The 144179-nt window shown below is 43.4% G+C and overlaps 1 protein-coding gene across 4 annotated transcripts; it reads right to left on the minus strand.

The window, feature by feature from the left end:
• Positions 1–2232: 2232 nt before the first annotated feature.
• SYK (spleen associated tyrosine kinase) lies at positions 2233–97443 on the minus strand. 4 transcript variants are annotated; one of them, XM_007969717.3, is made up of 14 exons: positions 97198–97443; positions 55263–55720; positions 53984–54144; positions 38916–39054; positions 36522–36600; positions 36092–36141; positions 34010–34078; positions 25913–26000; positions 25356–25533; positions 22414–22623; positions 21246–21435; positions 12023–12163; positions 11265–11377; positions 2233–4531 (listed from the first exon to the last, which is right to left on the minus strand). In XM_007969717.3, exons 2-14 carry the CDS (start codon positions 55677–55679, stop codon positions 4459–4461), a joined length of 1908 nt encoding a protein of 635 aa, XP_007967908.1. In that variant the 5' UTR covers positions 55680–55720; positions 97198–97443; the 3' UTR covers positions 2233–4458. The 4 variants fall into 4 exon arrangements, with proteins under 4 accessions (XP_007967908.1, XP_007967910.1, XP_007967909.1 ...); XM_007969719.3 differs by lacking the exon at positions 97198–97443 and adding an exon at positions 97010–97173; XM_007969718.3 differs by lacking the exon at positions 97198–97443 and adding an exon at positions 71036–74388.
• Between the last annotated feature and the right edge of the window lie 46736 nt (positions 97444–144179).

Below are 144179 nucleotides of genomic sequence, written 5' to 3' on the forward strand. Positions count from 1 at the left end.
CGTCCACACCCTTCTATAGCAAAATGTTCTCATCATTTCTTCTTTTTCTTTGGAGGAAAGATTGATTCTATATGTCCCAGAGAAAGAGAGAGAGAGAGAGGCGTGGGGGGGGGGGGGGCGGAGAGAGAGAGAAAGAGAGAGAGAGAGAGTGTGTGTGTGTATATGTGTGTATATCTGAGAGAGAGAGAATGAAAGACCATATGATATCTAAAAGATAATTCAAAAACCAAAACTTCCCCTTTTCAAAGTGTTCCCTTCCTCCCCGAAATGAGAACATATTTATCAACCAGTTCTAAAGCCCCCTCCTCATCTCTGAAGGACAAGCCCGGGGGTCTTAAACCGCCTCTCTGCTGCAGCTCAGGCTAGTGGTAAAGCCATCTCACACTGCAGTGCAGTGATACATCATCACAAGCTTTCCCCACCCTGGGGTTGAAGCCAAAGGCCAGTGCTTATTTCCTGAGCCGTCCCAGAGCCCACGCTATCTGCTGCCCACAGCATTCCTTCCAGCAGCTGACCACTGGCATGATCACAAGACCACGGCATCTGCTGACATTTTTAGAATAAGGCCACTGTGCTGGCACTTGCATGTGTCAGCGCAGCCACCCTCAGCTGAAATTGTGGTGCTCGGGGGTTCAATTTATAGGACGTGCCCAAGGTCAGGGCTGGAGCCCAGTGGTCTGTTGTGTGCTGTGTTCTCTGACTTCAGGGTGCTTCACCATCCCACTGTATTTGGAGCAGCCCCCTGTAGGCCACTGGGTTATTGGGCAGTCTCTGTCCTTCCCATCTCCCAGCTGACCCAGGGAGCCTTGGCCCAGCCAAATTCATTGTTTCCTCCAAACCTAACTTGGCTTGGCAAGAGCAGAGGGGACCCAGGGGAGGCTAGGATGGAAGATTGAGAGGGAGAGACCCTTACTGCTTGACCCCAGAGAGGGTGGTGGTGATGGATATAGACACGAGGGTGCGTCCACTGCAGGATCACTGCCTCATGTGGATTTTTAAGTGGTTATTTGGAGTAAGGTTCAGTATGTGCAGTGGTGTGTGCGTTTTGTGTGTGTGTGCTTGTGTGGTGTGTGTGTATGGCATAATGTGTGTATGTGCAGTGAAGGTGCATGTGGTATGTGTGTTTGCTATATGTCTATGGGTACTGTGTGGTGCATGCATGTTTTGTATATTTGTGTGCATGTGCATGCATGTGTGCCTGTCTCTGCATGTGTATGTTTATGTGTGCATGTGGGTACAAGTGTGTGTACATGTACATGTGTGCACACGTGTGACTGTATGTGCACATTTGTGCATGTGCTTGTGTGTGGATGCATGTGTGCACATGTGTGTTTGTGCCCATGCACATGTGTATGTATGTGTGTATATACATGTATGCATTAACATATATGCATGCATGCATATGTACACGTGTGCATGCCTTTTGTGCATGCATGCATGTGTGCAGGTATATGTGTATGTGTACATGTCTGTGCATGTGTGTAACCTCCTTAGAATAGGCAGAGATTGGGGCTTTCTTTGTCTACCCCAGTTTCCTTTAGGCTGTCTTCATAGAGAAAGGAATAGCTCAAAACCCACAACCTTGCTTTGCCCTGATGGGGGAATTCTGGGTCTCCTCAGTCTGTCTTTTATTAGGCAGGCCATGGGCTGTCAGGCCCTTGCTGGGTAGATGCTCTGCTCATGAATAAAAGATAGAGGCAGGGAAGGACAGGGCCCCTCTCTGATGGGCCTCCCCCTTCTGTGTGGTAGAATCTCACAGACAACTTTGAGTGGCCTGTGCACATCCACCTTTTTTTTTTTTTTTTTTTTTTGAGATAGGATCTTGCTCTGTCACCCGGACTGGAGTGCGGTGGTGCAATCACAGCTCATTTCAGCCTCGACCTCCCAGGCTCAAGCTGTCCTCCTGCCCCAGCCTCCCAAGTAGCTGGGACTACAGGTGCATACCACCACACCTGGCTAATGTTTTGATTTCTGCAGAGATAAAGTCTTACTATGTTGTCCAGGCTGGTCTCAAACTCCTGGGCTCAAGAGATCCTCCTGTTTGGGCCTCCCAAAGTGTTGGGATTATAGGCGTGAGCCACTGCACCTGACCCACACATTCATTTTCTTAGGACATGGCAGGGACTTAATGTTTTAGAAAACATTTAGCTACCCTTTGACAATGCTGCTTGACACTATTTGACAGTGTGACTTACTATATCCTAATAACTTCCATGAAAATCATCACAAAGCTAAATTTAGTTTTTTATTAAAAATCACAGTTTTAAAAAATGTCCAGTGACACAATGTAGCTCTTCTGAAATGAATGGAAAACATGACACACTGCTAACCAGTGGAGGGAGTTCTTTGCAGGGCTGGGAGGCCTGACAATGCAGCTGTTGCCTCTGCAAGTGGAAATCCAGGCCAACTTGCAGTCATTGGACTGATGTCCAAGGGCAATCACCATCCAGCAACTACAGGCAGGGCTGGGTGATAGGGAGTATGGGAGAAGGACATGCTCAGATGAAAACATGCATGCAACGATTTTCACCACTGAACGCACTGTTTTCTGTGACAGAAACACTCAGCTCTGCTAGGGTACAAGATATTCACGGCCCCAGGAGCCAATGTGATGCCTCTGGGGCAGTCTGTCCATGATGCTCCTTTGTTCCCTGCTAAAGAAGCACCATAAGGTGAAAGGCACCTTACCTTATGGAGTGAGCCCAGACCCCAGGGAAAAGCTTGGGTAGAACAATCCAAGGGGCAGCCTGAGTATGAGAATCCAGCCCAAGCTAGCTGCTCTGGAAGCTCTAGAAGCCTGGAGGCCTTTCCCAGCTTCCCAAATGTAGCCCTTTTCACATGACCAATCCTTCAATTCAGTTGCCTTTCTCTATTTGCCCTTCTTAGTGGCTGCAGGGGAGAGGATAATTATTCCTGACCACAGGACACGTTTTCACTAGAAAAGACTTCCTCGTGCTGGCCACAGTGGGAATTCTGCACACAGGTGCCTGCTTCACCAAGCGGACAGGCTCAGGAGATTGTCCAGGGACAAGGAGACCCGGCTGGACCTCTGCAAGGAGGTGAGGCCCCTGCCCTCCTCTTGCCCCATCACATTCTGGATGTTTGGCATCCCGAGGCTCCTGGGAGGGGAGAAGTGCTGAGAAAGAGGCCAAAAATCACACAGAAAGAAGACAGAAAACTGTACACACTTCCTACGTAGGTGCCACCATATTCCTACGAGCATGGGGCCTGTGTTAAAGACTCCCTGTGGAAGTTACAGAAGGAAGCCACCAGGAGTTCAGCCTCACAGCCTCTTTCTCAGATGCGGTCGCCACTTTACCAAACCTGGCACATCCAACCACTCCTTTCATAAGTCAAGGATTAGTTAAGACCAGAAAATAATTCTCTGGTCTTGTATCTTCACCTCAAACTCACACTCCAAAAGGCCTATTTGTGGTGAGGCTCAGGGTCTTTGGCTTGTTATGAATGAACACTTCCTTTGGAAACTCTTTAGGTGGCTTTGATCCCTGTACTGTCCCCCATTCCAGACACAGAAAGCAACAGGGCATTCTGGCAGCACCCTCTCTGTGGAGGAGAGGAAGGTGTGGACCATGTTCAGGGGAAGGCAGCCCGAAGCTGTCCTCAGTGAGACGCCGGGGGCTGGGCCTCTTGCCCCTGCTCTGCAGCCTCCATGCAGGGCTTTATTTACCAGTCACCAGGTCTTCAAGACAGTCTGCGGGAGAGAGGATTTCGGAGGGAAAGCCAGCCAAGCCAATTCATTCAAATGGCCCCCTTTTATCACAAACATTAAGTCTTCCATCTCATAACAGAGACAGTAAAAGCAGTATCCAGGCTTTTTTTTTTTTTTTCTTTCCTTAACTGGCTACATGCTTAGAAACTGCACTGGTCAAACCTGATTTTCTTTTTAAAGCCTCAAAACACTTTTATTGTCATGAAAGCTTTTCAGTGACCAGGGATCAGTCTCATGGGCTGTCACAGCCATGCCGCAGAAGCAGCCAAATTCCTCTGCCTTTGCCTTCCCTTCAGGAGTCACATGCTAAGGCATCCTTGGGCATTCGGAAAAGGCCGCTTGGGGTGTGAGTGCTCTAGGCCACTCTGCAATGCCCCTGGGCACAATGAGTAACAAATGCACTCCAGGACCCAGAGAAGGGGAAAGACACGAAAGGGATTTGGAAACAGATTGTAAAAATAACCTGTATGAAAATCACACAGACAAGAAAACAAACAAATCCATCTAGCCCCTGGGATCCTGCCATCCGTCTTCTCTCCCAGCACTGCCTGTGCTTTGTGAAGGGTGAGTCCTGGGACAGGCTTTGGGTGACGCGTCACGGGCGTGTTCCATCCAAGGCTGGCTCTCCCAACTGGCAGAGGGAGGTGGCTGACAATCGATTCCTCTGGATACATTTTCCTGTGATTGCTTTTGTGATCAAAGACAGCCACCGACAGGTATGGGAGCGGTTAGTTCACCACGTCATAGTAGTAATTGCGCAGCCGCAGTTCCACTGCTGCGAATCCGGGCCTGTTCTCCACACTGGAACGGGAAGAGATGCATTCTTGTTTGTCAATGTGCTTGTGAAAAAATGCTGATCACAAGCGGGGCCTCTGCAGGCTGAGTACCAGTGGTGCTGCTCCCTGGTGGCTGACTCTAGGGCCTGCAGCTCACAGTGTGGTCCCTGTGCCCCCTGCCCCAGGGTGACCAGAAGGCTGTCAGAAAGTGTCCACCTACTGCAGACCTAAATAATTCATATCTGTACTTTAACAAGACCTCCAGGTGATTCACGTCCACCTTAAAGCAGGAGACTTTTTGCATTAGAACTGGGAGTGTTTTAGCCCCAGGTTCAGATATGCGGCACACAATATGCTTCTGTGCCACAGGCAGCACAAAGAGGCTGTCTCGCTGTGATTTTAGCAAAACAGGTGTCTGAAAATACTCGGCACATGTACTGCGGATCTAGTCAACATCTGACTCGTAATCTTGTTAAGAGAAGAAATACGAACATAGCTTTAATTCTCCCTTTCCACGCTCTAATCGATGGCTCTGGATTTTCTGAAAATGGGCTGTTGATACGGGCTCTTATGAAAACTCAAAACATGTCATGGCAGAAGCAAAGACCTGGGGCTTCTCTGTGATCCACCTTAATATAGCCAGTCCTTACTGCCACTGCTGGCCAGGGAGGCACTGATGTCAGTGAACCACGGGCAATAGCGTTAACAGTTCGCAGTCTCTAAACAAACATTTACAGACACTTCTGTTTACTCTCACACAGACATCTTTACAGATCAGTTGGAAGCAAGTACTAAAACCCCGATAATCGATCCTCACTTAGAAGTTATTTTTCTTATTTTGCAAGATTTCTGGATATATTACAAGTGGGTGAAGTTGAAATATAATAAGTGAAAAAATGAAATAGAATGTGAGGTTAAATTGTATGAAACCGTCCACGTTCAGCCATTTTGACCTCTGTCAATGGCAATTTCATATGGTTCAATGTCGACACAAGAGAACGGCCATAGAAAGTGCATCAGGACCAAGACTCACTCATCATTTTAAGAGCAGAGTGGCTTCTACAAATCAAAATGGGTAGCTTTGTCAAATGGCATCAAAATACATAGTTTCACTTATAGCTTTCAATAGCGAGCAGAATGATAGAACTGCTGGAATTGATCAGTGTGGTCAGCCATCTGTGGTCATGTCTGGGGACACGGGCCTCCCACGGTGTCACTGAGAGGGGCCTTGTCTCTGGCCACCAAGTGTGTTGCAGGATGGGATGTGGTGGCCAAGCCTCTGGTACAGGAGCATGCGTCCACCCAGAGGGACAGCCTCTATCTTGCTCCTAAACTTCTACAGTCAAAGAGAACATACTTTAGCATCTTTGCAAAACAGGGGGCTCTGCTCCAACTGTGGGGATCCAAATGGTACAAAGAGCACCTTTGGATCTTGCTCTGGGGGTTCATCTGCCCAGCAGCCAAGCACCAAACAAATAAAGGGAAACAGGAATACAGACTCATCCTCAGGAAAAACACCTGCTCAGGTCTCCTAGGAAATCTCTCCTGTACATCCATGGGAGATGCTGCCTCCAGGAAGCCGGGACACAGCTGTGCTTCAGCAGCAGGAGGGTGATGCATGGCCCTTGCGTGCCCAGCTTCCTGCCCTGCCCTCGCCTGCCACTCTGCTTTCAGGCCAGAGTGCAGTTTCTGCTCTGCCCCTCATGCCCAGTGACCCTCCTCCTCTCCCCTCATCCCTATACCCAACCTTGCTTCTTAGCCTGCACGTCTCAGCTGCAATCCCTAAAGGTGGCCTATTTGGAGCCCCTATTGGATGTGTGACCCTTCCCTCCCCATAATTTTCTGTTCTCTTTTAAAGTTTCCAGTGTGTGATTTTATATAAAGAGATATACGGTCTTCATCCTGGGTTCCTGGCACAGAGCTCCTAAAACCCGTGGAATTTCCTGATTGTTGGGCTGAAAGCAGCATCTTTTGTTACTCATAATAAACCCCCTTTAACCATACCCAGGTTTGTGCTAATGAGACTGCTTCTCTCCCTCCTTCCCTCTTTCTCTCCCTTCATCTACCTCCCTCCCGCTCGCTCTGTCTGTCTCTATAGATCACCTTGGAGAGGGTGGCTGTTTACAACTGAGGAAAAAATGAAAAAACAAAGCAAAACAAAGCAAAACCAAACAAAACAGAAAATATACTAGGACCACCTGTAGTCCCTTCATTGAATCCACCACATTCTAGAAGCTCCAATATGCTTCTGTGCTACAGGCAACTCTGAGAAACCACTTCAACACGAGAGGGCTTTAAAAACCCCATACACACACGTGATGTCCTCCAGGCCCCTGGGCCCTCCTTGCTTTGGTTTCTCACTGGAGTCATCCCTTTCCTAAGACACACCATAGGACACGCTTATTTTTAGCTTATTATTTATTGCCTGTCTGCTGCAGTCCCAACTATGAGGTCTGATAAGGACAGGGTCTGAGGCTTGTGAGGCTTACATCTGGGGCGGCAGCCTGCACAGCATGAGCTCCGGCAGTGGCCACCGACCCTGTGAATGACCCAGGGCTCTCAGAGGATGTGCCGCTCAGAGGAAAGCTGGCTGAGGCTGTGCAGGGAGCCAGGGCAGATCTCACCAAGGTCCTGGGAATTCATGCTGTATCTTGGGCTTACTGATCTTTAAACAGGAATTGGAGCCGCGTCTCGAGCCTCCCTGACTCTCAGAGAAACTGGAGAGCCCAGGAATTTTCTCCATTCGGCAGAGGCCCCCACTGGAGGCCTCTGTTTTACAGGATCAAGAGCACCAACTTCTCTCCATTTGCAAGGGCTTTCCCCACGGGTGTCTTCAGTCACCCCAAGCACGACTTGGCTCTGGAAACACTGCAATGGAAGGCTTCCTGACTGAGTCCTGCTTTCTAAGGGCCAGTGTTTCCTTCTCGGCTTTCACGCTGCCTTCCTGAGTGGCCTGCATGGGGCGGACTCTAATGTGTTTCCTCTTTGAAAAGCCAGAGGAGGAAGGAGTGAAGCACGGGCCGTTCCAAAATATGCCAGATTGGGGTATCGATTATTTTGAGTTGAAAATATTGGATAAATTGTAGTTTCGGAAAGGACAAGCTGACCCGTCTCTTTGTGTCTGCAGCAAGCCATAAAGATTCCTCTGGGAAGGAGATCCTCCTTGTAGCAAGATGAGAAAATGGCCCTTATCATCAGAGACTGGGCACTGGAGCTGCAATGGGCCTGAGTAAACATATTTAACAAAGTATCCCTTATCTTCCACTGGTTTTACACCATCCTCATATCTCCGAGTGCCTTCTCTAGAAAATTTACTCCTAGCCAGATTTGTCCTGTCGTTTCTTCTTAAATGTATGGTTCTTTGTCTAAAAGGTATAAAAGCATCTTGCTTTGGCCACTTCTTTAGACTTCACTCTCTTGTGAGTCTCCCCATAAACATGTAAAACTAATAAAATTGGTATGCTTTTCTTTTATTAATCTGCCTGGTATCAATTTGGTTTCTAGGTCCAGCTGAAGAGCCCGCTAAGACTAAAAAGGGGTTGGAGGTAATCTCTGGCTCTCTTACAGTGGTGAGTGAGGGATGCTGTCTGCCTTCTCAGGGCTCTGTCATTGAGGCTGGGAAGTCCCTTTGAATTCCCTCCAGGACCACACCCTGGAACTGATGACAAGGTCTGTGGTGAGGGACCCGGGACCCCTGCACCTTCTGGAGGGCCTCGAGCAATAGCCCCGGTTACCAGGACCAGCCCTTGGCACTTCTGAGTTCTCCTTGTGGCCCTGCTTCAAGGAATGTTTTTCTTTTTTTTCATTCAACTGCACCTCATTGAATTTCTTATGTTGAGACAAAGTGATACGGAGCTAGAAAGAAATTATGTAGGCATATAGAGTGGGTGACAGAGTCCTCTGTAAGGTTTCCTTGTAATAAAAAGCAGCCCCTAAATCATGTCTTTTTCTAACAAAAAGCAGCCTGAAAAATCAAGCTGCAAGCATAGATAAGCAAGCTAAAAGCTCGCATAGGTAAATGCTGGAAGCTGTGTCGATAGAAAAGGGACACCTGGAGGTCAGGGATATTCAACATGGAGGTTCCCTCTTCCACTTTCCTTGTTGCCAAGTGTGCAGTAAAAAAGCAGGCAAAGGCTGGGCGCAGTGTCTCACACCTGTAATCGCAGCACTTTGGGAGGCCGAGGTGGGCGCACCATGAGGTCAGGAGATCCAGACCATCCTGGAGCCGAGACTGCGCCACTGCACTCCAGCCTGGGCGACAGAGCAAGACTCTGTCTCAGAAAAAAAAAAAAAAAAAGGCAGGCAACATGGCACTGGCCAAGTAGAGACCTCATCTGCATAATAAAAGTTAGGGTGGGGCGACCAGTTTCTTTCCATGTTATGTAAATGACCCACCTGGTCCAACCAATCTTTGGGCCCTATGTAAATCAGGCTCAAGTTGGTCTATAAAACCCTGTGTATTTCCACAGGAACCTGAAGAACCACTTGGCAGCCCTTATCTGTCTGCAGGAGAGAGAGCTTTTTTCTTTTCTCTTGCCTATTAAACCTCTGCTCTTAAACTCACTTCTTGGGTGTCTGCATCTTCGATTTGCTTGGCGTGAGGCAACGAACTCAGGTATTACCGCAGACAAATACAGCTGCTTCAAAAGTTTCTGAACATCTCCCCACCTCCCCCAACCCTGTTTGAGGTCACTACTAGGAACCCTGTAACCTTCAGAAATGTCACTTTGTTGGGAAATAAATCAAAGTCTGATAAAGAGCTACGATTTCTAATCTGGGGCATGGGCCATCGTCATGATTTCCCTTTGACTGGGGCTTGTGCCCGGGAGCTGACTCCTCCAAGCCTGCAGCGCTCACGGAAACGCACCACTGCAGAGCGGACTGGGGTGGGAACCAAAAGGGGAAAGACACCGCCTGCCTGGGAACCTCACTCAGGTTCCATCTTAAATCTCTAGGCGGGAAAATACGTTTAGAAAGAATGCTCTCTTAAGGAGACTGTTTACTGCTCTACTTCGCTGTAATTCTGGTGAATATCCAGTGAGTATCACATAGACTGCTTTTCCTCCCCGGCCTCCCCCTGGTGGACCATTCCGGAAATAACAGTGCCCACTGTTAGTGTGTCCATGGAGGACAGAGGTGGGCCCAGCAGCCCCCATCCTGATTCCTTGAGTCACAAGAATGCACCATGGCCCAAAGGGTGTTCAGCAGCCTCACACTGCAGCCACGTGGGAGCCAAGTGGGAGGTGGTGCCCCCTGGCTGCAGCACCTAGCCCTCTCCCCACCCACCTTTCACTCTGCACTGTAAAACACACACCACAAAGAAGAATCGACAGAAATACATAGATCAGCATCAATGTTAAATGCAAAAACTCCCCACTGCGAGTTCATTTTTAATTCCAAGTTTTTGCATTTGTATCACAATGATTTAAACTCTACCCTCCTCACCCTCCTACAGGAAGGGAAGCCTTGCAGCAGGACCAAAGAACACTACCAGCAAAGGGCCACAGGCTGCCACGTGCCCAAGGGCTGCCCTCCCCAGGGTCCAGTGCTGCCAGTGCCTACCTGCCAATGGTTCTGACAATTCTGGTTTGGGCACTGGGAGAATTAAGCCAAGACTTAGGAATAAACATCCTCCTAAATCCATGAATAACACTTCCCTCTTGCTGACACTTAGCTCTCCCTGTAGCACTAACACTTGGGGTTGGAGAAGATGCTGCAGGGCCCAGGCCGGGCCCCTCTCCTGAGCCACGGCAGCAGCAGGGGCAGGGTAGCAACTACCCACAGTTTGCCTGCTGCCTTTGTGGCTGCGCCCTGGGTGGTTTCTAGATGGAGAATGAGATTATTTCCCCATCACTCACAATTGTGGTAGAGTGATACTCCCAGGGTAGGGAGGGGAGGTCTCGGAACCCCAGGTGGCATCGGCAGCATTTGAAATAGCCCTCATCTTTCAGAGGCTCTGGCAATGTCAGCTGTATCTGAGGGCAAACCTGATTCCACAAAGCATCAAATCCATGGCCAGGATTTGTGATGTCCTCCTGATCACAAACCACGTCGATTCTAAGCTGCATGGGCTCTGTGTGCACACACAGTTCAGTACCAGGGAGCTGGAGATGGCAGCTTGGGGTCACCATGCTACGCACGCACAAGCAGGCTGCTGAGCCTGGCAAAGCTGTACTCCTAGTTTTCAGTGACAATGCATTTTCCTTCCCTGCTCAGCTGCTCTGAGCATCACCTGAGAATAATGCCAGGTGTACTTTACAAGCATAACAGCACCTGGGATCCACTAAGCGAGACATATGATGGCAGTCAGGGTGGACTGAGGCCACCACTTCAAGGACGAGGTAGATTCTAGGGAAGTGCAACCTTAGCCAATCCATTTGTGAGCTGGCCAGAGTCCCAGGTCATCCCTCACTGCTCATGGCCATCAGGGAGTCAGGAAAGTATAACATCCCCTACCGAGTACTGCTACCATCCTCTATATGCCAGAAACGGCATCCAGCCCCAAACTCTTACAAACACCTTTTTAGTTTGACTGCCCTTGCCCCATATCTCCACCATTATCGACGTTTAAATCTGGACACTTGGGTTAGAGTCCCTGTCTAAACTTAAAGCAGGACCAGCCCCCACCATTGCTTGTTTAGAAAGGGGGCACATTCCTGATTCATGAAAAGGTGAACTTTATGCTTGTTTCAGACGCCCAGCCATTTCACCTGTCTCCAGAGCATTTAAATACGTCGCAGACAGTGTTAGGTACTCACTCGTACGTCCAGCACAGGTTCATGAGATCGTACATCTCTCTTGGACATCCTGCAGGGCACCCCATCCGCTCTCCTTTCTCTAACATAGCGGTGACTTCACTTCCTTTCATCCCCTACAACATGCAAGATATGCATAAGCTTTTTTTTTTTTTTTTTTTAAAAAGGTGTTAGCCAAACAAAACAAAACCGCCACTCCAAGACATGGAGGAGTACACATTGTATGATTTCAATTATATGAAGTATCAAAACAGGAGCACTTAATCTGTGATGCGGGAGTCAGATGGGTCAGCCGCGGGGAAGGCTGTGTGTGCAGAGGAAACGGCCTCTGGGGTTCTGTTCTTCATCTGGGGGCTGATTTCACGGGTATGTTTCATTTGTGGAAAAACCACTGTGCCGCATGCTAAGAGTTGTGCCCTTTTTGGTATATATGTTTTAATTAAAAGATCTAAAAAATGTAACTAAGATACTGTAAATAGTCATTATTTCTATTTCAACTCTAATGAATAATGAGCTGGGTTGTATTTTGTGTATATTTACGTGCGTTGACACACAATGGGAAAAGCACACTCTTCAGCGAGCATCACATATTTCGTCCTCAGTTTGGAATAGACTGAGGGCACATTAACTGCTTACTGGTAAAAGATAATGAGAGACTCAGAGAGGTGCTCAGATTTTAGGGTTTTCAGGTTCCTGTAAAGACAGTCTGGTGCTTATCTGTTCTAACGGCCCCACAGTGAGAAAATGAAAGAGTGGCTCACTCGATATGGCTTCTGCCCATAGGAGAATGCTTCCCACATCAACACTCCAAAGCTCCAGACATCGCTTTTGCTGGAGAACTTGTAGTAGTTGATGCATTCCGGAGCGTACCACTTGACAGGCCACTTTCCATGGGTCTGGGCCTAAAAGCAAAGCAGAGGGAGAAATTCCATTAAGAATAAAATTGTGGGCTGGGCGCAGTGGTTCATGCCGGTAATCCCAGCACTTTGGGAGGCTGAGGAGAGCAGATCACTTGAGATCGGGAGCTCAAGACCAGCCTGGCCAACATGGCGAAACCCCGTCTCTACTAAAAATACAAACATTAGCCAGGTGTGGTGGTGGGTGCCTGTAATCCCAGCTACTTGGGAGGCTGAGGCAGGAGAATTGCTTGAACCCAGAAGGCGGAGGTTACAGTGATCTGAGATCACACCACTGCACTGCAGCCTGGGTAACAGAATGAGAGACTCCATCTCAAAAAAAAAAAAAAAGAAAGAAAGAAAAGCATAAAATTGTGTACACTCATGTTCATAGCAGCATTATTCCCAATAGTCAAAACATGAAAGTAACTCAAGTGTCCTTCAGCAGATGAGTGGATACACAAAACACCCTCTATATAGACAACGGAATAGTATTCAGCCTTCAAAAGGAAGGAAATTCACTACAATATGCATGAGCCTGGAGGACATTATGCTGAGTGAAATTGAGACAGGAGAATAGGGCCTGGAGGCAGGGAACCTAAGGACTTCCTAGAACTAAATCGAATGGAAACACTTCAGATATGACAGGAAATATCCTCTTCATTTACACAGGGTGTACACTCAGTAAATGACTTTGTAAGGTTACTTCATCCTCTTCATTTACATAGGGTGTACACCAAGTAAATAACTTTGTAACTTCACTTTAGCCTCTTCATTTACATAGAGTGTACCCCAAGTAACCAGTGAACACCTCTAGAGGGTATTTAAACCCCAGAAAACTCTGTAACTGAGCTCTAGAACCCCTATGCTCAGGCTCGCTCCCACCCTGTGGAGTGTACTTTTGTTTTCAATAAATCTCTGCTTTTGTGGCTTCATTGTTTCCTTGCTGTTGGTGCATTTTGTCCAGTTCTTCGTACAAGATGCCAAGAAGCTGGACACCCTCCACCCATAACAAAATAAGCCAGTCACCAAAGGACAAATACTGTATGGTTCTGGTGAGGTACCAAGAGTAGCTAAACTCATACAGACAGAAAGTACAATGCTGGTTGCCAGGGTCTAGTAGGGAGGGAGAATGGGGAGTCGGTGTTTGATGGGGACAGTTTCCGTTTTGCAAGATGAAAAGAGTTCTGGATATTGGTTGTACAACAACATGAATGTACCTAACACTGCTAAACTGTACACATAAAAAAATGATTAAGCTGATAAATTTCATGTTACATGTATTTTATCACAACTTTAACAAAGAATAAAATCCTGAGCCACAAAATACTGTGTGTACGTGTGTGTGTGTGTGTGTCTGTATGTTTAGTCTGAATTTTAAAGATACTATTAAATCTTAAAAGCTTTAAAATTATTTAAAAATTTTAAAAAATATATATTTAATATATTTATTTATATTATTTAATATATTATTTATATTATTTATTTAATATATTAAATATAAAATCTTTGCATCTTTTAGTCTTCTCCTCTCATCTTTTCTTTTGGTCACACACAGCTTCATGGGGAATGTAGATGGCAACAGACAAGTCAAGTCTGAATATTGCTTTATGGTTATGATCTGAGAAATACTGGGCCGTTCATAAGTATATTTAAGTACTAACGTGCGTATGTCCACAGTTTTAAGCCAATTTCAATTATTTCTTTTTAAAATTTTTTTAATTGATACAAAATATTTTACATATTTATGGGGTACATGTATTTGTTACATGCATGGAATGTGTAATGACCAAGTCAGGGTATTTGGGATGTCTAGCACCTTGAGTACTTACCATTTCTATGTGTTGGGAGCATTTCAAGCCCTCTCTTCTAGCAACTTTGAAATATACAATATAATGTTGCTAACTATAGTCACGCCACTCTGCTCTCAAATATTGGAGTTCATTTGTTCTGTCTAATTGTATGTTTGCACCCATTAACCAACCTCTTTCATCTCCACTCCCATCCGTACACCCTTCCTAGCCTCTGGTATCTATCCTATTCCTTATCTCCATGAAATCTCACTTTTTTTAAGCTTCCACACATGGGTGAGAACGTGTGGCATCTGTGTTTCTATACTTGGCTTATGCCATCTAACATAATGACCTCCAGTTCCATCCATGTTGCAGTAAATGACATAATTTCATTCTTTTTCAGGCCAAATAGTATTCCATTGTGTGTGTGTGTGTGTGTGTTATCTATATATACACATATATATGTATGTGTGTGTTTATATATGTGTATGTATGTGTGTATATATACACATATGTGTATATATACACACATATATGTATATACATATACATACATACACACACACACACACATATATATATACACACCATTTTCTTTACCCATTCATCCACTGATGGCCACTTATGTTGATTCCATATCTTTGCTATTGTCAATAGTTCTATGATAAGCACATGAGTGTATGTATCCCTTTGATACAAGTTTATTTGCCTTGGGATAAATACTCAATAGTAGGATTGCTGGATCATATGGTAATTCTATGTGTAGTTTTTTTTTTTGTTGTTTTTTTTTTGAGATGGAGTCTAGCTCTGTCACCCAGGCTGTAGCACAGTGGCGTGATCTTGGCTCACTGCAAGCTCCGCCTCCCAGATTCACGCCATTCTCCTGCCTCCGCATCCCAAGTAGCTGCGACTACAGGACCACCACCATGCCCGGCTAAGTTTTTGTATTTTTAGTAGAGACAGGGATTCATTGTGTTAGCTGGGATAGTCTCGATCTTCTGATCTCATGATCCACCCACCTTGGCCTCTCAAAGTGCTGGGATTACAGGCGTGAGCCACTGTGGCTGGCTTGTTTTTGTTTTGAGAAGTCTCTCTACTATTTTCCATAGTGACTATACCAATTTATATTCCCACAAATAGTTCCCCTTTTTCCTGCATCTTTGCCAGCATTTTTTAAAAAATATTTTTAATATAGCCATTCTAGCTATGATAAGATGGTATCTCACTGTGTTTGTAATTTGCACTTTCCTGCTATTTGGTGATATTGAGCATTTTTTCATATACGTGTTGGCCATTCGTATATCCTCTTTTGAGAAATGTCTATCTATGTTCTTAGCCCACTACTTAACAGGATTATTTGTATGTTTGGTTTACCAGTGAGTTTTATACTTTTGTGCATTTTTATGATGGTAAATATTGTCCTTTTACTTCCACGTTTAGGATTCATTTGAGTACTTCTTCTAGGATTAGTCTAGTGGTGATGAATTCCCTCAGTGTTTGCTTACCTGGGAAAGGCTTTATTTTTCCTTTATTTATGAAGGATAGTTTTGCTGGACCTGGTCTCCTTGGGTGGCAGTACTTTTTTTTCAGCACTTTGAAAATGTTATCCCCTTCTCTCCTGGACTGTAAGGTGTCTGCTGAGAAGTCCACTGTTAGTCTAATGGTGGTTCCTTTATGGGTGATTAGAAGCTTTTCTTTTGCTGTTTTTAGTATATTTGCTTTTGCTTTGACTTTAAGTGGTTTGATTGTAACGTGCTGTGGAGAAGATGATTTTGTATTGTATCTGTTTGGGGAACTTTGGGCCTCCTGTATCTGGATGTCTAGGTTTGTTGTTAGATTTGGGAACTTTTGATCTAATATTTCATTAAATAGGATTTTCTCTTCACCTTTGGGAATATTGATGATTTGAATATTCAGTTGCTTTGCACTGCCCCATATATCATGAAGGGTTTGCTCATTCTTTTTTATTCACCCTCTAGAGGTGTTCACTGGTTACTTGCGGTACACTCTATGTAATGAAGAGGCTAAAGTGAAGTTACAAAGTTATTTACTTGGTGTACACCCTATGTAAATGAAGAGGATGAAGTAACGTTACAAAGTCATTTACTGAGTGTACGCCCTGTGTAAATGAAGGATATTTCCTGTCATATCTGAAGTGTTTCCATTCGATTTAGTTCTAGGAAGTCTTTAGGTTCCCTGCCTCCAGGCCCTATTCTCCTGTCTCAATTTCACTCAGCATAATGTCCTCCAGGCTCATGCATATTGTAGTGAATTCCCTTCCTTTTGAAGGCTGAATACTATTCCGTTGTCTATATAGAGGGTATTTAAACCCCAGAAAACTCTGTAACTGAGCTCTAGAACCCCTATGCTCAGGCCTGCTCCCACCCTGTGGAGTGTACTTTTGTTTTCAATACATCCCTGCTTTTGTGGCTTCATTGTTTCCTTGCTGTGTTTGTGCGTTTCGTCCAGTTCTTTTTTATTCTTTTCTTTTTATTTTTGTCTGAATAGATTGTTTCAAAAGATCTGTCTTCAAGTTCTGAGATTCTTTATTTTGCCTGACCTAGTCTATTGGTGAAGTTTGGGATGTATTTTTTATTGCATTCAATGAATCTTTCGTTCCAGAATTTCTGTTGGTTCTTTTAAAAAGAACCAAACCCAGGGAGGGGTGGTCTCTAGGTTGCCAGGAGTGGCTGCCCTGAAGGCCTGCCACCAGAAAGGGTAGGGCCACTGTCAATAGGTGCAGAGTAGGCAGGTAGCTGTGGGATATGCAGTCTCCTTGAGCCTTGGTCTCATAGCAGCCCTCAGCAGTGGTGGTGGGATTTGCTTTTGTGGTAGGTGAAAGTGCCTGGCCTCTCTTCTCCCTGTGTGGCCCGGCAGTGGCAGCATCAGCCCTGGCCCAGGGAAAGACACAGACCTTTGGAAGCTTGGCTCTCAGAATGGCGCTGGCTATGGGCCTGCTCCTGGGGAGGCTGGGGCCATTCTCAGGGGGAGCAGTGTAGGCAGGCAGCTACAGGGGGTGGGATTTGCTTGTGTCTCAGTCCCACAGCAGCCTGCAGCAGCAGGGGGATCTGTCCCTGGGGTGTGTGGCGGTGTCCACTCTCCTCTCTGTCCTTGGCCTGGTGGTGGCAGCATCAGCAATAGTCCCAGGGCAAGATGCAATCCTTTGGGGGCTTGGTTCTCAGCATGGCACCAAACTGCAGCAACTCAGAGCTTGGAAGCCTGTGGGACTCAGTGTGAGTTCCCTCTATGGAGCAATGCCTCTGTGTGATCCCTAGGCAGCTCCCTGTGGCAGTCTTAAGGCCCACGTGAGTCGAGGGATTCTCCTGTCGCTAGGACTGTAGAAGTCCTTGGCTGGAATGTGGAGCCCTGGGGATCTCTCACTTACGCTTTCCCCACATCCGGAAGCTTCTTCCAGCTCCCCAGTCATTCCTGGCCAAGCAGGCTGCCTCGTTTCCCTCTGCTTTGCTTTTCATGCTTCCTGTCGCTCCTCGGTTGCATCCGTGTTCTCTCTTAGATCACATATTGGAAGTGTGAATGTGTACGTGTTATTTTGGTCCCTCTCCACGGAGGAGCATATACTAGTTGCATTTAGTTGTCCACCTTGATCAGTTCTCCTCCCAGGTCAATTATTTTAGCATACACTATTTGCTAGCATCATTAAAAAATGATCTAAGCTTTCTAATATCCTAATTTTAAAAAGCAAGTGATAGTACAGAGGTCAAAACTGTATAGCAAAACCCTCTCTGCTGGGTCTGGGATTCGGGGACACACAGCAGAGTCTTGTTATCTTCTGCTGATGTCACCTGTGTGAGGTCTCATTGCGGTGGAGGGAGAGACATGATTTCAGCGAAAACTGATTTCATGGCACTATGGTGGATCACAAGGAGACATTCGGGACATCAGTCTGGAGACCATAAGGTGCCCTGGCATTTCTCTTCCAAATGACACGACTGATTATACTTCTGTTTCCATCACCTTGTGTGCTATTTTGAAATGTTGATCTTACAAGTCATGAACAATACAGCCATGTGTGTTATTTCAAGTTTCTTCTGAATTCTGAACGGATGAAAAAAGTAAACCTTTGGCAAATCCTAAATGCAATGAAAGTTAGCCTCTCTCCAGAATAACCTAGATACATGCATACATAGGTACTATTTACTTTTTTCTGGTCAACAAACTAGGGGCATATTCTTTTCGCACTGTACTTTTAAATTTTTCTGTCTAACCATGTATAGTAGACATATTTCTAGGTCAGCACATGCAAATGAAGTCACTTTTAAAAGCGCTGCGTTGTGAGCTTGCTGTGAATCTGCTATGACTGACTGGACCAAACTCTGTGCAGCAGCTGTCAGGCGGTTTCCAGATTTTTGCTACGGCAGCCCGTGCTAGAGTGCACATTACCAGATGTGTGTGTTTGCTCCCCGAAGGAGCTGCTGGATCAAAGAGCACTTGTGTTTTCAGTCATGATGCTGCACAAATCCACACTGCCACACATTGTTCCCTGAGTGCCAGAGTTCGTTTGCTTCCACAGCTAGAACTTTTCTTTGATCTTGTTTCACTTTTTATTCTTTTTTTTGAGACAGAGTCTCACTCTGTTGGCCAGGCTAAAGTGCAGTGGTACAATCTCAGCTCACTGCAACCTCTGCCTCCCGGGCTCAAGGAATTCTCCTGCCTCAGCCTCCAGAGTAGCTGGGATTACAGGTGTGCGCCACCACGTTCAGCTAATTTTTGTATTTTTAGTAGAGACGGGTTTTCACCATGTTGTCCAGGCTGGTCTTGATCTCCTGACCTCAGGTAATCCGCCCGCCTCAGCCTCCCAAAGTGCTGGGATTACAGGTGTGAGCCACCATTCCCAGCCCACTTTTTATTCTTTTCCATGTCACTTTGCTTTTTTTTCATAAAGAAATCCTCCACTACCCTGTCTTTTCAGTAGTTTGGTCTGTTTTTGCTGCTTCCAACATGGCTTTCATTTCTGTAGTGGCTTTTTTTCTTCATTGATTGTCCAAAGACAACTTTGGTTTACTTTTTAGTTTACTTTAGTTTACTTTCTAATGGTATGCTGTTTAATATCTATGGCGGTTTTAGAATTGGCCCCATATTCTTTGACTCTTTGACGCTTCTCCTCACAAAGGTGGTTCTATCTATCCCATCCTTTGAAGCTGGCGGCCTTGGTTGCTCTGACCAACAGAATCAGGAGGTGGAAGTGACCCTGAGGCAGTTTCTGGGCCCGGCCTTATAGGCCTGGCAGCCCCTACTTCCTGCCTCTTGGGTAACTGCTCTCAGCCTGCAGCTGCCACGCTGTGAGGAAGCCCAAGGGCCCCAAGGAGAGGCTGTGTGCAGGCGAGCTGGCTGACAGCCCCACAGAGGTCTCCAGCACGGGCCGTGTCTAACCAGCTGCTCATGGCTGAGTAGTGTGAGTGAGCAGAGTGGAAACGGTCCTCCTGTCCCTCAGGCCACCGTACAACCCCCTGTTGTGAGCAGACACACTAAAGCCTGCCCACCCAGCCCTGCCCACACAGCAGGATGGCAAGGAAACCAACACCTGGTGGTGTTTTTGGCACTAAGTTTCAGGTGATTTGTTACACAGCAGTGGATAAGGTGACCAGCATTCATGTTTCATCTTCTCTATCTCATCTGTGTCCCTGTTTCAGACAGGCTGTCTTCTTCTGTCTAATGATCATGATGAGATACATCCAGCTTTACAACAGGCTTCTTTCTCCAGCATGTCCCATGCTGCTCATCCTAGGCTGCTGTCTCCCTTGCTCCGTTTCCCTGCTGTCTCTATCCAGGCCCATGTTGATGCCCTTCTCACAGTGGCTCACCGCTGAAGGGGTTTCCTTCTGGGAAGCTACTATATGAAGAATGGGGCGAGGAGGGCCAGCCTGAGCCCTGCTATACTCTCGCCTGGCCTTTTCGCTCAAGATGGTGGAGTCTGCCTGCCTGCCTAAGAGCTTGGCTCTTGTGGCTCACCCTTCATGCAGTCCCTTTGGTGGCTGAGGTCCACCGTTCCCCATCACCTACTGGTCCATGGACTGCGTCTTAGGGAAAGGTGAGCGGGCGGGTATTGTCACTTAGGGTGGAGTCTCTGACCACTGCAGGGCATGAAACTCAGGACCCCATCTGCCATCCACTAGGTAGATTTTCAGGGTCTACCATCTATTTCTGAGCACGTGGACTTCACCAGAGACCAGCAGAGTTGTCAACCTGCCCTCGGCACCCTCTTTGACTCAGCGGGACCCAATCCCATCACATTTTCCAGCTGGTCAACACAGACCCTAGGTATACACCATGGATGAGTTAATATGAAGATGGAGCTTTCTTATCTTTTCTTCTTTTGGTTGTTATTGGTTCATTTGAGGGTTCAGAGAGGGGTCAAGTCATATTAGCAAGGGGATTGGTCACTGTGAAATTATTTTTTAGGAGGTCTAAGCCTGCACCCAGAACTAGTTTCTACTTTATGTTTTGCTGAAGTTCACCCTTAATTCTTGATAATCTCTGCCTCACCAAACTAAGGGGCATAGGTTTCTTTTAGCTTCAGTCACATAACTATCTAGATCTCTTCTTTCCAGCACTGCATTTATTTTTTGACACTTCAACTCCTCAGGATACCAGTTAAGCCAATAGAACAATTTCTACATATGTAGTAGACATACACAGATGATGAGTTTATTTGATAAATCTTCACTTCCTAACTTTTACACGTGTAGATAGGTGTTCATTAGAAGGTTATTTTGGAATAGCTCCAAGCTGCGATACTGGAGCTCCAAGTTGCAATACTGGAGCTCCAAGCTGCAATGGCTCCATGCTGTGGAACAGTGTTCCACCAGATGTTATGAAATGTCCTATCAGAAAAGCATATCATGGATGAATCTGGTTTGAGAGATGCAATGCAGCAAAACCCTCTACTGAGATTTGTAATGTTGAGTAGCATGAAAAGGGCTTTGGGGAAATCCTGCAAGAATCAAGCTGTCCAATCCAAACTTTTGAAATCACCTTAATGAAGGAATCCCATTCTTCTTTTTTCAAAACAAATCATCACTTAATACCTCGATTCCTGATCATTCCATGAAACATAATTTAGAATATACTACATTGAGTAAATCTCAAGGTGTGATATATTATTTTTATTTTTTAAACAGTGAAATCAAAGATTATAAGAACATTTCTTACATAGTTATTTTTTAAGTAGCAAAATTGCTTTTTGAAGCCATACCAATAGTAAAATAAAGAAAATATACATTTACCTTGTATTTTTTACCACTGGCTGCTCTGAATATTAGCTAAGTTGTACTTACCTTGTAGTAGTTTTCATCAGCACGCAGTGCTTTGGAAAGTCCGAAATCACTGATCTTGGCATAATGTTGAGTAACCAGCAACACATTTCTTGCGGCCAGATCTCTGTGCACAAAATTGCATTCCTCCAGATACTTCATGCCCATGGAAACCTGATGAACCAGTTCTATGATGTTCTTATCCTTGACATGTCTGAAAGTCACAATGATCTCATCAGCTATAACAGACAGTGACCCATTTCACAACAAACAACCACGCTCCTCATGCAGGCAGTAGGTGAATCTACTCCTTCCGTCTTCTTAAACAACAAAACTCACAAGTGGTGACAAATAACTTTGTTAGCATATAGCACTTCAGGACTGAATGCCATATTCTCCTGGTGTTCAATGGGATTGAGTTTACTGGCATGCTTGGAATTGCAAGACAAGCAGTATAACAGAGTGGTGAGGCCTGGTTCACAGACAGCCAGGCACCACCTTAAATCCTTGTTCCAGTATTGCACAGGTCACAGAACTAACCCTGAGTCTCAGTTTCTCACCTATAAAGGGTAAGAACACCTCCCTTCCATGGAGACTAAAGAGACAATCTAAGTACAAACATAGCACAGCAAACAAGGCAAGCTCCTCAGTAGCCATCATTCTGTCTTACTCTAAGTGAGTTTCCTCATCTCAACAACAGCTTTAGATGAGAACACGATTACTCCCTTGATGGATGTAATCAATTAGCAGCAACTGATATTTTCAGAAGTCATTACTCATGAGAACATAAGGTCAGCCAAACAGATAAGACATAACTGTCACCTCTTAGAAAAGCACTTATTTTAAATGTTTCTTTAAAAAGAACGTGTTCTTCCCAGTGAGAAAGGAGATTCCCTGTCAAGATATTCTGAGGCTGAGTCTATCACTAGGCCAAGACTGAATGAGTACAGAAAGAAAAGAAAGACAAAACTGTCGAATGAGTTCTTCTCTGAACAACTAGAGCTAACAGAGCTGAATCCAAAGACTGTATCTCCCTCTGTCCCTCTGTCAAGGTCCCTGAGTATGGACCAATAAGGGAAGGCACAGGAGGGTGGGAAGGCTTCCCACGGAAATCAGGCTGCTCAGCCCATCCAGTGGTGGGCCCTGTCCCTTAGGGGATAGCTTCCAGACCTGTGGGGGCACCTGATAATACCTGTTCTGCTGCAAATACTTATTGAGGGGACCAAGTTCTGCCATCTCCATAACCAGCATCCAGGACTCGGCCTCGCATATCCCGATCATGCGCACGATGTACGGGTTGTCCAGCTGCTGCATGACATTTGCTTCTGCTAACAACTCATCTTTAAGAGCGGGGTCATTGGCCTCATTTTTCAGAATTTTCACAGCCACTGTTTTCACAACTCTGCAAGAGAAATTATAACACACAAGAAACTTTCCGAAATGCCTCACTTCTAGATAATCTTCTCCTGTGAAGCATAATCCCCACATGGAAACAGTCTCATGGAAATACCTGCCACAGAGTGACAATATGTCTTCAGAAGCCTGTAATGGATGGCTGGCCTTCCAACCTACATTCCCTAATTTTATAGACAATGAGAGTAATGCCCCATTACTAAAAAAAAATGGTGGGGGCTGGGCATGGTGGCTCATGCCGATAATCCCAACACTTTGGGAGGTTGAAGGGGGAGGATTGCTTGAGGCCAGAAGTTCAAGATCAGCCTGGGCAACATAGTGAGACCCCATCTCTAAAAAAAATCATCTAGATGTGACAGTGCAAGCCTGTAGTCCCAGCTGCTTAGGAGGCTGAGGTGGAAGAATCACTTGGACTCAGGAGTTCAAGGCTGCAGTGAGCTTCTTGCCACTTCACTCTAGCCTGGGTGACAGAGGGAAACCCTGTTTCTAAAAAATAAAATAAAATAAAAAGAACGGTGAACAACAGTACTGAAGAATGTCCCAACCAAGCAAAAACCCTAAACTGTAAAATATTTAAATAACTTGTAAATAAACCTCACCAACAATGACATGCACGAATTCCTGTAACATCTTGGGATTCACCATCTCAGATTATGTGTAATGAACATGAATATAAAGTGCCTTTCATAAACGTTGAAAGTGAATTTCTAGGTGCAGAATTTAGAAGGATACATTTAAATGTAATGCACTGAAAAGGTAAACAACCGTCCTGAGAGAGGCTGAAGAAGACCTAGTAAATGCGGGGATGGGCTGTGTTTGTAGATTGAAAGACTCACTATCGTTAAGCCATCATTTTGCAACGTTGACCGAGAGAGCCTCTCTTCTCCCCAAACTCTCTAGTTGAAATTATGTCCAGTCATGTCTATGTTAATTCACAAATTTAAGCAGAGAATAAAGATCACAACCTTTCACAAACTGAAAAAGCTTATGACTAATACAGAAACATTTTTGTTCATTGTACAAAATGACTGTGTTATACAAACATATTTTAAAATAAGTATCACAACAAATTTTGATTGTGTGTATATATGTGCTTATGTATATACTTTTGATGTATACATATGTATGTTTGTGTGTATACGTACATACATGTATGTGTATCTGTGTGTGTATATATGTATATATGTACATACACACAGATGCACATGCACAAAAACAAATGGAAGGGACAGACTGGAAAGTAAGCATTTCTCCTTTCTCTCTCTCTCTCTCTCTTTCTTTTTCGAGACAGAGTTTTACTCTTGTTGCCCAGGCTGGAGTTCAATGGTGTGATCTTGGCTCACTACAACCTCTTCCTCCCAGGTTCAAGTGATTCTCCTGTCTCAGCCTCCTGAGTAGTTGGGACTACAGGTGTGCACCACCACACCCTGCTAACTTTTTGTATTTTTAGTAGAGACAAGGTTTTACCATGTTGGCCAGGCTGGTTTCGAATTCCAGACCTCAGGTGATTCACCTGCCTTGGACTCCTAAAGTGCTGGGATTACAGGTGTGAGCCATGGCACCTGGCCGGAAAGCATGCATGTCTGTGTATACTTTTGTCTATATTTTTAACCTATTTGAATCATATAAATTACCTACTCATAAAATTGTTTTTTTACAAAAATTCCTTAAATTTGAAATACTATGAAGCTACTAAATCCAACCACATTCATATTGGTATCATACCAATTCAAAGAGAGGGTGTGTTTCAAAGGACTTTAGAAACCAGTATTTTTACTTGTATATTCCATGTTGGATACTTTCTAAAGACCAAAAAAAATACAAAGATATTTTAGAAATTTAGCAATTTTAACTGTTGTATAATATGTATTGTTATTTGAAATCATAGGATAAAGCCAATAAATAATTATACTAATCATATTTGGAATCAATAATTTTCACAGTAAGAAAAATGAGACATAACTATAAAGTTAAAGAAAATAAATGTAAACACTGTATTGTTATAATGGAATGATTTTCTTTTAATTAAGTAATATGTGTGTGTACAACTAAAGATCTAAAAATATATACTACAAGGTTAATCAACAGCAGTGTTTAGTTAACAGTAGTAGTGTTGGGATGGTATTATACAAATATGACGTTTTTCTTCTTTTCTTTTTCTTTTTGAGACAGGGCCTTGCTTTGTCACTGAAGTTGGAGTGCAGTGACGCAACCATGGCTCACTGCAGCCTTGACCTCCTGACCTCTTGAGCAGCTGGAACTATAGGTGTGCACTCTCATGCCTGGCTAATCTTTTAATGTGTGTGCGTTTTTTTTTTTTGTTTGTTTTTTTGTTTTTTTTTGTAGAGACAGGGTCTTGCAATGTTTCCCAGGCTGGTCTCAAACTCTGGGTCTCAAACAATCCTTCTACCCCAGCCTCCCAAATTGCTAAGATTACAGGCATGAGCCACCACACCAGAGATTGATGTTTTTATTTTCTTATATTTCCGCTTGTTTCTATTTCCTAATTTTCCATAAGGTGCATGTACTTTTAGGTCGGTGCAAAAGTAATTGCAGTTTTTGCCATTAAAGGCTTTCATTATAATAGTACCAGAAATGAACAAGAAAGATAGGATTAATAAAAAAAGGGTTTAGTCATGCCAGGTTACATTTTGTTATTCTCAGTCGTGTCTAGAACCTGAGCTCATGTGAGGGTGAGACCTGTGGAGCATAGCGACTTACTTTTTCATTTGATAGTAGCCCTTTTTCACAGTTCCAAAATTACCAGAGCCCAGTTCTTTGTCTTCCAGTGTCAGTAGATTTCGGTCCAGGTAAACTTCCTTGGGCCTGATCTCCTCAGGGTCCGCATAGGGGCTCTCATACACCTCTGTGTCCATGGGTAGGGCTTCTCTCTGGGGGCCTGCAAGGCAGTCAAGAAACATACAACCGGGAGCTGGACCCCACATCAGGATTCATCCTTCCAAGAACATGATTTTCATGGGAGTGTGAACTCAGAGTAGCATCAGTGTTGCAAGGGATGAGAAATTCTGAAGAGCGGCAGGGACGTTTCCAACGTCGCTGGGTGAGGGAGGTGGGAAAGACCATTTCATTCAATAGCACCACTACCGCTCATGGGCATGTGGTGCCTGCTGCCTGCCACCAGATGTGAGTGTCTCCGTGGCTAACTGTGGCTGTATTGAAATCACGGACGTGGGGTGGATTCGTGAACCAACTCTACAAACTTACAAGTGACCACGTGCTTTGCTCTGTGAATGTCCTTGAATGAAAGCAAGTCTCACCTTTTTCTGCAGCCCAGGGTGCAACTTCTGGCTCATACGGATTGAATGACACGGTACTCTCTGGCCGGTTCCCTTGGGCAGGGGAGGGCTAAAGTACATAAAGGACAACAGGTCATTTTTCTTCATCCATACAACTGTTAAATTGATCTGCATAATTATTTTTATTTTCCAATAATCACAGTTTAACTTTTGCAGGAAAGACAAAGGAAAGAATTAAGAAAAACAGGGAGGAAAATAAGGCTGATCTCATTCTTCGGGCAATTATTTGGATCTTGCAAGGGCTAAAGCAAGCTTGTGGTGCTACAACTCAAGGGATCTTGTGAGATGTTCAGAGGGTGTGGTGAGAGTCAACTCCACTGGCCTGGATAGAGCTGCTTGCCCACTCACCCCCTGGCACATCCTATTCCCACCTACCAAAGGTCACTGATGATGTGCATGTTCATCTTGGATGCATTTTCCTCCTTTAACCCGTGCTCTTCAATTTCATATTACACGGACATTATTTAAAGAGGAAAATGCATCCTCATCAGCTGCTCCCATCTACTTCCCAACTCCAAAGCACGTATGTTTTCCTAGTCTCCGCCCAAGTCTTTATCTTCAGTGGAGATGCAGCAGCATTGAGGGGGATGGCAGAGGGTGGCACTGGTCAGTGACTACAGGTCCCAAGGGAGGGCCAGTTGCTGCCACCTAGGCCAGCAACGCTCTTGAGGCCACGGCTGCTTCTGGAAATCAGTACCCCTGTGAGAGGGGGGCTCCTCTTTGTGCAGCTGAAGGAAGGCAATTCTTCCTGATGCCCACAGCAGGTAATAGAGGCATACCTGAGACAAAGTTATGCAGTCTGTTAACAGCAACCTTCCCTATTATTTGATCCACATCAGTTTATATCATGAAACAACTGGGTGGAGGGAAATCTACTCATTATCCTAAGGACTTTCCCTTTTGAAAGTCTCTGTCTTGAGTTTTCCTGACCCACCCTTTTTTCCAAATTAAAACAAGATTCTTGCTACTAAGTTTAATTCACAGGAGAACCATGATTCAGATGCTTTTTTTTTTTTTTTTTTTTTCAGTGTGAGTTGAGTCACAATTCTATGTATCGATTGACCTCTTCAGTGCCCAAACACTGGCCACGAAGAAATGAGATACTGCCAGATTTTGGAGAAAGTTAAAGAAACAGAGACATTAAGCTTAACACGACAGTCACTTATCTCATGGTACACACTAAATCCTCATGTGCCTTATTAATATTACAAGGCCAGAAACCAAAAGCAGAATAATGAGGTCACAATGCACCACTACCGCCACTCAGCCATTGTTTCCAAACACCCAGACTTTCTTCTTTCACGCGGTCTGCTGAGTACTGCAGAGGCAGGCATTGCTCACCATGGCCCAAGCCCATTGACGAGGCTAAAGGACATCTGGTCTTATCTGTAAAAATGATGTTGACGGGATCCATTTTCTCACAGACTATCTCAGTATTCTTACTGAACTGATTAACAGAAGTAACTATGATACATCAGAATAAAAATAGAATATAAGTTCAAGGTGGGGGAGACATTTATTCACCGCACTGGGGACTGTGCCACATCCACAAGGACACTCAATAAAAATGTGTTGAACAAACACACGAATGAATGGATGGGCGAATGAATGAAAATAACTTCTAAAAACTAGAAGATGTGAAGTATAAACTAATGTGCTTTAAAAATTAGCTCTCTCTCAAGCCTTTATGCTAATGAAGAGAAATAAGAATGAATAATTCCAAATGACAGTCTATTTTTTTTTAAACATTTACATATGATTACAGGACTGTGCTGTGTTTCACTTCTGATTTGTAATACAATTACCCTGCCTCTGGAAAGCTGGGTGAGGGAGGTGGGAAAGACCATTTCATTCAATAGCACCACCACCACTCATGGGCACGTGGTGCCTGCTGCCTGCCACTAGATGTGAGTGTCTCCATGGCTAACTGTGGCTGCATTGAAATCACGGACGTGGGGTGGATTCGGGAACCAACTCTACAAACTTACAAGTGACCACGCGCTTCGCTCTGTGAATGTCCTTGAATGAAAGCAAGTCTCACCTTTTTCTGCAGCCCAGGGTGCAGTTTCTGAGTGACAGAAACTGGGTGATTCCCTAGGCTTTCCAGCCTTCTTTTTTGCCCAGTTCTCTCCCCCTCCCGCAACCAATTCTAGGCTGAAAATAGGTTGTCTTTTTTTTTTTTTTTTTTTTTTTAAGCCTCTTTAAGGGTTAACATTTACTGTCATTTCAACTCCTTTGATTTTCCTTGCAGGCAGGCACATTCTGAGATCCAAAGACAAAACTTGAACAGACATGGCATTAAAGGATGTCCTCAGACTAGCCATCACAGGCTATGAGAGGGAGCATCACCCCTTCTTGACATAAGACCTCCTGTCCCTCCCACTGAAGGCATTATCCTGGGGTTGCAGTCTCTCTACACTCACAGAATGTTCTCCAGACCAGGAGGACTTCCAAATGGCTTGTTCCAATTAAACCAGAATGCAATTCCCTGACATACGAATCCCGCGGGGAAGAATTTTACAACAGAGATGGGGTTGTCAAAATATGCTGAAAGGGATACTAAGGTGTCAGGAATGAGTAAGAATTAGTGGCGATGGACACAGAGAATCTAAACCCCTGGGCATGAATAATTTATACCCTCACTAGCAGCGTGTTGTTCAGCCCTAGTCTATCTTGGCTTATGGATAGGGAAAGAGATGGGAGATCTTCCTTGCAAGTTAGAACTCCATGTTTATAGCCAAGGAAGCTTGGGGCTTCATTTCCATGCTGCCCAGCACAGACCACTATGTGATGATGAGCCTTTTAAGCCAAGTCACAAAGAACCCTCACGACTCTCAATAACCCCACATCAACTCTCTCCTACCCAGATCCCTGGGCTCCCTGCCCCTATCGCTTTCTGGTGACTCACAGGACTGGAGCAAAGAATGATGCCACAATTGGAAGAATGTGGAAGAAATGGGAGGTTTCCTATTGAGTCAGTTAAAAGAACAGTAGTTATTTTATGATAAAGATGATGCAAAATCCACGTTTCATCTTTCCCAAAGCACTTGGTGGATATGCCACTTAGTAGAACAGTAACTAAAATAACCTCTAAAAGAAAATGCTCAGTTAAAAAGAAAAATTTAGGCTGGGCGTGGTGGCTCACGCCTATAATCCCAGCACTTTGGGAGGCCGAGGCAGGTGGATCACAAGGTCAGGAGATCGAGACCATCCTGGCTAACATGGTGACACCCTGTCTCTACTAAAAATACAAACAATTAGCTGGGCATGGTGGTGGGCGCCTGTAGTCCCAGCTACTCGGGAGGCTGAGGTAGGAGAATGGCGTGAACCTGAGAGGTGGAGCTTGCAGTGAGCCGAGATCATGCCACTGCACTCCAGCCTGGGAGACACAGCGAGACTCCATCTCAAAAAAAAAAAAAAAAGAAAAAGAAAAAAGAAAAATTTGAGGAGTTTGTAAAGAATGAGCACAGTGGCATAACGATAAGTTGTACAAATATTATTTTAAAAAAGTAATGACATTTAATTTTAATAAAAAATGTATTTCCAGTCTACATTATTATTAGCCTTTTATTCTTTATGTTTGTATTTGAGAGATCCATTCTGTCCTAATCAGTAAGTGTCATCTGTTCTGCACGGTGAGCAACAAGGTGTAAATGAAACGATGACCTTTCCATTTTCTTCATTTTCGCCAATACTCAGAACAGGCTCAAACCCACAGTCCACCACTAGATGGCATGAGCCACCTTAGTTTTCTACCTTCCGAAAGAACAACTGGTGATTTTTCCTTAAATTTTATAAATTCAGGTAATGACATCACTCTGCAATAATAAGTCTAGTTATAAATTATTATCCCTGATTTCCTATTGGTAAGGTTTAATTGCAAATAGAAAATGTACTTCACAAGTATTCTTTGAGTGCCTATGTTTAAAAGCTGGGGATCCAAAAGTGAACAAAAGAGGAAAAAATTATTGGTCTATGGAACTGACAGGCCCATGCAGAGTTTCCTGATTCCAGAGTATTGCCAAGTGTCCTAACATCCATTTACTAGATCTTAATTTTTACTCCTAGATTCTTGGGCCATTTTCAAATTAGGCAATAGCAGTAATGCAGATGACAATACAGTCATCAGTCATCACAATAATAGTGACAAAAGAGCCAGTTGACTTTAGAATATTGGCTGCAATAAACTAGGTGTGGTTTCCTTTTTTTGGAGGAATTACCCTGGTTCAGTAGACCCCCCACAGGCGAGGGCAGACTGTTGGCCAGGAAATAGGCTACTATCAGCCTTGCTCTGAGATCCATGAAAATAACACTGACCTCTGCAATTACTCTTCTCTTACAGCGAAGATCTAAAGTCTGTTCCTTTCTAATTATATGAAAACACATTTTCTCAAGGGTCTAGTCTATTAAGGCATTACCAAGCAAAAGACTATGACTTCAGGATGTTTCTTTCTTTTTTCTCTTCCCACTGAGCCCTGTACTTAAATGTAAGTTTTAAAATATTATAATCACCAATGTATGTGTTGGAATAAAACATGAAAAATGGGTTTTAATTGGAATTCTGGGACACATTTCAGTTTAATTCTCTTAGGGGATGTGCCTTTGAAATGCAAAGCTGAAAAGTTCCCTGGAAGTCTTTAGGGATGCTGCTGTTCAATTTCCACCTATTTTCCATAAAAGAAGGATAAGGTTCTGTGCTTAAAGCAGCAGAGAAAGAAATTCCAGGACTAATACTGGGAGGGGTTTAATTCATTTAAAGACTACTAGTTGTATTCTTAAATTAATTTTGTTTATATTGTATAAGCATGTTACTAATTTCTTTTCTCTTTTCTTTTTCAGAGTCTTACTCTGTTGCCCAGGCTGGAGTGCAGTGGCACGATCTCTGCAATCTCCGCCTCCCAGGCTTAAGTGATTTTCCTGCTTCAGCCTCCTGAGTAGCTGGGAGTATAAGTGTGTGCCACTATGCCTGGCTAATTTTTGTATTTGTAATAGAGACGAGTTTTCACCATATTGGCCAGGCTCATCTTGACCTCAAGTGATCCACCTGCCTCGGCCTCCCAAAGGGCTGGGATTACAGGCGTGAGCCACTGTGCTTGGAAGTATGCTACTAATTTCTAAAGACAAGTTTAAAATGCATCAGCCTGTTAGTAATTTTATGAAACATTTCAATTATCTGATTGACAATCATCTTCAAATCGAAACATACTTTTCATTAACTATCTAGATGCTATAGGTAATTCAAGTTCTAACATATATTTTTTGTGCCTGAATTATTAAAACAACTATTTATGCTGAGCAAATTAACAAGTTCAAGAAAGTTATTTATCTCTTAGCTAACATGATGGGACATTTGACATAATTCTCACAATCTTTTCTCGTGACTGATTACATAATGGAAAGTTCCCCATGTGTTTGTGAAAATATACATATTAGCTCTAAAATATTTCTGATAAGCAATTAAAATATTTTTAGTCTATAGCTTAACCTATACAACCTTGATCTTTTAAAAATTATCTCTTGATATTTTTGGCACTATATATGTGTCATCATTAGTAATACTTATTCCCAGTTTCTTACTTCTATAAAAAATTCAATGTATACTTTAATGTTCTTATAAACTTAAATAGAAACCAAACTTTTTTTTTTGCCAGAAAGGTATTTTCACAATATTAATAAGATTAATTATGTTCTACTATTTAATTGTTTTAAAAAATTGATTAAAATTTTTTAACAGGCTCAAATTTAAAAAGATACAACAGAATTTACAACGAAAAGTGGAATTTCTTAACATTCCCATCTCTTACTCCAGAGGCAACCAGCATTGCCAGTATTTTCTGTATTTTTCTAGGATACTCTATACGATACCAACACATTCTGTATATATGTGTGTATGTGTGTGTGTGCATGACATTGTCTTTTACAGTTAACATTATATTTTGAAAACAATTCTAGATCTCAGTTGTCTCCCACGGTAGCAATTTTACTGTAACTAATTTCATTTGTCTTCCATCGATAAGCATTTAAATTATTATCAGACTTTGTCAATTATACAGTTTTGGGAAAAACACCTTCACATGTACATGATTTCACATAAATGCAAGAATATCTGTACATACTTAGAAATACAATTGCAGAGCCTTTCTTACAGATTGCATCATTTCAGACTTCCCCAAGGAAGAGTAGGAGTGCTAATCTACCACGCCTTTACTACAGTGTTACCAAGCTTTTAAAATGTGGATCCGTTTCATAGGTGGACACAGTTAAGCACCATAGTTTTAACTTGCATTTCTCTTCTCATGAAGTTAAACAACATTTCATATGTTTAAAAACTATTTATGGCCGGGTGCGGTGGCTCACGCCCGTAATCTCAGCACTTTGGGAGGCTGAGACAGGTGGATCCCAAGGTCAGGAGATCGAGACCATCCTGGCTAACGTGGTGAAACCCTGTCTCTACTAAAAAATACAAAAAATTAGCCGGGTGTGGTGGTGGGTGCCTGTAGTCCCAGCTACTCGGGAGACTGAGGCAGGAGAATGGCATGAACCCGGGAGGCGGAGCTTGCAGTGAGCCGAGATGGCACCACTGCACTCTAGCCTGGGCAACAGCCATCTCAAAAAAGAAACAAACAAACAACAACAACAACAACAACAACAAAAAACAAAAAAAAGAACTATTTATATTTGCTTTACTATAAACTACTACTGATATTCCCTGCCCATTATCCTAGTAGACAGTCAATATTTTTCTTAATGATTTATAGAATCTCTTTGTATATTAAAGCTATTAATCCATGTGTCAGCATTAGCGCTACTTATTCCCAGTTTCTCATTTCTCTTTTGATGATGTTATAGTTCTTATCTACACACATATTTCTTTATTTTTAGGTGGTAACTAATATTTTCTTCAATTTTTTTCTGACATGTTCTCCTGTAGTTTAAAGATGCACTAAAACTTATTTTCTAGGTATTTCTTTGCCACTGTGAGTAATCTGTGGGGGTGTTTTGCCTTTTGGGTAAACATGAAAAACAGACATAGTTATTTTATTCAGGTGTAAAATACACCTTTTCTTCCTCTCAAACACTGCATTAAATCGTTCTGTTCTATGGTCAACATGATTGAGAACTTCTTGAGTATGAGTAAACTTGGAAAATTATTACTAAATAAAACCTCAGGGGTTTATGTCTTTTATTTCTGTTGTTTCTAATAAATACTTTAGGCAACCTACTTCATGAGTGGATGCTCAATTATATGCTAAAATATCGGTAAAAACACAAATTAATATGAAAACAAAAAGAATTTCTGATAAAAAGAATCAATTTTACCCCACTGATAATAAAAGTAGAATGGAAAAAAAGCAATTCAAGCACATCATATATACATCTTTTGGGGGAAGGAACACATGAGTCATTATAAGTCATTAAAAAGAACTTATTTTTATTTTCCCTCAAAATCCAATAATAGAGCAAAACATGGAAATCAATGAGATGTCAACATTACTGCCTCAAAAAGAAAACTGTTTTTTCTAGTCCTCAGATTACACCTCTTCTTTACATGTCACATTTGCAGTTCTGTGTTAGACGTTTAAGCCATAAGGAAGTCACCACGCGCTGCCTGACCTCACTGTGCAGCGCACCTCACAAAACCCGGGCGTTCTCTCCATCACAACGTAACTTACATAATCAATTACCAGAACACTGCAACACGGGAGTCTGGCCACCGAAAAGTAAGTGGGCCATCTTAGAAAAGATTTTCCGACATGATAATTAGCTATGACAGATGACGCCAACTGAAACGACTTTAAAAAGACACTTGAGCACAGAAAGCATGCTCACACTGATGGACTTCCAGCTGACGGACTGAGGACCCACACGAAAAGCACATGATGTACCTGGGGTGCAGCTGCCCAGGAATGGCAGGTGTGAGCAAGGGCAAAGAGGCCTGGAAGCAGAGTGGCAAGAGGTAGGGGGCAGCGCACATGCAGGGCAGGCTGGGCGGGCGGGAGCTGAGTGCGGGTTGGTCCTACCACTTAGTTGGACAGCAAGCAGGGGATGCTTTAGCACCTTTCTGTGGCCAGGCTTTGGGAAGGAGTATGATTTGATTCTTGAGATTATTCCACCCGCTGACCAAGTCTAGAAACCACAACGGCAAAGAGGAACAGTAAATGTTTCAGAAGACAAATACAGGATCCCTTCCATGACATGCTACTTAAACTTGCTTCTGTAATCGCACCACTAACCCCCTCCTGCCCCCGCCAATGAGATCTACCACGGGTAACACCTGATCATTGGGAAGGCTTCTGGAAGGGCCTACCACTTGGGGAGAAGGATCTAGAAATATATTTGGGAGATATATTCCACTGAAGGCTACAAAATTAGAGCTGTTACATTTACTAGCTCATGCTTCATGTGGAATTATTAAGTCGCAAGCTCAAGACAAACCACCCGAAAGAAACCACAAGTAGATCTGAGTGCTCAGTTGTGTTGCTTCTTCTTGGTGGGTGCGGGTTCCATGGTGGAAAATTTTTGTGGAAATTAATTGAGTTGTACATGTAGGACCTCTGCATTTTTTCTCCATACGTATTTTACCAGTCAATTAAAACGTTATTCCAAAATATTTAACTTCTTGTAGCCATTGGGTGATGATGGCTAAACACAGGGCTTGACATTATTTTAAGAGATCTCAGCCCTAAGCCCTCATCCATCTGAAGGGTGTATGGATCTGTCTCATGGAGCCTGTAATATTAAGGTAGAGTTGCCAGGCCTGAGAGCCCTGTAAAGGGCAAAATAAAGTCACACCTCCATAAAGGCATTACATTTTGATCCCAAAGTTCACTGGTATTTTAGCAAATTCATGTTCCCTGCATTTGATAACAAGTGCTGCCTCTGGATGGCCTTCCCTGTTTCACCCTGGGCTCAGCTCCTGGGCAGCCAATTGTCCCTACTGGAGGCAGGATGTGTATTTGGCTTTCTGCAGATTTTGTTTTTCAAGGGTTACTAGGCAAAAAGTGAGGTGCAGAGGGCACACTTCACAGATGGCATTAAAGGGCATAAAAAGTCCATATAGGCTGGACTCACGCCTGTAATCCCAGCACTTTGGGAGGCTGAGGTGGGCGGATCACGAGGTCAGGAGATCGAGACCATCCTGGCTAACATGGTGAAACCCTGTCTCTACTAAAAATACAAAAAAATTAGCCAGGCATGGTGGCAGGTGCCTGTAGTCCCAGCTATTCGGGAGGCTGAGGCAGGAGAATGGCGTGAACCTGGGAGGCAGAGCAGAGATTGTGCCACCACACTCCAGCCTGGGAGACAGAGCTAGACTCCATATCAAAAAGAAAAAGAAAAAGAAAAAAAAAAGTCCATATGAATTCCCCAAGAAAAGATCAGGAAAAGAATTCCTGCTTAGAGCGTAAATCTGTACCTGACCTCCTAACAGGCTGGAGGGAGGAGAGAGCTGGGGTCCTGTGGATTATACGTGTGTTAACATAGATGGCTCAAGGATGAAGTTAAAAAATATGTTCCCATTTCTCAAATATTGCAAGAGGCCTACTTCTGATTTAATATTGGGTTTCATTCGCATTGTGTATATTCTCCAAAAATGAAGAGAATTTCACCTAGACAAGAAGTTAAGAAAATGTGACTAGGCAGGGTGTAGTGGCTCATGCCTGTAATCCCAGCACTTTGGGAGGTTGAAGTAGGAGAATAACTTGAGGCCAGGAATTTGAGAACAGCCTGACCAACATGGCAAAACCCCGTCTCTACTTAAAAATACAAAAAGTAGCCAGGTGTGGCAGGCACTTGTAATCCCAGCTACTCGGGAGGCTGGGGCATGAGAATGGCTTGAACCCAGGAGGCAGAGGTTGCAGTGAGCCATGATTGCACCACTGCACTCTAGTCAGGGTGACAGAGTGAGACTCTGCCTCCAAAAAAAAAAAAAAAAAAGAAAGAAAAGAAAATGTGGCTAGTTTATCACTAACAGTAGGCTGATTGTGCCTAACACTCACTAGAAATTCCAGCTCATCAAGGAAAATGTTTTGAAGGGCAATCAAAATATCAGTGACCACTACTCCTGTTAGCTAAAACATGCTTTTCATTTGTGAAATATGCAACAGTTTCTCATTCAGTGGTATTCCTAGTGACACTTACCGCAGGATGGGAACCTGGAAGTTGTGGACGACCTCCAAAATTAACATTTCCTGGTTAGAGAGAACATGGACCATTACTACTCTTATCTGTGGAAACCACTTCCTTTCCCCCCACCCCCCGCAGATCAGTCAATGAGATCAGGATGTGCTTCTGCTTGAGAAGTGAGCACGGTTTCTGCAGGTACTTCTGACCCTCTTTTACTTTTTCCCGCATGCAATTAAGACAAATAATTACAATTTTTTTAAAAGTTAAAGCAACCGGCTGTTTTTTGATACATGATCTACAAAATTGGAGTGCTCTGATAACGTTATTAATCAATCCGTAAAAAGAAGTCCTCATCCAACCCGAAACTGCAATCAGCTATGTCGAAAACGAGGCTGATTGTCACTGATTCCTCAAACAGTGAGACTCCGGTGTCTCGGGAACTCACCCTGTGTGCCGATTTTTTGACACGGGACAGTAAGAACTCTTAACAAACCATCTGCTTTATAAGAATAATGCTCGACGAGCTGAAAGAGAAAAGAGTAAAAAAGTGTGGTAAATAACAAGATCAGGAAACAGAGAAATAGCGACTGAGAGCTGCTGACTGACTGTTGGGCTTTCAAAGTGGCCCCAAGACGTGTAAATGCTTTGATGTGCGTAAGTCCACTCCACAAGGGTGGCTGGGGAAGTGGGCCCGCAGCTAGGCATCCTCCCTCTTGGGCTAGGGGCAGCAAATTTTTTTTGTGGGCCCGCAGCTAGGCATCCTCCCTCTTGGGCTAGGGGCAGCAAATTTTTTTTGTAAACAGAAAGTGGTATTTTCGGGTTTTGTGGGCCTCATACCATATCTGTGTCCTTTGTTTACTTATTTATTTATCCAAAACAACACCTTTAAAAGCATAAAACCATTCTTTTCAAGGACTACACAGAAACAAGCTGAGAGCCAGATTTGGTCTGTGGGTTTACAGATCCCTGGTCTACAGTAAAGAATATTGAAATAGGGTAGTATAGCAATCACCAACTCTCTGCGAAATGGCACTGGGGCCCTGGAGTTGGGGTAGGGTACAGAAGTACCTTACAATGCTGTCAAGAAAAATCAATGAAATCATGCATGGGAAACTAGAATGTATTGCTGGCATTTTTGAGGTAGTTTCCTAAACACAGTCCCTAGAAAATATACCATGAGGAATATTTAATTAGGGATGAATGCTATGATCTACCAGGAGAATCAATAAAAATAGTAAAGAGTCTTGGGAAGGACATTCTCCATAATTAGAGATGCTTAACACCATGGTGAGCGCTTGGCCTTTGAAACTGTGAGAGAACGCCACACACACAAGATGCCCTTTCCGGAGAAGGTGAATGAATGGCTGTTTATAAGTGATGGGGCCTGGGACCTTGGAGCATTAAGCTGGCATAGAGGACTCCAGGTGTCCTTGCATTCCAGAAGGCCACACTCCCTACTCACCTCCCTGATGCACTTTGGGGCATTGAGGGTAGAAAGGTTAAATACTGTTTCGAATCAATAGCGTTAAAAGAAAGAAGTCTGTGGTCAATGATGAGACATGGCAATGAGCCACAAAATCAAAAGACAATGTAAATGTTGTGACTAACATTTTTTAATATGATCATATCCACATTCAAAAAAGGAGTATTTTTTTCCCCAATTACAGCACTAGAAACCAAATCACATTTGGAAGTAGTAACTTTAAGTGCTTTAAAGGGGCTAAGGCTCTGTAGTCTCAGTTTTTGAAAAGACAGGATTTTGAGTTGAGTCCTTTCCTCAATATTGACTGCATGTGTGGCCCCAGCTGGGCTTGGGTGAGGACATCCGAATGCGCCTTGATTATGCCCCTCACCCACACATGTTCCAGGTAGCTGGTGCCCTGGGGTGGTGGGGTGGTGGCAGTCAGTTGGCTTTCTCCGTGTCTCTGAACCTACTACAGTTTACAGGATGCTCTGCTAAGATGATGCGTGAAGTACTGTTACTTTTATTTCCTTCATCATCAGCCAGTGTAGCTGTGATGCAAAATTAAGACAAGCAATCTGTGCTCACTGCGATTCAGGGAAAGCAGTGACGAGCATTATTTTAGTGCTTATTAGTGCCTAAGGAACTTCCAAATTGTGAGTTGTTTCAGAGTTTGCTAGTAGCTGGGTCAGGAATATGCACTTTTTAGACCAGGACTGTGGCAATCAGTATGAGCAGCAGCCTGGAGCCTGGGGAGTACACTTTCTAAATTTAGGATGTGCTTCCTACACTGCCTTAGTTTCCACAGAGGGAGACTCGATTTACAATGAGGAGGACACCTGACATTTGCCGTCTAATTCAGCCTCTCACACCACCAACAAAGGCCTGCTTAGCTCTTCCCAGGCCTCCTTCCCCGGGCATCCATTCCTCTATTTTGTGTGTCTTTGTCTGAAAGGCTGTTTTGGGCTGCAGTTGGAATATCCTAGGAAGAAATATTTTCTAGCTCTCCAAAAGAGGATGTCTTGTTAAACTCTGAACACAGCCCTGTACGTACATCACCTTGTGGCACTGAGGACTGAGCGGCCCTGAACAAGCCATGGAACCTTCACTCACCTCACATGACAGCCTCTGGACCAGTGCTTCTCAAACACAGAAGCCACCTGCAGGCTGAAAGTGGGGTCTGATGGGCGTGTGGGGCAGGGGCCCAGGTGTGGATCCAGGTGTGCATTTCTCATGAGCTCCAGGGCTGCTGCTGGCCTGGGGACCACACCGTGGGCAGTGGGTGGTTCGGTTCCTCTTATGTCTCAGAGTCCATGGGACAAGAAGCCCCACGTGCCCTGTACTCTACCCACAAGGTGGGGAGAGGAGGCCGGGTACCTGCCAGAGCGTGTCGAACTTCTTTCCCTCAGGGATGGAGAGCTTCCCTGTCTTGTCTTTGTCAATGCGATAGTGCAGCACCTTCCCTTCGTGCAGCAGGCACAGGGCGTAGGAGCCGTTGTTGTCTCTGGCTCGGATCCTAGAAGAGAGGATGGAGTTGCATCATCCCCAGGCCTGCCAGTCCCCAGGTGGGACCTGGGAGGAAGCACCCTGGCCTGAGCGGTCAGCAGCCCCTCCCTGGGGCCTGTCACCCGGCAAGGCAGCCGGAGGGCAGAGTCTCGAGCCTCAGGGTCAAGGGCTTTGCCCAACCCAGGAAGGCCCAGTTTACCACTCAGGGATGATGCCAGTGGGTGAGCTTGCAACAAGGAAATGCTAGCAGGTTGGTGATGAATGGACCATGGCTAAGCTCTAGCAGGGCCCAGGAGTTCTGGGCAGTGGTTAGGAGAGCCTGGTGCTTGGTAGCAGTGATGCTGCTCAGGGCAATGAGCACAGGCACTCCATGGGCCCTGACTACTGTGGAGCCCAATGGACTCACCTTTCTTCACCAGGGCCTGCATTTGGGTCAGATCCAAGATGGACAGCTCCACCACCCAGCTTGGGGTGTGGGCGGGGGTGTTTGGTGGGTATTTTAACCAGCCATCTTCTGGACCAGAGATGGAAGGATATAGAAGCTTCCATCCCCCGGGCCTTCCTCACTCCCTCCCACGCTCCCACTGCAGGAAAGGGAGGCAGGGCTGGACTTCGAACACTTTCAAAGGATGATATTGTCGGGTAACAACCCCAGTAGAAGAAAATGACATCCACTGTGGGGTGAAGAGACAGAGGTGAAACCAGAGCTGTGCTGGCCGTGCTGAGCAGCCAGGGCTCTGTCTTCATGGTCATGCTGGGTGACCCTCAGGACCACCCCCTGCCCTGGGTCCTGGTGAACAGAGACACGGGAGTCTGATGCCAGGCAGGGAGCAACACTCCCACTGCAGTGCATGCGACGCGAGGCTCACGACTCACGGGGAGGTGAGAGATCCCCTGGAAGACCTGTAGGACTTGGGGAGTTCGAGGTCCCAGTGGAGACTGAAAAGGTACGAAATGGGTGCGAATCCCCCAGTTTAGCTTCGTAGTGACACCCACAGTCCCATTCTCCTCTCTCCACAGCTGCAGCCCTTTGGATCATGAGGTCCTAGTTTCTGAGGGTGAGTCATGAAGTCCTAGGAAGCCCCTTTGGCCCCTGCATTTTCTAAAATGAGGAAGCTGAGATCCAAAATTGTTAAGCCGCATGCCCAAATGCACTGTACTTGGGGCAGAGTTCAAGGGTGCCCAGCTGCCTTGGGACATCTGGGTACTGGGGAAATTTCTGATGCCTCCTCCTGGTTGCAAGAGGTCAGACACATGGACACAGGGAGAGCTGAGATGGCCTTCAGAACTGGACATGGCCACGCTTTCCTGTCTCTTGCCATGGAGACTCATCTCAAAAAGCTAACCCAAGGCTTGAAAGCTGAACGACGGCATGGGAGGAGTGAATTTCAGAATAAGTGTCTTTTCTAGCAGTGCTTGGCTGTGCACAGCGCCCCACAGCTCAGGGCAGCTGGCCAGGGTGCAGGACACACATCCAGGTTCTCTGTGGTCTCAGCAGGTGGCTATGCTGAAACCTCACTGTGAGAACAGCCTCTTCCTCCCAAACCAACCAAGTCGTCAGCACCCAAGGTGTGAGCTCCCTTTTCACAGCCACATGGCTGATTACAGCCAGCAGTTAGTGACGGTTAAATACAACACAACACAACACAACAAAAAACTATACTGTCATCTTTTTATATAAAGGGAGAACTGAGTCTGTTTTATAGGGAGACTATCTTATAAAGCGAGACTATTTATGTTTATTCGATACACATCTGTGGCTTATAGTTTGAGAGTGTAAAGAGCTATCCAAATATCGCAGCAGTAAGAGTGGATGCATATACCTATAAAAGTTGGCCTTGAAAGAATGGTGACAATATGCCACTCCAAAGTATTTTCTATAATTTAATCTTTTACATCTGTGACCTCGAGGTCATGGAGATAATACATGGGATCTGAACCAGGTGCAGTGGCACACACCTGTAATCCTAGTACTTTGGGAGGCCAAGGCAGGAGGATTACTTGAGCCCAGGAGGTCAAAGCTGCAGTGAGCCAAGACTGCACCATGGCACTCTAGCCTGGGCAACAGAGTGAGACTCCATATCTACAAAAAACAGATAGTAGTAACAAATGGGTTCTGAACTCTGGTTTCTGAATCCATGTCCAATCTGCTGTACTCCATCTTGCCCTATGTCTTGATTGACATTTTCTTGTTAAAAACTGAGACAGACAAGTACAGATAGATGACACCATCAACCTCATTAGGCATCTGGCAAATACGAATGAAGACCACAGGAAAGTACCATTCCACGCTCTTTAGACTGATGGAAGTTAGAAAGATCGTTCTAAGTGCTACTGAGAGTAGGGAGCGGCAAGGCCCCTCCTACGTTGTTTGTGGGAACATAAATGGCTTACCCACTTTGGAAAACAATTTGGGACAGTCTCCTGAAACTGAACCTATTCATTCACAGCCCTCATGAATGAGCAATTCCACCCCTAGGTGTACGAAATGTGTGCACCATACACTACAGGCTACTTACAGCAGCTTCATCTGTGCTTATCAAAAACTGCACATAACCTAAGTGTTCACTGACCACAGAGCAAGTACATTGTAAGAATTCACACAATACAATATTATAAAGCAAGAAAATGAGCAAATGGTAGCTATACAAAGCACAGATGAATCTCACAAACATAAAACACACTCCATACTTCCATATACACAAAGTCCCCAAACAGACAAAAGCCACCTGTTTTATTTAGTGAGGTACACCTAGGTGGTAAAACTAAAAAAACAAACACACGAAGAATAACAACAACAAAAGCCAGGGCGTGATGAACACAAGAGTTCAGGAGGTGGTGCCTCCCGGGAGGCCAGCCAGGCAGACGGCTGTGAGTGCGTGAGGGCGGAGGGGCTCCGGCAATGCCGGGTGCATTTTATTTCTTGACTGGGTTGTGTTTGCTTGATAATCATTCATTAAGTTGTACCTATTTAGTTATACACTCTTCTGTGTTTTATATTTCACAATAAAAACAGTATATAAAGAGAGCTGGTACCAGGAGGAAACAGAGAGCAACCCAGAGGAAACAGAGAGTGCTCTTTGCTTTTGAACAAGGAGTTTCTGCAAAGGCCCCACTTCCTTGAGGCTCCTCAAGAGGCCAGGTTCTGCAGGCGATCCCCTCTCTTCCTGTGCTCCACCAAGCAGTCCCGGCCAGCTCCCGGCAACAGGTAACTGGAAGGTACAGGGACTGACCATGGACACGCAGCCTGAGTAGCCCCCTGTGGCAGGTGGCAAGAAACAAGAGCAGGGAAAGGAAACCCACAGGCCCAGCATCTGTAGGTGGCAAAGACCAGAAGGCTCATGACATTAACCACCAGCAACTGTGAAGTATCTGCTGGCTGCAGGCAGATCCTGGACCAGGCTATTTTTAATTTAACATAGGAGACAAACTGATTTGGAAGCCTTGCTCCTCCTCTTGGCTGTGTCTTGTTACTGAGAGATTTGTCCTGGTGGTGGCATCAGCACATCCACCCAAGCTTATGGCTCCGCAGACACCCAGAGAGGGCGTGCACACAGGCAGGCTCCCGACTCCTGTCTGGTTTGTTGCCTTCCGCCTTTAGGGTCAACTGGCCTCAGGCTGTTCACAGAAGCCTTTAATATTTTTTCCCAGTAATTGTCTTGGGAGGAGTAAGTTAACAGATTTGTGTTTTGCTATTGCAAAGCCTGAGATTTCCAGGGCTTGAGCTTGAGATGATGCTGAGAAGCTGTCCTAACTGGTTTTGAGACAGTCCTTGACCTGCGGCACGGCTACTTTCCCAGGGTGGGCAGAGTTGGCCTCTGGGGTGAGCAGGCCTTGTGCCTCACAGACATTAGAACACTATGCAAAGGTGAGGCGTGTTGACTCTGCTGGGGCATGGCCTGGAAGGGCCGGACTCCTCTACCCTCCTGCACCCTCCTGGGGGGACAGAGAATAGACAGAGGTGATGCCCGGGCACCAAGGGGAAAGTGAGGCTCCAAGAAGTAGTGAGACACTCAAGGCGGCCTCCCCGGGGCTACTGGGGACACTGCCTGTGTCTGCTGTAGACAACAGAAAAACCAGGCCCATTCCGGCCCACTAGGTGTTCTCATTTTCCCCTGCCGTTTGCTTTTTTTTCCTCCTTTTTCTCTCAAAGGAGACTTTAATCAGTATCAATGAAGTGATACTGACATCAGATCACAACTCTCTTTGAACTTTTAACTTCAGACAAGTCGTGACTCTTTATGATGACCTAGGTCTGCAAAACCACATGTGCCAAATAAAATGTCACACTTTGATCAGTTACGGCAGCATATGAGGGCACTGTTGGAGCAGAATTTTTGTTGTGGCAAAGGAGGCTCATGACAGCCAAACAGTCTCATTCATCAATGAACAAGGAGAAGGTTTTTCCTAAGCCGCAAATTCACTTTTGAAATTGAAGTGTAGGACAGAAAGTGAGCTGAAACTTGAACAGCCAAAAGTAAGTGGCAAATAAGAGCAATTAAAGTGGGTTTGGCCAAAGGGCCAATGCTAATCTCAGCACGGCAGTGGACAGGGACAGAATCTCAGGCCAGCAGCACAGTGAGCACCTGGATGTGGGATTACCACCTTAAAGCAAGGGCCTGTGAAGAGGAAATCCCCCTCAACTCTGGAGGAAAGCGTTCCCGGCATTGGATACTCAAGATTCCCACAGATGAATATTAACCAGGCACAAGCTCAGAAAGATCACTGAAAACATAAGGAAGCGTGAGTTATGAGAAAAGGGGTAGGGAGGGAAAGAGAGAGGAAGAGATAGAGATTTACATCCTCCAAAACTTTCAGTAGTAGAATAATCAGATATAGAATATAAACTATGAAATATTTAACAAAATAAAAAATGGAACTATGGAAATTAGCAACTAATAAAATACTCTAAAAATACCCCAGAAATATTTGAAAAACAAACAAATAGAATTGCTAGAAATTTTCTAAAAAACGTAAAAGTTTCTACAAATAGAGGCATTTTCAAAGTTAACTTTATCGGAACCAGTCCAATAATACAGTATTTGGGCATTTTGCAGGAATTGCAACTGCAAATGTAGTTATAGACCCTCCAATGAACTATGAAAATCTCAAATGATCATAGTTGTTAACCTAGCCCAGGAAGGTAACAGGTATCTCAAACAGGCTCACACCATAATCCCAGACCAGCAGCATTAGCATCATTTGAGAACTTGGTAGGAATGCAAATGGCTGAGTCCTTATGCAGACCTGTGAATTAAAAACTCAGGGGATGGGAGGCAGAAATCTGTGCTTTTGCCGGCCCTCCAGATGGTTCTCTCTCTCTCTCTCTGTCTCTCTCTGTCTCTCTCTCTCTCTCTTTCTCTCTCTCTCTCTCTCTCACACACACACACACAAACACACACACACACACACATTCACTTACTAGCTCATTTGATTACGGGCTCCATGGGTGACCCTGCAGGATAAACCAATGAACAATAAGAATAGATAGTCCAGAGAAGTTTGTACCCCATTTTTTAATGCAGTTGAGGACTTGAAGATGCAGTGATTCTGGCTAAGAAAAAGGGTTGTGTCCACCAGAATCAGGGGTGTGCAAATCAGAGCCATACAGCCCTCATCCAGGAGCAGGCCCTGGGTGGGACCCAGCTTGGGGACACCAGATAATATACTTGTCACCTTGAACATCAGAACAACACCTCTCACCAATGCCCATACCCTTCACCTCCCCACCCCAGCATGTGGCTTGCATGGCAGGTGACGCCTTGCTTTGGAAACAGGTGTTATTAATCCTTTGCAGTGCAAGTGGGACTCAGTATAAGGGAGTCATAAAAAATTTATTCACATATATCCCATTTCTTTGAGAAATTGAGACAGTTCCTAAGGACATACACTTTAGTATTCTATATGAACAGGAAACAACCCTAAATTAGGATAAAGCATGGGAAATGGATGCAGTACTTTAAGTTGGGCTCCACAGGTTGTGCACAGGTCCACAGGAGATGATATGCAGCTGCGGTTCTCAAGTGTGTGTGTGTATGTGTGTGTGTGTGTGTGAGAGAGAGAGAGAGAGAGAGAGAGAGAGAGAGAGAGAGAGAGAGAGAGAGAGATGGCGGGGTGGAGGGGGAAGAAGTGAGAGGATGGGAGTGTGTGTAGACGTTAGGGAAAGGAAGGGGAGAAGAGAGGTGGAGACAATGAGTGTGTCTTACTGCACCTGGAACTTGGCTAGTACAAAAGGGATGACTCAAAGATTACACTGTTTATTTCTTCTCAAAAGGGACAGGGGAAAGAAGGTCAGGAGGCCACATGAATTTCAGCTGCAGAGCACATAACAAGCCACACAGGGATTCGATGGTGGCATGGGGGCCGGGAACGGGTGGCTACCAAGGCCTCTGAGGGCAAACTGCACTCGCAGTTGGTCTGTGCTCTGAGGGCTTTCTGCACTATCTTTTTATCCTGTCCCGCACACTTGGAACAAGGGCTTCCTGGTGATTGTTTTAACTAATGTATTGAAGAGCTGTCATGGAAAGGAGCACTTCTAGGGTCCCAAGAGATCATGTACAGCAACTATGGCCTGAGTGGAGTACCTCAGGCCCACTTAGCTGCAGGGGACAGTGATGTTCTTGCAACTTGAGGACCCACCAAGCCTGTAGGCTTCCCATCCTCCTCACTCACTCTTCAACATGCGTGCCTCTCAGATCGCTGAGGCTCACAACCTCCTGGGCTTCTTCTCTGACTCAGTTTCTCTCCAGACATCTGCAAACTACTGGGCCTGATCGCAGTCCTGCTCTCCAGGTGCCTCTCCTGCTGTGAGCCCTCAGAGCAGCTTCCCTGCTTCATGCTGCACACTCGGGGCAGCTGAGCAGTCAGGGTCTCTCTCAACACCCCATGGTGTGGCCTGGGGCAGCCACGTGCCACTCCCTCCACCACCTGGCCAGTCTGCCTCTATCCAGGAAAACTCTGCCACCATTCATAGAATCTCAGGGCACCAGAATGGTCTCAGGGCACCAGAATAGTCTCAGGGCACCACGTGACCACGACCATGACATGATGCTGTCTCCTGGGGCTCGGACTGGGGCTCTGGAGATGCCCGGGCTCCTGCATGCCCACTCGGCATCCACTGCCTCACTTCCCTCCCTCTCCCGCAGGCATCCAGGCCTGCCCTGGCCTCCACACCCATGCTACCCCCTGAATCTCTTGCGGCCCTGCTCTTTTGTTGTCTCTGCCTGGTGAGGTGTCAAGCTCTGCCAGATCAAGTCAGCCCACTTGCCCTGATGGCCACTTCCCAGTTCCTACAGTTAGCGACACACAAGATGATCGTCCAGCCTGGGCACCTGAGACAGGCCCGATGACCCATGCTGTCCCTCCTCCTATCCAAGTAGTAGCCCCCGTTCAAGTTAGCAGCCAGAATGTTCCTTTACCCAGAAAGATTTTTCCCACCAAGACGATGTTCTAGGTGCTGGGTTGCACTTGTGAAGGCAGCAACTCAATCTCTGCCTTTGTGCATCCAGAGCAAGTGGGGGTGGGGACAATAAACAAGTAAATGAAAACAAAATAAAGATCATGCTGGGTAGGCACAGTGTCGTGGTAGAGAGGACCTACTGCCAAGCATTGCAGACTTTGCGGCCCGTCAGCTTGCATTTGTCATCTTCCCCTGTAGTCAAAGTCCGGTGAGGGCAGGGACTAAGCTCTGACTTATCCCCATAGTCTCCAAGTCCTATCACAATGCCTGCTGCATGTCTGGTTGAAAACATGTCTATTTTGTTGAATGAATGACTATTTTTTAACTTTTTCTTTTTTTTTACACAGTACATTTCTAAAGTCAGAAGGTAGAAACTGTAGTTAAAATGGAACTGGTGACTTACTGGTTGGACGACTCCATCCACAGATCTGAAATACTACCTTTCATTTTTAACATTAACCGAGCTATTTGGAGAGTAGCCACTTACGTGTCTTAAAGGTCACCTTGAACTTATTCTTGGCTTTGTAAGATTTACAAGGACTCTTAGCCAAAAACAATAAAATATTTACCTGGATACTAAACGCAAAGAAAACGACACTTCCATCTTTAAAATTTTGCCCGGTATGGACTCTTTAGAGCATTTCCATCCTAAGATCATTTATAAGATGAAATGAAGGACACATCCCATTACATTTTAGCAGAGTAACGTGTGTGGGAGAATTGGCTGTGCACAATGGCAATAAACCACATTGTGTGAACCAAGTGGATGAGGGTCAGAGATGAGTTGATCACAGCCTCCTCCAGACCAAGAGGAGCCCAGCAATGTGACTGCATGGCCGTAGGTTTTGCACAGATTGTAAAAGATATTTTAGTCACAGCCAGGGAAGATCACTCTGTTCTATTTAACCTCCCCTCCCAAATTTGACAAGGATTCTAAAAATGTACATGATATTACTAATAATGAAGTGTGAACCTAGAGGAAGGAGTGAATAGTCTCTTTTTCTATATATAGACAAATATATTAATAAATTATTGTTGAACTAAGACGCAGTCAAACACAGTGAAATCAAGGACATGGAGGAAATAAAAGGTGTTATAGAGATGTGTCAGGCAATTAAGTAAAATATTACATTATCTTTTCTAAATTTTGTATGCTTGTAGTATTTACCAACCTTTAAAAAATTCTAATTTATTGAATTTTTTTCTTAGTCTAGAAAATATGCTCTATTGTATGCCTAATTTTATATTTTTTTTCAAAAATAAGAGGGTCTTCAAATTGTGTATGCTTTGGACCCCTCAATCCTGGATCCTCCCTTTTGGGGAAGGGATATATAATTTTTGGAAAGTAAGCTTTGTTTCCTTTTTCTAACAAATTCATTTTTCACAGACAGCTGTGACTAGTTTCTCAAAACAGCAACCTGTGCTGTCATACAAGACCTCTGGGGGCAGGGGATCTCCCTCCCCAGTCAGCCCCTCTCCCTTGCCTTGGTCCCTGACGTCACCAACGAGGCAGCACTCTGACCCTCACCCACCGAATGTGAGCTGGAGGACTCCCCCTCTAGTGCTCGCTTCTGGCCAGCTAGACCCCAGACAAGGGCAGGGCCACTATGGCAAAGGCCAGGTGATGAACATCACCTCCAGAAACGCCACAGGCAGCTGTGAGGGACAACCACTGGCCCACACTGCTCAGCCCCCCCACAAACAGCCTCTGTCTATATTAGTGATTCTTCAAGCACATGTGCAAAGGCCCTGTAACTACCTTCTCAAAGTCACTCCTGAATGGTGTGGGTGAGCTGTGTGGACAGAACACAAGAGAGGGGAAAGCTGATGGACACCTCTGTGTGTTCTGAGATTTCACACGGACACCCCTGGGTGCTGCACCTTGCACGGGGAATAGGGAGGGGTCCACGGTTGCGGAGTCTCTGGAGATGGGTTTGGTTGCTGGCTGCTGTTTCTGCTTAGCCCCAGACAATATCAGGGACTTGGTTTTGCCTTCCAGCCTTGGACAAGCTCCTCCACAGCTGAGTTCTTCTTTGAAAAACAAGAAATTTCGCCCCCTTAAGTGGTAAATGCCCTCTGACTCAGGTGTACTGTCACTGTAAGTGGATTTCAAGTATAGTTCCTGAGGACAGAAAACTGGGAGCCGAGTTGGACGGCATCTCCCAGACGTAATTTGCTTCTATCATCTGCATTTTGAACTGCATTACCAAGGATTTATAATCTGATCTAGCTCTCCGAAATATGCTGCCTTACCCTCAGTGTTTCCAAGGTCTGTTTGAGCAAAGGCATTTTGCGATGGCCATGGAGGGTGCATGTGTTTCAGGAATTCTTTTGTTTTTTTCACCTTTTAGTCCAATTCTTACTAATGCCGCTTTCCACGTAAAGCGATTCTCGGGCTGAAATGCTGGCATCGGAATGGTGGAGACCGCATATTGGTACTCATGATGCAAGTGTGAAGAGTAATCGCTGGGATTTTGTTTACCCGTATTATCCACCAAACTAGTAAAATCCTGTTAATTAGTTTATGGCTTGCAATGCAAAAATAAACTTCCAACCCCTTCTGTGAAATAATAATAATTTTTTTTTTCTGAGATGGAGTCTTGCTCTGTTGCCCAGGCTGGAGTGCAGTGGTGTGATCTCAGCTCACTGCAACCTCCGTCTCCTGGGTTCAAGCAATTCTCCTGCCTCAGCCTCCTGAGTAGCTGGGACTACAGGCACACGCCACTACATCCAGCTAATTTTTGTATTGTTAGTAGAGACGGGGTTTCATCATGTTGGTCAGGATGGTCTTGATATCTTGACAGTGTGATCACCTGCCTCTGCCTCCCAAAGTGCTGGGATTACAGGCATGAGCCACCATGCCCGGCAGAAATAATCATTCTTTATTTAAGTCTGTCACTTCATAAAAGCAAAAGCTTAGTGTGAATCCTTTTATGGCCAGACAGTGACTCTCACTGTATATATTCACAGCCACAGAGTGGAAACAAACACCTACGGCAGACTGAAGAACAGAAGGGAAGGATAAGGGAGACCTGCCTGGTTTTCCCACCTGCAGAAGAATGACTCACCTGCAGAGGTCATGGTACACCTGTGATGCAGGGACGGGAAGAGTTTGCATGGAGGACCTGACATTCAGTGTATGTTACTGATGCATCCAAGTGTGGTCCAGGTCACTGCAGGGGGAAGGGGATGAAGCTGCTTCATTCAGTGCCAAGCACCTTGCAGAGGGCCTTCAGTTTATGATACTCCATAACCCTCAATGACTCTGAGAGTCAGAGATGACATTAAAGCTATTTTACAGACAATAAAGCTATTTTACAGACAAAGAAATGAAGGAGACAGATCACTGAGTAAGTTGCTCAAGGTCCCATAGCTGGTGATAAGGTGGAGCCAGCATCTGGGGCCAGGCAACCTGAATGATATGTTGTTAACAGTCCACACTGCCTCCTATCCAGAGAAAGTGAATCTTACAAACCATGGAGTGCACAGTGTCATGTTTTTATATTTCTATATCTATTGCTGTGTCCCTGCATCTGTCCATCAGTAATGATTTAAGAGGAGGTAGAAAGAGGTGCAAGAATCCCCATTCCTTCCCCAACACAGACAGGTGTGGAGCTGCCCCCACACAAACTGCAGTGGTATTACTACATGTCAGGAAGTGGAAAGCAAAAACAGCAGGGAGATGGAGAATGGGTCCAAACAATTCATTGATTTAGGTGACAGGCATTCATTGAACACCTCCTAAGGGCCAGCCCACAGGCCTGTACAGGACCCAGGTCAAAGCACAGTGGGTGGGGTGGACAGGAGATCAGAACGGAGACAAACTGACTGATGCTCAGGCATGAGAAAGTGAAGGCCCTGAAATCACGATGAAGAAATCAACACATTTGGTTTGCAAGTATATGAACACGCACACCTTCCTACAGCAAACCGGTGTAGACAGGCAGAGCCCACCCAATGTCAGCTGGCCCTGGCCCTTTGCTTCCTAAAGACAGCCCCCCAACTCTCCCAAAGCAGGGTCCTCCCAGTGCTGTGAGTGCTCTGCAACCTGGCCCCCAACTCCACCCTTCTCCATTCACTCTGTGCCAGTGACACTGGCCTCTGTGGGTGCCCTGCTCCCCAGGCACACTCCTTCCACAGGGCTTTGAATTTGCCATTCCCTGGGCAGGGATGTTTCCTCACTGCCTTCAGGCCTCTCCTCACAGCAAGGCCCATCCTCTCCACGCAGCAGAAACAAGCCCCAGCATCCTGACCCCGGTATGCTCTACACCCTTACTTAAATGCAGTCCTTTCCCATTGTTCAGTGTCCTTTCTCCCACTGAAATGCAGGCTCCATGAGGGCAGGGGCTTGCTGATTGACTTCTCCCTTCCCAAAGTTCAGAATGGTGCCTGGCACTTAGTGCTTCAAGCAACTACAGACTCCAGTAATGTTGGTCCATGGATGGATTAGCTGACATGATGGTTGGAAAGTAGATATGGGCACATTCTTTAGGAGAATCTGAATGAGGGCCCAAGAAGAATGGTGGGGAAAAAACAGCCGCTGGCTCAGTGAGGACATCCAGCAGTGACTGGAATCTAGTTCTGACTCCAAAGACCTTGTGCTGCGGCTATTTGTTGCAAATAACGGACTTTTATAAAACTGTCTGCAAGTAGGGCAGATTTGGATGATTCAAAACCAGGTCTGGGACTTCCTGCAACGTTGGCCTGACCCCACAGGGGAGTAAAGGACAGACTCCTGCAGTGGATCGGGAGCTGACGCACTCACACCGAAAGGGCAGCCACAGCATCTGGTGATGGTTCACAAGAGTTCCCTGGAGGCTTTTAGCTCTATTTCCCACGAAAGAAACACACAAAGAAACACTTCCAAAGATGAAAGAATCTGGACCAACATCTAGGCAACCTGGACTTGGGAGACACTGCATTCAGGGATGCAGACCCTGCCCCATGCTGGAAGCATGGTAGATTTGGACTGTATTCAGTACAGTGGCAAATTCTCCATGCTCTCCACAAGCATACACAACCATATTCAAACACTCACAGGATAACACACCCCCTACACTGCAACAAGGAAGGTTTACACACTTGGCAATAGCTAAGAACCCCAGCCAGGTTCTGTAGGAGATGAAAGGTTGCCACAAGGTGAAATTGCCAGGTGGTAAAGCCTTCCAGGATATTTCCTCACATTTTCTCTGTTAAAAATACCGTAAGATACCCTGACAAGGAGACTTTCCTGGTGCTCATGCTGGAGAAAGCATTGAAGACAGAAGAAAAGCTACACCGGTGATGACCACATGTACTGTGCTATGTACATGGTGTGCGTTTTCATTGAATCCTCAAGACGGTCACAGACCCAGCACAGCAGAGCCTGGGGAAAGTTCCCCTTAGTCTAAGGTTCTTCAACCGTCATGGGAACATGGGTTCTGAAGCTGGGTCTTGCTGCCCAGGTTTAGCTCTACTCTTCCCTCTCACTAATACCCTGCCTGATGCCAGGCCTGGGCATGGGGTGCTATGCACCGCCAGTCCACAGGTGAGCCCTGCAGGTGTGAAGGGAGCACAGGAAGGTGGGGGACTGAGCTGTGGACAACACAAGGGAGAAAGCCTTGGAAGCTATTATCTGGGAGGTTGGCGATTATGGGGTGATAACTGGGCAACTGCAATATAAGGTAGAACAGGAACCCAGGAGAAGAGGACAGCTAAGGAGGGGGCGCTTGGTGAAAATGCAGAAGCCCAGACTCCTTTCCCACAGGCCCATGCCTGGTTAGCTCTGACTCCAGCTGAATAGGAAGCACAGCAAGTTTGAGACTCTCTTGCATAAACCATAAGCCCCAGTGTCAGGTGCATGTGCTGTGAGGACACATGAGATGTCGGTCTGCACAGGGCAGATAGAGAACAAGGTATGTTCGGCAAATAAGAGCTTTACCTCCCAGTCTTCTGCATGGGGTTTATACACATCCCCCGGAAAGGAAGGAGAGAGCAGAAGTCATGGCCATGAAGGGTGCAACTACTGTTTTCAGGAACAGACAACTCTGAATAAAGAAATGGCTTCGTGGCTGAAGAGGCTATGAGCAGACTTCTTAACCAGCAGGAGGTTGGCCAACCTCATCGTGCGGATTATGCTATTTTGGGCTGACTTCACATGCCAAGATGCTATGTGCATGGCTCCATGACATTCATGTTGGAAATTATTGCTGAGAAGATGGTAAGAGGCCAAACCTCAGCAAAAACAGCCATAGGTGCCTCCAGTGAGGGGCAGTGTCTTCCCTCCCCACGGTGTTCTGCTGCTGCGTGGGGCTGCATCCCAATAGAGACCATCGCTGTAGGCACCACCACGTAGCAACCTGGGCCACTCTTCCTTCTTCTTTTTTTTTTAAATAGTATTGTGGTCAATTTCTTTTCTCTTCTTTTTTCCTTCTTTTGAGACAGGGTCTCACTATGTTGCCCAGGCTGGTCTTAAACCAGCCTCAAACCATAGTGAGATCATAGGGAGGATCAAGCGATCCTCTTGCCAGGAGTAGCTGGGACTACAGGTGCGTGCCACTGCACTCAGCTAAGATCATTTTTGAAATACAAGGTATGACAGTCAAGTCTGAGGAAATTCCTCTGACAAGATGGACATGCAGAGAAAACACTTCCAAATCTAGGAAAAGTTTACAAAGTCAGCTGGGGATTCGCCAATTGCCAAACCATGAGGCTGCATCGCTGGTTCTGGTTATGCTTCCAAGGTAAGCACCTCTGTAAGGACACTGAGAGGTGATCAGGGGATCATTTCCCCCAGAGACAACCGCCCCACTGAGCCACCTTGACCAGACACCCTCGAAGGAACAAGGTTGACACCTCCCAAAGACAGTTCTTTACCTTCTCTGGACAACTGACTGACCACATTGGCCTGTATCTCAGAACCTTCTACAATTTAGATTTACATTGAACCACTGAGGATAACAAACAGAACCCAGGATTCAGACAGACCCTCTAATGATTGTGGGCCTAAGGCTGAAGCCCACAAACCTGCACTCACCACTCACGGATGCTACTCCCAGGAAACTTTCCTTAACATCTTTCGTGTTAGCATCTTGTTTCATGTAAAAATAGAAGTAAAGTCTGAGATCAAGGGGGTAGTTGGAGTGAAAAAAACTGCAGTATTTTAATTTCAGTTGGATAACCACAGAATTTGCTATGCATCCTATAATTTGCCATTAAAAGGAGAATATGGGGCTGAATCACATTTTCTTTAAACTTTATGTCCCTCGGTGCCCAAAAAGAGTGTTCATTTTAGAGTTAGACTGGGCAAAATAAACACTGGGTCACAGGTGATAGCTTTAGGTAGAAATGTCTTTAGGACAGGCCAGCATGCATGTTGTCAAGCAACAATGTATGGCCCCTTCCCAGGGTCATGTGAGGCCAGTCACAGGGAAGCTGAATTATTCCCAATTGTCCCCACAGGCCTGGTGGCAGGAGGTGAGGGGGAAGGCACAGTACTCACAGGAACTTTCCGTTTGTCTTTGATCCTATCAGGACAATTTGCTCAGACTCTTCCCGAGAGATTTTTCCATGGAACCAAGGCATTTTTTCATGGGCTGTGGTGGCGATCAGCTTCTCCAGCTGAGGCTTCTGGCTGATGATGGCCTGCTCCAGAGCCTGACCCTGCCACGTGGAGAGCAGAGCAGAGTAAACCACACCGAGGAAAAATGAAAATGATGCAGAAGGCATTTCCAGTCTGTCTCGAGTCCTGGCATGGTAAAACAGGATCAAACCTTATTCACTCATTCATTCAGTAAATAAAACTAGAAAGATCTTTACACATTACTTAAGTACTTTCAAGTGTATAAATAAAAAGAATATGGCTGGGCACGGTGGTTCACACTTGTAATGCCAGTATTTTGGGAGGCCAAGGTGGGTGGATCACTTGAGGTCAGGAGTTCGAGACCAGCCTGGCCAGCATGGTGAAACCCCATCTCTACTAAAAATACAAAAATTAGCCAGGTGTGGTGGCACATGCCTGTAATCCCAGCTACTTGGGAGGCTGAGGCAGGAGAATAGCTTGAACCTGGGAGGCAGAGGTTGCACTGAGCTGAGATCATGCTGCTGCACTCCAGCCCGGGTGACAGAGCAAGACTCTGTCTCAAAAAATAAAAAAATAAAAAAATAAATATACATATCCTTTGCTGTGGCAACCCCAACCCTTTCAAAGTTTATCCTGCAGACGTTGCATATGAGCATTGTATAAGATAGGTCTAAAGCAATGTTGTTAGCAGCGTTTATTCATAAACAGCAAATGTGTCCATCAATAGGTACTAGTTAAATAAATTACAGTGCATAGCAGGTGACACCAGATAGCCAAAGAACAGGTGATGCAGCTTCATGAGTGTTGACACAGAAAGTTCTGCAAGAGATATTAGGAAGTCATAAAATCAAGTGCCTATCAGTGTGTCTAGTAGGACCTTGTCAGATAAATAGAAACCAATCAACACCTATCAATGCCTCTCTGAAAAGGCCCTCCATGCACTGGGTAATGGTGATTCCCTGTGGTGGAGAAACCCACATTGCTGGCACAAAGGGGCCCATCCTCTCAGCTGTGGCTGTGAAAGGGGAAAGGCTCGTATTAGAGAGAGGCACTTTTTGGCCAAAGCTGATGCTTCAGGAGGTGGTTGTGTTATTTGGGCACACAGGGTACATAGGCATAGGTGTTGCATGTAGCCAGGAAGTCTGTGTGGGGTCACAGGGCCCCCTGGGTCCAGGGAGCAGGACCAGCTGTGGCGCACCTGCAGGTTCCATGTCTGCTTCACATATTCCCTGATGAGGTTTTCCTTCAAGTCCTCAAAGGGCCCAGTCTTGGGTTGCACCCCCTGCGGCCGGTTGAAGGGCTTCTTGAGGAGGCAGACCAGGCCATCAGGCTCCTGAGAGTGGTAGTGGCAGAGGTCGGCGGGGCTGGCGTGGGTCCTTCCGCCGGCGATGGCGTAGGTGCCGTTCAGCTCCCGCTCGATGGTGTAGTGGTGTGCCTTCCTCCCGTGCGCCACGGACAGGGCGAAGCCGCCCAGGTAGTTGCGGCTCTGGCGCAGCAAATAGAGCCCATCGCTCATGCCCCCCTGGACCAGGTAATCTTCCGCCTCCTCCCGGGTGATGTTGCCGAAAAAGAAGGGCAGGTGGTTGGCGTTGTCAGCCATGCCGCTGCTGGCCATGCTTCAGAGGCCGGAGGGCACACGCCTACGCAGGTGTCCACCTGGGCAAGACAGAGACAGAGAACTTTGGTGAGGAACCCACGTGGCAGGGAACATTTGCTAAAACCACTCAAACTCTTTCAAAGCGGAGACAAACCCTTCCAGCTCTGAACAGAGACACTTCCCTCTTTGGCCCTCCCAACACACAGTTGTCTTTCTGTCCACATCATTACAGTTTCCAGCATGCCTTCTAACTAAGCTAAAATCAGAGTATTTGATGGAAGTGACCAAATTAAATAATTCTTTTTTGTCGGCGGGGTGGGGAAGGACAAAGAATTCTAAAAATAAACATACCACAAAGAGAAGCAAACAGAAGGGCTATTGCAAAACAGGACTCTTGAGCTGACCCTAAGGGTCCCCGCACGCACACAGGAGGCAGAGTCTACATGAGCACAAACCACCTGCTCCTGCTGAGTCCAGACAATGTTAGAGAAGCCCTGCTCCTCATCAGAGCGTCCAAGGAGGACGCTACCACCGCCTCACCCACCTGGGCTGCCAGACTCTGCCTGGAGCAGTCAGTCACACGCTGGTGCTGAGCCCCAGAGGTGAAGTGAGGCCACGTTGAGGGCCCACACGGAACTGTGACTTGCGGTCACCACAAGGCCTTCCCACCTTCAGCCCAGGGCTATGACAGCAACAAGCCACTGCCTGAGACATGAAGAGTGACACCCTCCCGGCTCCCGAGGCCTGGGGCCCATAGGCTGTCCTCTCCCCACTTCTCCAGACCACTTCCTGGGCAACTCCACTTCCCATCTGCAGGGCCCGTGTTAAAGAGATAGTGCCTGTTCCCAGGCCACGAGGACATCTGACATAGGAGAGACACTGCTTGCAGCAAATAAATACACTTCAGAAGCAAAAAGGAAGGCGGCCAATGCATATTTAACATGGAGAGTATTTCCTCTCAATCATAGTTGTAAATGAGAAGGATACATATTGCTAGCCCCAAAAGTATCCAACAAGGCACATTTTAACCAAAAGGGGCTGGTCATGAACGGAAAATTATCTAGATGACTCCATCCATTTATCCAGGGAGCAAAGCGCATGCCCCTCATGGTCCACACACACACACCCCATACCACATGCACACTACATGCACGCCACACACACTACGAACACATACCACACCTGCACTACACACACGCCATGCCCTACACGCACACTATACGCATCACACACACCAAACGCACAAACTGCACACACACCACACACACAAAACACACTACACACATCACACACTACACTACATACACACTACACACACAAAGCATACACAAAACACACACCACTACATGCACAATACACACATCACATATACACATCACACACTGCACACACAACACACACAAATTACATACACACCACACACAACACACACAAACTACATGCACACCACACACTACACACTACACACATCACACATACTACACATATATCACAAACTACATACACACCACACACACCATAATATACACAACACATGCTACACTACATACACACTACACATACAAAACACACACAAAACACACCACACAACTACATGCACACTACACACATCACACACACCACACACACACAAACTACATATACACTACACACACTGCACACATACCACAAACTACATACACACTACACACACAAAGCACACACTGCACACATACCACACACAAACTACATACACACTACACACGCAACACATTACACATATCTCACACACACTGCACACATGCCACACACAAACTACACACACACTGCACACAACACACTACACACACATTTCACACGTAACACACTACACACACCACACTGCACACACACCACATACAAACTACATACACACTACACACAACACACTACATGCAACACACAAAACACTACATACACACTACACACAGAAAACACACACAAACCACACCACACCACTACATGCACACTATACACATCACACACACCACACACAAACTACATGCATGCCACACACACACCATAGTACACACTACACACACAAAACACACACATGAAGCACACCACACCACAGACCCCGCACCACGATGATGTGAAGTGGCTTCTTCTCAACATGCACTATCCTACAAGGGGCTACAAAAGGTAAGAGCATCAGCCTGACACACGCACCAGAGTTCTCCCCAGATGGTATCCTCAAGTCAGTACTCCTGGGTGAGCCCCTGATGCGGCATGGGTTTGATTATAATTTGAGGGTATTCATCATTTCCTGGCTTGCCTCTCACAGTAGTTGACTATCAGTGACTTTTCTTTGCCCAACAAGTTTCTAAAAGTTCATCTCTTAGCAAGGTGTTTTTGTTTTTTAAAGTATATCTACATTACTTTGGAGTCTAAGAAGGCTGTTAACAGAAAGACGCCTCTGGAAACACAGTGTGCCGATGAGTCTCTTGGAAGAAATACTTCTTTTTCGACTGCTTTCCCCTTTCTACAATGCTTTGGTTGAAGGTCAGCCACTGCCCCCAGCCTGCCTTTCCCGCGCTCCTCCCTTTTCCTGCAGTGGGTCTTCTCAGGCCTCCAACCCCATATCCATTGTTTCCCCTGCAGCCCAGCAGGTCTCACACTTCCACGTGGCCTGGGGGCTCTGACACACCCAGGGACTGGGACGCTGCTGTTCCTGCAATCCTGATGATGCGGATGCCAGGTTCTGACACCATCTGAGACCAGGCTCTCCATCTTCTCTGCCTTCCCTGCCCAGGCAGTGCCCCAGCCAGGAACCCAGGAGTCCTCCGCAGGCCTTGCATTCTCTAAGGTTCATTTTCCAAGTGCCCCTGGTGCATGCTCCTCACTGCCCGTATCCATGACCCCTGCCTGGCTTAACCCTGTCCTTTCCACTGCTGCCCTTCACCCCTCACCTTCTGCCCTCCCGCTTCCTGACGCCTCCCTCTCCAGCTGCCCGGTCCTCCCTCAAAGCACACATCAGCCCTCCCTGCCTCTTCCAACTTGCTCAGTCCACAGACCACACTGGACAGCACTGGGATGCTGTGGCTTCCCCTTCTTGTCCTCACCACATGTGCTTTCTGCTGACGCGCACAGATCTTCCTCCTGGCCATCTAGGTCATCCTTGCAGACCCAGCTCAAATACCCCTGTTGCTGTGTACCTGGCCCTGATGCTCGTGTCCCCTCTGCAGGGCCCAGGTTACTTTTTATGTAGTTGCAGAAGAGCAGACTGCACCATCAGCTGCAACTGAGACAGTAATTTTGTAGGAACAAAATTTTAAATAAAATGTGAGCAAATACTTTTTAACTTATATAAATCTTAACATAGCTACTATTTTTAAAATTCATTGGCTTGTCACTAATCATTACATGGGTGCTGGCACTTTGGCATGAATCCCATATAGAAGTGAATGGAAAGGAAGTGAGACAGGCTGTGGCCAGGTCTTGGGGAGCATCTGCAGACCCAGAGCAGCCTCCAGGCACATGCCAGGGACACTCTGTGTGGCTCTGATGGTGCATTGCAGGTACATTCCCAAGCAGGCGGCAGAAGAATGTGCTATACTGTGTCAGCACCGATGTGGCTGATGGCCCTTTCTGGCCATGTGACTTCCTGTGCTGGAGTTGACCTGGGCGTGTTGGTGGTGATGGTTTGGGCAGAATCACTGGTTCACTGCAAGGACAGCTTATGGCACATTTTTGGGCTATTTAATTGGGGGAATAAACAGCGTCCATGGTGTTCCTGTGCCTACCTTCTCAGGACTGGCACCCGCTGGCACCCACCCGGGGCCTTGTCCTGGTCTCCAACCTCCTCTTTCTCAGGCCACCTTGGCAGGAGTTGGCCATCTCCATTCCAACCACTGCCCACAGTGGCCCAGGCTGCTGTTCTCAGCTCCACTTTTCAGATATCAGCTCTCAGTCAGTATGGCAAGTCCAGAGAGTCTCACTTTTCACCCAGTCGTAGTCTTGGCCACAGCTGTGGCATCTCTGCTACTCCCACCAACTGAGACAGGGACAGAACCTGCGACTTTCCCTTGTACGCATTCCTCCCGCACACACAGACTCAGCCCTTCCCGCCTGATGCTTCTGCCAACTCACAATGCTTAACTCTGACTGCAGGAACAGCCCGCGGCTCAAATTCTCTTTAGCATTCCCAGGGATCATCTTCTTCTCAATAGTGTTTAGAACTTGCTCCCTAGTTTTTCTTAATTCAACATTCCCAGTTATTTTTTTTCCACATGTGAAACTACTTCATTCCAAAGCACAAAACTGAGAAACAGACCAGGCCCCTTAGCTCCTCCTTAACTCCACCTGTACCCCTCAGCCTGCTGGGTCTGGCACGTCAATGCACACCTGGGCAGGTAGTGGTTCAGCAAGGAGAGTTTTCAGGTGTCAGGTGAGCTCCTCAAAACACTGCAAATCCCTTGTTCTTTTAAGACCTTTTTTATGACACAAGTTAAATGTGCACTTAGTAGTAGAAAGGTGTTTTTTGACGTGAAATAATCTTTTGTAATGTCCTGGGCCGCATACCTCCCTTCCCTGCCTAATTTTTCTCCGCAGCATATCTCCATAAGGCAGCAGTCCTCTAAATCATGATTCGCTGTTGAATGTGAGTATTGTCTTATTCTTCCCACCAGACGGCCAGCTCTGTGAGGCGAGAATAGGATGACCTTGTTCACTGCCATATCACCGTGCCTGGAACAGCTCCCGGTGCAGGAGAACTCATCAAAAATATTTGTTGGTTAACGGGTATTTGTTTCTCTCCACTGAGCTCCTGATCTGCACATCTGCTTATCTGACATCCCCCCTTGGATGTGTAGCACACAAGTTGACCTCCACATACTCCAGATGAGGCTTTTGACTCCTCATGTCACTCCCTCAGCAAACCTATTCCTTCCTCAGTGTCTCTTAATTGAGGAAGTGACACTGAGCACCACAGTTGCTGAGGATGAGACCCTAGCGGCTCTCAGGAGTCTCCCCTCTCACCAAGTCAGAAAGGAACGTGCTTTCTACCAGAAGCGTCGGCCACTCACACTGATGCAGGGGAGCCACGAGCTTGCGCAGGAGCTGAGCTCCATCTGATGCAGTCACAGGGATGGAGAATCTCGAAGCAGGTTAGATGAGCTGGTCTTTCAGTAGCTTTTGTTTAAAATTTATTCCCAAGCCATCGTGTGTCCCTATAGCCCCTGCTGCTGTTCTTATGAAGGCCACCGCCATCTCTCAGGTAATGGAAGTCTCACCTGGTCCTTCCTTTCCTTGCTGACCATTCCCTATCCCTGAAGGTGGAGTGAGGCTCACAAGGAACCTCTCCATTACATTGCAAATCTTCATCCCTTCTCCACAAGGCTCTCCTTGAGCAGGCCCGAGACCTGCAACCTCACTTTGCTCACTATCTCCACCACACTGTGCTTCTGCCTCCGGGTGGAGGCCTCTCCTGCCTCCTGCTTGGCTTCCTCCTTCTCAGGCCTGTACTCAGAGAGTTGCATCATGATGATCCAGTCTCAGGTGCTGCTTCGGCCTACCTCGGTCACCCCCACACATAGTTAACTTCTCAAAAGCATCTATTACCTTTGTAGCAATAACACAAAACTGCCCTTGCCCTAAAATGTGAGCACCAAAGGTCTGGAGATTTCACTGCCTTGCTCAGGCTTCAGGGTGTAACCAGAGGCTGGCAAAACCCTGCTCAGTGGAAACATGCTGCTCTTTGCTTTTTAGGGTTTCCACAAGGAATATACAACTGACCCCTGAACAATGTGGGGATGCTGACCACCCCCCCATGTAGTAAAAATTCCTGTATAACTTTTGACTCCCCCAAAACTTAACTAATAGTCTACTGTTGACCAGAAGGCTTACCTGTAACATAAATAATTGATTAACACACATTTTGCATGTTATATGTATCATATACTATATTCTTATAGTGAGGTAAGCTAGAGAAAAAAATGTCATTAAGAAAATCATAAGGAATAGGATATATATTTACAATACTGTACTGTATTTATCAGTGCCATACATTTATTGTCATCTGTTTACAAGACGACTCATCCATCTGGAATGGCAGGCAACTGTGGCTACAGTCCTCCATCTGCAAGCCTCGTCAAGCAATTCAGCTTTTTCTTATAATGTCATGATTTCTTGAGAGCACTTCCAGCCTCACTGTGACCCTTTATAGGGGACCCATGGCGTTATTCAAGTTGCATGGTGTTGCACTAGACATGAAAAATACTTGAGAACGGCAAGAGATCACTTATTAAAGATCACTTTTTACTGCAATATGCAATTTACTGGAGAGATGAACTGCTCATGCAGAGATGATGAGCACCGTACAGTGATTTAGGCGAGCACTTGCAACTCTCAAGCTCATCACAATAGCAACAGGAAGTGGCTATGAAATGATTACAGCAGTACAGTGTGTACTGCAGTTAATTTTATGCAGTTATGATTTAATACTGCATCTTTATATTTATTTACCTTTTCCTTGACTGTGAATGGCACCATATATGGTCTATAAGTGTTTGTGTGTAAGTTTTGATAGATTTTAATTTTAATAATAGATTTGTATATATGTTACGGTAGTAAATGAAAAAATAGACTACATGTATTTTGTGCATTCAATATATACTTAACTTTTTCTTAACAGTTTTTATATTTCTGGGCCATGGAGTTAAACTGCAAGTTTTTAAAAATTGTCAAAAACCTTCAAAACATTTTCCAATATTTTTACTGAAAAAAAAATCCGCATATAAGTGAACCCACACAGTTCAAACCTATAATGTTCAAGGGTCAACCGTATGTTGCTTTTGTAACAAAAATGCTAAACATGCAATTGCTGTGTGTCCAGATGGAGGCTAACAGGGCCAGAGTCAGAGAGCCCCGGAAACTAATCTTCTAGATGCCCCCGCCCTGTGGCTGCCTCGGATGGAGTTTCCTGCATGAGCTCCTGGCCTCTTCAGGGAAGGGAGCTCACTCCAATGTGTGCCTGATGCTTCTGTTGGAAAACACTTTCTTTGTTTCTTTTTTTTTTTTTTTTTTTTTTTTGAGAGGGAGTCTCGCTCTGTTGCCCAGCCTGGAGTGCAGTGGCGGGATCTGGGCTGACTGCAAGCTCTGCCTCCTGGGTTCACGCCATTCTCCTGCCTCAGCTTCCCGAGTAGCTGGGACTACAGGTGCCCGCCACCACGTCTGGCTAATTTTTTGTATTTTTAGTAGAGATGGGGTTTCACTGTGTTAGCCAGGATGGTCTCGATCTCCTGACCTTGTGATCCGCCCACCTTGGCCTCCCAAAGTGTTGGGATTACAGGTGTGTGCCACCGCGCCCGGCCGGAAAACACTTTCTTATCTGATTCCCCATCTCTCCTTCCCCATCTCTCCTCCTCCATTTCCCATCTTCCGCCTGCCCACAGGACAAACAGAACACAGCCAGTTCTGCTTCCCCCAAACAACCTGCAAATGCTCGCTCTTGGCAGTCACTCCAAGGCAATGCATTCTTCCTGCCTTGACATTATTTCAAGACCTCTCACTGTCCTGCTCATTTTGTCCAAACAATTTCACATCACTCAAGCCCCTCTTAAAAGTGCACCGACCCCAGTGATGCTGCCAAGATCTCCGGAGCCTGTGTCCAGCTGTCCACAAATGCAGCTGTGGGCGGCCCTAGCCATCCAGGATCCCCGCTGGGCTTCTGGACAATGAAAAGCTTCCCTTAAAAGCATGTGGTCAAAAAATATCCCCCACCCTCGATTTACAGATTAAGACAGTTGCCTTTATCCTGCTCCCGCTCCTTACGATGGTTCCACCCATTTCCATCTGGCACCATTCATCATATTGGCTCGGGGTTACTCAACCTTGGCACTCCTGACATTTGGACTGGATCCTTCTCTGTTATGTGTGTAGGGTCGGGGACTGTCTTGTCCAGTACAGACTGTTAAGCAGCATCCCTGGCCTCTCCCCACCCCATTCCCCAATCATGACAGCCAAACATTATCTCCAGATATTGCCAAGTGTTCCCTAAGGGTAACTTACCCCTGACTGGAAACCACTGTGTCAGCTGTTGTGGACACAAATCTGATGTGCCCCTTCTATTGCTCTAGCCCAGTGGTATCCAATCTTTTGGCTTGCCTGGGCCACACTGGTAAAAGAAGGATTGTCTTGGGCCACATGTAAAATATACTAATACTAACGATAGCTGATGAACTACAAAAAACAAGGGAAAGAAATCTCACAATGTTTTAAGAAAGCTTACAAATTTTAGTTGGGCCACATTCATAGCTATCCTGGACCACATGTGGCCGGTGGGCCACGGGTTGGACAAGCTTTTTCCAGCCTTTTTACCAATAAATTAGATGAACAAATATTCCCCTATATAATTTGTTAACATCATTGCCAATGAACAAAGGACAAGGAGGGCTGGAAAGGAATGGAACCCCATGGAGGTGGTTCCCTGGGCCAGAGAGCAGGGAACCCAAGGGCACAGAGGTGAGAATCAGGAAGGCCAGTGACTCAGCCCAGCTTTGTGTGACCTGGGCACCATAGCACCAGAATTCCTCACTGGTGAAAGGGAATGACAGTATACCAAAGCCACTGTAACTAATTGAAGTCATAAGTGGGGAGTATGGAGGGGTGCCCAGGGCAACTGGACCCTCTCAAGTGGGAACTCTGAATAGAGAAGAGGATAAGTCATGGTGAGATGAAGAAAAGAGAAAAGCACAGGCAGCCCCACACTTCATAAGAAGGGTGTGTATGTGTGTGTATGTGTGTGCACACATGTGTGTGCATGAGGTCGGGAGACAGACATGCCCACCCCCACCTGAGGATGGTGGAAAGTCAATGAGGGCTTGGACTGAACCAAAAAAATGCTTCCTTACCTCAAAATCCTCCCTAGTGCCAGTCAGGCCTCACCCTGCATGTGATACATCGTGAGGAGTTAAATCTAGAACAGAGCCAGATTTATTCTATAGGCTTTGATTCTTTCTGCTCCACACCCAAGGAGTCCTGCCAGCCACCCTCCTGGAACATGCAGAAATGGATGAGCCCATGATATCCTGCTAGTCTCCTCACGTCTTCCATGTGTTTTATTTAAATTACACTGTATCCTTTTGCACTTGCTGGCATGTTTCAATCTTCTCTTCCAACTAGACTTCCATAGTCCATTTCCCCTATGCCAGGACTAAGGCTGACTATACAACCTTTGCCCTTTAAAATGCATTTAGTTGGGAAACTATCATTTGTGTAGTTCTACCTTATCAGGCAGCAACTTTATAGATGAAGAGCAATAGATCCATGCTTGCCACCATAAGTACAATGTTTCAGATACCCTTTGAGCTAATTAAGCAGTCACGTTTCTAGGGGCAGTCTGACTGGAAGATTAGGCACAGACGATCATACCTAGGCAAGCAGCTGAACAAGTTGTCCAGAGGCCATTGCTCTGGCAGAGGAAAATTTCATCCCCTACAGAGGAACAGCCAGCATGATGAAGAGGGGCTGAGCTCTACAGGCCTACCTGACACTAAGCCTCCCAGCTCCCTGTCCCACCTTGGAGTTTTAGTTCTGTGTTTTTTTTTTTTTTTTTTTTTTGGTCTACGTTCCTCAAAGCCACTAGAATAGACACTCCATTAGTGTAAGTATATTTACCATTTTGTTCCCTATTGCCTAGAACAGAGGCTACTTTAAGTATGGGTCTTCAGCCTTCAAATTCTGTTGGAGAGTTAAAATGTACACATAGCAGCCTCCAAGATGGTGCCCAGCGATCCTCACTTCCTGGTACACCCACCCCTTGCACACAGAGCAGCTGATTGCAGAGTGACAATGTTGGGTCTCTGAAGCTAGCTCACGAGAGCACTTAACACTTTTCCTCAGCTTTTGGATTGCTCACTCTGGGGAAACCAGATGCCTTGTTGGAAAGATGCTCAAGTAGCTCTTTGGGGAGGCTCATGTGGTAAGGAACTGAGGCCTCTAGCCAATAGCCAGCACTAAGTGACCAGCCATACGAGCAGCCACCTCGGAAGAGGATCCTCCAGCCTCTATCAAGCCTTCAGGTGAGACTGTAGCCCTGGCCCACACACCTGACTGCAACCCTACAGAGGGCTTGAGCCTTCCCAGCTATCTCAAATGCTTGGCCCACAGAAATTATGAGCAATAATAAGTAATTATTGTTGTTTTAAACTACTAAGTTTAGAGTGATCTGTTATGTAGCAACAGATAACTGATATAGCATGTGCAATGGAGTTGGGCGAGAGAAGCAACAGTGCTTAATAGATATTTAAAGAAATAAATATTTGAATGAATTGTTGACAAAAAAAGGCTGGTGAGTGAATGAGCTAGGTTCTAGGAGCTGGGCTCTGGCAGAGTCAGAAGAAGACTTTCTGGTATTGAAGAGGTACGTGGGGCTAGAAGAGAGGTTAGGAAGGAAGGAGCTGAGCCCAGTGTATGCTCCCGGAAGCTGCCTGCCTCAGCCTGGCTTCCTTCATGGCCGCGTTTACCTATAGAAATGGTTAGAGGACTAGCTTCCCAAACCCTGCAAGGGCCACATTATCTGAGCCTGGCACTTAGAGATTACGGGAACCAGGATCAAAGGCAGAGGCCAAAGTTCTGATTAATTTATTATCACTAGTAACATTTTAACTAATAAATCTTCATAGTGTCATTTCTTTCTCTTCTTTCTCCTCTCTCCATTTCATTAGTATCACTACTTCTGGTTCTGTTCTCTTTCCATCTGATGCATGAAACAAAATACGGTTGCTCCTTGTTCTTCGCAGTAGTTATGCTTTGTAAAGTCACCATGAAGGCTGAATTTCAAATCCTGCACAGTTGCTCCTAGGGAAATATGGGCTTAGGTTCTTGTGATCCTCTGGTTACAACATTTTTGTCACTCAATACAGAACCTTGTTTTATGTGTATTTCTATTTAAAGATACTTATTTCATATATATTGTTGATTCATTAACCTTGAACTCATGGTCAATAGCACAATAACTCATGCCTGAAAGTAGCTTCCCTAACACATGTATTTTCTCTGTAAAGCACATCACAGCCTTCTTGTACTTAGAGACACCAGACAGTAAGTACTTTAAGCACTGTACTTGGGGCCATTTTAAATAGCAAAATCACCCCCAAAAAGCACAAAAATGCAAAAACTATGGACTAAATGGGCCAAGAAAAAAGAAAATGTGTTTATAAGAGCAAAACAAGAAAGCAGAGTGTCACCTTGTGCAACCTAAGCATATGTATTGGGTGACCTCAAATTTTTCACTGCTTTGTGCGTGTCACAAATGACTGTAAAGGTGCTGTGAATATTGATTCTGGGGTTGCAAATAGATTTAAATGAGTAGGTGAATGTAGAGATATGGAATCCATGAATCATGAGGCCTGATCATAAGTAATTTCCCTTCCATCTCCCCAACCTTCCCTGAAAAGACCCAACCTCATCCATAAAGATATATAAATTTACCTTGGATGTTTTGGGAAAACAGTTATCTCTATGTAAGACTGTGTTCTTAAATACATTACTCCTATCTCATAAATGTGTGTTCATTTCAGCATTTTCTAGCTTGGCATTGAACCAGAAGAGGTAGCCTATGTCTCTATAAACACCCCCCCCCCTTTTTTTTTTTTTTACCCCATCTGTCCTAGTGATCAAGGGGCCTCAGCCCTGAGATTCCAGCCTTCTGCTTTTCTTGAGACCCACTGAAGCATGGCTCCTGCAGGTGCTGCTCCCTCCCCTCCAGCCCCCTCAACTTCCTGTAGTGCACATTTCCAGCAGCGCTTAGCAATTGAAGGTGTCTCACTTTCACATCCCTGGGCCATGAGAGCCCTGCTATCATACAGACTGAGGTGACAGTGGGGGAAATAAGTGGTTCTCTGGGCAAAGATCACCTGGAAACAACTGCTGCCAAATCCATAACACTGAAGGGAACAAAATCAGCATAGTGCAGAAAGCTATCCAGGCTTGTCACGCTCAAACCACACAGCCCCTCAATGCAAAGCAGCCCTGTTAAGATGCGCCTGGGAATTTCCTCTGAAGCTTGAAGCTGAGAAAATTGTCAAGACTTGGGTGAAAGGAAACTTCATCTGTGGGTTAGATTAATTTTCATAAGAAAGAGGAGGCCGGGCGCGGTGGCTCACGCCTGTAATCCCAGCACTTTGGGAGGCCAAGGCGGGCGGATCACAAGGTCAGGAGATCAAGACCATCCCGGCTAACACTGTGAAACCCTGTCTCTACTGAAAATACAAAAAAATTAGCTGGGCGTGGTGGCGGGTGCCTGTAGTCCCAGCTACTCGGGAGGCTGAGGCAGGAGAATGGCATGAACCCAGGAGGCGGAGCTTGCAGTGAGCCAAGATCGCGACATTGCATTCCAGCCTGGGCGACAGAGCGAGACTCCGTCTCAAGAAAAAGAAAAGAAAAAACAGAAGAATGAGCCCAGCCAGAGGACGAATTGATCTTGCTGGTTTGGTCAGGGACTGGCTGATTAGTTACAGAGAAATGACCAAGGAAGAGTGATGTGGTGGGACCACCCCACCCAGCACCAGGCTCTGCAGACAAGCACGTTTGACTGGTCTGCAAAGGACTGGGGGCACTGCCTTGTGCGGCAGGATCCCACTGTGCAAAAGAAAACATGTGGACACAGACCTGTGGTCTCAACACTGAGGAACAGAACCCAGCTGCAGGGCCTGAGTTGGCCTTGCATCCACTCCACTGGCTTCATTAACAGGTATCACTTGTCCTCCAGGACGCCATCCTGAGGCCTGCCTGTGCATCACACTGCACGGGGTGCCTGGTCTCCAAGGCACAGCCTTACATCGTGCACATTCTGCTGAGCAGTTGACTTTGCTGTACGTGCAGGCATGCACAGGGGACTTCTTAGTATACAGAGATACACATTTCAGAAACAAAAAGTGAAGCTAAGGATGGCAGCATGAGGCATGATTTTTACTAATGTTTAGAAATAGAGGGATATTGAAATACTTGAAAACATTATCCAAACCTTCAACACCAAATTCTCTTGCTGTGCCTTCAGAACTTAAAAGACTTGAAAGTGCACCAAGTAAAGGCTGATCTCAACCCACACATAGACTTTTTCAAGCTCCACAAGAGACACTCAGAAATCTCTTTTCTATGCCCACCTTGCCATAATTAACACAGAAAACAGATATTATGCTTGGGTGTCAACATAAATGTTAACTCTCTACATAGTTATAAATAAACAACCAGCCCATCTGGTGCATTTAATTTACATCTAAATGATTGATTCACTCAATACGCTTGTTGAGCGTCTACCATGTGCAAGTCATTATGTCAGGCACCATGTGAGAGAAAAATGAACCTCCTGCCTCCCTGACAACAGGTAGGCAGAAATGGCTCACAAAAGGAAGAGACTAAGGATCTGGTCCGAGAGTTCCACTTTCATCCTGGGGACTGTGTGATTTCCAGGTTCTCTACTATCCACACCTCTTCTTGCCTCTATATGGGACCGGCCAAAGCCACCTGCAGATTCTAGTTCTTGGCAGGACTCTGGCTCATGAAAGCCCACATGTCCAGTTCTCCCTGAGTGTGGTCTTCAGCGCACCCCACCCTCAGGCTCCCTTCTGGAAAGCAGGGTCCTGGGCCCACCTCAGACCCAGCAAATAGGGCATACAGACAAGAAATGTAAATTTTAAACAGCCTCCTAGGTAATTTTGTTTTTTTTTTTTTGGAGACTGAGTCTTACTCTGTTGCCCAGGCTGGAGTGCAATGACATGATCTCCACTCACTGCGACCTCTGCCTCCTGGATTCAAGAGTCTCCTGCCGCAGCCTCCCGAGTAGCTGGGACTACAGCACACACCACCACACTCGGTTAATTTTTTGTATTTTTAGTAAAGACAGGGTTTCACCATGTTGGCCAGGCTGGTCTCAAACTCCTGACCTCATGATTCGCCCAACTCGGCCTCCCAAAGTGTTGGGATTATAGGCGTGAGCCTCCGCACCTGGCCTGCTTCCCAGGTGATTTTTAAGCACTCAAATGCCTGAGAACCTCTGCTATAATCTAGTATTGCCCTGTTCAAGTGCTACAGTGTGAGAGGGAGGCAAGTTGACCACGTTCAGTGTGAGTGGAAGCAAGTTGGCACTTGCCACAGGTAGGGAAGGGAGCCAGGGAGGACAGTCAAGTCACTGTGCTGTGATGCTGACCGGGCCGGGCTGCAGGCTCCACCTGGGAGACATCTCTGTAGTTCTTCTCCACCAGGAAGAAGTACATGCCTCATCACACAGGTGTGCTCAGAGGAGGGGGAAGGGACGCACACGCAATGCACATGCAATTGGTAATTAAAAAGAGAGCTAGCCTTTGTGAATAATTAACTGAATGCTGGGTTGCAACCACAGTTGCCACTTAGCAATGTCCCTTGCATGCTCTTTTGAGCAGAAGAGAACAGGGTGGGGTTGCAGCCAGCAGTCTGGGGCCCATATTGACCCTGAGTGGGGCCAAGGACGTCTCCCCAGTGAACTGCACCATCTACTATGTCCCAGGGCCACCTTATCACTCACTCTTCTCTGTGGAAAAATACAAACGACTAACAAGATGCTAGACAAAAGAACTCATGTTGAATATGCCTGATAGATCTTACTGTCTTGTTTTTATCTAGGCAAACCACACATGGATGATGAGAAGGGCAGAATAGTTGCAGGCTTTCCTTGATCCTGCCCTGGTACCCATCCCAAGACCCTTTCCTACTCAGCTGTGAAGGCCTGGGGGTGAGGCCACAGCAGACTGCAATGACAACAGCCGGCAGACCTAACATCTCCTGTCTATGCCTTAGTACCTTGCTGAAGTTTCCCGCTTTCAGGCTCTATTTTACTTTTCTATCACTACCTCATTAGCATAACCTTTATGGGGACCCTGCAGCTGCCAGAGAAACCAAAACACCTGACTTAAGCAAAAAGGACACAGTAAACGTGGATTAAGAAATATCCAGAATTTACTGAATGTCTATTTTTAAAAAATCGCTAGCATTCTTTTTCCTAGCCAGTTAAAAAATAATTGTGGGTGACTCAGGACTGCAAGATATTACGGGGCTTATGATGGTCTCCTGAGATTTTATAATTGTCTTTCATAAACCTGAGATATAAATATACCCAATGCTTAAAGCAAAGTAGCATAGGTTATAGGAAGGAGAGAAGGATGGTTTAGCTGCATCACAACTGCAGGCAAGACAAGATGGCAAACCGCTAAACCTTCCAGCTCAAGATGGACATGTGCTCAGTGGGAGAATGTTGGCGGCAGAGGAGAAGAAACACAGACGCAGGCATGAAAGCTAAGTATCCCTCCTACAGACACCCACAGAGGCGCAGAGCCTGAGGTCAGGGTTTCTAAATATGCCTGATTCCCACAAATTTGACCTACCTCCCTCTCCTCGATTCAAACGCAGGTCTGGAATCCCAGGCGCTGGGCAGTATAAAATGTGGGAAGGGAAGAAGCGCACAAATCTGAGAGGAGTATCTTAAAAGGAAAACAGCTGAAACAGAGAGAAAGCACAAGACAGGCATCAACAAGCCAGAGTGCTTCCTGCTGCTGGACGATGTCTGTAATTAGGGAAGTGGGCTTTTCCTCAAAGTGTCAGCATGCAAAACAAACCAGAAAGCAGAAGTGTGAGATCCCCAGCAACATGGGGCCTCTTTTAATTGCACATTCAAAATGAAGTAATGCTCTGAGACATAGATCCCTCCAGAACACACACCAGTTGAAGAGGGAGTCAGTGCACAGGACTGTGCCATTTAGTGAGTAGCCAGCCTGGAAATGCCCTTTCCCAAGTGTTTTTACCAAAATGAACTTGGTCTTGAATTGCTAGGATGGGTATAGCAACGTTTTCCTGATTGTTTTATGTTTTTTAAAAAGTCCGACATCATAACATGGATCAAATTCAACCAGAGGATTGAAACAAATAGGAAAAGCATCCTTGAAAAGATCTTAATGGAGACCTCAAGATGCTAATTCCTAGCCAGAAGACTGAAAAAGTCAAGCGGAGATGGTCTTAATGGTGGAAGGGCCAATGTGTAGGGCAGAGGAAGGAAGGGTGCCAGCTCTCTCTGTCCCTGTTCCCAGGCCTCCTGGGCAGACAGCTGCTCATGGTGCTAGCAACAGATGCAATTTTACAGAGCACCTCTGACCAGCTCCCTCAGGGTACTTTTCAAGCATCTACTAACATTCCCTTACTTTTTGAAGCAAGCAGCTTTTGAATTTCCCACTGCAGTCTGAGATATTCCCCACGCTCAAGAAGAGCCAGAAGCTCAGCCAGGGTCCACTCCACAAAAGGCCGTGAAACATCACTGGAAATGCAAGATAAAAAGGAATCCTCCCCCAGAGCGGTGGAAGCTGGAAGGAGTCATGTTGATGAGTTTGCTGGGGTGGGATTAGGAGTCTCGCGAGGGGAGTGTTCAGAAACGCAACAGTAGGCAATCTGCACCTGCATCCCAAACTGGTGAAAATGACAGCTTCATGAAAAACAGGTTCTCGTTTTATAGAAGATAAACTTCAGCCACAGAGAGGTTGGGTGTATGTCTTTAGTGCTGGCCAGAGTGACCATGATGATGAAGGTGATGAGGATAATGCAAAACAGCTATTCCATGAGTACCTGACTCAACAGATATCAACTGATATGCACAACATTCCTAATGGTAGATACTATTGTTATCCTCAATTCACAGACCTGGCCACTGAGGCTCAGGAGGAACAACTGGCTTGCTGAAGAACACACAGTATGTAGTGGAGCCAATATTTGAAGCCCACCTCTTCTCTTAGCTACCATCTTCAGGTGGCAGTAAAAAGGCACTTATAGTCAACCCATCCAAATGTAAGCTTGGGGCTTTCCTGCCTAACCTGGAGCTCCTTCTTGTTCCCTGGAGCTGGGTTCTCAATGTGTGTCTCTGGACGAGCAATGTCAGCATCACCAGGAAACATGGAAGATATGAAAATTCTTAGGGTTCCACCCTGAGCTGCCAAATAGAAACTCTGGGGTGAAGCTCTAGGTTCTGTATTTCAAAAGCTCAAGTTTGAGAACTTTGGCCCAAGAGCTCCATCCATTTATGAAGATAAAAATCCAAGTTCTCTTAGATCACTCCCTTCTCTACACTGCTTAAAGTCAACCCCTTGCCAATCCCACCTATCTCACCTCTCACCCTCCCACACATGCCCACTTGTCTCCAAAACCACATAACATCCTTTCCCTCCACATCTCTTTTGAGTAGCTCTGGCTGTCAGTGCCCCCACTTTGCTCCCTTCCTACATGTTCTAAGCTGTGGCCCTTTTCTCTGCTAAAAATTCTCCCACTGTCCAGACTACCCTTTGAGCTCAGGATAAACATGTCCCTGTCCTCACCGTCAAAACCAACATGCTTTCCTTTTGTACCACTGACCACTGTTTTGATTTAATTTACCTTTACTTTCTAGCATGTGCATTTTTGATGAATGTCTGTTTGTCCTATAAGGGCAGGAATTGTATCTGTTTCTAGTAAGACTTGAAATTGAATAGTGTGAGTCCTCCAACTTTGTCCCTTTTTTAGTGGGTGTTGTGTTGGGTATTCTAGGTCTTTTACCTTCTCAAGTAAAGTTTAGAATCATTTTGTCATTATCTACAAAACAGCTTGTTGGGATTTTGATTGGGATTGGGTTGAATCTACAGATCAAGCTTGGCAGAATGAACATTTTAACAACATTGAGTCTTCCAACGTATGAACATGGACTACTTTTCCATTTATTTACATCTTCTTTGATTTCTTCCATCAGTATTTTGTAGTTTTCTGCATACAGATCCTGTATATATTTTGTTAGATTTATGCCCAAGTATTTTTTTGTGTTTTTTGTCTTTTTGGTGCTATTATAAATAGTAATTGTTCTTATTTCAAATTTCAGTAGTTTACTACTCGCATATAGGAAAGCAACTGACTTTTGTATATTGATCTAGCATCCTGCAAACTCACTTATTGGTTATGAGAGTTTTTTTATGGATTCTTTGAAGTTCTCCATATGGACATGTGTATTATCTGTGAATAAAGATGTCTTATTTCTTCTTTTCTGATCTGTATGAGTTTTATTTTGCTTTCTTGCACTAGCTCGGGCTCCCAGTAGGATATTGAACCAAAGTGGTAAGACAGGACAGTCTTACCTTGTTTTCAATATCAGAGGGAAAATGTTCAGTCTCTCACCATTAAGTATGATGTTACCTGTAGGTTTTTTTTTTTTTTTCCTTAATGTTCTTTATCAAGTTACAAAAGTTTCCCTCTATTCCTAGTTTAAGATTGTTTTTTTTGCCATGAAAGTGTGTTTTGATTTCGTCAAATGCCCTTTCTGTCTCTATTAACATGGTCATATGATTTTTCTTCTTTAGCCCATTGATGTGATGGATCACATTAACTTATTTTCAAATGTTGAACCTGTTTTGCATTACCTGGAATAAATTCCACTTGGCTGTGGCACATAGATCTTTTTATACATTGTTGGGTTTGATTTTCTAATATTTTACTGAGGGTTTTTGTATGTATAAGTAATATTGCTTTGCAGTTTTCTTATAATGCCTTAACTGGTTTTGGTATTAGGTGAAATCTGAACTCATAAAATGAATTAGAGACTGTTTTCTCCATTTCTATTTTCTGGAAAAGATTATGGAAAACTGGTATTCTTTCTTTCTTAACTGTTAGATAGAATTCACCAGTGGACCCATCTGGGCCTGAAGATTTCTGTTTTAAAGGTTATATTAATTTAAATTTTAAAGATATAGGGCTATTCAGGCTACCTATTTCTTCTGTAAGTTTTAGTAGTTTGTGTCATTCAAGCATTAGTTTATTCCACCTAAGTTACCACATTTGTGAGTATAGAGTTGTTCATGATCTTCCTTTATCATCTTTTTATATCTATTAGATCAACAGTGGTGACCTTTCCTTCATTTCTGATATTGGTAAATTGCATCTTCTACATTTTTTTTTCCTTTTTTTCTTGGCTAAAGGTTTATCAATTTGGTTGATAATTTCAAAGAACCAACATTGGTTTTATTGACTTTACTGTTTTCCTGTTTTTAATTTCAATGATTTCTGCTTTCATTTTAATTATTCCTTTTCTTTTGCTTGGCTTACGCTTAATTTGCTCTTCTTTCTGTAGTTTCTTAAAAGTAGAATCACAAGTAATTTGCTTTATATATTTTTTACCTAATGTGTGCACTTAGTGCTATAAATTTCTCTGTAAGCACTGCTTTTACTACATCCCAAAATTTTTGATAAATTATATTTTTATTTTTATTCACTTTAAAACATTTTTTTAAATTTTGGAGACTTCTTCTTTGACACATATGTTATACAGAAGTCTGTTCTTTAATTTCTAGGTATTTGGGAAATTTCCCAAAACTCCCATCTTTTTGTTGTTGATATCTAGTTTAATTCTATTGTGTTTTGAGAACATAATTGGTATGACGTTTATTCTTTCAAATATGTTAACATGTTTTCCAAGAATGTGCTCTATCTTGGTGAATATGCCATGTGAGCTTGAGAAGAATGTGCATTTTTCTGTTGTTGAATGGAATATTTTATAAATGTCAATTAGATCAAGTCGACAGTACTGCTCAGGTCATTTTTATCCTATCTATTTGGTCTATCAACTATTGTGAGAAAGAGATTAAAATCTCTAACTATAAGACAGGATTTGTCTATTTCTCTTTTCAGTCTTATCAGTGTTTGTCTTGCATATTTTGATGCTCTGTTGTTATGTGCATACACATTTAGGATTGTTATGTCTTCTTGGATATTCGACCCTTTTACCATTCTGTAACAATTTCCTTGAAGCCCTGACCCCTGTTGACTACGAGTTTTTTGTCCTTTAAGTGATAAAGTGAGGAGGGTGCTGGAACTTGAGGAATTCCCTTGGAAATTCCCAGCTGAGGCAAGGCTCTTGCAAAGTGTTTTCCCTTGGAAAGTAACCTTTGTCATGGATACAGCCTAGGTGTATTTCACAGTTATCACTCTTCCCCCGCCCTGCCAGGGCCATGAGGAGCTCTTTCTCAGATCTTCACCATAAGAACCTAGTGAGGCTTGTATTAATCACGCCTTTCAGCTTCTTTTATTTTCTGGTAGCTATGTCTACGGTGTTATTCAAAGAGATAATTAGCTCCAGGTGTGGACCTCAGGGCCTTGTACCTGAGCTGTGTGGAGTGCAAGTAAGACTCCCACTGAAGGCAATGCTTGAAGCTGCTGTGTGGTGAGGCAGAGATTTCTGCCTGATAGCCTCTGAGTGAGCCTGTGCCCAATATGACCTAGGCTCATACTGTGGGCCTAAATATTGGGAGGCAGGAGGACTGCCTGGTGGGTGTGCACTATACTAAATCATCACCCTTCTCCAGCTTCTGCAGGTGCAAGTACATCTGCCATACAATCAGTCTCTGCTAATGAGAAAGATACTGATTATGTTTTAGAAATATTGACTATGAAAAATTATTCTTTCATAAGAAAAATGTGTAATAATTAGAAGATTCTTATTTTGGACTTGCTACTAAGTTTAAACAGAAATATCACATTGATGAGACTGCTTTTAATCCTGAAGGCTGTGATCTGTCTACTTCTGGACTTTTTTTGCTGATGCCCTTCTGGTACCAAAACTGTGCCAGTCACATCATCCCAATAAAAATCTGCTGACTTAATTAACTAATATAAAGTGTAAGGCTAAGAGACTTTCTCTGTATTATAAAACAGGTCAACTATTTCATAACCATATCTCTCACAAAAAGAGTCAAATTTAACTTGCTTTTAAAAATTATTTCCTTGCTTTGTAAAAGAAAGAAGTAAAATATAGTTTATTCTCATTATTTCAGGTTATATGTTCCATAAAGTCACCCCCAAAACTGAATTAGCAAGTAGTAGCCCATTGCTTCTCAGGGGTTATGTGCCTGAGAGCCTGTGGTCACCATATTTTCAACAACTGATTAATGCATCACTTGTTTTATGTGTTTCTGTGTAAAGGCACCTTATTTCATATCTATTGTTAATGCATTACCATTGAACTCATGGCCAACAGCACTAACTATAACTCACACCTGACAGAGGCTTCTCTAACCCACATATTATCTCTATAAGGCACAGCACAGCCTTCTTACACCTAGGGACACCAGATAGCACTTCAATTGGGGGCTACTCTAAACAGCAAAGTCACCACAATTTGAAAAAAGGAACAAAAATGCAAAAAATACAGCACTAAGTAGACTGAGAAAAAGACACTTACTTATAATATGAGGTGAAACGAGGAGTTGGAGTGTCTGCAAAATGCATGTGGCTAAAATTTTGTGCCACTCTGTGATATGGTTTGGTTGTGTCCCTACCCAAATCTCAACTTGAATTGTATCTCCCAGAATTCCCACATGTTGTGGGAGGGACCCAGGGGGAGGAAATTGAATCACTGGGGCCGGTGTTTCCCATGCTATTCTCATGGTAGTGAATAAGTCTCATGAGATCTGATGAGTTTATCAGGGGTTTCTGCTTTTGCTTCTTCCTTATTTTCTCTTGCTGCTGCCATGTAAGAAGTGCCTTTTGCCCCCCTCCATGATTCTGAGGCCTCTCCAGCGATGTGGAACTTTAAGTCCAATCAAACCTCTTTTTCTTCCCAGTCTTAGATATGTCTTTATCAGCAGTTTGAAAATAAATGAATACAGTAAATTGGTACCAGAAGAGTGGGGTGTTGCTGAAAAGATACCCCAAAATGTGGAAGTGACTTTGGAACTGGGTAACAGGCAGAGGCTGGAACAGTTTGGAGGGCTCAGAAGAAGACAGGAAAATGTGGGAAAGTTTGGAACCTCCTAGAGACTTGTTGAATGGTTTTGACAAAAATGCTGATAGTGATATGAACAATAAGGTCCAGGCTGAGGTGGTCTCAGATGGAGATGAGAAACTTGTTGGGAACTGGAGTAAAAGTGATTCTTGTTACGTTTTAGCAAAGAGATTGGCAGCATTTTGCCCCTGCCCTAAAGATCCGTGAAATTTTGAACTTGAGAGAGATAATTTAGGGTCTCTGGCAGAAGAAATTTCTAAGCAGCAAAGCATTCAAGAGGTGACTTGGGTACTGTTAAAGGCATTCAGTTTTATAAAAAAAGCAGGACATAAAAGTTTGGAAAATTTGCAGCCTGACTATGTAATAGAAAATAAATACCCATTTTCTGGGAAGAAATTGAAGCCATCTGCAGAAATTTGCATAAGTAGCATTGAGCCTAATGTTAATCCCCAAGACCACGGGGAAGATGTCTCCAGGCCATGTCAGAGACCTTCACAGCAGCCCCTCCCATCACAGGCCTGAAGGCCCAGAAGGAAAAAGTGGTTTCATGGGCTGGGCCCAGGATCCTCATGCGTGTGCAGCCTAGGGACTTGGTGCCCTGTGTCCCAGCTGCTCTAGCCGTGGCTGAAAGGGGCCAACGTGGAACTCAGGCTGTGGCTTCAGAGGGTGAAAGCCCCAAGCCTTGGCAGCTTCCACGTGGTATTGAACCTGTGAGTGCACAGAAGTCAAGAATTGAGGTTTGGGAACCTCTGCTTAGACTTCAGAAGATGTATAAAAATGCCTGGATGCCTAGGCAAAAGTTTGCTGCAGGGGCAGGGCCCTCATGGACAACCTCTGCTAGAGCAGCACAGAAGGGAAATGTGTAGTCGGAGCCCCCACACAGAGTCCCTACTGGGGCACTACCTAGTGGAGCTGTGAGTAGAGGGTCACCTTCCTACAGACCTCAGAATGGTAGATCCACTGACACCCTGCACCATGTGCCTGGAAAAGCCGCAGATGCTCAATGCCAGCCTGTGAAGGCAGTCATGAGGGAAGCTGTACCCTGCAAAGCCACAGGGATGGAGCTGCCCAAGACCATGGGAATCCATCTCTTGCATCAGTGTGACCTGGATGTGTGACCTGGAGTCAAAGGAGATCATCTTGGAGCTTAAAATTTGACTGCACAGCTGGATTTCAGACTTGCATTGGCCCTGTAATCCCTTTGTTTTGGCCAATTTCTCCCAGTTGGAATGGGTGTATTTACCCAACACCTGTACCCCCACTGTATCTAGGAAGTAACTAGCTTGCTTTTGATTTCACAGGCTCAGAAGTGGAAGGGACTTGCCTTGTCTCAGATGAGACTTTGGACTTTGGACTTTTGGGTTAATGCTGAAATGAGTTAAGGCTTTGGGGGACTATTGGGAAGGCATGATTGGTTTTGAAATTTGAGGACATGAGATTTGAAGGGGCCAGGGGTGGGTGATATGGTTTGGCTGTGTCCCCACCCAAATCTCAACTTGAATTGTACCTCCCAGAATTCCCACATGTTATGGGAGGGACCCAGGGCAGGGGGGTAATTGAATCATGGGGGCCAGTCTTTTCCACGCTATTCTTGTGATAGTGATTAAGTCTCACAAGATCTCATCGGTTTATCAGGGGTTTCCGCTTTTGCTTCTTCCTCATTTTCTCTTGCCGCCACCATGTAAGAAGTGCCTTTCACCTCCTGCCATGATTCTGAGGCCTCCCGAGCCATGTGGAACTGTAAGTCCAATTAAACCTCTTTTTCTTCCCAGTCTTGGGCATGTCTTTATCAGCAGTGTGAAAATGAACTAATACACTGTGTGTATGACCTCACATGGCCTTGAAAGCATCATGGTTATTGATTTGGGGATTACAGATAAATGATTGGAAGTAGGCAAATTCACAAATTCAGAAGCCATGAATACTGAGGATCAACCGTATATTATCTCACGTAAGACTGCTACGGGTGACTCACATTCATTCTTTATCCATTTTGAGTGACTTCTAAGATGTTCACAAAGGGCCTCAGTGGTCACAAACAAGCTGGATGGGAAAGTACAAATTACTGTAAAAATCAATACACAGATACTAGTACTTGAAAAATTATAATATCAGTCTCAGCTCCTGATAGTCATATCTCCCTGTATTCATTTGGTTTTCTAACAAAATGTTTCCTGCTACTCTCAAAAACATAGGTTTTATTTACATATACGAAAAATCATGCTGATGGCATGAGAAAAATCTGCCTGGTTTTCTATTAGAGGGGTGGATATTTGCAGTCACCAACCTGCACAGCTGAGCCAGCGTAATTCCTGCAGGGCAGAGAAGGCCACGCAGCCTAAATAAGGGGCACCAGAGGGGCCTGAGCCAGGCCTGCTGTTCACCAGCTAGCCAGCCTTGAGCAGATTACTCTCTACTTCCTCATCCATAAAAGGTTATGGCTTCTACTTTATTTGGACTGTTCTTCCTTTAGGAAAAATAAAGGCATACATGGGTAAAATGGCAACATTTATTAATTTGGATGGTGCTACACTTTTCTGTATTTTATAATTTTTTTCCCAAAGAAAAACCCTACGGGTGCTGTCACGAATAAATGAGATTACACATGACCAGGGCCTGATGCTGGGCTCCCATGCTTCCTTACGATCTGACCATAAACAAATCGAGTGCAGGGAAGCATCTCAGCTGCTGTGACAGCCCCTGCTACCTCACCCCACTCCTGACACTTGGGAGGCTCCCCATAACTCAATGTGCTGAACAGATCAAAGCCAGTGAAATGGCCTGGTTGGCCAGCAGAGAGGCTGGCGGAAGCTAAGAGTGCCCCAGGAACTTTTTTGGTTATTCTGAAGTTGTTTCCTGCTTATTTGTTGATTTTTAACCATTGGTTTCGTTTCGATGCCACATGCTGTAAGTCACTCTGTAAGATAAACATCAAAATATCAGATTGCTTGGGTGTTGGCAGAGACACTGCCCCTTCCTCTCTGAAACGACCTTGCAACAAGAACCAGAAAGAGAAATACAATGGAACCAGTGGGCACTCCTGATCCTGAGCAATAACATGCCGCAAGCAGAGCCCAATGCAGCTGTGTTCACCCTGGCATTATGAAGACCCCTAGTGGGGACCAGCTGCTGTAGACTTCAGACAAGGCCTGCGGAGTGGAAGGATATACATGGCAACGGAAAGTCAATCATTTCTTAGAGTGCTGAAGAGAGGAGACTGAATGGCTGGCAGCCTCACTGGGGAGAAATACATATTAAACCAATTCATTCTCTCTCTTTCACTCTCTGTCTCTCTCTCTCTCTCTCTCACACACACAGACACATTATTGAGAAAGGAAGAAATATTCTGGTCGGCTGGTACACATCCAAGGCCCCTCCATGATTTATTTCAAAGATGAGGATCCTACCTTGGGTTTGTACAATTATGCTGAAAAAATTAAAGAAGAGAAGCAACAGGAGAAACAAATGGCAAAGGACATTCACTAGAAAAATATCCCAAAAGGCAGATGAAGCCATGACCACACACAGATATGGAATCAAAGAACTTAACAGAATAATCACTTGGTTAAAATAACAGCTCAAAAGAGAGGAAGAGGCAAAAAAAGACAACAACGATAAGCTGGCAGAGATCAGGGGAAAAGGCCAGAAAAGAAATGATGGCTATTATATCAAGCAGGGAGAAGTGAATGGATATTAACACTGCAGGCAGCATAGGGGACAGGATCTGTGGAGCTTGAGAAAAATGAAATAGGAATTAACAAAGACTTCAGGAATTCAACAGAAAAATTGAGAAAGACAGAGGAGATCTAAAATATATAAAATTAATATCCCTGAAATAGATAATTAAAGTAAAGGAGTAGAACACATGTTTAAAGTTATAAACTTTCCAGAAATAAAAAAAAGTCTTATCTACAGGGGTTAAAAGAGCATATTATCCAGGAACCTCTAGAGCAGGGGTGTGCAATCTTTTGGCTTTCTTGGACCACACTGGAAGAAGAAGAATTGTCCTGAGCCACACATAAAATATACTAACACTAATGATAGCTGATGAGCCAAAAACAAAAAATTGCAAAAAAACAAAAACAAAAACACAAAACCAACAACAACAACAAAAAAACTCATAATATTTTAAGGAAGTTTACAAATTTATGTTGAAAAGATATCTGTACTCCCACGCTTCACTGCAGCACTATTCACCATAGCCAAGATACAAAATCAACTTCAAAGTCCGTCAAGGAATAAATGGCTAAGGAAAATGTGGCGCGCACACAATGGAATACTAGTCAGTCATGAAAAAGCAGGAAATTCTATTGTTTGTGATAACACAGAAGAAGCTGGAGAAAGTTACATAAAGCGAAATAAGTCAAGCACAGAAAAACAAATATCTCATGATCTCACTCATATTTAGAATCTAAAATGGTTGAACCCATAGAAACAGAGAACAAAATAGTGGTTACCAGGGGCTGGGGACTGAGAGAATGAGGAGATGATAGTCAAAGAGTACAAAGTTGCAGATAGAGAGGAGGATTAATGATAAGCATTGATGATGATGGGTGTGTTAATTGGCTTGATTCAACCCTTCCACACTGTACAGATATAACATCACTGTGTACCCCATAATTATGTAAGATTAAATTTATCCAAACACTTTTAAAATATTACTGGGCCTCAAGCTTCTCCTTGGAAACACATCGAGCCAGAAGACCGAAGAGTTACATCCACACAGTTCTCAGAGGTGGCAAATGTGTCCAAGCAGAGGCACATAGTCCAGCTAGGCTCAGGGCTGGCAGTGAACGATTTCAGGACTTAGACTGAAATGACTGTGGAAGGTTCTTGTGTCTCTATCAAGAATCAGAAGAACAGAAGCACAGCTATCTGCCTTCTAAACACCTGCTTCAAAATCACTTCATCTAGATGTGTCCTAAAACTGCCCATGTCCAGCCCAGCACAGCCCAGTGAACCAGATTCTAAGAGCAGCCTCTGCTGCCTAGGTGGTTCTCATGACCGCTAAGCAGAACAAGCTCCTGCTTCCATTAGTAAGCTCAATTCCCAAACAAAACAAATAAACAAAAACAACAATGAAAAGCTCCAGCTGAGAACAGTGGCTCTGCATTTCAGCTGCGGGTTAGGATCACACAAGGTGCTCTTTTGCCAGCCCTAACACTCAGAATCTCTCGGGGATGGGCCCAGGCATCGGTATTTCTTGTAAAGCTCTCTAGAGAGCCTAGCATACAGCCAGGATAGAGAAGCAGTTGCTCTAGAATTATCTAGAATTATCACCTCTGTGTGGAAGGTTCTGGGGTTCAACACTGATCCAAACAGAGCTGACTGCAAAGTGAGCAGCTGCACAGGCTCCCAAACAGAGGGGAACAAGCACAGAGCTGAGCATATTCCCAGTTTCACGTGGGACTATAAAGAAGTCACATGAAAGGCATCATTCCGAAAAACATTTTTAGTGAATGAAAGTGTTAACTCAATTTTTAGACATATCAATTTTGTTAAGATAATAATTCAGGAAGAAGCATCTTGATCGCACCTTTTGCAGCAAGTGGAGCCCGAGTGCTGGTGGTGGGGTGAAGCTCCCCTAGGAGGGCAGCACGTGACTGTACTTCCTGGAGTCAGGCTGAATCATGAAAGGAAGTCCTATAATTCACAAACCCTTCAAAACGACTTCTCTTGTGGCATTTTATCTCTACTCAAATTAAGCAGCACAGGAACTCCAGAGACAGGCCAGCCACATATCTCTGCCCCAGCGCCTGGAGTGAGGCAAGGTTGGAACCGAGGGGCCAGTGGCAGGACCCCTCCTCTGCTCACTGGAGCGCCTCAGAATGCTCCCCTCTCAGCCCGCCTTGAGTACTTACAAAATGAGCAAATGGAAGGCATTCCCAGAAACAAACGCCTGTTTCTTGAACTTGAATGTACAAGGGCCACTTGCTTAAAATCTTATTTTTTTTTGTTTTGCCTTCGTGAGAAACACGTTCCCTCTCCATATCTTCTTTTCAAAATGGACAAAACCTCAGGTTCCAGATGTTTCAAGGAAACTATGTTGGATTTTTTTTTTAACCAAAGAGAAAGGAACAAGCACTAAGGTTTTCTCCAGTCCCTCAAAACCCTCTTGAGCAAAAACTTGGTTTGTTCTTTCAGAAACTACTCTGAACCAAGAGTGCTTACCCCAAGGATACGCGACTTCATAGCTTTCTCCAAGGCTGTGTTACTGTTTGGAGGACTGCTGCAAGGAAATAACTGGGAACGATGTCAGTTCCTGGGTGACTGAGAAGTAACATTATAGTGTGTGTGTGTGTGTGTGTGTGTTGTGTTGAGCAGGAGAATGTTACAGCCTTGGGGATGGAAAGCGCCAGGCCAGAGCCCCATGGACAAGACTCAAGTTCTCATGTCAAAGGAGAGGGCACTCCTGCTGCCCTCATCAGTTCCCAGGGTCAGATCCTCTTAAGAAAACTGGGAGCTGCAGGTTATCAACACATGAAATAGTGGCAAGTGTTACCATGCACTTAGGCAAGGGGTGGCACTGAGAGCTGGGAAAGCGGAGAGGTGGGTAGAAGTTCATGTCCCTCCTGGACTCCTCAGGGGATGGGCTGAGAGCAGCTCGGTGTCTGGCAGACCTTGCTGCAGCAATGGAAATACCTGTTCTACTCTGCCTGACACAGACCTACCACCCACGTGTGGCAACTGGTCCCTGAAACATGGCCAAGGTGACTGAGAACTGAATTTTAAATTTTATATGAAATTTAACATTTATTTTAAATGGTTTTGAGTAATTGAATGGTCAACGGCCACATGTGGCTAGTGGCCCCATACTGAACATCCTTAGCAGGGATGACAGATGACACGATGAGCTGCATCTTCTAAACACACCCCCAGGACCAGAGACTGTGTGGTCCTGGCAATTCTCCCTTCCAGAAATTCCTTCTACTTGGGCCAAACTTGAAGGTTTTGGGTTTTCTTTTGATAATGGGGGCGATACATTTTTCTCTAAATATCTAGTTGACTGTATCCAAGTCATATCTGATATATTAAAATATGAGAAATAACTTTAAGAGTACCCACAATATGCAAAGAGGGTGCCATGCTGGGAAGAGAGTATAACAAACTCTCCATGCCATGGTCTCCAACCGGACATTTTAAAACTGCAGAGGCCAAAGTCATGCGAAAAAGTCTCTTAGAGCTTCTGAGTAAGATGCCCGCTGAGGGAGTGACCTTGTCTAGTGACTGGGGATGTGAGAGTGGAGGACAACACACCCCGTATGTGTTGCTTATTAAACCCAGCAGGGCCCTACACACATGATTAGGATCTAGACACAGCTTATTTGCTTATGATACTGTTGGGCAAGAGCCACTCTGTCTCTGTGACCCTCTCATAAAATCTTTTTGCTTGTAAAAGAACCCTCTCTTCAATTCCCTGGTAACCAGTAGCTATTAATCCTTGACATCCTGCACTCAACCATGAACATTTGACAGCGGGCCTATTCTTTGTGAGCCAGTCTGATTGGTGCTTTGCATAGAGCATCTCTGAGCTTGATAGCAACCCAAGGGCTAGGTATTTTTAACCTCATTTTGCAGATGGGGTACTACCAGCCCCCAGAAGTTTCAAGTGAAGGATGGAATCTAGAGCTCAGGGCCTGGTCTGCTTCTGACAACTACTCTGCCCTCAGAGAGGGCTTTAGAGCCACTTCTTGGAACTGGATGTTTACACGTCAAAGGCACAATTCTAGAGATTTTATTATAAAGTGTAAACAAGGGGGCAGGCGATGACTCCAGGGCCTCTCCTGGGCGAGTATGGCACAGTGCTGATGGAGGCAGCTGGGGTGGGGAGGTAGCAGCAGCAGCCCATCTCCTAATGACCCACAAGAACAGCCCTTCTGGTCACCATCAGCTGCAGCCAGTGAGGCCCAGAAGCCAAGCCACAGACACCAAGAAACCATGGCCCAAGTTCTCAACCAGAAGCGAAATTGCTTACGTCCTTCTCACGAGAAAAAAAAAACGTTTCACACAAAGCATGCAGATGACAAATAGTCTGACAGAATAAAGCACGGTGGACTACGCATAATGTTAAAAAAAAATCTTAAAGACGAAAACCATTCAAATCATCTTGTGTAGAAAATGTTACAGGTCGGTTTTCCTATCTGACCAGTGCACATATTCTTCCTCTGAGAATTATTTCCTGTGCATTCACCTCCTGCAAGGCTTACAGCTGCATGCTGAGAAGGCACTGACATTCTCACTCTACAGCCTTCCTCCAAAAATTCTACAGAATGGCAAACCTTAGGAGAATATAAGTTCCTGTGGAAAGGACTCTTCGCAACAGAAAAACACAAGCCCTCTCTCTCTCAATCACACACACACACACACACACACACACACACACACACACACACATATCAAATGGGGAGAGGTCACTCTGGCCTGCCCAGTGTCTTTGCAGTCAAAGGCACACACAGCTGCCTATATACCCAGCATACCAATAAATTCCAATTTGGTGGCATCCTCGTCAGCCTTTAAAGATGTGTTTGTGTGCTATGAAATCCTACGAACTAGCTGTCAAATGGTGGTCCTCAATCTTGGCTGTTGCACTGGGTGGGGTGGAGTAAGAGTGGCTTTAAGAAACATCTGAAGGCAGGCTGCACACTAGAGCACCCCAGTGTCATTGGAGGTGGTCTGGGCTTCAGGACCTGAGTGACAGCAGGGTGCAAGCATGTTTGAGACCACGGCTGTATACCTTTGGGTGAACCGCTGAACCTCTCGAAGCCTCACTCTTCATTGGAGGACAGAATGGTGCCAGCAGTCACGATGCACGATGTGTTTCCAACTTACTTCTCTTTCCCCCCAAGGAAACCTTCTTATTATCATTTTTCTAAACTGAAAAATATACACACTCCTGATCATTGTAAATGCTGCAGGCACACTGAAGTAGGCAGAATAAAAATGTAGATTTCACCTTTTTCTCTAAACCAATTATATTCCCCTCCCCCCAAAACTGCTGTTCTTAATTTGGCGCTTACACTTCCAGATCACGCTACATATTTACATACACATGTGTACACACTGGACAGAATATGTATAGGCAGAAATGTATGTATAAGTAGTAAACAACAATCCAGTATCACTTAAATTATTATATGCATGTGTGAGAGTTTTAGTTTTTACTTATTATGATTATGATTATGATTCTTGAAACAGGGTCTTGCTCTGTCACCCAGGCTGGAGTGCAGTGGCATGATCTCGGCTCACTGCAGCCTTGACCTCTTGGACTCATGCGATCCTCCCACCTCAGCCCCCCATGTAGCTGCGACTACAGGAGCACACCGTCACTCCAGGCTAATTTTTTTTTTTTTGTATTTCTCATAGAGGTGGGGTTTTGCCATGTTGCCCAGGCTGGTTTCAAACTCCTGAGCTCCAGCAATCCGCCCACCTCGGCTTCCCAAAGTGCTGGAATTATAGGTGTGAGTCACTGCACCTGACCCAGCATGAGTTTTTTAAACAAATATAATGATATGTCACATCTTGCTTTTTCACTAGTAGAGCTTGGACATTGTTATATTTGGTGAATGAAATAAATTCCACATTTTTTAGAAGACTGCATAGGATTCCAACGTATGAACCAACTGCATTTCCCTTAGTGGTTTTTTCTTTTTTGCTATTATAAAATAAAATGTTGTAATGAATTACAGTATGCATATATATTTCTCCACTTTTGTCAATTTATATGTGTAATAGGTTCCTAAAAGTGAAATTATTCAGTGAAAGCACTTGTGTTTTAAATTTTAAAAGATATTACCAAATGGCCCTGTCAGCACCCACCTGTATTTTTTTTCTTACTGATTTGAAAAATCTCACTGCATATTAAAGCTATTGATGCTTTATCACAAGCATTGAAATTAAATGTATCTTACCATTTTTTCATTTATTTATATATGTTTTCATTTTATGGGGATTTACTTAAAATTCTAGGAAATCGTACTTATCAATCTTGTGGTGAGTATGATTAATAAATTCATATGTTTTATCACATTTAGACAGGCCTCTTCACAATTATTTTAAAACTCACCTAAGTTTTCTTTTAATAGCTTTATTATTTCAATGCTATATTTTAATTCTTTGTTCAGCTTGGAATTTATTTTGATATAAAGAGCAAAGTTTTGATTTTTTCCAAACGATGTGCAGTTTTCCCAAGACCATTCATCCATGGTCCTATGTCTCCCCTGCGTGGTATGCAAAGCCTCCCTCGGCCCATGACTGCATGGTATTTGGGCTCCACTCCCCACAGCAGCTTCACCTTGCAATCTTGTGGAGTCTGTCTCCCTCAACACCTTTATCTTACATTTCTTCCCTGAGTCTTCTCTTCTCACAAGTCTCTCTCTCTTTTTTAAAGTTTTTGCACATCTAAAGTGAAAGAAACACTTTACCGTAAGTATTTTAATGTGCTTAATTGTGTTTGGTGTCCACACTGACAGAGTTCTGGAATCATCTATACAGCAGGCACATTTCGGGGGCCTTAGACATCTCTCCATCTTCGTATCTGGAGAGCTCCCCTGGTGCTCTTGGCATCACAGAAAAGCCATCAAGGGGAGGTGCCAGTCTTCACTCACCCATTTGTTACAGGTTGAATTGTGTCCCCCGCAAATTCAAATGTTGATGTCCTAACTCCCTAACTCCTCTAAGTGAGACCTTATTTAAGGACAGGGTCTTTACAGCAGTGATTACGCCACATTGAAGTCCTTAGGGTGAGCCCTGCTCCAACATGACTGGTGTCCTTACCTGAAAAGGAGATCTGGACCCAGAGACAAGCACAGAGGGAGCATGCCATGTGGAGCTGGAGATGGTCACCCACAAGCCAAGGAGACACTAGGAGCACATTCTCCCACCCAGCCCTCAGAAGGAGCCACCCCGGGACACCCTGACCTCAGTCTCTTTGGCCCAGAGTAGGGAGGCAACACATTGGGTTGTTCAAGCCGTCCAGTATGCGGTGCTTTGTTATGAAAACCCGATCAGACTGATACTCCATTCCTCCATAACAGACACTGACACAGCTTCCAGAGTCTTCTTAGAAGAAATAAGCTCTGGGGAAGGTAAAGTATTACACAGAAGTCTTTGCAGACACTGCTGGTTCCTTCGGAGAAATCATCCCTCGCAAATACTTGCCTTTCTGTCTTCTTTCTAGCATGAGTCCTTCTCCCCAGCTGCCAAGCTGCTTTCCCTTGACCAAATCATTGAAATCCCTCCTGCCTCACAAACGTTTCCATAACAGGAGGGAAATGGGTCTGAGATCTGTCCATACCTGTCCCCTCCCAACCCTCATGACAGCAACGCAGGCAGAGAGCAGCAGTTCTGCCCGCAGGGAGATAGCCACAGACGTGGAGGTCTGACGTGGGAAGGACAGAGACACTCACTGCTAGGGGCTTGGTGCTCACTTCCCACGAGGCTCTAGTTCACTCTGGATAGTACATTTATCTCTGTGGAAGGAAGGCATGCACAAAAGCTTCACTGTTCTCACTTGAACCTCTCATTGGTTTGGGATTGTGTCTGATTCCTATTGTACACGCTTAACTTTTCAATGCAAAAGCCACAAAGATCATAACAAGTTCTGTGTAACCATTGGTGAAGAGTAAAATTGGCATGTCTGACAGAGCCTGTGTCCTCCCTCTGCCTCTCCAAGCTTTCCTGAGCTGCTGACAGGACTCCAAACCTGCCCACCACTTATGCAGGACGGCAGATCCTCTTTTACACCTTATTAGAGTAGCGGATACGGATTCTGGCTCTGGATTAGAAACACCTCGTTTTGAGAGTTCTAATCCCAGCAGCATCACTTAGTGGTTGGACAAATCCCTTCACCTTTCTGAGCTGGTTTCTAATCGGGTTGAATTAGATGCTCTGCATATTTAAACAGGCTTCTAAGAAATCTATGAATTTGGACTCTCAGTGTCCTAATAAGCAGGACAGACTTTATGATGGAGCTACAAGATCACCGGCAGTGATTTGGGGAACCTAATGCCAAGGCCTGCGACGCAGCCTGCTCAAGCCAGGCTCTTACCCTCGCCCTCACTGTGAGTTCCTTCCCGTAGCCATGACCATCAGCTGATTGGCGTTGCTAACCGAAAGGAAGTGGTGGCCTTCCACCTCAAGCATATGCACAGCTATAAATGCAGAGAGGGGGAAGAAACATGAAAAACAATATTACAGAAAATGAAGTCATAGCACACTGAGGAGCTGAGGAGATACTCCATGAGTAGCTTGGCGATGAATGCTGTCCTTGAAAGGCATGGAGCAAGACAGGCTCACACTGAAGGGGGCAATCACAGCCCCCAGTGTAGCAGGCAGCAGTGTGGGGGGTGCAAAGTGGGAGAAGACCAAGGGCGGAGTGCCTTAGAAGTGAGAGACCTGAGGGAGGAACAGGGAGGAGCGGGAGGACAAGGGAAGAGTAGATGCTCCCCAGCTCCAAGAAAGCAGCAGAAGCCCCCTTGAAGGAAAATACACGTGTGTGGCTTCGTTTGAACAGGGAAGGCACGGCCACATCCATGAAGAATGGGGAGTTCCTGCCACCCACACACCACACAGACCAGTTATGGGCCCATCCTGCCCTGTGCACATCCAGGTCTTGCCCTCCTCCTGTCTCATGTAGGGCAGGCTGCAAGAATGTAGCCTTAAAAGACTAACACCTAGGCCGGGTGCGGTGGCTCACGCCTGTAATCCCAGCACTTTGGGAGTCCGAGGCGGGCGGATCACAAGGCCAGGATATCAAGACCATCCTGGCTAACACGATGAAACTGCGTCTCTACCAAAAAAATACAAAAAAATTAGTTGGGCCTGGTGGCAGGCGCCTGTAGTCCCAGCTACTGGGGAGGCTGAGGTAGAAGAATGGCGTGAACCTGGGAGGCGGAGCTTACAGTGAGCCGAGATCGCGCCATTGCACTCCAGCCTGGGTGACCGAGCGAGACTCCGTCTCAAAAAAAAAAAAAAAAAAAAGAGTAATGCCTAGGGTACCTAAAAATACCCAGCACATCAGGAAAGCTGACACCAGGAGAGAGAGGCACAAAGCATGCAAGCAGATGAACTGATGCCCCAGGAGACAGGGGTAATGGTGCACTCAAACAAGTAATAAAATACACAGGAACCTAATACATCACTTAAAAAAAATCCCAAAGAACTAACTACATTCCTTGGAAATTAACCACCTGCTTGCTAAAGTAATCATAGAAAAATTAAGTGGATGGGCTGAAGAACAGGATGGACAGGGAGGAAGGGCTTCCTTGAGATAAAGATTAACCTGATGGTTTCATGAAAACACAGTGCAAATGGCAAAGGAGAGGGAAAGAATGAAAAGTAAAAGTGCATTCATTGCAGCACTGTTTATAATATCAAAAACAAGAAAACAAATCCACATGCCTGTTCTGGACTGTCATAAAAAATACAATAATCACTGAATATGGAGACCTCCCCGCACCCCAACATATTGTTAATAAAAAACAAAGTTTCAGAGAGATAAAGGTATTAAGAAGACGTACACACCCCACCATTATGTCTTCTGAAGATATGCACACATACACACACGAATGCACAGGACGAAAGAGGGGAGGTTAGAGCTCCAACTGCTCCCCCATAGTGCGACTGGGGGCAGGGCTGGGACTGAGGGTGGAGGTTAAGAAGGGCTTTTCTGTTGCTCACTCTATCTGAATCCTGTACTGAAGGACATGTACTCGTGTATCAGTTATGCAATTGACAATTTTTCTAAAAGAAAATATTAGAAAGCTCTCCCATCTTGGAGGTCAGAGAAACTAACTTTGGCAATTGTAGTTGCTCACCTGAAACCTATCTGGATGCGCCTTCCCTCCAAGACTGCAGGGCAGATTCCCAGAGTCAGCCCGCCTGGCAGAGGCTCTGACAGTTATGTCAGTTTTAACCACACACCAGGTACCGAGCACTGCAGGCACAGTCTCCGTTAGGTATCACAGCGAAGCCCCCTGTGACTGTTCCATTTACAAAAGCTTCAAGAATAGCTTTCAAATAAAGAAGGGGGACTTGAACCCAGTGGGGTCTCAGACCCTTACTCTCAATCACTAGCTACAAAAATATTCAATAAATGTCACTTCGAGGCACTGTATCCACCAAATAATTCATATATTGTTAGCATTTAAGATGAAAACAACCACAACATTCTGCCTCTACCAAGCAAAGCCTAAGGAGCTGGTGAAGGAGGAGCAAGAGGCCACACAGTGTTTTCCAAAGAGGCTGTGGCAGAGCCCGTCCTGAAAGCCACTCGAAGAACAAACGCACTGCGGGGTCATGGAAGTGTAGGACCACTGGCTGAGACTGCTCCTCTCGGAGAATCTCCATGCATGTCACCTGCACAAAGGCTCTGAAGATGCCCATGATATTTATCCCTGCTTGCTGCACCTCATTCCATCCAGCATTTCTCACGCTTACTTGAGCAAGCTTCATGGGGAATTCCACTTAGCATTGCAGTGTCCACTTCAGGAATCAATCAAGGAAATCGAGGAGAAGGCCAGCAATCTGCTTAAAGTCTCATGGGATCTCCATTTCCACAAAAATAAGCATCCTCATCACTCAAATAATAAAATGTTGGTTTCGTATCTAATACAAAAGTGACATTGACACTGATGTAAAACATGGATGCTAACTGTTAAAGTAGAGTTAAAAATCATCTTTCACTAAGCATGATTCAGAATGCACCCTGATGGAAGAAATCATAAAAGTTCTATGCTACAATAAATAAATAACCATAGAATTAAAAAGCTCTGGAGAAATATTTTCAATAATTATGACAGTGGATTTACGACAGGTAAAATGTAGGTGAGTGTTGACAAGAGGCATATTAATGCCACAGATGGTACAACAAAGAGTATGATAAGCAATTTACAGAAAACGTATTTGGTCAACAAATATTCCCCATAGGGCCGGGCACAGTGGATCATGCCTATAATCCCAGCACTTTGGGAGGCCGAGGCAAGAGGATTGCTTGAGCCCAGGAGTTTGTGACTAGCCTGGGCAACACAGTGAGAGCCCATCTCTACAAAAAGAAAAAAAAAGAAAAATCCCACACCAAAAACCCCCCAAACATTCTTCAGGTATTGTTATATGTAATAACTGAAGAGCAAGACCGAAGAGCAACTGTTAGACAAGAAGAAGAAGATGGAAGATTCCAGAAAAAAAAGAAAGAAAAATGGAACCATGAGATTATTTGGTGTATCTGACACTGTAGAAAATGGTGTCAATAGGGCTTTCATCTTTATGTCAGAAAGTTGGGAAGGAAATGATGATAGGCACAGGGCAAACTAAGAAACCACAAAAACAAAGCAAGGGTTTACCCCAGGAAAAGCAAAAAGGGGTACAAGAAAAAAAATGGAATGATATACTTTGCTTTAGCAGTAAACTCTATTTATATAACCATAATAAAGTAAACCAAATAACTTCTTAACGTCAAAGGAGAGAATAATCATCCTGGGATGGTGTGAGAAGGAGTGGAAGGTGACAGTGGTCTAAAACTCCCAAGCCCTGAATTCTCAGTGTCAACAAACACTGTTTAAAATTAGTACTCCAAAAAACTTTGAAAATACGCCAATCATAAGGAAATAATGAGAATTCTAAAGGAAATAACTCAAAGCAGTACCAAAAGATGGGCAGAATGAAAAGAGGAACTCATTGCAAATTAAAATTAAACAAAAAGAGAAATCAACTTAAGTCACACCAAAACATTTTCATGTCAGCTCAACAGGAACTGATAGATGTCATATTAATAAACTACCAGGCTGACCAAAGTAAAATAAAGATTTACCAGTTAAGACAAACCAATGAAGGAGGGAAATGAAAGGTCGTATGTTGAACATTCAAATGCTACTTATAATCAGGCAGAGTATACTTAAGTAAAGCAATATTTAAACTGTGAATTTCCCTAAATCTCTGCCATGAGCCCTCCTCCTGTTGAATTTACATTCTCTCCCCAGTTCACAGTATCCAGGTTGAGAGCCTCCCTCACCCTGCTCGGTAGGCCTGCAGCTTGCCTGCAAGGTTTTCACTCGGGTCAAGACACCTCCCACTCTGCATCCCAGGCTAGAGGCCCACTGTCTCCTCACACCTATACTCCCTTCCAGCACTCCAGGACAGCAGTGACTGGAAGCGCCTCTCCAGCTCAGAGCCAGGATCCCAGGTTCAGTGCTAGATACCTCTGAGCAGAGGACCAGAAAGCTCACAGTACTCCTCAGTAATCCAGTCATCATCAACATTCTTAACTGTCCTCGCTTGCTCCACCACCATCTGCCTTTGGCCAGCTGCCAGAAATCAATACGTGGTTTCCCAGAAAGAAAAGAATCAAGCGAGCCATTTGGATTTGTTAAACGTACTATAACATAAACAAAATATTCTTTCTTTGGGTATCTTTGACCTTGGCTAAATTCAACTGTCTTTAAGATTCCAGTATAACCACCTGGAGACATAGGGCAAAATGTACACAACTGATTCATAAAGGCAAAAAACAAACAAAAAAACAAAACCTTAAATTCATACAAGTTAATATTTGGTCAGATAAAATTATAAGCAAACCAAAAATTTCCCTGATAACATCATATCAAAATGAATGAGCTTTCCTAAAATCCAATCAGACTAGTTCTTAAAACATCTTCCCACAATCTCTCAGTGGAAAACCCTTTTTTCCTAGTGTTCGAATCCATCCTGTTCAAATCTAAGTAGAAGAGGAAGGTGATAAGACACAAATCAGGCAATTTGATTACAATCTCTCGTTAGGACTCTGCCTTCTGATTTTAGTTGCTGTAGAAGAAAAAGTAATGCTCAACGTGTAGGCTTTTAAAACAAATTCTTCCCCAAAGACCTAAATTCCTGTTGTTGTTACTGTTTTCTCCACTCAGTTACAGATAAACCAACCCAGAAGTAGGGGAAATGTTAAAACCAGCAAAGCAAGAGTAGAAAAGTCAGGGGGTAGCTGGAAAAAAATCTATACAGAGAAAATTGAGAAAGTAAAAATTAGCCCTCACTTGGGCTTAGATAACTGACACAAACCCAGCTGGTTGCAAAGTTAACAGGAAATAATATTTCTTCCATGGACAGGCTGCAGTTGTAAAGGGTGACAGTAACTCCTCCTGTAAGTAACTTCTGCTCTCTTTCTCTAAAACCGTAGACTGTCAGAAACTCTGCTGTTTGAAATTATACTACAAAGATGAGACATCCACTCTTACTTGAAGGACCTCTATTTTGATCGATATGATTGAAAATTCAGTAAAATCTTGCTATTTTAGACTCCCTAAAGAGAGAGGAACTGCCCTTCTAATTACTGAAAAGTGTGAAGTATTGAGCAATATAAATGCACTTTGCTTTCAAAAGCAAACCATAGTTCAATGGAGTCTAATACAGACTCAGTTCCTCAGCTTCAGCTCTAAAAAGTTCTGAAAAACAAGACTTTTTTTTTTTTTGGTAAGTTTTAGAGAAGCTCTTGTAGTGATAACACCTGCTCTAAACGGACACACAGCTATTTATAGTCTTCATTCCACTTAGTGAGAATTCATGTTTTTAAATGTAAAAGTGCAGAAATATTAACGCATGGAATTACAGGATTCTCTCCAGACCGTATTGGAATGGCATGTAACCGGCAGGGTCAACATGTATGTTCACCTTCCTAAACTCTGAGCAATGTCTTTCTCAATTCTGAAATTTAGATTCTAAATTTTAATTCCAAATTCTGAAAAAGCTGGAATTCCAAAATACACCTTGGCACAAGCATATTGGATTATAACCATGGGCAGACAACGTGCTAAATAAGTGAAGTTCTACTAAGAAATCTTCCATTAAAAAAAGCAGAGAGATTAGACCTGCATTTAGAATACCAAATAGGGGCCCAACAAAGATCAGGGAGATTCATTTCTAAAGTGCAAATCTAGCAATAAAATAACGTTTCCACCAATTTCATCTCTCAGGAAAGATAAAGACCTAAAGTCTACACCCCATTTTTATCCTAGCTTAAAACTTTCTAGTTATTAAGACTATTATAAAATCCTATTATTTTATATATACTATTATTTGAAATTTCACTTCAAATACAGAGGCTTTTTAAAAAATCTTCCCATGATCCCTCAGTAGAAAAATTTCTTTTTTCCTAGTGTTCAAATTCAACCTGTTCAAATCCAAGATAGAAGAGTAAGAGGATAAGACATAAATCAAGTAATTTGATTATAATCTCTCATTCAAATACACTTTAAAGTGCACTTCAAATACAGGGTATAACACAAATCAATTTCTGTTTTAGTGCAAGATTTTTCTAAATACGTCAAAACAAAAGTGCCATTCAGATAGAACAAAATGATTTGATAAAATAATTTCAACTGACAAAGATTTCTCACTTAAAATACGTAATAATTTACATATATTTAAGCCTTCTCGAGCAAATAGAATTCTATCTATGCACTGCTCGGACTTTCATTGGGGAGAAGGAGGACTTCAATGTATTTAGTTGCATTTAATTAAAATTCTGCCTCTATAAAGGCAATGAATTTGTCCCTACTAGGACAAAGAAGTCAGATGCTAGAATCAATTCCATTTCTTCCAGGAACTCTCAGGGATTAAACGGTTCTTTTTTTTAAATTTTATTTTTAATATGAAGAATCAGATGTGGCACATCTTCAACTCTTTTTTTCTTTCTTTTTTTTTTTTTTACTACAAGCTGCAATGCTTTGAAGGTTTTTAAAAAGAGGAGGAGGAGGAGGAGGAGGAGGAGGAGGAGGAGGAGGAGGAGGAGGAAGAAGGAGAAGAAGAAAAAGAAAAAGAAAAGTAAAAGTCTTCCAGTCAACAGTTCTACTTGAGTTCAACTGAACCTTTGGTAAGTCAGGCAAAACTCAAAATATTTTGCAACACTGTTTCCAACATAAAAAGAGTCAAACTCTCACTTCTCCAATTGTCTTTCTAGTCCTTGAACATTCAAACAAAAGAATGGATTGCATTTTTATAGCTTTTAGGTGCGCTTAAGCTTTTGGGGCCATATTGCCAAAAACAAACCAACACACAAAAAGAAATACCCTTAATTCTTAACTCAAATTTACATTTTACTACATTAAATTTTCTTGCTCTCCAAGTTCATTGGCTAAGTAAATTACTTGACAATGAAAATGTACCCACAAGAGTAATTATGCTAAATGTTAGTAGTGGTTCAGAAAGTTTGGTGTTTGAATGCAACTGCTGTTTCTTTCTGTAGTAAAAGATTTGTCTAAGCTTATAAGACGTCTGGGACATTTCTACTTCGAGTAACTTCGATAAACACTGCGGCATTTTCCAGTGGATTCGTGTAAATGGCCAAACGAAAATGTTCTAGCTCCAAGATCGAATTCCTCGCGCTGTGCCTGAGCCCAGTCTCGCGTCTCCCGAGGGCCGGGCCGCGACCGCACTTTCCGCGCTCCCTGGTGGCCTGGGCGCCCTGGGGTGTCCGGAGCACCTTCCGCACCATCTGACCTCTGTCCCCTCCGCCCAGGCCCGAGCCCCTCTCTCCCGGCGGCGCAGCTTCTGGATCCCGAGCGCCGGCAGGTCCAGGAGCGAAGCTGGCGGAACCCACCTGTATTTATTCACGTGGTTTCAACACTTTTACCTCCGCCGGTGAAGGCCCTGCGGGCACCTACCCGGTGTGACTGGGCGCACAAGAAAGGCAGAACAAGAAGGGGCATGAACGCCGCGCGTCTTCCCCCGTAACCTCCTCTCCTCACCAGAAAGTCCCGACCGGAGAGGGGACGCGGCCACACCTACCTGCGCCAGGTGAGGCGAGGGCGGGCTCAGCGCGGGGCCCCCAGCTCCTCCTCGCTCTCCCGCCGCCGGGGTGGCCTCAGCCGCCGGGCCCGCGGCGCTTCCTCATTTTCGGCAACTTCCTTAACGCGCCCGGGCAGGCGGCCCGCACTTCCTCCCGGTGTCGCGCCCCGCCGCCCCGGCCCGCCCTGCTGACCGCGCCCATGCGCCGGGAGCTGGGCGCGCACGGGCTGGAGCGCCGGGCGAGGCCCGCGGAATCGGCCCGGGCGGCGGCAGGAGCAGAGGAGCCCAGGCGGGGCGCGGCGCTCTCCCCGCGCAGGGTAAGGGCCCTTCGTAGGCAGAGAAGGTGGGACTGCCCGGCACATGGACCGCATCGGTCCCCCTCCTCCCCGCCAGCGCGGTGGCTTCTGTGACTGCCCAGGACCCACAGACACTCAGCGGCCCTTTCCTTTTGCTGTGCGGTGCTGGGGAAGAGACTCCACCGCATGGCATATTCCCTGGAGGGTGTATCTGGGTCACCAAGCCAACAAGCTCCAAGCTACCTTGCTGAAGCACACGGGAGGCCTGGGCAGTGCCGAGAGGGACTGTGTAGGTGAACACCACACTTCACGGCGCACTAGTGGGCAATGGGGCACGCTGCTTCTGAAGGCTTCAATTATTACAACAGTCTTTGCTTCCTTCTTTCCAAGACGGCTCTGACGTCTACAACCAAATCAATTAAACTTACTGTCCTAAAAATGGTTTTGAGATACCTGCCTGATACCGTTCTCCCAACCCATCTTCCTTTTCCTGTTGGACATTCCTCTTTAAAATGTTCCCACAAAACGGTATCCAGACCTTCTTGATAACACTGGTTGACAGCGCCTGTTTTAAAAAGCTTTACCCTAAGCCAAAATGCGAGAAGCAAAAAAAAAAAAAAAAAAAAAAAAAAAAAAAAAGTGTATATATATATATAGTGCTGGATAGTGATTGCCATGGAGAAAATACAGGGATGGGACTATTTACACTTATTGGAGCCCTTGGCTTTTTCTGCTTCCAGTGTTATTGGATTTTCATTCATTTTTGCCATTATTTTTTCTAAACCTGTTAAAAGAAAACTTCAGTCAAATTAAATTTAAAGCAGTTTAATTGAGCAATGAATGATTTGCGAATGGGGCAGCTTCCAGAATCACAGGGCATTCAGAGACTCCAGGGATGCCTCATGGTCAGAACAAATTTATAGATAAAAAAGGGGAAGATATGAACAGAAATCGGAAGTGAGGTCGAGAAATAGCTGAATTGGTTACAAGTTGGCGTTTGCCTTATTTGAACACAGTTTGAACATTCAACAGTGCATGAGTGGTTGAAGTATGGCCGCTGGGGTTGGCCAAGACTCAGCTATTGTTACAGGCACATACTCCTAAGTTAGATTTTCAGTCTTGTCTGCCTATTAAGCTAGGTTACAGTTCATCCACAAGGACTCAAATATAGAAGTATGGGGTCCTTCTCAAGCCATATTTAGTTTGCTTTAACAATTCCTCTCTTTGGGTCATTTTCTCAGTTTTCAGCAAACGACCAAAACTTTGGTCATTGATGTCACTATCACCATTGTAAATGCACTTATATGGTCTTGAAATCCACTGGGAAACAGTAGAACAGTGGGTTTTGCAAGGAGGGAACAAGGAGTGGGTAGAGGGTAACTCCTTATGCTGGAACATCCTGTTTGTTGGGGAAAAACAAAACCTGGTCTGTTCCAGGCACATTTAGCACAAGCGGCTCCATTTTGGTTCAGTTTGGTCTGTTGGGGCCTAGTGCATGAGCTCAGCCCAAAACAATGGCCTCTCATAATTTCGTTTAATAAAATTTCCCCTTTTTGTTCAGGTTCTCACTTTGGTGAGAGTGTGACCAAAACTTAGGCTTAGCACCTCTCTCAGTTTTCATTTCAGATTTCTAGTCTCAGCATGTCATTCATAGGTTAGGGTGTCCTAATAGTTGCACATTTCTTTCAACTTTTGTCATTCCAGTTGAAGAGAGACCGTTTGGCATTCTAGAGATGGCTATGTGCAAACATTTAAAACCTTTGAGAGAATACAGTGCATCAGGGAGACGACTATTTGTGACTACCAGGAGGATAATACCAAGAGTTTAGAGTATGCTCCTTACCCAGGATGCCCATAAACCAAACCACCTAGAATCAAATAGATTAAAGAATAAGTTAGATAAAGAGTGTACTCACTTAACTAGGTGGTCTTTTCATTTATCACCTACAACTGAATCTGTATAATACCCGTGTATTTTTTCATAGACCACAAGTGCCAGTAGTTGCATAGATACTTCTCTGTTTAGCCAATTCTACTATTTAGCACAACTTTCACAAGAGAATTTAAAATCTATTGTGTAACCATAGCCTTTACAGTAGAATCTGCTGTAGGGCCTATCATGAGTGATACATTTCTAATCATTGCCTCTTTTACTTCAAACCATGGGAAAAGGACCTAATGATGCTTTTTTTTTCTTTTTTCTTTTTTCTTTTTATCTTGAGATAGAGTCTTCCTCTGTCACCCAGGCTGGAGTGCAGTGGTATGGTCTCCACTCACTGCACTCCACCCCCTAGGTTCAAACAATTCTCCTGCCTCAGCATCCTAAGTAGCTGGGATTACAGGCACCCACCACCATGCCCGGCTAATTTTTGTATTTTTAGTACAGACAGGGTTTCACCATATTGGCCAGGCTGGTCTTAGACTCCTGACCTCAGGTGATCCACCCACCTCTGCCTCCCAAAGTGCTGGGATTACAGGCATGAGCCATCGTGCCCGGCCAAATGATGCCTTTTAGAAGAGTGAAGGCCTTCTGCCAATGTTCTCTTTGACCCATGATGTGGGTTAAGAGAAGTGAATCAATGTTCTATTTCTGACTGATTATGAGGCAATGTATGTGCTATTAAAGTTTCTCACCTGCGAGGGGCCTTCATCTTTTATCTATCAAAGTATAAGGTTATCCATGTATAAGGCTGGCTGAAAAAAACCTTCACAAATAAAAGTATACCCCATAAGTGCACACAACAGACCCCCTTTTCATTTCTATTATTCATACAGGCATGAACAAGGAAAAACGATTTGAAGGTAAGAGTCTCATGATAGTAGAAGCCTTGATCCATGACCTTGGGGAAAGCTGCTCACATCAAGGATGCCGTCTTCTTCTCAGGAGAAATTTCCCTGGTTAGCTTTACCTTCAGGGTTCCAGTGGGTATACGGTTTCAAGAGCATGGAGGGACCCTTCTCAGCTGTGACATTATGAACCTGAAGTTAAAGTTCCTGAAGTTTTGCTGTAGTGTGGATGGCAAGGACAGTCTTTCTCTGATGTTCTCAGAAGATCCAATCTTTGAGGTCTAGATTGTGAAAGGATCAACTGTCCTCAGTGAACCATAAAAAGCTTTTTTTTTAACCTGGTGAAAATACCCTGTACCATAATAATCTACTGTTATAACATCAGTCCTCTTGCATGGGAAAGCTTTTATACAACCAAAAAACATGCATTGAAAATGACAATTGAATAGAAATCCCTTTATAAAACGTTTAAATGGCCCATCAGGTAACCAAACATACCTGAGGCTTTAATTGTCTTCCCAGGAATATGGATTTAACACACCAAACATTGGTTATAAACTTTATAAGTCACCATACCAATATATTTAATTGGAATTATTTTATCTTTTACATGATGAGTCATGGAATGCAGAACTTTTAGTAACAATAAGGACTCTGGAAGGACAAGGCAGCTATCCTGGTTCTCTGTGAGTCCATGCTTAACATTGGACTCATGTCCTCTCGAATACCAGTTGTTTCTCCAATGTATGTGCATAGCACTGGTAACTGATGGGTTATCATAGGTAATTTGACTTAGACCATGGAGTTGATTCAAATTGTATATCTAAACAGTTTTAGTATTCACTCATTTAGCATGAAAATCTGGCAAAGTATTTTCTTGGTATTTAACTAATTTTTGTTTTACTTGGGTTAGCAGTTTTATAAACCAATCAGTCTTTTATTAAAGTTTCAGGAATTCTTACCCAGTCAAATTCTTATGGAATTGGAGAATTCATGTGGAATTCTTACCCATTATATGATATTAAAGTAATTAGAAACTTGTATTTAAGAGTGATTTTCAGGGTCCTTTCCATCCTTTCATGAACTTCCTAAAAGAAACCATATCCCAGGATTTTGCATACTTGTGAGGTTTCCAGAAACTGCATCAGCATTATGCAATTAACTGTGAAAAGATTTTAAATAGTCATAGTTAAAGACACAATTGACAAGGAAATTTGGTCATTTCTGTGGTCTACAATAACTTAACATATTAATAATTATAATTATGATTGGTAGCATATACTGAGACATATAAGAATTTTAGAAATCCCATACAATTTTGGAACATATTGATCACACACAGTAAAATATAATCTGAAGAAGGTAAAACATTATCCTTTATTTTGACAATGCTTCCCATGTGACTGAACATGTCAGACTGTTTACCTCTTTTGGATGCTTCAGGGACCTTCTGTAGCCTCCCAAAGTTGCAGGTCAGAAAAGACAGTTGTGAAGCTGAAATTTGATTTTGGGAAGCCTATTAAATATGTTAAAGGTTTAAAACACTTGATATCGTGAAATAGAATTCCAGGTTACCATGTCATTCATTTAGCCAAAATGATGACTCAAAAATTTTAAGAAGGCAAAAACATTTGCTGTTTGATAGAGGGAAGACTTAGGTTTCCAAACAATCTGTCTCTTATCTTTCCCTTCTTTTTTCAGTAGTTTATTCAAAAGACAAACAAAAATCTGTCATTATCCTTTAATATTATAGGGAAATCATGTTTAAGAGAGAAAGTCAAATTTCACCCTTGTATTAGTGTTCTATTAACGTCAACTCAAATTTTTTGTTTGTTTTTGAGACAGAGTCTCAGTCTGTCACTCAGGCTAGAGTACAGTGGTATAATCTCAGCTCACTGCAACCTCTGCCTCCTGGGTTCAACTGATTCTCCTGCCTCAGCCTCCTGGGTAACTGAGACTACAGGTGTGTGCCACCACACCTGGCTAATTTTTGTATATTTAGTAGAGATGGGGTTTTGCCATGTTAGCCAAGCTGGTCTTGAACTCTTGACCTCAGGTAATCCACCCACCTCAGCCTTCCAAAGTGCTGGGATTACAGGCGTGAGCCACCACACTCAGGCCCAATTTTTAATAAAACCTTATAGATAAGTCTATCAATCTTAATCAGTTTGACTACAAGGTGAGGGTCTCATGAACCTTTTATAACTCTTCATAATTTTTGTGAAAGTAAGCAGATTAGTGCTCCAAGAAAAACCTGTTGTGCTTTTATTCTAATGTTCAATTTACAGAAAAACTTAATACCCCTTTAACTTTAGCCAATGTCCCCACAGAATTTCTTTTTACAAGATTAATTTGTCATGAACCTTCCACAACTTGTTCAAACATTTAGCTTTATCTTACCTAATTTAAAACAGTCCTTTAACCTGATAAACTAGGCAAAAATTTACGTTCCTATGCCTTTTTATAATCTTTTACCAAAGACATTTTAACTCTTCTTACACATACTACTGAAAGGACTTTGTTTTCAGTAATCTCAATCACATGTGATAATGGTAACTCTTAGCAACTTTTACTTTTGGTGCATAAATTCCCTTTCACGAATCTTTTCATGACTTACGCAGACCATCTATGACATGCTTAGATTTTCTGGCTTGTCCTAAACATCCCTCTTTTTAAGCAACCAGTTATTTTACCTTAGAACAATAATTTACCATACAAGATTCTTTCTTCTATAGAATCTCTTTTCTTTGTAACCTTCTTTGCATAGCTAGGGGACATGGCTAATTCCACATGTCTCCAGGCCTTATCTAGAATCTGATGCTCCAAAATAGGTAAACTGAACAATTTTCAAAAGTCAAAGAAGCAGTTATGACCTTAAAGCATTTAGCAAACCTAATATCTGACCTGCATAATTTAGACCATATGTTTATATTTTTCCAATAATCTTTAAAGCTGTTTTTATTTCCCAAAGATTACTAAAGTTATGTGAACTAAAAGACATTACAGTTTTTATTTTTCTTTCAAAATATTTGATTTAAGTGCTTATTTTTCTTTATGCCAATTAATTAGAGCTCTTTTATATAAACATCGCACACACAACACATATGTGATTACACCCATAGATGGAACAAGGTCCATTAGTTGCAATATTTTTTATTTACCAGTTTCTAAGTTTCTTTATTGGATTACTGGCGTTAGGGTGGAGTCCTTTCTTTTTCTTTTCTTTTTTTTTTTTTTGAGACGGAGTCTCGCTCTGTTGATCAGCCTGGAGTGCAGTGGCACGATCTTGGCTCACTGCAAGCTCTGCCTCCTGGGTTCATGCCATTCTCCTGCCTCAGCCTCCCAAGTAGCTGGGACTATGGGTGCCTGCCACCACACCCAGCTAATTATTTGTATTTTTAGTAGAGACAGGGTTTCACCATGTTAGCCAGGATGGTCTTGATCTCCTGACCTTGTGATCTGCCTGCCTTGGCCTCCCAAAGTGCTGGGATTACAGGCATGAGCCACCGTGCCCAGCCAGGGTGGAGTCCTTTTAAATATCTTATTATTTGACTTTAGCCACACCAAACTGCCAATATTTTTGGCTTCTTAACTTTACCAAAAGTAACCTCCCAGGTGCTCAGAAAAAGGAAAATTCAGTGCAGTTTGTGGAGGGGAAGAGAATAGAATCAATAAACAGTAAAGGTAATGCAGACATCAAACCAGAAAGGACTCATTCCCTAAGTTGGGAATGAAAGCCCAGCTGCCACTGTAAAAGGACAAAACTTTAGCTGCTGAGCTACAGCACTAGGCAGTCTCCATTGCCCTTCCCGGGAGTCTAGAGTAGTTAATTTTGAGCAAAGGCTTTTAACCACTCAAGATAATTTTTAAAGCTAACTATGACACAAGCCCTAAAATACCTTTTCCCTGGAAGGTGGAGACCAAGAGAAAGTACTGCCACATGGTTACAAGATCAAGCTCCGAAAGACATAACTGACCAGTTTGCTGGGCAATCTTGTACAGCAGACTCATAGGTTTCCCTAGGCCTACATTACGTCTTAAGGTACCCCTCTTTATGACAGAATGATACAGAAAGACGAATTCATAGCACAGAGTACACAAGATTTGCTACAGCTTAAGACTAGCCTCAGAATTCTTTTTTGCATTAATCAGTTTACAGAGGAGATAAACAGTGTTTTTTGTTGTTTGTTTCTTTGTTTTGTTTTTTACCATTCATTCAAATGGTTTGCGGGGGGGGGGGGGGGTGGCGCAGGGGGATAGAGAGAGAGAGAGAGAGAGAGACAGGCCAGAAGTCTGCTGATAAGAAATTCTTACCCTTTTGCTGACATACCAGGTTTCTGGGTTCCCTTTCCCTAGTGAGCAGCCCTAGTGACCCAGTTTGCCATGCCATAGACCTGGGGGCCAAGCTGCAACACAAAAGAAAATATTTTTTCCCTTTTTTAATGGACTTCAGTGCACTGTTATTCATTTGGAACATTCCCCTATAAGTTATCTTTAGTAACATTTTGCCATTTTTGTAAGACTCACTCTTTCCCGGTCCTAATGGATAAGCTGGGAGGAACTCAGTTTTCCAGGAATTAAGGATCCCATTTTTACCTAAAATGTCGGCTTTGCTGTCAGGTTTCCTTGATTACTTTAGTCAATGATTTTTTTCCTACATAAGCATGCAAGAAAAATGAAACAAAGGGGTAGAACACAAAAATCCCTGTGAATTTCCAAAAGCCAAATTTTACAACCCCTGCAATATTACCCTTTACTATCTGTTTCTTTTTGACCCAGTCCAATGTAAGAGGCCTCTAACTGGATCCAAGCCAGCTAATTACCAGATAAAATCCTATCCTAGATCCAGTCCAGTTTCTGCCACGATTTCCAAACCCAGTTTGGAACAGAAATTTGCTGGAAGATACTTGGAGAGCTTAAAACAGAGATCTATGGCACTCCAACAATCGAGAGAATTTACTGGGATCCGTAGCTGATCTGAGAGATCAAGGGACACAAGTGGCTCCTGTGGGTACCTTCCTTGCTTGTTCACTCAGTGCTTCTGGAGGTTGTTAGAAGCTCTCCTTTGGGCCCCACTTCTGACACCATCTGTTAAAGGAAAAACTTCAGTTGAATTAAATTTAAGGCAGTTTAATTAAGCAATGAATGATTCATGAATTGGGCAGCCCCTAGAATCACAGCAGATTCAGAGACTCCAGGGATGCCTCGTGGTTAGAACATATTTATAGACAAAAAAAGGGAAGTGACGTACAGAAATTGGAGGTGAGGTAGAGAAACAACTGGATTGGTAACAGGTTGGCTTTTGCATTATTTGAACACAGTTTGAACACTCAGCAGTGTATGAGTGGTTGAAGTATGGCCACTGGGATTGACCAAGACTCAACTATTGTTACAGGCACATACTCCTAAATTAGGTTTTCAATCTTGTCTGCCTATTAAGCTAGGTTCCAGTTCATCCACAAGGACTCATATATAGAATACAGAGTCCTTCTCAGGTCATACTTAGATTGCTTTAACAAACCTCAATGGAAGATTTTGATAATGGTTATATTTGCTTATCATTGGACTTAATTTTGCTTCAACTACCTGACAAAATAGCCATTATTCCTGAGATGGAGGCTGCAGAATGTCTGTAGGTGGTTTTCAGAGTTGTCAATATTATTGGAGATGAGCACTGGGGGGACCAGTGTGTACAAGGCAAACCCAGCCTGCTACAAAGATTGCAGTTTTCTCAGGCTTTTGCCTAATGGAAATGAGGAGGAAGTTCTAGATCCATCTCCAGCCTCCTCCCTTTACACTGCTGTGGTCCGTTTGCCCTTTGAGTCATCTTCTGCATTACTTAGTATCATGTAGTAATTTTTTTTGTTTTGTTTTTTGAGATGGAGTCTTGCTCTGTCGCCCAGGCTGGAGTGCACTGGCCTGATCTGGGCTCACTGCAAACTCTGCCTCCCGGGTTTACGCCATTCTCCTGCCTCAGCCTCCCAAGTAGCTGGGACTACAGGCACCTGCCACCACACCCAGCTAATTTTTTGTATTTTTAGTAGGGACGGGGGTTTCACCATGTTAGCCAGGATGGTCTTGATCTCCTGACCTCGTGATCTGCCCGCCTTGGGCTCCCAAAGTGCTGGGAGCCACTGTGCCCAGCCTAAAAGATGCTTCACATTATGTATCATCAGGGAAATGCAAATGAAGACAGTAAGATATCAGTGTGGCCCAAATCCGGAACACTGACCGCACTGAACACTAGTGAGGATGTGAAGCAATAGAAATACTCATTCATTACTGTTGTGAATGCAAGATGGTACAGCCACTGTGGAAGACAGTTTGGCAGTTTCTTATGAAACTAAACATCCTCTTACAACATGACTAATTGTAAGAGGATTGCGCTTCTTGGTATTTACCCAAAGTAGTTGGTATTTACCCAAAGTAGTACCCAGTAATTGTTCTTCTTGGCATTTACCCAAAGGAGTTGAAACCTTATGTTAACACAAAAACCTGCACACAAATGTCTATGCTAGCTTTATTTACTAAGTTTATTGCCAAAAGTTGGACACAAACAAGATGTCATTCAGTAAGTGAATGGATATATAAGTTGTACATCAGTGTAATGCAATATTATTCCACACTAAAATGAAATGCACTAGCAAGTTATGAAAATAAATGGAGGAAATCTAAATGCATATTACTAAGTGAAAGAAGCCCTCTGAAAAGGCTACATACTATAAAATTTCGACAGCTGATATTCTGGAAAGAGCAAAACTATCTGGATAGTAAAAAGATCAGTGGCTGCCATGGGCTGGTGGGGAGGGCAGGATGAATAGAAGGAGCACATAGGTTTCTTAGGGCTATGAAAGTACTCTGTATGATATTATGATGGTGGACACACAGCATTTTTCATTTGTTAAATGCCATACAATATACAACACCAAGAGGGAACCTCAGTGTAAACTTTGGGCTTTGGGTGATTATGATGTGTCAAAGTAGGTTCATCAGTTGTAACAAATGTACCAGTCTGGTGGGGGCTGTTAATAAAGGGGAAGGCTGTGCATGTGTGGAATTAGTGGGTATATGGGAAACCTCTGTACCTGTCTCTCATTTTTACTGTGAACCTAAAACTGCTCTACAAAATAGTGTTTAATTTAAAAAACAGTTTTTTTGGTAACAGTGGCAAGTATTCCTAATAGGCAGTTCCTTAAATGAATAAAAGTACAAAGGAAATAGAAACATCCCAAATTCCAGGCATAAACATCATTAACATTAGGTGACCATTACAAAATTATCTTTCTATATATACACATGGCAATAGATATAAAAATGGGCATCATTTTAAATATAATACATATGTTATACATTTCATCCATTTTAAATATGATACTTAATTCTACTTAAATTTAACAGAATAAAAAACTCTGAAATGGGATCTAAAGAATTGCTGATTTTATAGAAATGATTCTTTGCCACAAATGCATCACTTCTGGAATGATCCCACTTTGATTAAAGGAAAAAAATGACAGTAATAGGCAGTTTTAGTCATTTCTTCTAAACCGTGAGCTTTAATTTCAGACAGTATCAGTAACTCTGCTATGATACATGAACCAATTACCTCTCTCACTCCACTTCACCTCAGCTCACCTCTCACATTTTTCTAGTTATGTGAGTTTTACATAGTTAAGTTTACAAATTTTGATTTTTTTGTAACCATAAACCCTCAGTGGTCTCTTCTTAGTTCTCCATTTAAAAGGATGCCATATGCGCCTCCAGATTTTTCTACCACCACATCTCATTCCTACTTTCTTTATTGATTAGCTGGATGGGCTCTGTGAAGATGTGATCCCACCTACTGCATCTATCAATGCTCTCCAGTTTCAGGATGTTATTCTGTTGCTGTTGTATTGCAATGACATCAAGGTGGGCACATTGTGTCTCCCTCCTACTTCCCTTTGGCCTAGACTTGGTAGATTTTCCTCCCTTGCCCTTTTGGCATTGAATGTTGTTTTGGAGAAATGTGAGAACAGCCAGTCCTTTGCCCTCTTTTAGGTGACTTGCTTTTCTTTCCAGGTTGCTAAAGGAACTTTTCTTAAACTGAGATATTAAGAAACTTGACAAGGATATATATTGATACAGATCAACCAGCATCTTTTATTTCTTTTTCTTTTTTTTTTTTGAGATGGAGTTTCACTCTTGTTGCCCAGGCTGGAGTAATGGCACAATCTTGGCTCACTGCAACCTCCACCTCCCGGATTCAAGTGATTCTCCTGCCTCAGCCTCCTGAGTAACTGGGATTACAGGCATGCACCATCACACCCGGCTATTTTTTGTATTTTTAGTAGGGACAGGGTTTCTCCATGTTGGCCAGGCTAGGCTCGAACTCCTGACCTCAGGTGATCCTCTTGCCTTGGCCTCCCAAAGTGATGGCATGAGCCACCTCACCTGGTCATCTTTTATTTCTTAACCACAATGACTTTTTAATTGGCAGATTTAGATCTTCATTCAAATAATTTTTTCTTGTGTGATTTTTAAATACCGTTTTATTTGTTAGATTCTTCTCTTCAAGGATATTAATTAACTTTTTGTCATCTATGTCTATTATCTTTTCTCTGATTGTAGTAATCTATTTTTTTTTCTTCCTGGTTCACAGTGATTTTCTCTCTCTCCCTTTCTTTTTTTTCAGTAACTAAATCATTAAGCTGGGTCTGCTTCATTTCTTGTTATTTATAATTTACCTGTAGGTAGGTTTATTGATTCTCAAATTATTTCTTTATCTCTGGTTCTCTCTATCTTGCTCTTTTTAGTTATTTTCTCTTGGTTATTCAATTGGTTCTTGAGTTTTTTTAAAAAATTGAATTCAGGCTCTTATCAAATTTTGTAGCCTGTGAACTTAAAAATTCTTTCAGACTGGATTTTATTTTTAACTTGTGCATGTTATTGTCTTTTAAGGTTTGCATAGCTGCAAGTTCATGGATTTTATCTTGTCCACACTTGGCAGCTTTCTTCAGACTTTCACTTTGCTCTGCCCCTTTGTGTAAGGCAGCTCCTAAATCCTCATGTCAGGTCCTTTTCTTACCCCTTTTCTGGATTACCTTTGATGGATTAATATTCCTTTTGAGCTTGATTTTCTATAGCCTTTGTGCGTGGGAATGGTGGGGGTGGGCTTAGCTGGAGTCGTGTTGCACAAACTGGGCTCCTCCCTCCAGTGTGAGACTGTGAGGAACATGCAGGCTTCAAACTTCATTGAGGGAGGGAGAAGGCTGAGCTTACCTTGTCCATCGCGGGGCGGGTAAGTTTCAGCTCATTCCCCCAATTAATGTGGGTCCTTGGAGTCCTCACACTCTGACAAAATCATGCCACATTGCTGCCATTTCCTTTTGCACTAATCTCCACTGCAGCCATTTTCACTACCCCACAGTCAAAAATGAGAAAAACTAAGGATAAACAATGGCCCTTTCTTCTTCTCTCAAGATTTGAGTGAGAATTGTCAGGATTTTGTAGACGCACAAGGTATGGTTTCTGGGAGGTTGGAGGGTGGCCTCATTGTGATACTCTTCAACTTCTGGTTTTTATATGAGCAAGCGCTTTTCAAAGTGCATTTTGTTAAGTGGTTCTCCTTTTCTTGTTTGGTTACTGCTTGTAACTTTAGCGTTTTTGTTTCTTCCCCCTTCCCTTTTTTCTTGAGGTAGAAAGATGAGAAAAGTAAGGATTCTTTTCTTCTAGATAGCGAGGCCTCGATATTCTGTAAATGTTTCACTATGTTCTTTCAGAATGTAATGCCCCACATGTTTTTTACTATAGGATATACATTGTAATTTTTTTTTTGAGACAGGGTCTTACTCTGTCACTCAGACTGGAGTGCAGTGGTGCAATCACAGCTCACTGCAGCCTTGGCTTCCCCAGCTCAAGTGGTTCCCCCACCTCAGCCTCCCGAGTAACTGGGACTTTTTGTATTTTTAGTAGAGATGGGGTTTTACCACGTTGCCAGGCTGGTCTCAAATTCCTGGACTCATGTGATTGCACATTTTGATATTTATGATGTAAGTTCCTCATTTTTGTCTCTTCCAAATTTACACAAGTTACACATGATATATCTGTTAAGTGCTTTCGGTTGCAAGTAAAAGAATAACTAACTCCACATATTGAAATAATAAACTTGTATTGACACACAAAGGAGAATATTGCATAGTTAGGACAGCATCAGATGTATTTTTATGCATATTACATTAAACTGAGATAAAATGCATTATTTTCATATGTAGGTATACCTTTAAACAAAAAGTAACAACCCTATTGTGTCCTATGAAGGGAAGTTAATTTTGATAGACCAGCATGATGGAGGTGAGTGACTTATCTCAATGGTTTTCACCTTCTGATCACATTCATCCAGCTGCCAAAATGACACGGGATGTAGCCAGAGGAACAACTTCCTTCTGCTGGTATTCCCTAGCCAATTCAACCAGATATAAAAGTGACTTTTCACTTACAAATAGTAAACTTCCTCATTTTTCTTTTGTCAGTGCTCTTTTGAACAAGCAAAAGAGAGAGGTTACCTAAAGACCAAGGATAGTGTCTGAAGTGTGATCACATGTGTTTAAACCCAGCGGTAGGTGCACTGGCCATGGGTCAGGAAGTATGGGCTATAGTAGTCTCAGCTCTGCTACTTTTGTAGATGTGCAGCTCAGAGCAAGTCAAGTTTCCTCTGTGTACCTGATTCCTTAATTTTTTTGAGAAATTCAAGGCAGCAAACAATTCAATTCAATAATTGAATTAGGGTCCTTTACTTGGCAGACATGACCCAAGCCACTGGAGATTCAAAAGGATGGAAAAAAACTTATGCTCAAAAATAACTCCTCCCTTTCATCTATTTCAATGGGTAGCTAATCATTTGCTTAACAGATTACTCTTTTAAAATATAATTATATAATTGGAAGGTAGTTCAGCTGCTATTTTTCACTGTAATGAAAATTAGATGGTTTTTCTTGTACCAAGATCTTTTCATTCTTTTTTTTTTTTACATTTTTCAAAGTGCAGTTCCATTTTTAAGTTTTCAAAAGATATAATTCACATAGTATCCAGCTTACTTGTTGAAGGTCTACAATTAAATTGTTTTAAGTGTATTTACAAAGTTGTACAACCATCATCACCATCAATATTAGAACATTTTAAAACACTTTTTTCCTTTTTTGTGAAGAATGGAGTCTCATTATATTGCCTAGGCAGGTCTCAAACTCCTGGGCTCACACTACACTCCTGCCTTTGTATCCTTAAGTGCTAGGATTACAGACGTGAGCCACTGCACCTGGCACAACTTTTTAAAACCACAAAAACCAAACCCCATACCCATATCACTTCTCATGCTTCCCACCCCATACAATCCTTTCCCTCCTTCCCAAGGCCAAGGCCCTAGGAAAACCTCCCGTCTACTCTTTGTCTCTGTAGACATGCCTATTCTGGAAATTTCATATACATTGCATGATATAATATGTGCTCTTTGTGACCGGCTTATTTACTTAGCATAATGTTTTCATTCATGTTATAGTATACACTAGTATTTTACTTTTTTAGTACCAAGTAATATTCCATTGTATGGATATGCCACATTTTATTTATCCACTCATCAGTTTCTGCTCTTGGCTACTATAAATAATTTTGCATTAACCATTCCTATACAAATTTTTGTGTGGGTGTGTGTTTTCCTTTTTTCTTGAATATATAACTAGAAGTGGAATTGCTGAGTCATCTAGTAAATCTATGTTTGTCATTTTGAGGAACTGATAACTGTTTTCAAAAGTGGCTTCACCATATTCAGGTTTCCACCAGCAAAATAGGAGGGTTCCAATTTTTCCACATCTTTGCCAACTCTTGCTATTGTCTGTCGTTTTGACTATTGCCATCCTAGTAGGTGTGAAGAGGTATCTCATGATTTCCATTTTCATTTCATTTATGACTAACAATGCTGAGAATCCTTTCATGTGCTTCTTTGTCATTTGTATATTTTTGGAGAAGTGTCTCTTCAGATCATTTGCCCACTTTTCACTTAAGTCACTTATCTTTGTATCATTAAGTTGTAAGAGTTCTTTACATATTTCGAATACAAGTCCCTTATTAGAGGTAGAATTTACCAATATTTTCTCCTGTTCTGAGAGTTGTCTTTTCCCTTTTGTGATGGCATCATTTGCAGAATGGAAGTTTTTAATTTTGATGAAGTTCAATTTATCAACTTTTTTCTTTTGTTGTTTATGCTTTTGGTGACGTATCTAAGAAACTACTACCTAAGGTCATGAAGATTTACTCCTATGATTTCCTCTAGGAATTTTGTGGTTTTAAATCTTACATTTATGCCCAACATCCATTTTGAGTTAATTTTTATACATAATGTGAGGCCAAGATCCAATGTCATTTTTTTGCATGCACGTTTCTAGTTGTACCAGCTCGACAGTAGTTGTTAAAACAATTATTCTGTCCCAATTAATTGAGCTGACCCCCTTTCGAAAATCAATGTAAAGGTTTATTTCTAGACTTCAATTCTATTTCATTGATCTGTATATTTATCTTTATAAAACCACCTTTTCAAAAATTATAACATGGGAAAATTATGACAGTGAAAAGTAGCTGATCTAACCAAATTTCATCTCGCCATGAGCCTCTAAACTGCCCTTAATCATTCTTGGGTCTGAGCTAAGCTAACCTGGGGAGACATTTAGTTTATAGTTTAAATGACAATAGCTCTTTCCCCAAACTAAACCACCTTTGTAAAGCTTGTGAAAGGCCACCAGGTTAGGAGGAGGTGAGGAGCCTGAATTCTGCTAAGGTGTAGGCATACATGATTACCAGCTATTATTTAAAGGTCACAGGTTTTGCAAGTCTCCCAGTTACTCCTGCAAATAACATCACCACTGCAGAAACTAAGATTGGCTTTTTGAGATACCTTTTTAGGTTTGTGAATTTCTGACAACCAATGGCTTCACCTGGATGCACCAACCCTACTGGCCAGTCATGTGGCCCCACCCAGAAACAGACTCCCTAGCCTGTCATATTATCTTTGAAAAATCCTACCCTCCAAATTTTCTGAGATTGATTTGAGTAGTAACTCCATCTCTCATGTGGTGTGGCTGGCCTTGTGTCAATTAAACTTTTTTTATTGTGATGGTGTGGTCTCAGTAAATTGGTTTTGCCTGTGCAGTAAGCAGGACGAACCGATCAGGCATTTACAAGTCTGAAAGAGTTTTTAGTACTGCAGCTTTGTAGTAAGCTTTGAAATTAAGAAGTTTGAGTCCTACAACTTTGTTCCTTTTCAATATTGTGTTGGCTATTATGGTTCCTTTGCATTTTCATACGAATTTTAGAATCAGCTTGTCCATTTGTGTGAAAACAAAAGCTGAGATTTTGATAGGGCTTGTGTTGAATCTCTGGATCAATTTGAGAGTAAATATTAAATATTCTTATCAGTGAATGTGGTCCTTTTGCGGATCTTCTTTAGCTTATTTTTTAAAGCATGATTTTCTTTACTTGTTGGAACATATTATAAACCAAAAGTAAATTCTAAGCCTCCCCTCCTCCAACCATCTGAATGGACCCCCTCCTCTTGGCCAAGGGCATTCCAAAGTTAACCTGAAAAACCCATTCAAGACATGATAGAAAGGGGGTGCTGAACATACCTTAACATACCCTCCTCCTTTTTGGAATAGTACTAATAGAAACGACTCTTTAAATCTGGTAAGAAACATTAACAATTGATTCTCTCTGAAGCCTGCTACTTGGAGGCTTCATGTACATGATAAAACCTTGGTCTCCATAACCTCTTATCATAACTCAGACATTCCTTTCTATTGATAATAACTCTCTCAACCAGCTGTCATCATTAAAGCTTTGAATGCACCTATGACCTGGAAACTCCCACTTTAGTTGTCCCACCATTCTGGATGAAACCAATACACATCTTACACATATTGATTGATGTCTTATGCCTCCCTAAAATGTATAAAACTGAATTGTGGCCCAATTGCCTTGGGCACATGTTCTCAGGATCTCCTGAAGGCTGTGGTCGCAGGCCATTGATCACTCATATTTGGCTCAGAATAAATCTCTTCAAATATTGTATAGAGTTTGACTCTTTTTGTCAATAATATTTATAATAACTCCTTTGAAGTCTGCTAAATGTACCATTTGAGTCCTTACAAAGGCAGTTTCCATTGCCTGTTTTTTTATGTCCCAGTGTATAGGTAATACATTGCTGATTCTATGAGTGTCTCACTATTTTGTTGTTGAAAACTCAACATTTTAGTCTGGGCATGGTAGCTCACGCCTGTAATCCCAGCACTTTGGGAGGCTGAGGCAGGCAGATTCTTGAGGTCAGGAGTTCAAGACCAGCCTTACCAACATGATAAAACCCTGTCTCTACTAAAAATACAAAAAATTTAGCCAGGCATGGTGGCACACACCTGTAGTCCCAGCTATGTGGTAGGCTGAGGCAGGGGAATCGCTTGAACCCGGGAGGCAGAGGTTGTAGTGAGCCTAGATCACACCACTGCCCTCCAGCCTGGGCAACAGAGTAAGACTCTGTCTCAAAAAAAAAAAAAAAAAAAAAAAAAAAAAAAAAAAAAAGAAAAAGAAAAAAGAAAAGAAGAGAAAAGCCAACATTTTTGATAATATATTATAGCACATCTGATACTGATTGCCCTCTGAGGGCTTGTTGGTGTTGCTTGCTTGAGCATGTGTTTAGGGTCTTGACTGGACTCCAGTGAAATCTATTTCCCTGGCAACGTGCAGCCTATGATGTTGCTCTTCCATGAGTGCCATCTTGGGTGTGGAAACTGTCTCTCTGACCATCAGGATGACTCTGGTCTTTTTGAGCTTATGTCTGGTTTGTTTTTGGTGTCACAACAGATCTTAGCCTGTTCTAGTGGCCTGCTGATTTCTCTGTTGTTCTCAACAATGCCCTAAGGTATAAATTCCCCCAGTCAAATCTCATTAAAGTCAGTGCTGCTTGCAGGATAGCTGTTACCAGTCTTTGAGGCCTGCTCCCACACTGGGAGACTGAGCTGCCTCTTTTCCTCTGTTAGTATTCCAGCTGGTCTATGTTTCTCTTCTTGCTCCTGGCATCATTGTTGCTCCTGGCATCTATGTTTTACTTGTTGCTCCTTTTAATTGTTAAGGACCTCTTGTTTTTGAGAATACTTAGCTGGGACTTTGTCCTCTATTTCAAATAAAGTCAGCCCCCTTAGGGTGAGCTAGGGAGCTCTCTGCTCTTACAACCTGCCTTTCCACTGGGAAGAAACTCTGCTCTCTTGCACTGGAGCTGGGAGTGGAGACAGTGGCCTGCTTCTCCTGGGCTGACACCCTGACTCTACTAGCAGGGCACTGGGTGGGGACAGTAGCCTTCTGTGAGTGAAACTTCTGTCTTATGAGGGTGCTAGGGAAGTGGCAATTAGAGTCCTGGGGTAAAGCATCCACTCTACGAGTAGGGGTTTGGTGGGGAAAGGGGGCCCCAGTTCTCTTGATGCAGTTTCCTGGGATGGAGCTTCCGCAACCAGCAGATGGGTGTCCTGGGATGTAGTTTCTGCAACCAGAAGATGGGGGTGAGGGGATGGGAGAGGCCCATGGCCTGCCCCTGCTGGGGTAAAACTGGAGCTCCAGATTGGAGCAGGGGGAGAGCACACCCACCTTCTTGGCGGCCTCCACCCAGAGTAGAGCTTACATCATGCTGAACATTGGGGAGTAGATGAGAGCGGGTCATGGCTCAGATGATGCGGACTCTTGTGTTCTTACTGAGATTTTATCATTTTTCTCAAAAATAGTTTTCTAATTGCTGTGTGTCCTTAGGGCAATTCCCAGAGATTTTTACATGTTTTATTTTTATAATTTTTGCCACTCAAGTAATTGTTCCATTGGAGAGAGCTTCCACTAAACTATCCACTCTCATTCAAGAACTGTTTCTCTTCTTTTTTCCTGAGGCACCGAAGTTAAAGGGTTTTTATTGAGGGGGTTGGGGTGGGGAGAGCAGTGTGTGCCTCTCTGGGCAGGCAGGACAAGGCATGGAGAATACCATGTGGAACACTTTGGCTGGCCGGATTCCAAGGACCCGAGGAACAAGCGTCAGGACATAGGCCTCCTACTGTCAGATTTTCTTAGGGCTGAAGTATTGGTAGCAACCTCCTCATGCCTGACCCAGACAAACAATCTTTGTGCCCTCCTTGGAGCGTATGCTGAAGATGACAGATGCCTATCCCAGACAGTAGAAAATTAAGCTTACACAACTGACACTATGTGCAAATAACTAGTCTTTTTTTTCAGTTCGATGGTACTCAAATGGATTTGCTTATTTAAGTTCATACGTGGTATGATGAGTGACCCACAGGGGAAATTTAGCTAAACATAAAAAAAAAAAAAAGAGAAAAATTGTAACATTATTTTGGAGAGTCTTCTAATATAAAGTATTAAATGTGTGGATGTTAAATGCTGTTACATATTACTACGCTGGGAATCATCATCTATTTTAAGTGTACTCGGAAAAAACTGCCTAGAAACAAGGAACAGAGATTATATTTTCTGACTCAAATATGGTTCAGTATGAATAGGCATTTCCTGCTTGTCCGTAAACATCTGTTTTATTGAAAAATGTTTGAAAGAATTGATTGATTTCAATTTCCAAGTTTGATCTGGGTCGAGATTGCTACCGTGAAACTAAATTCAAAATGACAAGATTGTTAAATAATGTATATTTTGTTACTATTAACATAGATAGCTGTAAAGTTTGATTGCCAGGTAGATATGGAAGAGATGACTGATTGACCAGAATTGTCCACAGTTTTGAACTGTTGGCTATACTTTCACCTCTGGGTGTGTGAGTCCTCAAGATGCAGCTCACTCCTCTCCAAACGGGGTGCTCTGGGATTTGTGTCAAAGACAAAATAGATTACAAAGAAACTCTGGGGACTTTGAGGCCAGGTAGGGATAAATGAGTGCAGAATTTATAAGTAGAACAGACTTGATAAAGAACCCTCTGATGTTTCAAAAATAATATATATCTAATAGAAAAATTAGTAAAAGGGGTAAAATATAAGACACCTCAAATCCCAATCTTAGAGGCAAATATGCTCCAACTTTTGTTAATATTTTAGTGTCTGTCTCTGCATACAGAAATGTAAGTGTAAATGTTGTTACATACGTGATTTAGTAAGCTGACTGTTGGATTAGATAGCATGTTGTGGAAATACTTCCATACTATCTTCTTACTGACTGTATATCATTCTCTTGAATGCATGAACCATGAGGTTATTAACCAACCCCTGACTGATACACAGTTGGTTCCAGGGTTTTGTTATTATGAACTACTATACAGGAAACACCCCTGTTTATACATCTTTGATCCTGGATAAATCTCTCTAAGAGATACAGTCCTAGGAGAAACGTTGAGAGTCAGAGGAGAAGCTGTTTTATTTGTGACACTTGGTGCTAAATTGCACTCAGGAAAGATTTAATTCTGGTTTATACTTCCACTTAGTACAAGCTGTGCTTAGCACGGGGGTGCTCTCTGAGTCTGGCGGGGCTGAAACCTAGACCACTCTCTGCTTGACCAGCAGGGAGCTGCATCTGCCCCAAGGAAGGGGTGCCTGTCCCTTCGTCATACACAGATTCTATAGGGACAGGCAAGCTCCTGGTGTCAGGCTGCAAGGGAGATGTTTCTGCTACCCAGAGCCACTAGTTCCAGGCATTATTAAGTTTTCATCCTGGGCAGGGTGAGAGGTAAAAGAGATCTCATGTTTGTTTCTAATTTGTATCATTTTAACTATAGAGGTTGAAAACTATTTTATATGTTTGTTGACTATTCATATTTATTGCTTTTGTGAAATCCTTATTCATCAAATTTCTCAATATTTTTTGTGAGATACTAATCTTTCTTTATGGATTTACAAAGTTTTAATGAATCATATGTTCATCAATTATGTTATTAACATTTTCTCCAAGTTCATTCTTTAGTTTTCTCTTATTTATTCATTTATTTGTGCCAACAATATGATTTAAATGTTTTATATAGAAAAAAATCAACTACGATTTCTAGCTTTGATACCTTTCTTATCCCAAATATATAAAAATGTTCACTCCTTTTTTTTGAGTCTTGCATTGTCGCCCAGGCTGGAGTGCAATAGTACCATTTCAGCTCACTGCAACCTCCGCCTCCTGGGTTTAAGCGATTCTCCTGCCTTGGCCTCCCAAGAAGCTGGGATTACAGACGCCTGCCACCACGCCTGGCTAATTTTTTGTATTTTTACTAGAGACGGGGTTTCACTATGTTTGCCAGGCTGGTCTCCAACTCCTGACCTCGTGATCTGCCCACTCCAGCCTCCCAAAGTGTTGAGATTACAGGTGTTAGCCATAGCACCTGGCCACCTTTTACATTTAATTATTTGTAATCCATTTGGGGTTTTGTTTGGTCATAAGGAGCAAGATAGAGATTCTATTTCTTTTCCCTAGTGGTTAGTCAGTTTATCCAGCAATCCATCTTCTCCTCACTGATTGGTAATTAAGCTTTATCAATGCCAAATTGTTTAAACACTTGGATTTAGCTCTGGCGTTTCTTTTGCTTTTCATTGTTCTATCTAATATCCAATAGGATGTCACTGCTTTAATTTTGTAATTTTTTTTTGTAATTTTTCTTCATTATCATTTGTTTTCAGGATTTGATAACTCTGAGGGCAAAAGCTTCTCCCCTCACAAGATGAGATTTTGACTTTCATTATCAGTACACATAGAAAATACATATGTGTATGGATTCATAGACAACAGATTCTCTGATTCAGTTTTGAGGATAACTCAAACCCACCAATCATTGATTGGCACCATGTTGGGGTATTCATGCTTCTATTTTGAGAGTCGGATGGACAGCACTCAGCATCTCAGTGTGTGCGTCAGCACGGGTGCACAGGTCCCCTCCAGATGTCAGCTTTGCTCTGGGACCAGTTTACTCCAACCATGGGGCAGAGGTACATCCAGCAATTTTGCTCCTGGGGCCTGTCCCTAGGATAGAAGAGGTTTTAGAATCTCTAAGTGACAGTTTTGGAGTACTCCAATATTTATAAAGTTCTTTCACACATTTTACTTCCTAAGACATCTCTCTCTCTCTCTCTCTCTCTTTGTGTGTGTGTGTGTGTTAAAGCTGCCTTCTAAAGTTAAGACTTTGTCCTTTATTGTTACACAGTTTAGATGTTTGGAGACTACTATTACCAGCATGGCAAAGTGGGCTACAGCATTGACCCTGGAGCAGATTTGGTTCAACTCCCAAGTTTATAACCTACTAGCTGTGTGACCTTGTGCAAGTTACTGAGCCTCTCTGGGCCTTGGTTTCCTGTTGTGTAATAGACTCTCCCTCTTCCATCTGGGCTGCTCTATTACTGCTTTGACCAAGAGAGTGTGGCAGAAGTGATGGCATTTTTATTTCAAGCCTAGCCTTTTAGAGGATGTACAGCTTAGATCTTGGTCTCTTGGAGCCCTGAACTGCCATGTAAGAACTCCAAAGACTGCTGGAAAGGCCAAAGGGTGGGACAGAGTTGGGGGTGCCAAGCTGAGCCCAATCTTCCCCAATCCTTGCCAAGACCAGACGTGTTAACAGCCTGAAAGCCACCTGAGTGCCTAGTTAACGCCATGTGAAGCAGAAGAATCACCTAGCTGAGCTCTGCCTGAACTTCTGAGTCACAAAATCGTGAGATATTTAAGAATGGTGGTTGTTTCAAGGCACTAGGTTTTGGGGTAATATGTTACATAGCTTACCTAGTAATAGATCACCAGAACAGGTAGTGATTTGAGGCTGTGCCTAGGGCCAACTTCATAATCTGTGGGGCCCAGTTCAAAATAAAAAATGGGCCCTTGTTCAAAAAGCAAGATAAAATGGCTTATTAAAGGTATTAAAATATAAAACTTTTTTTCTCTTCTGTTGTCTCTTTCAAGCTGTCTTAGTGTTTTTTAAAATTTGCTATTTAATGTCATTATAAGTAAATAAAAATAGAAATTATAAATTATTAGCACAGACTTTACCATTTATCTTTATATAGAATTTGCTATGCCAGTTTTAAATGGAAATATAAAAACATTGGACTTGTATGCAGAATCACCAAAATAACACAATTTGCACTTTGTAGCTCTTATGTGCATATATATTTCATTCTTTACCAGAACAGTGGTGATGCTGCACAAAACTAACTCAATTATTTCTATTTCACTTCTTGCTATGTGCACAAGCACCAGCACCCTCTTTACCTGTGGCTGACCAATGAGCGAGAAAGCACTAAAGGACAGGAGGTCTAGATTGCTCTGTCCTTCCCTTTCTGTCTATGTCATTAACTTCAGAGTAAGTGGTTGGCCAATACAGGAAAGCAGCACAGGTAAGGAAGGATATGATAGGGTGCTCTGGTTATTCATTTTTCTTATGATGCCATTGCCTTCTCTCTGCATTTGAAGCAAGTTCTGGTTCTAACAGTGTGTATGGCTTCCTGTGGCTGTCCATACTCCTTTTATGCAGTCATAGACATAACATGATTCCCTTATACTTGTTTTGAGTCTCACCGAACTCTACAAATCATGGGTCCACAGGGATTCTGTGCTCATGGGCATTATGAGTGGAATGGGCTAATGGGTAGCAAAGCACAGAGGTGGACATGCATATTGTGTGTGTCTCCTCTGCTCATGCAAGTGCTGAATTGTCCCATTGGATTCTACTTACCAAACACAAGTTCAAAAGTATAATTATTAAGAATTTCAAGAAGACAACAGCAGAGCATTAACCTAACTATGGGGCCCCATGTGGTTGTGTGTGTTGTATGTCTATGTGGCTGTGTGGGCTGGTCCTAAGGGGGGCTACCCCCTCCTGTAAATGTTTATGAACCCATTATAAGTCTATGACTGGTGCAGATGATGGGCATGTAAGTCAGGTCTGGCCAATCAGGATACCCTATGCCCTTGTGCTCAGTGACTGGGAAAATGGTGGGCATATGACTCAGTTGGGGCCACCTAGATGTCTCCTTGAGATTTGACACAGGAATTATGGGAGCAGAAAGGTCTCTTCCTGTTGGGTAGTGCGATGCAAGGATATGGCCCTGGGGCTTGCAGAGATGTTTCTTGCCTTATAGCTGTGAAAGAGAAAGGGCAGACAGAGAAGAGTGTAGCTGGGAAATGGAGCAGGAGAAAGAGAAAACTATTGGCACGTCATTTAACCTGTAGGTTTCCTAGCTCGATCAAAGCTCCATCTCCCCCTTGGTGTCCCAGTTGTAGAAGTCAACACATCCTTTCTCCGTTTTTCTGTCTCTTTTTTCTTTTTGTTGCAAGCTATTTTGGGTCAGGGTTTCATCTCTAGCAATGGAAATTACCTGAAAATATGCTGCAACATTGTGTTGTTGTGAAAACTAAAAGAGATAACTTGTGTAAGATCCTTGACATCAATGAATATTTTATTTCCAGCTCCCTAGATTTCAGGGTTTTTTCCCCCACATATATAGCAACTTCCACAGCATCTTTTACTCAAGATGAGGCCCTTCCCTCTTCTCATTGCACTTAAGAGCACCTATCACAGACTTTTGCTTATAAGAGATACTAAATAAACATTTATGAAAGCTCCATGAACTTTGCTAAATTCTTATATTTTTATAATTTTTTTGAGACAGAGTCTCACTCTGCTACCCAGGCTGGAGTGCAGTGGCACAATCTCGGCTCACTGCAAGCTCCGCCTCTCGGGTTCACGCCATTCTCCTGCCTCAGCCTCCTGAGTACCTGGGACTACAGGTGACCACGACCACACCAGGCTAATTTTTTGTATTTTTAATAGAGACGGGGTTTCACCGTGTTAGCCAGGATGGTCTCAATCTCCTGACCTTGTGATCCCCTCACCTCGGCCTCCCGAAGTGCTGAGATTACAGGAATTTTGCTAAATTATTTACACAGATTATCTAATTCTTTCTTCAACGCAGCCTGTGAAGTGGGTACTATTATTGTCTCCATTTAATAGATGAAGAAACTGAGTAAGAGGAGGTTAAGTTGTATGCCCAAGGCCACATAGGCTGGAAGTTGTAGAGTTGAGATTTGAACTAAGGTCTCTCTGCTTCTAGAGTCCCTGTGGCTAGTTTTGTTCTTTAAAGTTCCAGAGACCTGAAGTGAGTACATGTCAACCCGGCAAACCACTTCCAGGAGTAAGCATACAATTTTTTCAGACTCAGTGATGTGTTTACACAGTTCAAAACACAGACTAACAACTTTGCATTAGTTCGGCAAATAAGAAGGTCATTGTAATCTCAGCAAAGTGAGAAAACTGTGGTGCCTTGAGTCCTCCTTGTGATCACTTATGCAGGCCACTCCTCACAAGATGAAGCAGTTTGCAGGCAGAGTCTGCCATTAAAGGGGTCGTGACTACCTCTGGGAATATACTCTGGTCCAGAGCACACCAGGCCCCAGGAATTGTGACCTTCTTTTATCTGGATACAGGAAAGAGAAATGATCCTTGAGGTCCAGGGTGCATATTGGAGTGGTGTAATAGGAGCTAGGGGGAGAGAGGTTATCATCCTTCTTGTGGGTGTTAAAGAAATAACCAAATTAGAATGACAGTTACATGTATATTTCACATTCCTCAGCCATTTTCATGGCGTTATTGGGAAATGTGCCTGGGAATTAGATTTTCTTATATATTTGTCAAGCCCTGGGAGTGTTATTTGAAAGCGTGCTATTTCTTTATGTAATTTAATACTTTTGTCCTTGGAAAATATCTGAGATATTGCTGACCAGGGATGTTATTAGTATACAGCTGATAACACTGTTTTTGTTTTACTCTGATACATCTTGATAGCAAGCCAAATTAACACGACATTCTGCACCTGACGATCTACCATCTAACTTTCCTAGATATAGGAAATTCTGAGAAATAAAAATAAAATTCTAAGTCCCCTAATTAACTGAATGGATTCCCTGTTTGCCCAAGGAGCCCCAGAGAAGCTTAAAAACTGAGTTCCCAGCCACGCCAGGCACATGCAGGTGGGACACGCCTTGTTATACCACCTCCCTCACTGCCACCAATCTTCCTTCTCTAAGAGTTAGACAGAAACCAGCTCTTTTGAAAGACTCGCTTCACCTTGAAAGGCATTCCTTCCTGATAAAAGACCATCGGCCATAGACTGGCTGTGGCAGGTATTCACAGGCCATACACAACATGCCTCTATGTCCTTGCTTTCACTTTATGACATACAGAGTGAAATTATAATGCAATGAAATGTAAGTCTCGGCCGGGCGCAGTGGCTCACACCTGTAATCCCAGCAGGGCGGCCGAGGCAGGTGGATAATGAGGTCAGGAGTTCAAGACCAGCCTGGCCAAGACGATGAAACCCCGTCTATATTAAAAGTACAAAAACTTAGCCAGGTGTGGCGGCGGGCACCTGTAATCCCAGCTACTCGGGAGGCTGACGCAGAGAGTTGCTTGAATCCGTGAGGCGGGGATTGCAGTGAACTGAGATCGTGCCACTGCACGCCAGCCTGGGTGAGTGAGACTCTTATCTAAAAATATATATATATATACACATATATATGTGTGTGTGTGTATATATATGTGTGTGTATATATATATGTCTCCACCTCAAATGAATATGAGATATATGTAACATGGATGTTTGCTTGCTATGAATGTGTGCACCCCCTTCATAATTATTCCTAGCTCTTCCTATAACTATTGAATATGTATACTTAGCCAGCCCACTCAGCACAAATTTCTGTCTCATCTTTCCCTCCCTTAAAGTGCCTGCTTTTGGTTTCTTCCAGAAGCTATGCTTCCCAGCCTGCACAGTGGGCAGCCTGCTGACTGCAAGCCTTTATAAGAGATAACACTCTCCTCTCCAAATTTATGAATCTCATGATTCTTCAGTTGACAGTTACCCAAGTCATATACTTCTTAGTTGATGAGTATTTCTTAAGTGAAGAGCCGCTGAACTTTAATACAAAATTCACATATTTATTTATCTTTAAAACACTGTGCAATTGGCTGGGTGTGGTGGCTCACGCCTGTAATCCCAGCACTTTGGGAGGCTGAGGCAGGTGGATCACCTGAGGTCGAGAGTTCGAGACCAGCCTGACCAACAGGGAGAAATCCCGTCTCTACTAAAAATACAAAATTAGCTGGGTGTGGTAGTGCATGCCTGTAATCCCAGCTACTCGGGAGGCTGAGACAGGAGAATCACTTGAACCCAGGAAGTGGAGGTTGCACTGAGCCAAGATTGAGCCATTGCACTCCAGCCTGGGCAACAAAAGTGAAACTCTATCTCAAAACAAACAAACAAACAAACAAACAAAAAACATAGTGTAATCTATTCTATAGCACATTTCTATGATGATCAAAAGTGGAAGCCCAATATGGAGAAACAGAGACATACCTGCAAAGATTTTTGTATACAGTTTTTTCAAGATCTCAGCTTTCCAATATAAAACATACATACTTTATGTTGACAAACCAATGGGAAATTGTCCTTACATCTCTCTGCCAACTGTGTCTTCTTCCAACATCTATTATGTATGCAATGTCTACTGAGCATTATGCAGGCCTAAGCCCTGGGGGTGCAAGACGGGTAAGGTCTCTATTTTGCAGAAGCAAACAGTTTAGCAGGCAGATAGGCAATTAACAGTAAACTGATAAATATGTGATATGTAAAGGAATGTTTAATAAGAGCCTTTTCTTTTGAAACAGGACACAATCGCAGCTACTGGTTATTATACCGAGGCTTTGACTAGAATAACATTATTAGGTGAAGCTCCAGCAAAGTCAACTTGGAAAGAGTCTCTATGGCCAAGTGTAAAAAGTAAAGTAGAGGAAGTAGCAGTAAGACCAATTTGGAATAAATAGTAACTTCTCTTAGAAGCAAAATTTATTCAAAGACCTGTGCTAATCTTCTTAAATATCTGCTAGCCGTAATAAAAAAATCAATATACTTTATGTTCTTAGCTCCCACAATTTAGCCTAAATATTTGTCCTGGCATGGTTATACTGGTCCAAGCAAGCATTAGGTTATAGCCTGTTCCTCTTCATTATTTGAAAGTGTTTTTACCTTTCTCAGCATTCCACTGGTTACTTCCTCCTTCCTTTGTTCTCCTCTACCTTTGCCTCTTTTAAAAAGTTCTAAGTTGCTAGCCAATCAGGACAAATACGGAATGTGAGGTCCCGTTCCAGTCAATGGAAACTGGACACAGCAGTAGGGTGGACACGTCAGGTTATAAATGACCCTGTCTCCTTTGTTCGGTATACTCTCGTGGCAAAACTGCTGGCGAGTGTACCCTTTCTGCAGGAAGTAAAAATGGCCTTGCTAAATAAATTAAATTTATGTTCAAGTGCTTTTTCTTTATGGCACAAAAGAACAAGCATTTCAAATACAACTAATTCCTGCTGCATTTTATGTGAATAATCAAGTCAAGTGTAATAAGCCACAAACTTGTTCTGCACACAAATTGCTCTTACTATAATTTCTTTTTAGTAGAAAAGGAGGGCTAGAGAAACAGAGAAAAATTGTTTCAAAGGAAAACTGTAACACCTGTTACTGAATTCCAGCCCTGACTTTTGTTTTAGAGTGCAGATCAAATCATGACATTTCTTCCTACAATAATCCTCTAAAGAGTACCAGCTTATAATTTTCTTCATGTTTTTAGTTGGTGCCCTAATGAAATAGGTTCCTTTTTCTGTTCTGACACACAGATTCTCTTGTGATTAGCAAGTTATTAATGTTATTTATCTCATGTAGTTTTACTTCTGAGAAAGTCAGAATCATATATTCCTAAGACTAGAGGTGATTTGACAAAGCCTGTGAATCTCCCTCATTTGGAATCCCGCCGGGCCCCATCTGTTTTTCATTGCAAATGCCCTGCTGCTATAACTATACAAGCACCCTCCCTCTAGGCCCAGGGACTATCACGTAAGAGGTCAGTGTGTGAGATTGCAAGGGCCAGTTTTGTGGGATAGAATTAGTTTAGACCCTCCAAATCACAGATACCTAAATAGCTAGTAAAATAAGGGACTTTGCCTCCTGGGTTATTATGTATGTGACACCCTTTTATCCATCCCAACCATAAAGAATTTCCTGCTTCCCATAGAATTAAAAGAAAATTACTGAGAGGTTATAAAGATACCTTGTGACAAAGCTTGCTGGGTGTAATATGGCCAGTTATGAGATTTATGCATATATATATATATTATTTATTTATTTATTTATTTATTTATTTATTTATTTTTGAGACAGAGTCTTGCTCTGTCGCTCAGGCTGGAGTGCAATGGCACAATCTCGGCTCACTGCAACCTCTGCCTCCCGGGTTCAAGTGATTTTCCTGCCTCAGCCTCCCAAGTAGCTGGGATTACAGGCACGTGCCACCATGCTCAGCTAATTTTTGTATTTTTTGTAGAGACCGGGTGTCACCATGTTGCTCAGGCTGGTCTTGAACTCCTGACCTCATGATCTGCCTGCCTCGGCCTCCTAAAGTGCTGGGATTACAGGCGTGAGTGGCCGGCCTATATATGTATATTTTTAATGTTTATTATCAGCCACCTTGGGACAAATTAGTAAAAGACTGCAAAAATCATTGAGGCACAACAAAAGTCTCTAAATTCCTTAGCTTAAAAAGCTTTAACAATGCTTATATTTTGTATAGTTAATTGCAATAAGTCTGTAACTAAAACCAAGATCACAGTAGCTCAACATGTAGAATTGAAAGGTAGATAAGTCAATTTTGTAAACTTGCCTTTGGCTTTTTGTTTGTAGGCTCTTTATTACCAAAAAAAATGTTTTAAGGACTAACGAATGCCTGTCTACATCCATCCCTGTCTGGCCTAGAACATTTAAATTGGCTATACATCTTTTGGCCCTAAGTCCCTTGGCCATAGGGGTCCCACTAAGGGACAGGAGGGACCCAGAGCAGGCAGCCATACCGCTTTGGCTATGCTATGGGACACAATGAAAGTTCGGTGACCACTGATGTTGCTTCTGGCAAATCTTGGCCAGAAGAGGAGAATGTAAAACAAATACAAAATTCTAAGCCCCCAATCAGGACCCCTTCTCTCAGCCAAGAGCATTCTAAAGTTAACCTGAAAAACTAGTTTAGTCCATGATGGAAGTGGGGGTTTGGTGGGAGGAGGGCTTCGAACATGTCTCACAGCTGACCAGAATTAACATCAACACAGAGACCCGAAGACTGGTAGACTCTTTAAGACTGAGAAGAAATACTTACAATCTGTTCTCTTTGAAGCCTGCTACCTGGAGGCTTCATCTACATGGTAAACCTTAGCATTCTCAACCCCTTGTCATAACCCAGATTTCTTTCTATTGATTCCAGGTCTTAAGATATTAACTCCCTCAACCATTTGCCAATCAGAAAATCTTTGAATCTACTCATGACCTGGAAGCCCCTGCTTTCCAGACTGAACCAATGTACATCTTAAACGTATTGATTAATGTCTTAGATCTCCCTAAATGTATAAAACCACCTTGGGCACAGTTCTCAGGATCTCCCGAGTGCTGTGTCATGGGCCATTGGTTGCCCATATTTAGCTCAGAATAAATCTATTTAAATATTTTACAGAGTTTGACTCTTTTTGTTTACATTGGGTAACCATCACCATGATCAAGACAGAGAATTTCCTAGAATTTCCATCATCTAAGAAATTGTCCCCTTGCAGCCAATCCCCAAACCCCTAGAGCCTATTAACACACACACACACACACACACACACACACACACACACACACATAAAACTTAGCCGAGTGTGGTGGCATGCACCTGTAGTCCCAGCTACTTGGGAGGCTGAGGTGGGAGAATCCCCTGAACCCGGAAGGCGGAGGTTGCAGTGAACTGAGACCATGCCACTGCACTCCAGTCTGGCTGACAGTGAGACTCTGTCTCAAAAAAAAAAAAAAAAAAAAGAAATTGATTTCTATCATCTTAGATTGGTTTTCTCTATTCTTGAACTTTATTTAAATGAGATCCTTACATTTATTTATGTACTTTTTTTTTACATCTCCCAAGGCTCTGTCATTCACATTTGTGTACTCTTGTGTGTCCAGTTTCATCTGCTCAACCTCATAGTTTCAAGATTCAACCATGCTGTTTATTTATTTTTTGCAGATTGTGATAACTGTGACTTATAATAAGAAATACACTGTATTTGGTCTTGTCCCTGTTTTCTGGCATACAGCTCCTATCTGCCTTGGAATCTCCAAAATGGTAAGTGCCTTTTTGTATGCTAAGGAGACGACTGATGGGTGAGGGGGAGCTCCTAGATAGCCTCAGGATGGGGCTGGTTGCCATGGGAAGCAATCACGTGATTAGCAGCTTGGCACCCTCAGCCCCAAGTGGATCTCTGGGGAGAAGTGAGGGGCCCAAGGCTGAGTTGATTACCAAGGGCTCATACGTTAATCGATTATGCCTATGTAATGAAACATTCACAAAAACCCCAAAAGTCAAGACTTGGAGAGTTTCTGAATGATGAACCATGGAGGGTGGTGCCCCAGGAATGGCATGGAAGTGCTGTGCTTCTTCTCACATACCTTGCACTATGCATCTCTTCCATCTGATTATTTATCTGTGTCCTTTCTAGTATACTCTATAATAAATGGGTAAATGTGAGTAAAGTGTTCCCCTGAGTTCCGTCAGCTGTCCTAGCAAATTATCAAACCTGAGGAGGGGTTTGTGGGAATCCTGATTTATTTATTTATTTATTTATTTATTTATTTATTTATGAGACGGAGTCTTGCTCTGTTACCAGGCTGGAGTGCAGTGGCGTGATCTCGGCTCACTGCAACCTCCGCCTCCTGGGTTCAAGCGATTCTCCTTCCACAGCCTCCCAAGCAGCTGGGACTACAGGCGCGCACCAACACACCCAGCTAATTTTTTTGGTGTGTATATTTTAGTAGAGACAGGGTTTCACCATGTTGGCCAGGATGGTCTCCGTCTCCTGACCTCGTGATCTGCCTGCCTCAGCCTCCTAAAGTGCTGGGATTACAGGCATGAGCCACCGCACCTGGCAGAGAATCCTGATTTATAACTGGTTGGCTTAAGTGCAGGTCATAACCTGGGGCTTGAGTCTGGCATCTAAAGGGGGAAGAGTTGTATGAGACTAAGCCCTCAACTTGTGTGATCTGATGTTATCTCCAGGTAGATAGTATCAGATTTGAACTGAATGGAAGGACACCCTGCTGTCCTTTGATGACCAGAAGTGTTTTGTATTGGGTATAGTAGGAGAAAAACAGTTTGCTTGTTTTTTCTACTGTAATTATACAGAGATAATATATTTATTTGTTTGTTCTTCTGTTGATGGATATTTGAGCTATGTCTAGTTTTTTTTTTTTTTTTTTTTTTTTTTTTGCTTTTTTGAATAGGGCTGCTATGAATATTCTTGTATGAGTCTTTTTTGTGGACTTACATTTTAATTCCTCTTGGATAAGTTCCTACAATCTAAGAGTAGAATTCCTGAGTCATGGAGCAGATGGCTGTCTGGGAAAATGCCAAGAAGGTTCCAAAGGGGTTGTATCATTTTGCGTACAAGATTTGTGCTGTGTGTGAGAGCTCCAGTTGCTTCACATCCTTGCCAACACTTGATGTTATCTGACTATCTTTTAGTGAGGTGATGGTGATATCTCACTGTGGTCTTAGTTGCCCTGATGATCAATGATGTTGAACATATTTTTATGTGCTTGTCAACTCTTCTCTTATTTTTTATAAAGTGTTTGTCCAATGTTTTGCCCATTAAAAATTAGATTGTCTTTTGATTATTAATTTGTAGAACTGTAAAAGATATATTCTGAATTGAAGTCCTTTGCCAGATATATATTTGGCAAATATTTTCTCCTAGTCTATTGCTGCCTTTTTCATTTTCTTATCATTGTCTTGTGATAAGCATAAGTTAATTTTGGTTAAGTGAAATTGAACAATTGTCCCATTTTTAGATGAGCACTGTTTTTTTACCAGCCTAGGAATACTTTACCTACCACATTAGATATTCTCTTATTCTTTTGAGAAATTTTATTGCTTTTATGTGTAATAGAACTCTGATGCATCTTGAATTAATTTTTGTGTATAGTGTAAAATAGGAAGTGAGTTATTAATTTTCTACACAAATGTCCAGTTGTTTCAGCACAATTTCCTGAAAGGACTTTCCTTTTCCCTTTTTCATTGCTTTGATGCTTCTGTCAAAAATCTCTTAATTGTATACATGTGGGTCTACTTCTGGACTTCCTATTCTGTTTGATGATCTATTTATCCTTACACCAATACCATACTGTCTTGATTACTGTACTTCATTAAGACTTGAAATTAGGTATTTATTTCCCCATTTTATTTTTCAAGACTGGGTTATTATAGGTCTTTTTCATTTCCATATAAATATTTAAAAATTAGCTTGTTAATTTCTACAAACAAGCCCTCTTTGGATTTTGGTTGGTATTGTATTGAATATATAGGTAAACTTGGGGAGAAATGATACCTTAATAATAGTGAATCTTTCCATCTATGAACATAGTATAACTCTCCATTAATTTAGGTCCTTTTTAATTTCTTTTAGCAACGTTTTATAGTTGTCAGTGTACAGATCTTACACATCTTTATTTACTTATTTTTAAGTATTTTATATTATTATAAAATGGTATGTGGCTTTTTGTAAATTTCATTTACCATTTTTATTGATATTATATAAGTATGCAGTTGAAATTTATAGATTTACTTCATACCCTGAGACCTTAGTAAGTTCACTTATGTGTTATAGTGGTTTCTTTGTAAATTCCTTAGTTTTTTTACGTAAACAGTCATGTCATCTGCAAATGGAGGAAGTTTCTTTTCCTTTTCCAGCTCTATATTTTTTATTTAATTATTTATTTTTCTTGCCTTATAGCAATGCCTAGAACTTCCAGTACAACCTTGAGTAGAACTGGTGGATATGAACATTTCTACCTCCTTTCTCATCTTAGGGAAAAGTGTTCATGTCATCATCAGTATGACGCCAGCTATAAGTTTTCTATAGATTCTCGTTATTGGGTTGATAAAGTATCCTATTTCCTTATTGTTAAGTATAATTTCTCCAAGAGTCTTTGAGGTCTCTTTTCAGTTGAAGGATTTTTAAAATGCCAATAAATTAAAAAAGCATTATTTCACAAACAGTGCTAATTATGTTCTGTTCTCTAAGCATCAACTCATTTAAATCTGAAATAAGGTCAGGGTGCTATTCTTTACATTTTTCTGGTAGAGGAAACTGAGGCACAGGTTGGCAGAGAAGGTTCTCAAGATCAGACATCTAGGAAGTGGCACAGCCAGACGGTCTGGCTCCTGAGATCATGGGCTAGGCTGCCCCTATAACCTTACACTTGTGGTTACTGTAAATCGCTTCTGCCATCACTTGACCATCTGAAAGTAGCAGATGCTACTGAAAAACACCTTCTTTTGGGGGTGGAGAGGGGATGACTGTTCAGTGTTTTAGTAGGAGTACATTTCTACAGCAGTTATAGCATCCTGCATTGCAGAAATGTAAGTTGACCTAAACTACATATTCATACATGTGATTTCTCTTTTATTTCCTCAGAATATTAAACAAATGAGGATACTGATTTTATTCCTCAAAACAAGTTTAAGTTTTATTTTTAGTTAGAAGCTACCTCCATGGCTTTCCATAAAATATGTATTTTCCTTAACTCAAGAGATAAGAAAGCAACTGTCTTCATGACCCAAAGCAGTATCTTTTCAAATGTTTTATTTGGCAAGATAAACATATTTAGTTTTTGTAATCTCTACAGTGTATGTTCTTTGTGCTTTTCCAGTATAATACTATATGTTTTATATACAGCAACAGAAATTGGCATGCATATTTTTATATGTGTCAATATATGTATGTGAATGTATAGATATATTCTGTCCATATGTGTATTTTGTTTAGATGTGAAATAGTAACAATGGTTGCTATTTCCTCAGTGTCCACTTTGTGTAGGCAACCAGCGGCTTTATATTTACTGTCTTTAATTCTTACGAAAATTTTGCAAAATAAGTATTGTCACTGCTGTGATCCAATGATAATTTGGAGACAGGAAAGATTAATCACTCCGTTGAAGGAATACAGACAGTAAGTAGTCAAGCTGGGGTTATTTCTGGAATTCCAATCCAAACCCATTAGTGGTGGTGATTTGAATGATTCTTGTGTAATGGTCCTGGTGCTGTGTGGCTATTCAGAAGGAAGGACACAGGAAGGACAAACGCTAGTGCTGAGGCAATGTGTGGGCGACCCTTGCTAGCACATGTGTTGTTTGGTGGCATGAGGTTCTCAGTTAACATGAACCGCACCTGCTCAAGCTTGTTTACTGGAGGCACAGCTCAGTCAGCAGGATCTAGTGGGAATGCCCTCATTTGGTTTGGCCACAGTCCTGAGAGTGTGACAAACCACATAAAAGGGGAACCAGGCCTCCCACCAGGTGCCCAAGGGTGTTGCAGACCAGGGCCACCTCTTTTCTTTTCTTCGATGTGAGTGCTGAGAGGACTTGCTTAGCATGTGCTGCTCAAAAAATACTTGGGAGCGAATGAATAGAAAAATGGACAAATGGACTTTTCTATGGTTCAGTCATTAGTAGCCCCTGCCCTCGAGCCTACTGCCCCAGCCCACCTGCTCGTGTTGTATGGAATTTCCTCCTCACTCTGACAGTTGCACTGGTCTCACATGGCCTTTCGGGAATAGCACCTGCGCTACCCTCCAGGTGAACTGCTCTGTGGGGGACAAATGTGAGCAGAGTGTGAGGCTCAGCCCACAGGGAACATTTCCTTGTGTGGGGCGGTGGGGTAGGCCAGGCTTAGCATCTGGGACACATGTCCACTGAGATGGGTTGTGACTAGGGGATGGAGCTAAAGATGCTCATGAAAGCCCAGAACGCCTTGGGGAGGGTGGGAGGCTTGGCCTGGGATGACTCCCCTCCTTATCCCTAGGCAGACAGGTGACTTTGGGTCCCTGTTTCAAGCCCTGAGAGTTTTCAGTTTGTGCATCTGCAAGAAGGAAGTTGGAACAATAATAACGAACATTTGTTAGAACACGAAGTGTCACATACGCTGCTTACAACTTTATGTGCATTGTGTTCTTTAATCTTTGGATAAGTGACCCCGGGGATTATCGCATCTCACATATGAGAAACTGAAGCTTAGAGGGGTTGACAACTTGCCCAAGATGGCACAGCTGGTACCAGCAGAGCAGGGTCCAACCTGAGCCTGACTCCAAACCCAGGCTGCCTGTGTGACCTTCACCATCCCGATAGTTCCAAGTGCACTTCTGACCTCTTAATTTTGCCCCTGAAGAGTGAGAGACTTTGCAGCTGTAACAACCTCACTTCACCTTTAATGCAAATCTCATGTATAATTTCATAAACTTGATTTTTTAAAAAAGTTAATTCCTCAGAGGCCTTCCCTATCTGACTTGGCCTCAGATGGCCAGCAGAGGGCAATGTAGTCTCAGTGAGGTGCCCTCCCTTCCCCTGGGCTGGGAACTGTGAAAATCTAACCACCGCTAGCAAAAACCAGTCTCAGCTGGAAAGGGCCTGATCTTCTTGGAAAGGATGTTGGAGAATACATAGCAATAGATTCAGATGAAATCCTGTCTCAGTAGGCACACTTAGAATATTGTTCCTTGGATGGCATTAGAAAGGGAACCTTTTTTGTTTTTTGTAATATAGAGTTCTCATTTTATTCCATGCATGAAAAGAAGTGATAAAGGTTTTGTGCTTTTTCTCATCTCTATTAATAGAAGTTATTAACATGCTTATAATAGAAACCATTTCACCTTCACTGGAACTGATGATGCTGCTCCATGATAGCACAGTGGTGCCCTGTTGCCAAATATTAGATATGGTCCAATGTCTCAAAAATTACCAGTCAAAAGGATTTGTGAGTATCACAGGTTGTTTTTAAGATCTTTATAATTATTATTTTTAGATTTGGTATCTTTTATATCCGAACACTGCTAGGATTAAAATCTGAAAGTCGGATTGCCCTAATAAACTAGTAGGGGCTCCTTGGGTGACAAAGCCACTCTGACAGTGACTTCATTGGTCGCTCATTGGCCACATACCCTCGCCTGGTTCTCTGAGGCCCAGCGCAGGATATGATGAACACTAGTTTTTATTTTCTTTGCAATAGTTCACTTAATTCTTGGTGCATTGTAGTGAATAAGTTATTGTCAACACCTTTTGAGCACCCAGCATGCCAGAGCATTTATAAACAAAGACAATTGACAAAAGATGTAGAATACAAACGTTTGAGCGCTTAAGGGCGAGTGCTTTTTAAGTGCTTTATCTGTATGACTGTGTTAGGTCCTCACAACAGGCCTATAGGTATTATCATCAACCCCATTTGACAGATGGGAAATCTCACCCAGAGGTGCTATGGAACTTGTGCAAGATCACAGAGCTGTGAGAGCAGAGCAGGGAGGCAGCCCAGGATGGGTGGATTTCAAAGCCTGCACTCTCCATTCCCACTCCTTCCCGCTTCTCAGTGTCAGCAAGAGCGAATCTCATGAGCTCTAGAGCATCCTGGCAACCTTCTGGGAGGGATGCTCTTTACCTTGATCTATCTATGTTGGGTTCCAGAATCTTCTCCCTAAATGTAAATGTAACCGGAACTGTTGGTAACTCACTCACACCCCTGTGGTCTGTGGATTCTATCTGAGTTCCAACTTCTTCTTTGCCTGAAGACATTCTCCCAAGCCTCAGGAGGTCTCTCTGCCCACGTCCAGGGTGGTTTGAGTGCTAGGAAATTAATAGCCCTGGCAGCCCTCCACCAATGACTGACAGGCTGGTGTCTGAATGTCCCGGCTCCCTCATCCCTCAGGAAGGAGCACAGGTGATTCTGCAGTTTTCTTGTGCTCCAGTGGCTCACAACTGGGCTGCCTTCCCTTCCTGGTCTCACCTTCCCCTCCTGGTTCCATGTCCCTACTCCCTTGCTGGGGTATCATGCACCTGCCAAATACATTCTTTCTACTGGGATCTCAAATCTGCATCTGCTTCTGAAAAAGCAAAGGTAGAAGGGATGCAAGTGTCCACATTTAACAGTAACTTGGGACTTCCCGAAGATATCCAAGGATTTTTTGGGAAAGACTGAATTTACATTCTGAAATGAGAGCTAGCATCAGTTTAATGAACATACTAATTAAAAAGCTCCTCTTGGCAGCAAGTTGGTGCTTCCTTCCTGTCATGATGGTTTAGGGAGTGGGGTCTGGGTCACCTCTTCTCATGACCTGAGTGCTTTGTGATCACTTACATGGCTTGCACATTTCCCTCTTCAGTGCCCAGTTCTGGATCCTGGTAGCACCTTCATCTGTGCTTGTGGCCAAGAATGGGCATTGCTGCTACAGTCATGGCCCTGCCCTGCACACATGGATCTACCTTCTCTTCTTTGTGGCCTACCTTCCTGGCTCAGGGAGGCCGCTTCTGCTTGGATTCCAAGTGGAAAACGGATGCTCCCCTTGAAGACTGCTTTTCTGTGTAGCAGAGAGCACATTATTTATACTAACAGTAAATCCATGGATTCTGTCTTCTAATAACAGGTTGGTTATTTACTATGTGCCAGGCATTATTAGAAGTTCTTTGCTTATATTAATTCAGTTATCATAAAACTCTGTGAAGTATGTGCTATTATTTTCTTCAGTTTACAGATAAACTAAGGGACAGGGAATTCAAACCACTTGGCCAAAGCTATACAGTGAGTAAATGATACTATCTTGTGTCAGATACAGATTTGTAATGGACGAAACCAAAATATTTCACCTCCAAATATCCTTCTTTGACATATTTTGAGGTGGCTGTTCAGAGGGCCTGCAGACAGAGGTAGCCGTGCAAAACTGTCCTTTGCAGGGAGATTTGCGTCTGTACAGAATCAGCATGGTGCGGCCCGGTTTTCTTTGAGGCTCACCCTTGTCCAGATCAAGAAAAGATTAACAGAGTCTGACACCTTAAATTTCTGAAATAAACATTTACCATCTATTCTGTCTGAGGACTGCTACCTGTAAGCTTTCACCTGTATAATAAGACCACATTTGCAAGCCAGACCTCCTCTTCTTTTCCTGCCGTAACCTGCCTTGACATCATAACTTGATTTACTGCCACAACGAGTTTTTGGGTGTACTCCAAGCCCACATTTTTTTTTGTAACCTTAAGCTGTGTATAGGCTGGATGTGGTGGCTCCTGCCTATAATCCCAGCACTTTGGGAGGCCAAGGCAGGAGGATCACTTGAGGCCAGAGGTTCAAGTTCAAGGCAACATAGTGAGACCCCCCATCTCTACAAAAAATGAAAAGAATTAGTCAGGCATGGAGGCACAGACCTATAGTTCCAGCTACTCAGGAGGCTGAGGTGGGTTTGCTTGAAGGACTGCCTGAGCCCAGGAGTTTGAGGCTACAGTAAACCATGATCCTGCCATTGTACTACAGCCTGGGCAAGAGAGTGAGACCCTGTATCAAAGAAGGCTTAAAAAAGATAGTGTAAATGTGTCAACCACCTTACCATTTCTTGGAGATCTTCGTAAGATTCCTATGCACATTAATAAATATGTGTGCCTTTTCTCAAATTAGTCTGTCTCTTGTCAGTTGATTTTCGGTGACCCTTCCAAGGACAAAGAGGAAGTTTCCCCTTTGTAGGTTCCTGTGGCACCCATAGGAGTGACTGTCCCTCGCTACCTTCTGCTTCACAGTTTCAAATGACTGGCCACTCACCAAAAGGCAGAAGAGGTTCATGAGTTCCTCTTTTCCTCATTTGCACTTGACCTCTTTCTCGTAACACACATCCAGCCATGTCTTCTACATATTTTTCCCCCAGTAAAACATCTGTGCCTCATAGTTGTAAAAAATCAAATCAAATAGTAAAAATGTTTTAAAAATACATCTCAGGGCTGGTTCCCTTAGAGGCTGCTGCTGTGCAACACTGAAGGACGTGCATGAAGGTGTGAGAGAGCGGTGTGGCATCTGTCCCATGGTCCGCATGGTTTATACGCTTGGTTTGCCAGAAAGCGTCTCAGGTCAGCACAGATGCAGAATTTCTGGTTCAGTGCAGTTGGCTGAGCACTTGTGCTTAACGTCCCACCCACAGGAGACCCCACTGAAAATGATTTCGAAAGAGGGAACAAAATGTCACTGCAGACACCACTGGAAGTGAGGTAGCAGGTGGGATTTCACTTTGGGCCAGACTGAAGACTGGTTGAAACAGGGAAGAGGCATGCTTACCAGCACCGTGATGGTTTACCATTGCTGTGCCAATACCTGGAAGTTACCACTTCTGTTCTAGAAATTTCTGAGTAACTCACCCCTTAACTTGCATGTAATTAAAAGTATGTATAAATATAACTGGAGAACAGCCTCTGAGCTGCTACACAAACACACTGCCTTTGAGGTATCCTGGCTCTGCAGGGGCAGTCACAGAGCTGTAACACTGTTGCCTCAATAAAGCCATGTTTTTTTCTACCACCAGCTGATTCTTGAATCCTTTCCTGAGTGAAGCCAAGAACTTTCCCAGGCTAAGCCCCAGTTTTGGGGCTGGCTTGCCCTGCATCAAATGGCATTCCTAGCTGCTCTCCCAGAAGGTCTATGCCCTCCCTGGAGCCTCCTCAGTGCCCCCGTTCTGAGGAGGGTCCTGCCGGTTTTCTAACAAAGAATTCCATCCCAAGGTCATCAGGCACCTCTCCCCCTTATCCAGCTAGCTCCAGCCTATACCTCTTACTGCTCAAAAGACTAGGTCCAACCAATACCTCCAGAAGCAGACCCCATATCAGCTCCTAAAAGTCAAACCTGTGTCCATTGCAGGAAGTAGCTGATGAAAATTGGGGAGCACTTAGAGTACATGTGCTATTTTCTGTCTGATTTGGCTTTATTTAACAAAGAAAATTTGGCTAGTTTTCAGAGAATCCAGAAAAGTTTACAGAGGAGTTTTTTAAGTTGACCATGTTCTTCAACTTAACTTGTCATGACTTGCAAGTATTATCATCTACTTGCTATGCTGTGGAAGAAATGCAGTGTGAAAAGGGTGTGGTTTAGCCAATCAATTATGACAAGGTTAGAGAAATAACTCAGAGAAAATATGAAAGTCCCACTCTGTTTCAGGGTCGTTTGGTTGAGGCACTCAAGAAATATACTAACACAGATCCAGACTCTCCAGAAAGGCAGACCCTCCTGGGTATGCATTTTATTACTCGGTCTTCCCCTGACAATCAGGAAAATGCTACAAAAAGCAGCAGCAAGGGGTCTCACACCCCCATAATCCAACTCTTAAACATGACTTTTGGGGTTTACAACAACAGTGACAGAGGAGAAGAAGAGGCAAAACCATAAGAAATAGCCAAAAAGTGCAATTATTAGCTTACGCTTTAAGCCCTCTTCCTCCTCAGGGTTACCCATCCCAAGAAAGTGTCACAAGATCAGTGTCTGGAATGCCCAGATGAGAGCCCCCAACTGACTGGCCCCTGGGCCAGAATCAATGTGCCTACTATGAACAAAAGGGCCATTGACAATGAGACTGTTCTGACTGACCCTGATGAGAGAGAGAAAAAATTCCCCATCAATTCTGGGGCTAAACTTCTTCCACTAGCCCCAATGAGCTGCTTTGCTCAAGTAAGTTTATTAGGGATCTTAGATCCTTTACCTGACAGACAGCTTCCTGCAGTGGCAGACTAGAGGCCGCCTGAACATTTTTCTTTAGTGTCCCACTGCTGGGTGAGCTCTCCAGCAACTCAGAGACTCAGGTCTCCCCTTCAGTAACACAGTTTGCCCCTTGCTTCCTTATTGGCTGCTACAGGATCCCCTTCCCTGCCTCTTCCTGTCTTCCATACCTATTAGGGCAAATAAGGTTTGGTCAGGTAGACAGGTCCCAGTTTTGTAAATAATTTGGATCCTGTTATCTTGTGTAGGCCCTTTGTTTGATGTGTTTGTTTATGTGTATAGACAGGTATTGTGGCATGTCCTGTGTCTAGCATGCTATCAGATTGGCTTATAAATAAAAGAGCAAGAATAAATTAAACATGTAAGTCTAGTCTGAACTTGTTAGTTTGAAAAGAATGTTGTGTCTTTTACAATTTAACTTTAAGGTAAACCACTGTTGTTTGTAGGTTTTGAACTGGTTAAAATGGCTTTAAATAGCAAACTTTTTGTATAGTTGAAAACCTTAAAATTGTGAAATGGTTCTCATCTACAGAATGCCAATGTCTGTTGGAAAGTTCAGGATTTTTTGCCTCCTAGGTAAAAGAAGGGTTGTTGATCTCGTCTGTTAACCAAATTGTGCCAGGGAAAACATATTCTTTATTGGGAAAAAGAGTAATTTTTGTCAAATTCAGAAGTCAATGAAGGTGAGGTTCAACTTATGAAGGGACCAGTGAGTGGAAAAAAAAAGAGATATAAAGAAAACTCTAGATAAAAAATGTATTTTTTTGCAAGGAAGGATATAAAGAAAGAGTAATTTTGTATAAAAAGGATCTTCTATAGTAAACTCTTATCCTAGAGTAAAATGACTGGTTATTTAAGAAAGAGTTAGTATAGGACAAGTCAAATTGTCCAAGCATGTGGTAGATGGTATATGTAAGTTGTGATAAGGTTCATAAAGGGGAATTTATGAAAGGAATTTTATGTGTGATTAAGCTAGCTGTAATGAAAAGAAAATTGTGTATAATAGACTTTCTAAAAATAGTCTCCATGTCAAACCAAATTTTCTTACAGTATTAATTTGCTAAATTACCCAAAATTTTGCTTTTTGATTTTATATTCTATTTCTTTTAAAATCCTGTTGCTTCTCAGAGTCATATAACTGTCTCCTTTAGCCTTTTCATCAGCTCCTGTGACATTTTCTCTTCTGGTTCCGACTGTTATTGTGGGCTGATACTGAAGTGTTTTGTCTTAGAGGTCTATAAAAGCTGCGTTTTTTTCCAATATAACTTGATTCTATACTCTTGATTTTTCTTGATATTTCTAAATTTTCAGTGTAACTAACCAGAAAACTTTCTCAGTTCCCCTGCTACACTCATAATCTTAAATACACTTTTCCTGCATCTGATTAAATTCAAGTATTATGTTTTTCTTCATCAAATTCAACTTTCAGGTTATTTAAGTGGAGTTCCCATATGGAGAGGTAATCGCACTGCCAAGAGTATTTAACTTTGGATAAATAAGTAACTATTGCTTACAATAACCTGTAATTCCACACTGATCAAATATTTTGGGACTTTAACACCTTTGACAAATGCCCTCAGAATTGAATCCTAGTTTAAATCTCTTGCTTGTTGCTGGGGTTTATCAAAGCTATAAAAATTAATCACTGCAAGGTTATAAAATCTTTTTACAGCTTCCAGTCAGGCCATGAACTCCAGTATCACCACCTCCAGCCCTCTGACAAGTTCCTTATCAGATGCTATTACCTAATCCATGTGCTGTTAAATTACAGGGCTTTGATTCCTGGGTATGCATAGCTCATCTGGAGATGGCACCAATTCCTGCCAGTATCTAACATCAAAGTCAAGTTAACCAAAGCCTTGTCTTTAAACCTGGGCAAAGGAGACAATCAAAGTAAACTGCTTTCATGAGACACAGAGAAAAGCTTGTATTCACTTAATAATTTTGCCTCTAACTGACTTAATAAAACTTGTTCTATGCCTTGATACTAAATAATTTAAATGTTTAGCTACCCATGAGTTTCTGTTGCTGTCATTCTCAAAACTAGGCAGCGTGTATGACCTTTTTGCTTGAAACATTGCTAATTCTCTGTTTTGTGTTACATGTTGAATTTAAAATGATTTAATTCCTTCAGGCCTGGGAACTGTAGTGGAATAAGTGGGCATGCAAGATTGCAAGGGCTGGGTTTTGAGGGATAAAATTAATTCAGCCCCTCCAAATAAAAAAAGGCACACAGACGCCTAAACAAAATGCTTGTGTTTGGTATAGCTAATTGCTACAAGTCAGATTACAGTAGCTCAATGCACAGGATGTATAGATAAGTCAGTTTTATAACCTTACTTTTGGCTTTTAGTTTTTGACTCTCATAGTGCTTAAAATGGTTTTAAGGGCTAATGAGTACCTGCCTACCTCCATTCCCATCTGGCCTAGAATGTTTAATTGACTATGAGTCTTTGGATTCTAAGTCTGTTGGCCAAAGGAAATCCCCCTTCCACACACACAAAAAAATTCTAAAAAAACTAATTCAGTCCATGACACAAAACGGGATTGGAGACACCTCAGTATGCCCCCTTTGCAATTTAGGCCAGGTTCACAAGACCCTTTAAGAATATAGAAATAAAGTATTGCCTCCTCCCAGAAGACTTAGTCTTACTAAAAACTTAAAAAGAAAAATCCTCCAAGGGATTACAACCAAAATGGAAGGGTGCTTGTCAAGTGTTGCTGAGTACCCTACTAATGTTAAACTCCAGGGAATAACTAGTCGGGTACACCTGTCCAGGATTAAACCTATTTCTTATGCATTGCCGGCATAAAATGAGGACACCACAATTACATCTGCGAACCTTTAAAAGATCTCCACTACTTAATTAAAAGAATCAACACTCAGCCAGAAGTGGTAATGTGATGCTGTGGATGGGAATAGGCACGTTAATTTTTCTCTTTTTCCTAACTGTAATACTTCTTTTCCATTGCTTTGGCCAACTGTGTCTTCCTGGGAAACACCTCTTTTGCGGTTGTTGGGTGTAGAAGCCACTCTAAGGCCCAACCGGACACCATGCTGTCACTGTTGATTCTGTTGGCTCTCTCAATGATCCTGATGCAGTGTGGGTGGGAACATAACTCTATGGTAAATACTTCAAAAATTATGGCATCAGGGAATCATCTTCGTGGTTGCTGGATTTTCCATCAACATCCCCAGGATAGAGAATTCCACCTTCTGGCCTATCTGGAAAATCTTGCAGCCATATTCTCAGACCTCCTAACTAACCATATGATCCCAAAGTTCCCAGACCCCTACTTGCTATGAGGAACTCTCCCCCACCTAATGGATTCCACCTGAACCTCCCCAACCACTACCACCTGCACCTGGGAAGTTGGGTATCTATATCTCCAATACACTAATGATTCTATCTTTTGCGCCTGCTGTTGTGTTAATGACCCAAAAGCAGAAGTTCCCCTGTGAAGCTCTGGTCCAACTCTAGTTGCCAAGTTCCCAAGGCTGCACCAAGGCCAATGGAATTCCACTTGTGAGCAAGGAGACCATATATGGTGCCTTCTCCCAGATCAGAACATGCAGGGGAAGAACAACTGCCTAAGCTGGGAAGGTGGGAGTGCTACCCACTTCTGGAAAACAAAGATTGCTCAACCACCTCCACTGGAACAGGGGAGGAATAGTTCCATAGACTCAGTTTGGCAGCAAAGGATAGGTCTCATACCCTGCAGGGCCTCTATTTGAGCCCCAACAGGGCTCATTTTTGTTTGTGACCATGAATGGGAAGAAGTCACACCCCATAACCATGCCTGACTCTCCAAGGAGCCACCTGTTCTTTTAGGAGTAGCTTTCCCTTGTATATCAAAAGCTTGAAGCAGAGGTGAATGTATGTTGACCACCCTTGCCTCTTCAGGGGTCACAGTCTATAACCCCATAAGACCCAGGAATACCAGAAAGAAGCAAGCAAGAGGATTAATTCTGGCAGGAATCAGGGCAGCAGTAGGACTAGTGGCATCCAGGGGGGCAGCTTTGCCTACCATGAGTCAACCCTAAAGAGCTTGACTGAAATCCTAGAATCCTTAGCCACCAATGCAGGTCAGGCAGTAAAGGGAATTCAAGAGTCCCTAGACTCTTTGGGAAATGTAGTTCTCGATAACAGACTAGTATTGGATTATTTACTAGCTGAACAAAGTGAAGTCTATGCAGTTATTAGTAAAACTTACTGCACATATATTAACAACTCTGAGCACGTCGAGGTTCACATTCAAAAGATCTATGAGCACGTTACCTGATTACATAGATATAAGTGGGGCACTGAACCCAACTATATGTGGTCCACTATTAAAAGTGCCATCCCAAGTCTCACCTGGTTTTTTATCAATCCTAGGACTTCTGATGGCTGTCTTGTTATTACTAATCTTTGGCCCTTGCTACTTTAACCTCTTAGTAAACTTTATGTCTTCTAGATTATAACAGTTCCAGGTAAAGACAATGCTGGCACAAGGCTTCAAACACATTCTGTCTACTGATCCAGAGAATAAAAACTTCCTGCCTCTTGGCCCCCTAGATAAGGTATCCAGACATTTTTACTCCTCTGATGCTAGGCAGGGCCTATGCCCCTAAAATCAGCAGAAAGCAGTTACAGAAAATGGGCCTTCACCCTTCTGCAAGGAGAAGTATCTAATCTCTGAGCAGTGAATGAGGTAAGAGGCAGGACCAGATGAAAGACATCTGGTCTTTCATCCAGACCAGGTGAAAGACTGACTGGAACAGTGGCTGGAACAGCCACTGAAAGCACCTTTTTATCAGACATACTCACCAGTGAAAGACTGGCTGGAACAGTGGTTGGAATAGCCACTGAAAGCACCTCTTCATCAAACATGCTCACCAGTGCCATGGTGGTTTACCATTGCAATGGCAACACCTGGAAGTTACTGCCTAAAGAAATTTATGAATAACCCACCCCTTAATTTGCATGTAATTAAAAGCAGGTATGGATATGACTGCAAAACTCCCTCTGAACTGCTACTCTCCAAACACAACTTATGGGGTAACCCTGCTTTGCAGGAGCAGTCATGGAGCTGTAACACTGCTACCTCAATTAAGCTGTTTTCTACTACAGGCTCACTCTTGAATTCATTCCTTAGTGAAGCCAAGAAACTTCTTGGGCTAAGCCCTAATTGTGGGGGCTCACCTGTCCTGGATCAGGAAGGCATCATCAGCTGCCTAGAGAGGTTCTCTGAGAGCAAAACAAAGAAAAT

The sequence above is a fragment of the Chlorocebus sabaeus genome, chromosome 12 (assembly GCF_047675955.1).
Source record: "Chlorocebus sabaeus isolate Y175 chromosome 12, mChlSab1.0.hap1, whole genome shotgun sequence".
NCBI lineage: Eukaryota > Metazoa > Chordata > Mammalia > Primates > Cercopithecidae > Chlorocebus > Chlorocebus sabaeus.

What these genes read in the sequence shown, in the direction of transcription:
- SYK (XM_007969717.3), bottom strand. Translation starts at nt 55,679, where the DNA reads ATGGCCAGCAGCGGCATGGCTGACAACGCCAACCACCTGCCCTTCTTT. An exon ending in CAAAGCCTGGCCACAGAAAG is followed by an intron (nt 26,001 to 34,009) that starts GTGCTAAAGCAT and finishes TATGTACTTTAG; the next exon opens with CCCTCCCCTGCCCAAGGGAA. An exon ending in GGCTACTATCAAATGAAAAA is followed by an intron (nt 22,624 to 25,355) that starts GTAAGTCGCTAT and finishes TTTCTCTTGCAG; the next exon opens with AGTTGTGAAAACAGTGGCTG.